Raw genomic sequence first — 144,179 nt, forward strand, 5'->3', positions numbered from 1 at the left:
TGGCGGTGTCGTGTTGTCCTCTCTCCCGTCTGGTGGCGGCGACCTCAGCGGCCCCGGGCTGGACGCCGGCCCCTCCTCGTCCCTCTCCCACAGGCTGGCCAGAAACTCCTACACATGCTGGGGGTGCGCAGGTTTTCGGCTCTGGCACTTGATAGAGTTGAGCGATCTGTCACGAAAGAGTCGAAGGAGCTCCTGATTGACGAAGAAGGACCGGCATGTTTATGGTCCATCACAATGGCTGCGTTGGCTGCCATCTGGTGTTGTCGGCGGCGGTGGTCTCCCAGGCTGTACTTGGCGGTGAAGGCGCTGGAACAGTCAGGGCATTTGTGTGCTGCGTCTCGTACAGGAACCTCAGCAGGGCTGGTTGGCTGAGTGGGCGCTGGGATAGTGGGGTTGGCACCTCCAGCGAGAGGGCCAATTCCCCTGTTTTCTGTCATGCTGCCCCCAACTAAAAAAGGGTATAATGCGAGGGGGGGGGGGTCTGGTAACCCCCCCAAGCCCCCAGAGCAGTCTTCCACTCGGCGAAATCAGAGGGCCCCACGTGAAGGGGGGAAGACTGCAGGAGAGGAGAGGCTAAGAGGGCTAGGCCCATGTATTGCTCATCACTCTCCCTGTAACTACAACTCAAGGAAGGTGCCTCACAGCAGCGGCCCGACTACAGCAGAACCGCGCTTCGGAAAGCCGAGTCCGAATGCAGCCAGAACGCCGCTATTTGGCTACCTTAAGAGAGTCATAGTTACTTCCGCTTCTATTGCCGCATTCGACCTTCTTTGCTATTGTTTGAACAATATCTTCGTATACTGAAAACAGAATATTAATTTTGCGAGGCTCGGAACACCCTCTAAGAGGGAAAAACAGAATGACGCACCACGCTGAAACTATCCGAATGGGACGGAAATCGGCGGATGTCATTTACATGTACAGAGAAACAAATGCTTCCAATTTCAGAAAAATTGGGTGATTTAATCAAGAGAAAGAGCTTGACAAACTGAGAGAGCCAATAACGCATTGGTCCACCTCTGGTTCACATTCAAGCAGTTATTCGGCTTGGCACTAATCGATAGAGGTTTTGGATGTCCTCCTGAGGGCTATCGTACCGATCTCTGTTCAACTGGCACGTTAGAGCGTCAAAATACCAAACTGGCTGGAGGGCCTTGCATAATGCTCCTAATATTCTCAAGTGGGCACCTAGCGGACCAATATAGGGTTTGGCAAGCACTAAGGGAAGCAGTATAAATTCTCGCTCTGTCCCAGGGCGGGCAATAGCTTACTGACATGTAAGTCCAGGATGACTTGCCGTGAAACGGAACAAAACGCCGTCGGAGTGGCCGAGCGGTTCTAGGCGCTTCAGTCTGGAACCGCGTGACCGCTACGGTCGCAGGTTCGAATCCTGCCTCGGGCATGGATGTGTGTGATGTTCTTAGGTTAGTTAGGTTTAAATAGTTCTAAGTTATATGGGACTGATGACCTGAGATGTTAAGTCCCATAGTGTTCGGAGCCATTTGGAACAAAACGGAAAGTAGAATACCGTCTACAAACCGCTGTGCTTTAAGGACGCCGCGATGACACTGACAAGGGACCTTCTATGACATGAAGTGCTTCCCAGACCATCGTCCCTGGTTGTCGAGCCGTACGGCGGGCGAATGTCAAGTTGGTATCCCATCACTGACCGGGGCATCTCTGGACGCATCTTCGCTAGTAACCTCGGCTCAGTTCGAAGTGGGTCTTATCGCTGAAAACAATTCTACTTCGGTCATGAGATTCCATGCCGAATGTGGCCACCACTACTGCAAACTGGCTTGTTGGTGCATAGAGTTCAAAGGTAGTCGGCGCAAGGAGCGCCGTGATCTCAGCCCCTTTGTGTGAGCCAGCTATTAATGGTCCTCGTGCTCACTGAACCACTATTCGGATCGATGATAGTGATGAATCCAGGGCTCTGAATGTCTCTCTGGCGATCGCTCAGTCCTAATGTTCGGTGGTCTTTCTAGGTCGACTGCTTCCTTCTTGATGCTATGTTTGGCTGTGGTTTACTCAATCCTGCCAACATCGTTGAATAGTGTCATCGCCCCTATGCAAATGTCGAGCGATTCGCCTATTACTCCAGCCGGCTTCTATGAGCCTAACTACATGTCCTCCCTCAAATTTTGACACCAGCGTACATTGCACACACCTCAGTCTGCGAGGCATAGTACTGTCCAGGTGAGTACATGGAATGAAATTAGCAAGGTCTTTATGGACTGATATCAAATTGTCTCCTGTTTACTATCTCTACAAGTTGTGTGGTGAAACTGTCCCGCAACGTCACGCATTCATTCATCGGCCGCCAAAGTTCGCCATTTTGCATTTTCCGTCGATATCTGCATGAATACCGGTTTTTGACTTGCGTTCTGCCCACTCGTGTAATATAGGGTGCCTAGGAAACCCGGTTACTCGGATCGCTAGACAACAATTCATGCAAATCGTATTAATAAAGTTTATTACAGTAAGATAAATGACAGTGCTTAACTTCGCATATTCACAGAGGTGTACCGCAATCAAATGGCGACAAGCAATCAATCAATGTCCTTCGGTGTATACAACTCCAAAACAAGCAAAACAATACAGTTCGTAAGTCACTGCTGTAGCGTTCGGGAGACGGCTCGTCTTCAACTCGGTCCGCGGCCAGGCAGAGCAGCGCTTATATTCTCTTCGTGTAGAGAGGGCGCTCCTGTCTCTGTCGTCCGACAGCGGGGTCCGTCAGCGTACTACTGGCTGACGTGTCACAGCCCTCTATGCTGTAACGTTCCTGGTTGACGTGCCAGCGCTTGACGTCCGTTTCTCCGGAACATTCCTCTGGATGTCATGAACTTATATAATGACTTTTGAACACTATTAAGGTAAATACATTGTTTGTTCTCTATCAAAATCTTTCATTTGCTAACTGTGCCTATCAGTAGTTAGTGCCTTCAGTAGTTTGAATCTTTTATTTAGCTGGCAGTATTGGCGTTCGCTGTATTGCAGTAGTTCGAGTAACGAAGATTTTTGTGAGGTAAGTGATTCATGAAAGGTATAGATTATTGTTAGTCAGGGCCATTCTTTTGTAGGGATTACTGAAAGTCAGATTGCGTTCCGCTAAAAATATTGTGTGTCAGTTTAGTGTTGATCAGAATAGGCAAAGAGCGAAATGTCTGAGTACGTTCAGTTCTGCTCAGCTGTTTGAAAATCAAATAATGTAAGAGGTTTATCAGCACAGTAATTCATTAAATTTTTCTAAGGGGACGTTTCAAGTGTCCTTGGTGAAGTAACTGCAACACTTCTTTTTGCAAAACTTTAGGGATCAACATGCGTGACTGTTCACTCTGATTTTGAACAAGAATCACACCTTGCTGTACAGCGAGGCTATACCGACGTGCAAAGTGTCGGCGAACTACATAGTTCTTTATGCTATTCAGGGAGCGAGGCCAAGATGTGCGAATGTATCTTAGCAAAATGTTCAAATCTGAATCAGCTTCCGTGGCCCATGCAATTTTCTTATAGTTCAGAGGAAAGGATTGAAGCAATTCAGAATCGCCGCGCGGAATTAGCCGAGCTGTCTTAGGCGCTGCAGTCATGGACTGTGCGGCTGGTCCCGGAGGAGGTTCGAGTCCTCCCTCCGGCATGGGCGTTTGTGTTTGTCCTTAGGATAATTTACATTAAGTAGTGTGCAAGCTTAGGGACTGATGACCTTAGCAGTTAACTCCCATAAGATTTCACACATATTTTTTTTTTTTTAATTCAGAATCCTGAGCATCGGTGTGACAACAAGATGCAGCAGAAGCGTCAAAGTGTGTATCAGGGCCAACAGGAAGACGTGAAAGTGCCTCCGCATTACCATGTTTAGCCGTCGGACGATACACACTCTTGTTCTGGTATTGAGACACTAACAAAGCCCATCTTCGCAATTTTTTGCGTTTCATACAGGAACTGGCTTTGTCGAATGAAACAAGGGCTGGCATCGCTTGTGATACGTTACTAAATAGAATTTTCTGCCATACAAATAGTAGTGAAATTTGGTGACATCATACACAATAGCCAATGCCTCTTTCTCAGTTTGTGAATAGTTACACTGAGCTTTGGACAACACTTTTGATGTTAAAGTAATAGGTCTGTATCTCCGATTCTATGCGAAAGCACTGCACCGATTCCTCCGCAAGAGGAAGCGTCAACTTGCAATACAATTGGCTTGTCAGGATCAAAGTGAAATAAGCACCGATCACTGAGCAATGCATCTTTAAGTTTTTGAAAAGCTACTTGGCACTCATCTGTCCAAACAAAGGAGTTCTTGCGACGCAAGCGATGCAATGGAGCTGCGTTTTGTGCAGCGTTCCGTATGAACCGAGTATAATAGTCGATTTTCTCTAAAATTGACTGTAATTCTGTGACATTGCAAGGAACTGGGAAATCTCAAATTGCTAATAACGGCTACTGAAGAGGATGTACATCTTGTCTGTTTATGACATGACCAAGACACTGCAACTCAGGTTTAAAAAATCGCACTTGTCCACTATACACTTTATTCCTGCATCAGGTAACACACAAAACAAAGCACGCATATTTGTAATGTGATCTTCAGGTGTACGACCTGCTACGACAATGGTTTGAACAGTCTGGCACTTGTGCAGTCAGCTGTTCCAAATACTGTTGGAAAATGGCGGGTACGGATGCACTGCCAAAAGGCAAACGCAAATACACTCCTGGAAATGGAAAAAAGAACACATTGACACCGGTGTGTCAGACCCACCATACTTGCTCCGGACACTGCGAGAGGGCTGTACAAGCAATGATCACACGCACGGCGCAGCGGACAAACCAGGAACCGCGGTGTTGGCCGTCGAATGGCGCTAGCTGCGCAGCATTTGTGCACCGCCGCCGTCAGTGTCAGCCAGTTTGCCGTGGCATACGGAGCTCCATCGCAGTCTTTAACACTGGTAGCATGCCGCGACAGCGTGGACGTGAACTGTATGTGCAGTTGACGGACTTTGAGCGAGGGCGTATAGTGGGCATGCGGGAGGCCGGGTGGACGTACCGCCGAATTGCTCAACACGTGGGGCGTGAGGTCTCCACAGTACATCGATGTTGTTGCCAGTGGTCGGCGGAAGGTGCTCGTGCCCGTCGACCTGGGACCGGACCGCAGCGACGCACGGATGCACGCCAAGACCGTAGGATCCTACGCAGTGCCGTAGGGGACCGCACCGCCACTTCCCAGCAAATTAGGGACACTGTTGCTCCTGGGGTATCGGCGAGGACCATTCGCAACCGTCTCCATGAAGCTGGGCTACGGTCCCGCACACCGTTAGGCCGTCTTCCGCTCACGCCCCAACATCGTGCAGCCCGCCTCCAGTGGTGTCGCGACAGGCGTGAATGGAGGGACGAATGGAGACGTGTCGTCTTCAGCGATGAGAGTCGCTTCTGCCTTGGTGCCAATGATGGTCGTATGCGTGTTTGGCGCCGTGCAGGTGAGCGCCACAATCAGGACTGCATACTACCGAGGCACACAGGGCCAACACCCGGCATCATGGTGTGGGGAGCGATCTCCTACACTGGCCGTACACCACTGGTGATCGTCGAGGGGACACTGAATAGTGCACGGTACATCCAAACCGTCATCGAACCCATCGTTCTACCATTCCTAGACCGGCAAGGGAACTTGCTGTTCCAACAGGACAATGCACGTCCGCATGTATCCCGTGTCACCCAACGCGCTCTGGAAGGTGTAAGTCAACTACCCTGGCCAGCAAGATCTCCGGATCTGTCCCCCATTGAGCATGTTTGGGACTGGATGAAGCGTCGTCTCACGCGGTCTGCACGTCCAGCACGAACGCTGGTTCAACTGAGGCGCCAGGTGGAAATGGCATGGCAAGCCGTTCCACAGGACTACATCCAGCATCTCTACGATCGTCTCCATGGGAGAATAGCAGCCTGCATTGCTGCGAAAGGTGGATATACACTGTACTAGTGCCGACATTGTGCATGTTCTGTTGCCTGTGTCTATGTGCCTTTGGTTCTGTCAGTGTGATCATGTGATGTATCTGACCCCAGGAATGTGTCAATAAAGTTTCCCCTTCCTGGGACAATGAATTCACGGTGTTCTTATTTCAATTTCCAGGAGTGTATTTAAACAAGCCCAAACGAGAGTAAATACAAATCCAAGCCAGCATTTGGGAATAAATAGAGGGTACAGAGTATTTCTTTGGAATCACAAAACCTGGACTTAACTGGCGTCCCGAAAGCAATTTTCGGGACGCTCATTTTTGTAATCCGAAAGCGTGACTGTCCCGGAAAACCGCGACGTCTGGCAACCCCAATCATAACATACATACTGATATGCCAGCAAGGCTAACAGCTGGTGCCGATTAAATGCTCTTTGCATCAGAAGAGTCTATATTAATACCTTAAGTGAAGTACACGTACAAATCCTTCATATTAGTAGAATTTTATTTCTATCTCTCGCTTAAATGAATTTGCTCACATAACTACTTATTCTGTTACCAACTTTCGTACAAGATGGCATGTGAAATGATTAGATTACACTTAAGAATCATTGTGCTGCCAGTTGTAGACTACTATCTAAAACATTTGTTTAATCACATGACCAACAATGATTCATTTTTGAAAACAAATACTCAACTCCTGCATTTGACCCGAGGATGCACAGTGTAAATTCTGTAATTTTAGATAGGACATTTACACTTTTTCCCAACACCGTAAATATTCCATCCCATCTACTATGTACTCCTTCCTTGGAATTTCCGTAAAATAATTTTTCAGCTGCAATCGTTTCTACAACGCAATATTCATCAGACAGTTCTAAATTGTCAAGTTCTACACTGCTTGTGTTCTGAATCAATGGTATACCTGATTCTATGTCATTTCATTATCGTTTCTTTTTCAAACTGGTCAAAGAAAGTGAATTATAATACGGAAACTGCTTCCCCGTGAGACAAAATATTCAAGTTTTACTGTGAGATTTTTTATCGCAGTTATACAATTCCTTCAACATAGATTTGATCTTAAAACTCAAAAAATTATTTTCTTTCTTTCTTTTTGTTTTATTTTTGTTAGGAGTAATTCATAACCAGATATTGTCACAGCAAGGCAGACATTCTGCTTTTCGATATCTCGAATGCTGATTGTGATAAAACCGAAACCACAATTCAGATTCCTCTTTGCCGAAAACTGATTGTAGAGATAAAGGACATCTTGATTCAGAGAGAAAGAAACAATTTTAGAGCAGGATATAAATTCAAACGCCTTTTAAGAGCAGGAAGCAATGCCAAGCATTTTGCATTGCTGTAACCTAGCAATTGACGGTAACTCACAGTTACAAAATCACAGAACTCTCTGAGTCTTTCCATCCTTACAGTATAAATAGGAAAATACTTGTAAATTTTATAAATTATATACTTTACATAAATTGGCTGCTTCCAATGGCTGTTTCTACACTGTTCTTGATGATATGTGCCATGTCCCTTCTATAAGATAGTTCCTATAAGGCCTTGCTCGTTATTTAGCTAATATGTTTTTTCTGCCACTTTGTTTCCTGCTCCAAACATACTGTTCGCATTGTCAACAGATAAACATGCAAACTTTGATTCTAGGCAGCGATCACGCAGAACCGACATCACATTTTTAGATATTGGATTAGAAGTTTCGTTATCAATAGAAATGAATTCCAACATTTTTTAATGCACCGCACTTTCCGAAATGAAATATTTAACTGATATTGAAAGAGATTTTGTTGTGTGTGATTATTGGTGTGAGCGGATGAACTTAATGAACGATTGAGCGATCGGACGGTTGCGCCGCGGTCTGTAGTAGAACATCTTTGCCTTTGGGAGGTGTGATTAGCGTGGGGATGGTAGGCGCAAGAGCAGTGGCAGTGAGACCGGTGAGGTGAAATGGTTAGGTCAGGGCGAGGCGACCGAGCTGGAACCTGCGGGAGAGGCGAGCAATATGCCGGCAGTTGCAGTCACCGGTTCAGCGTAGTAACGATATCAATGAGAGTCTGACAGGCAGGCGGACGACGGGCCGCAGCTGCGTTGAGTCTGATCCATACTGTCCTTCCTGGATCGTGGCACGGATGTATGTCAGCTTCAGATTTGGTTCATCGGATGCGAGTGATCCGAGAATCGGCAGCAACCATAGCTACAATTACTATTTCCTGCACCAGTTCTGTAACTGTTTAGTCCGGTAGTTTTCTGGTTGTTCGTTCGAGGTTCACGTCCGGCTACATATCAGACTTCTGGTTATTGATCCCGCTTCTGTCTCCAAGTAGAAAAGTTGTGTGTGCACTCCTATAAAAGTACTAAATTTGTTTCTTTATTTAATGATCCAATCTGAGTGTTATTTGCTGTAAGGCGTTAGATTAGTGATGGCATAAATTTGTGTATGAAGTGAGTTCATTTCATGTGCCACGTCCTGCACGTATATTAGTGGAGCGCTCAGTTTCATCTGCTGTGTTATTGTGTATTTATACTACCAAGAGTGACTGTTTTTATTTATCTGTAAGGGTGGGGACTCATAACCTTAATTATTAAGTCTCTCTCAGTGAGGACTTTTTTTTTGCGTCTGTTGCTACTGTCTCACACGTGGCTGCACTATTATTCAAAAAGTTATGTTTTATCCACTGTTTGTCAGGGGTTCGTTAGCCAATCAAACGCATTAGCCTGGAGCTTAGTGCTCCACTCCGCATGGCTATTACTCGTTCACTCCTCGTCTACGAGACGTGAGTTTGGTACAGGTTATGGTTGGCAGTCAAACTTCCTATTTGCTAATTGTATTTAGATTTTGGCCGCCTTAGAAGTTTAGTTGTTTACTTCGATAACTCACTGAAATAAATTTACTTATTTTTCTTGTTGCTGTAATTCTGACCGTCGTGCGGCGACGTTCGGTCCATAGCAATAAGTTGGCTCAATTTCTGTACTACATTCTGTATTTCGCTGTTAATTAAGCTACTATTTGTGTTTCTATTAGTGGGGCTTGGATGAAATCTGCCGTGGTTGTTAGAGAACACGCAGCATCGGAAAGCGGAACAAAGTCCTCGCGCGACCGAAAGGCCAACCGGGTGTACCACTTAATCTTTCCGAGCCCAGTACGTGTTTCCAAGACGGAGTTGTATAGCACGTCGATATATTTGGTCTTAATCATTGCACTCCTACTACAATTCTTCTTTTTATTTTTTATTTTTGGTTTATGTAATTTGTTGAAGTGTTAAAGGGCTAATTTGCCAAGTGGGTATTTACTAGATTTATCTACTTAAGTGTGTTTATGCACCTGTGACTCGGCCAATTGAATGTCTATTAATCTTACTCCTTGTATGCACTGTTGCTTTTTGAACTGGCCAAACTATAGGAGATTTCAGATCTGTTAAGTTCATGGAGATTCTCATCGACCGTATGTATCATTCTGAACACAATTTCTCTCGCGTGTCTTGTGCACCTCCTCTGTCTGGCGGTATAGTAACTTTCTAATGTGGTGCGTATTTGCGGAGCGTACTTCCGTTTAAGATTCTAAACCTTAATGTCTCTTCGAGAAAGATTTTTCTAGCTTTTTTATTGTGCTGCTACAGTTTTGTGTTTTATCTATTTGCTATTAATCAATGTGGTACAGTTTTATGATTGTAAATTAATCTGTTTCTTAGTAGCCAGTAACGCTGGAGTTGTTTTTCCAATAGATGTTTAATAAACCTACTTAATGTGTTAAGTTAAAATAAAGTTCACAATAGAAATGATGTTCAGTCTCCCTTTAGCCCTGTCCTTCCTACCACAGACAGCGTGACACGGCTAAAACATTCATATTTCTTTACGTACTACACGAATATGTAATAAAAATTGGGATTCCCATTTCAAAAAACGCAGTTGATATCTGTTTTCCCTATGGCAGCGCCATCTAGAGGGCCAACATAGCGCCATCTGCATTCCCCCTTCCAGCTAGGCGAGTTTCGTTCTTTGTAGTTTTTTCGTTTGATGCTTATTTCGTGAGATATTTGGCCCGGTCGCTATCAATGGACCACCCTGTATATATAGAAGACTTTCCATGAATGAGTTACGCAAGTTGGTCACTGTTCCGGGGTAACGTGAAGCGCTGGCGCATCGGCCAGGAACGTTACAGCAGGGAGGGCTGTGACACTTCAGCCAGTAGTATGCTGACAGACGTCTCTGTAGGACGACAGAGACAGGAGCGGCCTCTCTACACGAAGAGAATATAAGCGCCGCTCCGCCTGGCCGCGGACCGAGTTGAAGACGAGCCGTCTCCCGAACGCTACAGCAGTGACTTACGAACTGTATTGTTTTGCTTGTTTTGGAGTTGTATACACCGAAGGACATTGATTGATTGCTTGTCGCCATTTGCTTGCGGTACACCTCTGTGAATATGCGAAGTTAAGTACTGTCATTTATCTTACTGTAATAAACTTTATTAATACGATTTGCATGAATTGTTGTCTAGCGATCCGAGTAACCGGGTTTCCTAGGCACCCTATATTACACGAGTGGGCAGAACGCAAGTCAAAAATCGGTATTCATGCAGATATGGACGGAAAATGCAAAATTGTGAACTTTGGCGGCCGATGGATGAATGCGTGGCGTTGCGGGACAGTTTCACCACACAGCTGGCAGAGATAGTAAACAGGTGACAATTTGATATCAGTCCATAAAGAACTTGAGAATTACATTGCATGTACCCAGCTGGACAGTACTATTCCTCGCAGACAGGGGTGTGAACGATGTATGCTGGTGTCAGCATTTGAGGGAGGACGTGTAGTTAGGCTCGTAGAAGCCAGCTGGAGTAATAGGGGAATCGCTCGACATTTGCATAGGAGCGACGACACTATTCAACGATGTTGGAAGAAATAAGTAAACCATAGCCGAACACAGCATCAAGAAGGAAGCAGTCGACCTAGAGAGACCAGTGAACTTGAGGACTGAGCGATCCCCAGAGAGACATTCAGAGCCCTGGATTCATCATTATCATCGATCCGAATGGTGGTTCAGTGAGCACTGTGGTGTCACCGCCAGACACCACACTTGCTAGGTGGTAGCCTTTAAATCGGTCGCGGTCCGTTGGTATATGTCGGACCCGCGTGTCGCCACTGTCAGTGATTGCAGACCGAGCGCCGCCACACTGCAGGTCTAGAGAGACTTCCTAGCACTCGCCCCAGTTGTACAGCCGACTTTGCTAGCGAGGGTTCACTGACAAATTACGCTCTCATTTGCCGAGACGATAGTTAGCACAGCCTTCAGCTACGTCATTTGCTACGAGCTAGCAAGGCGCCATTATCATTTGCTATTTATCTTGTGATGCATGTACCGTCAGACCGATGTTCACCAATTATGGATCAAAGTTAAGTATTTCAGAAGCTACGTACCTTATTTTGCTAGTATAATTACTTTACCTGTTCCAGACCTCACGCCAGCCTGCGTGTACTTAAACGCGTGCCTTTCGGCTTCTTCTCCTAGTGGCTTGGCTGTCTTGCGTATAGGAATGTGAAAATAGTGCTACCAACATGTTGCCTAAGTCATAAAATACCCGAGCACTGACGAACTGTTTAGATAATTGAAAGACTATATTACTGCTGATTAATTTATCTTTAATATTTATCTGTTGTGTTCAAAAAACTAACGATGTTTAGCTGTACTGTCCTAATACCAACGGACTATAGCTTATCATGATAAAGTTATGAAAACAGAGTCAGCAATCTTTGCCTCCGCTGGTCCTTGCCGACATTGCGCACCTTGCTGTCGCTCTGTTGCGGCGAGTCACACACAGGTTACTTTTTTTTGTTTTTTTCTTTACTTTTTCATGATATTTATTGAACAAACTAAAAGTACATATATATTCACTATGCAAGAGTTCTTCAAGGTACCATTTAAACATATACAAATGATTGGTAGTTGAAACAAAACAAAAAATAAATATTTAAAAAACATTAAATACAACAAAATATAACATATTCTGTCTCCTTCCTTTTTTTAAATTTCTTTTTTCGGTCGATGCATGAGAACGTGGATAAGGGTGTTGCATCATGTGACAGGTAGGCATGGCACACCCCAACTTTGAGGGGGTCAAGGAAGACGCTGCGGAGATGACCGGCAAAAGTTTGTCGGTAAGATGGTTTTCGGGTGAGGGTGCTATGTGCGGTCACAACTTTGTACCAGAAGTCAAGGACTGTATGCGGACCACTCTGAAAGAGGTATTCTAAAGCCTGTCCTCGAAACCAGATTAGGGTATGGTGCTTAGCAAGAGGGTAGTGAAATGTCTAGGGCAACAACAGGAAATCCGGGGTTACCGTCGTTGGCGTAGCACGGAGGTAAAAGCCCACAATTCGTTGGATGAGGAGCCATACGTTTCGTTTCACGGGGCACGTAAGACGGTGCTCGTCGGTGTCTTCGAGCTGACAGTCAGGGCAGAGTGGGGAGGTGGCCAGTCCTATGCGATAAAGTCGACTATTAGTCGGGAATTTTCCATAGACTAAAATATACCAGAGTGCAGAGACAGACGACGGTAAAAAGGGTGCATGCACACACCCCCAAACCGTTCGCCAGTTAATGTCAGGACGCTGTAGCACCATAGGGTCGCAAGGGTTGGACAGCATAAACAAACGATAGTAATCTTTTGTACGGGGAGGACGGGTGACTGGAAGATCGGCCCGAACGTAGCTGAGATCTATGAAACAATTGGCGACGTGGTACAATAATGGAGAAATAGGTGCCACATTGATCGGTGGATCGAGAGAAGCTGGTCGGAGGATATCTAAGAGACTGCGTGTTAAGGACGGGACCGGCCCCTGCCAGTGCCGCAACAGAGTGTGGACAAAGAGTGCAGAAGATCGTGCCCGCACGTTGACGAGTCTGAGGCCACCTTTTGCAGGAGGCAGTGTTAGGGTGTTGTGCCGGACTTTGAAAAGTGCTCCTGCTGACACGAAATATCCAAAGGCTGATTGGATGCGGCGGCCAAGGAGTAACGGCATTGGGAGGATCTGGGCGACGTGTACCAGTTTAGGGGCGACATACATGTTGACGTAGGACACACGTTGGAGGTGGTTTAAGTTACGGTGCACTTGACCGCGGACATGGTGCCGAATCGACTGCAAAAGCCGCCGGTAAGCCAGGGCCACTGTGCGGTGTGTGGAGCTCGTAAATTCGATACCCAAGTAACGAAGGGTGGTACTGACTGGGAGTGGGGTCGGCACCATAGCCGGGAGGCCGCGCCCAATGTGCATCATAGTCGATTTACAGACATTAAGAATGCTACCAGAAAGACGTCCATACTGGTGGAGCCATTGGATGGCGTCATTTTCCGTGGAGGAGCAGGTGAGAAAGAGGAGGTCGTAAGCATAAGCCCTGCAGTGAAAGGTGTACTCACGCAAAGTGAGACCCTGCAGTCTAGAGGTAAGACCAGTGATGAGGGGCTCAAGTGCAATGGCATATAGTAAAGTAGACATAGGGCATCCTTGACGCACAGAGCGGCGTATAGGAATCGGTCCTACAAGCCTCCCATTGACTTGCACCATCGAGACCGCGGGAAGTAGTAACCGGCGAATGGCATCGACAAAAAGTAATGGGAACCCCATACGTGTTGCCACCATGAGGAGGAATGGATGTCGAACGCGATCAAAGGCACTCGTAAAATCGACGGATACCAGTGCTGCACGAAGGCGACAAACCGACGCCAGTGCTATGAGGTCACGGCATTCTCCTAGAGCTGTTTGTAAGGTGGCCCCACAACCACGTGCAGTCTGCTCCGGTGAAAGGACCGTAGGTAAGACGGTGCGTATGCGCGCTGCTAAGAGGCGTGCATAGATTTTATAATCTGCATTCAGCAGTGTAATGGGGCGATATGCAGAGACATGAGACCCTCCCTTCGGCTTAGGCACAGGTAGAAGTATGCCAGTGACGAATTCAGGTGGAATTGAGAAGGACGGAGTAAAGAGTTCCTGAATCATTTCCGTCCAGCGAGGAAGCATTAACGTGGTGAACGCCCCGTAAAACTCTTCCGGGAGACCATCTGGTCCTGGTGATTTGTTCTTGGCTCCTTTGTTGATCGCATCTACCACCTCTTCTGCTGTGATTGCAGACATCATGGACGTTGACTCCGCTACGGTGAGGGTCCGATCAGGGGAAAGACGGAGATCATCAGGAATTGGCGTTGCCATCGGTTCATCATCATAAAATTGGCGATAATGTTCAGCAAAGGCAGACACCACGGCTGCCTGTGTTGTGTGGTGAACACCGTCTGAGGTCGTGATGTTGGGGACGAAAAGTCGACGTCGACGACTATGGTCGGATGCGGCATGGATTGTGGATGGGGTTTCGTCGTGGAGGAGGTCTTGTCGTCGGGAACGCACCACGACACCATGCAGTCGTGCACATTGGAGAGAGAGGAGACGAGCTTTAGTACGCTGTCGTTCCCTACGGGTGTCAGGTGATGGAGGGAGCACATCGAGCTCACGGAGGACGGCGTAGTGAAAATTTGTGGTGTCTCGATGCCATGCTGCTGCTTCCTTGCCACATTGCATGAAGACCTTTCTGATCGCAGGTTTGGCAAATTTGAGCCACCAATGGAACGTGGATGTGGTCTGCGGGAGGCGTCTTTCGCAAGACGCCCATGTATTGGCAATACATTGTCGGCAGTGTGGATCATTAAGGAGGGAGGTATTAAGCTTCCAATAACCTCTGCTGCGCCACACTGACTGAGGTGGCAGAGCCAGGGAGCAAATGACGGCGCAGTGGTTCGAAAATGCAAGGGGCCATCGTTCAGCTTAGGCAACTTCATTGCCAAGGTGGACAGAGACATAAAACCGGTCCAGTCTGCTCGCAGAATGTGCTGTATAATGAGTAAAACCGGGGGTATGGCCATGAATTTTCTCCCAAACGTCCACTAGATGAAAATCTTCGATTATGGTGAGCAGCGCCGGGCAAGGCGAATAACCAGGCATTTGGTCCTGCGGATGGAGGACGCAGTTGAAATCGCCTCCCATGATAAGGCGATCATAGTGTCCAGAAAACAGTGGCGCCACGTCATGTCCGAAGAAAGTGGACCGCTGCCGACGATTCGTGGAGCCAGACGGAGCGTAGATATTGATGACGCGCGTGTCGAAGATGGTAACAGCCATGCCCTTTCCACAGGGAAGGATTGTCGTGTCCCTGAGTGAGATTCCTTCGCGTATGTAGAAAGCTACTCCACGCCCTGATTGATCACATGTGGACGTGCATGAGTCGTAGCCGTAGACTGGTGGTAGTGTGGCAACGCGTACTTCCTGAAGAAGGGCGACGTCGACGTCAGAGGCCCGAAGCATGTCACATAGGAGTGGCAGCCTGGGTGCAGTGCCGATCATGTTGATGTTCAGTGTTGCGAACCGGTACGTTTGTTTCAGTGGTGGTGGACGCGCATCCACCATCACCAAGGGAAGTATGAGGAGGGCACCGACACGAAGTCCCGTCCCATCAGCTGCAGTGCCTCGCTTTTGATGTTAACAGCCAGCCTCGTCCGGCGGAGGCAATTCATCCGGAGGAGGGGGCGTATCTTCCTCAATGTCGTCGGCCCATGCTCCTGTGCCGTGGGTCTGTCCAATGTCCATGGGAATTGCGTCGTGGTGAGAGAGATCTGGAGTTGTCGGCGGGGAGACAAGCGTCTCAACCTCCATGGTGGTCCCGTCCTGAGAAACGTCTTGTTCATCGTGAAAGTTGTCTGCCGGGTCCCTGCGTGGAAATGTCGGCTGGTTGGGTGTCATTTTCGTCGTCGCGGGTGGCGACGCTCTGAGAGCCCGTGGGTGAACGGCGACGGCGTTTGCGCCTACGTGGCGAGCGTTGTTTGCGCACGTGTTCCTCAGTGTCGGACGACGGCAAGGAGGAGCGTCGACCTGGTTCGAAGGCGTCGGTGGGTACAATGAAATTGTCAAACAGATGTTGTGAAGAAGTACTGTTCTCCTCAGCGTCCGGTGCGGGAGACTGTTCGGCGGCAAGGTTGTCAGGTGGGACGTCTGCACCGTCCGTAGGTGACTGGGACTGTGGGACGTGCTGATCGGAAGGACCGGGCGACGGACTGGACGAAACTGTAGACGTGGCAAGAGCCACTGCGTAAGTGACCGGTAGGGCGGTCATCGTGGGTGTGACGGACGCTTCCGACAACGGGAGCTGCGCGACACGTCGTTGAATGCATTCAGACCGTAGGTGACCTTCTTTCCCGCAACCGGAACAGGTCCGAGGTTGGCGGTCGTACATTATAATGGCACGGCAGCCTCCGATACGTAGATAGGAAGGCACGCGTTTCTGCAACTCGATGCGGACCTGTCTAACACCGTTTAAAACGGGATAGGTTTGAAATTGTACCCATCGTTCGGCAACATGTTCCATAACGTTGCCATAGGGACGGAGCGCCTCGATGACGACGTCTGCAGGTAGTTCGAACGGCAGTTCGAAGATCCTTATCGTCCGTGTGCCGAGACCTGCGTGATCGACGGTAACGGGTCCGACGTTGCCGTCGGAATGACAGAAGCGCAGTCCACGTTTTGCCTCTTGAAGCACCTTGTCGCACGCCGCATCGTTGATCATTTTGACGTAGACGGTACTGCTAACTATGGACAAGTGGATACCAATTAGATCCGTTGGTGGTATTTTAACTTCATCGGGAATAAATCGTTCTACCTAAAGGGCCTTGGGTCGGGCGAAGTCGGAACAAGAGTTGAAACATATTGTCTTCCTCCGATAGTTGTGCTCCATGGTGGTCTAGAAGGGAAAAACGGCACTTACGGCGGCCGAAGTAAACACAAACACACCGTGCGCGCCTCGCCCGCAGCGCTCTGGAGCGTGACCGCCTCGCACCACTGACGGCGGCAGACTGTTACTAGTGGCGCCACGTTGTGTTCCCGGCGGTTAAGGCCCAAAGTTTGCTACAGGTGCCGTCACCGTCGGTCCGCCGTGTGTGTGTGTGTGTGTGTGTGTGTGTGTGTGTGTGTGTCAAGTAACGTCTACGGATATCAGTTGTTGTAGGGAGGTCACTATTCACTCGTGCGAGTGGTGGTCGAATCCTGCTGGTGCCCTATCAGCACTGCGAGGTGCATTTATGCGGATAAGCCATCGTTCTGTTATACACGTCAGATCTGAATGCTCACCAATCGGATCTACCAAACAGCAGTGAGAAATTGGTCTGTATTGACAAACTAGCTCTTAGCACGCTCTTAAATAGTACTTATGTGAAATCTCCGAAAGGTTCATTAAGTTCTTACGTAACTGCCCAGTGTTCTCACTAGTGCTTAACTTTATAGTGACTTGGTTGTCGGTCACGTTATTTGTTGTTCTATTATAAAAATAACAGTTGTGAATACAGCAGTACGGATAACTAATGATTCTGTTTTAAACACTGGAGACGCCTGCAGATGTCAGTTGTTATAGAAGGGGCAGTCTTCACTCGTGCATATGGTGGTCGAATCCTGGTGTGCTCCGTCAGTGCACCTTGTTATGTTTTTGTGTACAGTTATCTGCTTGTAGTAATTGCTTTAAGTCACAGGAATTTGGTTATATACCTGTTTTTCTGTGTTGAAAATTTTGCATATTCAGGCTGAGCTATAGCAAAAGTGGCAGACTCGCATGATGGTGGCCACTTTGACAGAGGACGCCTCTTGTACTACTAATGGCTGAATACGACACCGTCTGGGTAAGTTGAGTAATTTGTTTATTCTCTTGTTCGTTTATTCTCTTGAGAACTGCCTCAGTTCGAGAGGGGGTGTGAAAGAGGGATGGTGGGGGAGGGGGGTGAAGAGGGGGGAGAGAGGGGGGAGAGGGATAGAACATACATCAGCGCACATATAGTTAAAGAAAGAACAATTGAAAGCAAAACCTTACAAAGTTGGCAACACTTACAAAACCACATGACACTAATCGTACAGAAAATGGTGTGAAAGTCCTGTATGTTCAAAACAGTGCACAAAAGGAAAACTGTAAACTTTCAAACAGTTTGTCACATGAAAGGAAGTTATTTAGCTTAAAGATAATGAATCAGACGTTGTCTTGTAGGTACTTTTCCATTTTATTGTAAAAGTCTCAATGAGCTGTTTCAAATTAATGACCTTTATGTTGAAACGGGGGACCTGTAACGCACAACAAAAAAGTCCGGTAATATTTCAGGACACTGAAATATTACAGTGAAGATGCCTTGTAACAAAGGCGAAACGCATGTGCGTGCACAAGATAGATAAAAACCTTAATATGCAGCATCCAGAAGGCAGTTTTCCTTTTAACTGCTGCAGTTTATGTCTTTCAGAGTTTTAAGCTAAGTGAGTAAATTCAAATTTGGTGTAGCTGAACAGCATATTCTTGAATTATTATTAGTCCAGGATTTTATAAAATCGCAAAGTCTAGAAATTTTACATAACTACAATTAAAATTAAGATTGGTCTCATAGAAACACATTTAAGTTTTAAGAGAATTTTAGGCTTTATTGATGGTCCATTAGTTTTCCATGCTGTCGTCTTAAGATCCACTCTGTGGTTGGTCACATTAAATTGGTTTTAATTTTTTATTTTCTTTCTGAAAACTTAACTTACTTAAGAATAATGTCTAAGTTTAACTTTCTACAGAAAATAACTTGAATGTTGAGGTCAGTGGTTTGAATAGTCTTTGCAAATTCTTAGAGCTATTATCTTATCAGTTCCCGTAATTTCTTAGTTGTACTTTGAAACTGAATGTAATAAAATCTTTGTCAAAACGAATCATTTAATTTCGGCCCACGATCTTACCACTGCCTGACCGTTCTGTACCACTACAAAAACAATGTATTTACTGAAACAAATTATCCCAAATTATCACGAGTTAACAGGATTATACGCACTTTCAGCTATGAAACGGTGTGTATATGTTCAGTTTAAAGCAGTGCTACACGAAGAACTGTCACAAAGGTATGAAAAATGTAGCAGTAGGAGTAGATACATATCTATATAGTTATCAAATTATTCAGTGCCACAATTAAGTCAATACAACTGACAAGAAGCAGAAAAGGCAGGTGTTAACAAGTGCGCTGTCCTGCAAGCTTTCTCACCTGTAGATCTTGCCGTTTCAGGATCAAACTAGCTTCGAAACTTAATGAGAAGTTGTTTTAAGATTTCCTTTACTGATAGTCGATCTGCCTGCTGGTAGTTCTTTCACAGAAGAGGTAAAAATCTTGTCGCCAGCGAGACTAGAACCGAAGTCTAACGCAACGTTTCCCTTGAAGAGCGAACACTTTACCGCTAAGTTATCGTACAACTATAGCTGACATCACTCCCTTGTTATCCCACAATGGCTAATACCGAGAACTCGTATATGATGAAGTAAGCTGCAGTTTCTGTTGCATCGAACTTGTTGGATTCAAAAACATGAAGATGCTACCTCTGCGTCAGCCATTAAGTAAGACTCATTCAGAATACTTAATTCAAATGACAAAACAAAACTGAGTGAATTGGCCAGGATAATTCTAAATCGCTCCTGGAAGTAAAACGGTAGTCATAGCTGCCAAACTTATTCTAGAATGTTCCCAAATCAATGTCAGACTAGCGACAGGCAGAATATAGTTCCTCAGCTCATGTCTTGCTTGAGGTGTCTACCACTGGGAACTCTCGCGCTCAAATACACGTTGACGCAGGATGAAATATAGCGAAGGCTGGAAGTTGTTTCTCTCAGACTTGTTTCTCTCATGCATTGCATTGATATTGGTGAAATATTCAAGGGGAGATGTCCAGGCACTGACGATGTTTACGAGAAATTGAAGTAACCTGCTGGCACAGTAATTATAAGACTAGAGGAATATGCAAAATTTGCAAGAAACACAACACACTTGTTTTATCTGTGCTTCAGAAGATTCAACTACTAAAAGAAATGTTTGTGAAGAAATTGTTACATTATTAAATTTACTTTTGTAATAAACTGATTCAGAACGCAGAAATACACTCCTGGAAATTGAAATAAGAACACCGTGAATTCATTGTCCCAGGAAGGGGAAACTTTATTGACACATTCCTGGGGTCAGATACATCACATGATCACACTGACAGAACCACAGGCACATAGACACAGGCAACAGAGCACGCACAATGTCGGCACTAGTACAGTGTATATCCACCTTTCGCAGCAATGCAGGCTGCTATTCTCCCATGGAGACGATCGTAGAGATGCTGGATGTAGTCCTGTGGAACGGCTTGCCATGCCATTTCCCCCTGGCGCCTCAGTTGGACCAGCGTTCGTGCTGGACGTGCAGTCCGCGTGAGACGACGCTTCATCCAGTCCCAAACATGCTCAATGGGGGACAGATCCGGAGATCTTGCTGGCCAGGGTAGTTGACTTACACCTTCTAGAGCACGTTGGGTGGCACGGGATACATGCGGACGTGCATTGTCCTGTTGGAACAGCAAGTTCCCTTGCCAGTCTAGGAATGGCAGAACGATGGGTTCGATGACGGTTTGGATGTACCGTGCACTATTCAGTGTCCCCTCGACGATCACCAGTGGTGTACGGCCAGTGTTGGAGATCGCTCCCCACACCATGATGCCAGGTGTTCGCCCTGTGTGCCTCGGTCGTATGCAGTCCTGATTGTGGCGCTCACCTGCACGGCGCCAAACACGCATACGACCATCATTGGCACCAAGGCAGAAGCGACTCTCATCGCTGAAGACGACACGTCTCCATTCGTCCCTCCATTCACGCCTGTCGCGACACCACTGGAGGCGGGCTGCACGATGTTGGGGCGTGAGCGGAAGACGGCCTAACGGTATGCGGGACCGTAGCCCAGCTTCATGGAGACGGTTGCGAATGGTCCTCGCCGATACCCCAGGAGCAACAGTGTCCCTAATTTGCTGGGAAGTGGCGGTGCGGTCCCCTACGGCACTGCGTAGAATCCTACGGTCTTGGCGTGCATCCGTGCGTCGCTGCGGTCCGGTCCCAGGTCGACGGGAACGTGCACCTTCCGCCGACCACTGGCGACAACATCGATGTACTGTGGAGACCTCACGCCCCACGTGTTGAGCAATTCGGCGGTACGTCCACCCGGCCTCCCGCATGCCCACTATACGCCCTCGCTCAAAGTCCGTCAACTGCACATACGGTTCACGTCCATGCTGTCGCGGCATGCTACCAGTGTTAAAGACTGCGATGGAGCTCCGTATGCCACGGCAAACTGGCTGACACTGACGGCGGCGGTGCACAAACGCTGCGCAGCTAGCGCCATTCGACGGCCAACACTGCGGTTCCTGGTGTGTCCGCTGTGCCGTGCGTGTGATCATTGCTTGTACAGCCCTCTCGCAGTGTCCGGAGCAAGTATGGTGGGTCTGACACACCGGTGTCAATGTGTTCTTTTTTCCATTTCCAGGAGTGTATTATTACACGTTTGTTGCCATGCTGATACTGTTACCTCGAATCAAAATGCTACACATGTGTAACACATCGTAAAAAAAACTTAAAATTAAAAACAATTGTTCATTTGTCCTTAAATTGATAGATAAATCCTTAAATCGAGAGATAACTGTCTATAATACTCTGCTAAATACAACCTACAATGAATATTAATTTTTGTGGGTCTTGTCACGCTGGTATCCATTCATATCTAAGCCTGCAGTTAGAAAAACTCTATTGCATGAGCAATACAAGCTATAACATCCTAATTCCTCGCCCAGTTTCACATATCTTTCCAATAAAAGGATTTCGAAAGCAAGGAACATCGGTAACCTAATCCATGCATTTGGTGACATATACAACTCTACAGTTTTCTTTCCGAATGCAAGATTGTGGAATATCATGCAACCTTGAGTTTCTATTTATGTTATCTCGAAATATCTCAGTCTCATCCACTTCACAGTGAAGGCCAGTTTCGTTATCACAACTTATGAGTTACTGGAAGTTCCAACAAAACGATTACGCTTGGGACCATCTAGACTAGAGTGATATATACTGGTGCATATATTAAATGTTTTAATTTTTATCTTTTCATTCCTATAAGTTACTAAAATGTTAGGGTATCTTAATGCTAATAAGACTAGTTTGATCTTCGTATTTCTATGCTATTTTTATCATCAGATGGAGTACTGGCACGTCGCCATACCCGTATTTAGGTTCCCAGCAAGCTATGCCATGAAAACGTCCACTCAGAAGTCATTGAGAATATCGACTGTCTGCCGTTAACATGGCCAAAATCGGCATTACTAAGTGCAGTTTTCTGTTTTTCTTCCAATCAGCCATTTTTTGTCACCATGGCACCCTGGCAACAGCACCCCGTCTAGTCCTTAAAGTATCACTAGAACATGCTATGTACCAGTTCCACAGCGTTCTGTAACATGTATATTTCCGTTTTAGTACCTATTTTATCATTATATTTTATGCGCATTATTACGCCAACTCTTCAGCCATACGCCGCCACGTGGTAACGATAATTTTCAGCTTTTCCAGCTACCTATGTTATGAGTTGTCCGCACAATCGTCGTTGAAGACATCGACCTGGATCGTTACCACGACTACAGTCGTCGTCCCCATGTGTACGTCTTTGGTTTCTGAGCTCCCATATTGGTTTCTACGTTACCATGGCTGTTCTCCTATGAACAACGTTGTCTAAATTTTGAGTAGTGGTAATAACGTACGTTCACTCCCAGTATCAAAAGTAAAGAGACCGAGAGCGTGTGTTTGTGAAACTCACTTCACTTGAAATTTCTATCTCTACGAAGCTGATGGCATCGGCAAGGGGTGTTTAATGTTGTTCATTGTTTTACGATTATTTATTTATTTTGGGTCAATACTTCAACCCGTTTTTCTGTAACTGTAACTAATTTTGGACGTGAGAATTACAAATAAGTTTAAACGACACTTAAACATTGACAGTATCTCTTTTTTTGTAGTTTTAAACATCAAGATTAACGTTTTTTAATGTCTTTTTCAGAAGGTAGACATATCATCTCCATTTCTGACAATGCAATATATAGCATACACTTATGGAATAATAACAGATTCAAATACGACTCTTTGAAATAACCAATGCTGGTTAAGTCTAATTTTAATTACAAATTTATGAACTATTTACATATTCATGATCACTTCATCATGTGTCAGGTCGCACATACTAAATTCGCCTACGCTCTCGGGCAGCGGTAATGACATCCATCAAAAAAGTTTTATTTGTATTACTTCGAGATGTGGCAACGGCATGCTTCTCCACCGTCCACACTCTTTAGGCTCATCGTCTATGACTGGGTAAATTAAAATAAATGGTCCAAATGGCTCTGAGCAATGGGACTTCACATCTGAGATCATCAGTCCCCTAGAACTTAGAAATACTTAAACCTAACTAACCTAAGGACATTACACACATACATTCCTAAGGCAGGATTCGAACCTGTGGCCGTAGCGGTCCCGCAATTCCAGACTGAAGCGCCTAGAACCGCTCGGCCACATCGGCCGGCATTAAAATAAACAGCTGAGCAAGTATAAGCATACCTAGCACTATAGAGAACTTTGTTAGAGTAAAGATGGCGAAGGCCGCAACGTGCTCCAAGTAACGGATCGTGAGATATTTAGGTTTCACTTCAGCTGGTCTATCTTTGGCAAGTGACCGACGCAAGCGGGCTCCGGCAGTGCCGCGAAGCGGGCCAGTGTTGGTCGACAATCGCAAGTCGCGTGGGCGCGGTCGCAGCCAGGGCTTCTGCATGGGTCGAAGGCTGGCGGATGGATAGACATGTGTCCCAAACTAAAATACTGCGTAGTTTACAGCAGTGGACTCCCCTTCTTCCTGAACGGTTGGACGAGTACAGAGTAACATAAAAAGTCAGAGACAAAGTAGTGCCTGATGATCTACACATCAGTACTCTGCAAAACACCGTGAGGCGCACGATAGAGGGTACATCCCACTGCACCAGCTATTTGGGTTTATTTCCGTTCCATTCACGTATGGAGCGCGGGTAGAATACCTCTGTGCGTGCTGTAATTATTCTAATCTTATTCTCACAGTCCCTATGTGAGCGATTCGTAGGGGGTTGCAGTACATTAGTAGAGTCATTGTCTAAGGCGTGTTCTTGGAACTTTGCCAGTAGGCTTTCGTGGGATAGTTTACGTCTATCATCAAGAGTCTGCGAGTTCAGTTTCTTCAGTATCTCTGTGACGCTCTCGCATGGATCACACAAACCTATGACCATTCCTTCCGCCATTCTCTGTATACGTTCAATATCACCTGTTAGTCCTATTGGGAACGGTCTGACGCAGTTGAGCAGTTTTCTAGGATGGGTTGCATAAGTGCTTTGTAAGCAATCTCTTTTGAAGACTGATGTCACTTCGGCAGTATTCTATCAATAAACCAAGGTCTACCACCTGTTTTACCCACAAGTGAAACAATCTGGTCATTCCATTTCATATCCCTATAAAGTGTTGCACTCAGATATTTGCTAACCGAATCCAGCTGTGACTCATTAATACTGTAGTGATACGGTACTGTGTTTTTTCGTTTTGCGAAGTGCACAACTCCATTTTATAAACATTTAAAGAACGTTACCAAATTTTACACCATTTGGAAATCTTCTCAAGATCTGAATGAATATTTATGCAGTTTCTTTCAGTCAGTAGTTCATTATAAATAACTGCATCATTTGCCGAGTCTGAGGTTATTGTTATTGCAGTTTCTTTCAGGCGGTAGTTCGTTATATATAAATGCTTCATTTGCCAAGCCTGAGGTTATTGTTAATACAGTCTGCAAGGTCATTAATATAGGCTACAACTTAAACAGTAATCGTCCCACACCCTTCCCTGCGGCACACAACAGTTTACTTCTCCATCTGACGATATACCTCCATCCAAGATAACACGCTGCGTCGTCCATTTCAAAAATCGTCAATTCAGACACAAATTTCTCTTGATACCCCATATGGTCTTATTTTTGACAATAAGATTAGATGTGGTACGGAGTCTCCGGCACTTTCCGGAAATCAATAAACACTGCATCCAAAGCTTTCAGTATGTCATGTGAGAGAAATGCGAGTTGGGTTTCATACGTTTTCGGAATCCATGCTAGTTGACACGGAGGAGGTCATTCTGATCGACATACCTCATTATGTTTGCGCTCAGAATCTGTTCTAAGAGTCTACAAGTTCACGTCAACAATATTGGACGGTAGTTTTCTGGATCGCTTCTACTCACTGTCTTGTAGGCGGCTGCGACCTGCGCTTTTTCCCAACAACTGGACACGGATTTTTGCGATAGATTATAGCTAGAAGAGGGACTAACTTAGCCGCAAGTTCAGTATGGAATCTGATAGCGATTCAATCGGATCCTGTAGCTTTGTTCAATTTTAACGATTTTAGTTGGTTTTCAACACCACTGACATTAATACTTGTTTCACTCACATTTTTAGTGGCACGAGGATTAAATTGAGGCAATTCTCCTTTTCCTCTGTAAAAGGAACATTTGAAAACGTTGTGGATCGTAATACACTACTGGCCATTAAAATTGCTACACCACGATGAAGACGTCCTACAGATGCGAAATTTAACCGACAGGAAGAAGATGCTGTGATATGCAAATGATTAGCTTTTCAGAGCATTCTCACAAGGTTGGCGCCGGTGGCGACACCTACAACATGCTGACATGAGGAAAGTTTCCGAACGATTTCTCACACACAAACAGCAGTTGACCGGCGTTGCCTGGTGAAACGTTGTTGTGATGCATCGTGTAAAGAGGAGAAATGCGTACCATCACGTTTCCGACTATGATAAAGGTCGGATTGTAGCCTATCGCGATTGCGGTTTATCGTATAGCGACTTTGCTGCTCGCTTTGGTCGAGATCCAATGACTGTTAGCAGAATATGGAATCGGTGGGTTCAGGAAGGTAATACGGAACGCCGTGCTGGATCCCAACGGCCTCGTATCACCAGCAGTCGAGATGACAGGCATCAAATCCGCATGGCTGAAACGGATCGTGCAGCCGCTTCTCGATCCCTGAGTCAACAGATGGGGACTTTTGCAAGACAACAACCATCTGCAAGAACAGATCGACGACGTTTGCAGCAGCATAGACTATCAGCTCGGAGAATATGGCTGCAGTTACCCTTGACGCTGCATCACAGAGAGGAGCGCCTGCGATGGTGTACTCAACGACGATCCTGGGTGCACGAACGGCAAATCGTCATTTTTTCGGATGAATCCAGGTTCTGTTTACAGCATCATGATTGTCGCATCCGAGTTTGGCGACATCGCGGTGAACGCACATTGGAAGCGTGTATTCGTTATCGCCATACTGGCGTATTACCCGGCGTGATGGTATGGGGTGCCATTGGTTACACGTCTCGGTCACCTCTTGTTCGCATTGACGGCACTTTGAACAGTGGACGTAACACTTCAGATGTGTTACGACCCGTGGTTCTACCCTTCATTCGATCCCTGCGAAACCCCACATTTCAGCAGGATAATGCACGACCGCATGTTGCAGGTCCTGTACGGGCCTTTCTGGATACAGAAAATGTTCGACTGCTGCCCTGGCCAGCACATTTTCCAGATCTCTCACCAGTTGAAAACGTCTGGTCAATGGTGGCCGAGCAACTGGCTCGTCACAATACGCCAGTCACTACTCTTGATGAATTGTGGTATCGTGTTGAAGCTGCATGGGCAGCTGTACCTGTACACGCCATCCAATCTCTGTTTGACTCAATGCCCAGGCGTATCAAGGCCTTTATTACGGCTGGAGGTGGTTGTTCTGGGTACTGATTTCTCAGGATTTTATGCACCCAAATTGCGTGAAAATGTAATCACATGTCAGTGTTAGTATAATATATTTCTCCAATGAATACCCGTTTATCATCCGCAATTTTAATGACCAGTAGTGTAGTTAGAAGAGAGGTAAAATACTTGCGGATATCATTCTGTAGGAGTCTAACTTGGGGTATCGATGGGATGTATTATAATATCAAACCGGTTAGGCAGCAGAGAGGAGGACGCCCCATTGTTCCAGGAGAACGCGACTGGAGTCTGGAGCTCATGTATATATAGAGCCGGCTCCGCAGATATGGCAAAATAAGCTTTGTTTTTGCACACATTACATAAATAATGTTGTCGAAAGTCAAGTCGCGTAGGGAGTGAATTTGTTCGGTGATTAGAAGTGTTTCTGCTTGGTGACATACGCACAGACCTAGAAAAGTCAGACATGGCGCATAGCTAATGCCAGTCGAGACTGTGAGTTGCTACGATCTAAGTTCGTTGGCCTTACTGTTACAATGCGTGCCATCTTAGTGTGGTGAAATTCTTATCGCTGATGACCATTTGGTTGTCGCAGGAAGATATTTCAGTCACTTTGTGTTCGTTGTGAAAGTGCCTGCATTACCAAAACTGCGCTGGCGGTTTGTATGAGATGGCAAGACCCGCGTTGTTCCAAACATAGTAGAATGATGGGAGGTAGTTACTGTGTGTTCTGGTTTCGGTAACTTCTCTTGTGTATCGGTAATGTCGGCCTGCAGGCAAAAGCTACCTTTTCGACAGTACGGTGAATTCTGATAGAAGCAGCTGAGACTGAGTGCCATCACTTTAGCGAATGTACCAGTACGAAACTGGAGGACACTGAACCCCGACAAAATATCAAGACTTTACCAGATTTGCTCATCGTTTATTTACGATGGTAACGACATCACCAGAATATTATTTTCGTTGTTCATTCGTATTCAAACTTCACAGGCTGGTGTACAACGTGCAGTTAGCCTGTGGCTAATGCAGATACGCTTGACGCCTGTGGATGGTGCGTTTGAACTTAAAATTTGCACAACGACATCGGTAAGTCTGCTAAGTAGTTCATCCAAGCAGCTGTGTTAGACTATAGCGTCCCGATACAGGCAGTCGACGTGAAACGTGTGGCTAGTTAGAGTTTTCATCGTCACTGTTTCCTCGCACCACATGCTGATGTTTCGTTTTGATAGACAAGAAAAAGGAAACAAGCCAAATCACCTAAAATACGAGAGGGAAAATAGAATAGGTTACAACATGTAGTTTGTCAGATGATAGATAATTTTCAGACGCCAACTTTTCAGGTATGACCTATCGTTCCTTTTTTCAAACAGAACATATACATTTTGCAATATCATATATCAGTAATCAATGTAATAAACTCAAGGTGATAATAGAAAAGCAAAGTACATCTAGCTAAAACTCAAGTGATGTTTGTTTTTTGTCTATGAAAGCGATAACATTATTAACTTTGAGCCCATTCTAACTCTGAAGCTGACATGTCGTGCCATGGCACGATCTTATAACCTAAAGTAGCCGATTTAATTCCCACTGTAGAGGGATGATCATCCCATCTAAACCGTACCAGAGGACCTGCAAGCATCTGTAATCGGACGGAAAGTATGTTGGACGACAAAACTATCCATGAGACGATTGTCATCGAAGGGTTGTACCTATTAAAATTAATAAATATCTTGAAGACATTGTAGTCTGCAAAGTAAAGGGCTATTCAAAAAAGAAGTCACAGATTTCAAACATTTATATCTTCCACGTTACCAAAGGTAGCACCATAATTCCAATGTTCTTGGACAGACAACAGTTTAAATTTTGAACAGTCCGGGTAGACACTCCAGTCCCGATCGCATTGACGCTGTCGCTTTCTTCTTCTTGGAAAAAACTGACAGGACTAACCTCTCCTGCCATGCTTCAAAACTGGTTATTTCCTCAGCTTGAAGATGATTCAAGTGACATCATTTGCATGCAAGATAGTGCCGCACCTCATTTCTCTACACACGTCCGACGTTACCTGAATGACACCATGCCCGGACGTTGGATTGGAAGAAGAAGAGCAGAAGGTGAACTTCATCGCCGGTGGACTCCCAGGTCTCCAGACCTCACACTTGTGACTTTTATCTGTGGGGTTACGCAAAAGATAACGAGAGACCAGCTGGTTAGTCTGTGGCAGGAAATGAGCCACCGTTTTGATATTTGTCGTGTAACAGACAGATGGTACTCACACGGAATGCATAAAAATTTGAACTTGTTTGTATCTAGAAACGTTGATATTGTGTTTCTCTCTTTTGTAGTTTGGAAGCAATGAATGTTTGAAATCTGTTCCTTCTTAAACAGCCTTTTTTTGTTTTTTTTCTCTCTTTTATCTCTCTCCAAATGGGTTTTTTGACTGTTGTGAAGCACCGAAACATAAGTTCCCACCAGTTACCGTTAGAAACTAGCTGTATTTTTATGTCTTTAAACAAGTTAGATGCGTTGTATCAAAGAATTAACGTCATTTTTCAAGACTGTTTGGCAAAAGGATTAAAATTCATAAGGCATTGTTAGCTGGTGAGTATCAGAAATTAGGTTCCGACACCTAAATGCAGATATATTCTTTCTTAGTACGTGTTGAAACTTTTCATTCGTGCACTGAGTCACAAGTCTTAACTGCACCTGTCGAGTGCTGGTGGCTGTGGTGATTGCTTGTAGAGTTCAGAAGAGCAGGGAGAGGGGAAAATCTGGACGGCTCATAGCCGTACTTCCCTCAAATAGCATCAAGGTGGTTGCCAAGCTTACCGTCCTGATACCATCTACGATGTCGCAAGTGCTCACCATCAAACACTTTGCAGAGCTTTGGGATTTACCCTAACACATTGATACACTGTCAGGTGTACAGAAATCTTATGCCACCACCTCAGCTCCCATTGCCGGACAAATAGTGATAACCAAAATTTCAGCATCCCAAAGGTTTCGAATCGATAACTTCCAAGCGAGCACTATTACATTAGATTGAGTCAGTCATCTCGGAGACATACGAACATATGACTAAGTTTGTTAAGTAGTAAAAACAGAACTTAAGTGTTGTCTCTCTCTTGTTGCAGGGTAGATCTTGCCTGCGATTAGCGATTTCGTCTGTGTTACGTGCATACTCATTGTACAGATGATAAAGATTTGATGAAATAATTTTTGGTAATTTGTCAATTGAGTGTGCAAAACGCAAAGATCAGAACACAGGTTGTATTGTATGTTAACCGGGGTCCTAGAAACGACAGAGAGGCTCCAATCCCCGCTGCAACCGCAGTGGTCCACAACCCCACGACGACTACCGCAGTCCACTTCACCTCTCCGCCGCCCCACACCGAACCACTCTTTCAGGGTTATTGTGTGCTTCGGCCTCCGGTGAGTAGTGGTGGTGTACATGTACGTGGAGAACTTGTTTGCGCAAGAATCGCCAACATAGTGTAGTGGAGGCGGAATAAGGAGAACCAGCCCGCATTCTCCGAGGAAGATGGAAAACGCCCTAAAAACCATCCACAGACTGGCCAGCTCACCGGACCTCGACAAAAGTCCTCCGGGTGGATTCGTGCCGGGGACAAGGCGCTCCTTCCCAATCCATTAAGCCATGCGTTAGACCACACGGCTAACCATGGCGGCTACGGTACGTTGCTCACTCAACTAATCCATTTCCGTGAGGCTAGGCTGTTCTTTCAGTGTCAAGAAACCACAATCCGATACATTCGGTGTAAAACGCCAAATTATTACTCGTGAAGACAGAACCAACTCAATTCGTACCACGCCAGACGCATTTGAGGGTCGTATCGCTGGTTTTAAATTGTAAGACATTTCCAGGGGCAGATGTGGATTCTGACCACAATCTATTGGTTATGAACTGCAGATTGAAACTGAAGAAACTGCAAAAAGGTGGGAATCTAAGGTGATGGGACCTGGATAAACTGAAAGAACCAGAGGTTGTAGAGAGTTTCAGTGAGAGCATAAGGGAACAATTGACAGGAATGGGGGAAAGAAATACAGTAGAAGAAGAATGGGTAGCTTTGAGGGATGAAGTAGTGAAGGCAGCAGAGGATCAAGTAGGTAAAAAGACGAGGGCTAGTAGAAATCCTTGGGTAACAGAACAAATATTGAATTTAATTGATGAAAAGAGAAAATATAAAAATGCAGTAAATGAAGCAGGCAAAAAGGAATACAAACGTCTCAAAAATGAGATCGACAGGAAGTGCATAATGGCTAAGCAGGGATGGCTAGAGGACAAATGTAAGGATGTAGAGGCTTGTCTCACTAGGGGTAAGATAGATACTGCCTACAGGAAAATTAAAGAGACCTTTGGAGAGAAGAGAACCACTTGTATGAATATCAAGAGATCAGATGGCAACCCAGTTCTAAGCAAAGAAGGGAAGGCAGAAAGGTGGAAGGAGTATATAGAGGGTTTATACAAGGGCGATGTTCTTGAGGACAATATTATGGAAATGGAAGAGGATGTAGATGAAGACGTAATGGGAGATAAGATACTGCGTGAAGAGTTTGACAGAGCACTGAAAGACCTGAGTCGAAACAAGGCGCCGGGAGTAGACAACATCCCATTAGAACTACTGATGCCCTTGGGAGAGCCAGTCATGACAGAACTCTACCATCTGGTGATCAAGATGTATGAGACGGGCGAAATGCCCTCAGACTTCAAGAAGAATATAATAATTCCAATCCCAAAGAAAGCAGGTGTTGACAGATGTGAAAATTACCAAACTATCAGTTTAATAAGTCACAGCTGCAAAATACTAACGCGAATTCTTTACAGACGAATGGAAGAACTGTTAGAAGCTGACCTCGGGGAAGATACGTTTGGATTCCGTAGAAATCTTGGAACACGTGAGGCAATACTAACCTTACGACTTATCTTAGAAGAAAGATTAAGGAAAGGCAAACCTACTTTTCTAGTATTTGTAGACTTAGAGAAGGGTTTTGACAATGTTAACTGGAATACTCTCTTTCAAATTCTGAAGGTGGCAGGGGTAAAACACAGGGAGCGAAAGGCTATTTACAATTTGTACAGAAATCAGATGGCAGTTATAAGAGTCGAGGGGCATGAAAGGGAAGCAGTTGTTGGGAAAGGAGTGAGACAGGATTGTAGCCTCTCCCCGATGTTATTCAATCTGTATATTGAGCAAGCAGTAAAGGAAACAAAAGAAAAATTCGGAGTAGGTATTAAAATTCATGGAGAAGAAGTAAAAACTTTGAGGTTCGCCGATGACATTGTAATTCTGTCAGAGACAGCAAAGGACTTGGAAGAGCAGTTGAACGGAATGGACAGTGTCTTGAAAGGAGGATATAAGATGAACATCAACAAAAGCAAAACGAGGATAATGGAATGTAGTCAAATTAAATCGGGTGATGCTGAGGGAATTAGATTAGGAAATGAGACACTTAAAGTAGTAAAGGAGTTTTGCTATTTAGGGAGTAAAATAACTGATGATGGTCGAAGTAGAGAGGATATAAATAGTAGACTGGCAATGGCAAGGAAATCGTTTCTGAAGAAGAGAAATTTGTTAACATCGAGTATAGATTTAAGTGTCAGGAAGTCGTTTCTGAAAGTATTTGTATGGAGTGTAGCTATGTATGGAAGTGAAACATGGACGATAACTAGTTTGGACAAGAAGAGAAAAGAAGCTTTCGAAATGTGGTGCTACAGAAGAATGCTGAAGATAAGGTGGATAGATCACGTAACTAATGAGGAGGTATTGAATAGGATTGGGGAGAAGAGAAGTTTGTGGCACAACGTGACTAGAAGAAGGGATCGGTTGGTAGGACATGTTCTGAGGCATCAAGGGATCCCCAATTTAGTATTTGAGGGCAGCGTGGAGGGTAAAAATCGTAGAGGGAGACCGAGAGATGAATACACTAAACAGATTCAGAAGGATGTAGGTTGCAGTAGGTACTGGGAGATGAAGCAGCTTGCACAGGATAGAGTAGCATGGAGAGCTGCATCAAACCAGTCTCAGGACTGAAGACCACAACAACAACAACAACATCGCTGGACAACTAACGAGTGACATAGCGCTGTGGTACAAACACAGGACAGAGACACTTGACCAGCAGTCAGGGCAAAAGTGCTTCAAATACGCTTCCGGACGTCCAGACTTAGGTTGCTTGCTATAAGAATAAACTGAGTAAGTCGAACACAGCATGACTGATTTCCTTCCACATCCTTCTTCTGCCGGAGTTTTTCATCTATAATGATCGCGTCATTGATGGGACAATAAACCGCAATATTCCTTCCTTCCTCTCACACTCTTTGCGATATCAACGTACGGTTCTTTCACTCATAGTGTGAATCTAGTTTTTTTGCTAATAGTCCTCAGTCTCTCGCTGTGACCTCCAGGAAAAAACTGTAAATTACGAGGGCTATTTTTTTATAACTTCTGTTCATTCGTGAAATGGAAACGACAGTAAAAATCGAAAAGGTTTCATTTGCAATATTTTGCTACACCTTCCAACGGCTTCTCTTCGCCTTAGACGTTTTTGGTAGAGTGGTACCAGCTTTCCAATGTCGTCGTCATAGAAGGCAGTTGCCGGCGATTTCAGCCAACTCCCTACTCTGCTTTGCAGCTCGTTTTTGAATGCCAAAGTGCTGTCCTCGTAGCCAGCAGTTTGTGTGAGCGAAGAGGTGAAAATCAGCGGAAGCCAAGTTCGGGCTGTATCAAATACTTCCAGTCGAAAACGTTGAAGGGAAATTTGTATGAAGTAACTGATTTGGGCGTCGAAATAATTCAGTAGTAGTATTTGAAACTGTGACTGGATGGGGACTGAACCTGGATGCTCTGCTTCTCTAGAACAGTTGCCTTAATCACCTCGAAATGTTTCCCATCGGACTAAAATTCTCAAGTGCTGCTCACCACTGATGTGGCAACGTTCATTTCCCCATTTGCTCTCAGCCTCACTGTATTCCTGCTAGAGAAAAAATGGTGGTACGTGTCTGCACTGAAATAGTCGTGTTCCCATCGTGGCATATCTATACATTTACATGTGTGGTGTCCGTTCTTTCGGATATGTCCGAAAGACCGGACACCACACATGTAGCTATAGTCGAAAACGCTGCAGCAACGTCTTTCCTGGTTCAGCAGTATGCGCCGATTATTGTCATGACAGTTACGTTATACAGGCTGCATGAAATCAGGCGAAACCCCTAAACACGACTTCACTGTTGGTGACTGACATTATTTTCTCAGTATCTTTACGTGCTCACTGTGCACTCAGAAGCGTGGCGTCAAATGACAGATGGGCATACAGGAGACACTGTGCAACACTTCTGCTCAAAACCTCGCCAGATTTTCACTATGGTTTTAGTTTCGCGATCGATCAGGGATCGAAAAAAAAAAAAATTGACCTCGTACTGATTCTATACCTTTAGTGTGCCACACAAACTCTTCGTTTGCAAATAAGTAGTACTTTTTTGGCTGTCACCTGTGTTACCAAGTAGGGATAAACGAAGGCAATGATCGATTCCTTTACTTGTATAAAGTAATTTCTTTATTTTGGGCACTGAATTATTTGCAGCTACAGCTCTCTACTCATAGTGAAATTGAAGATGTGAGACAGAGGTGCCTTCCGCAGACACAGCAGGTGATGAGAGTGGTGCCCTCACGAGATGCTGACGCCGGCGGTGCTGGAGATCCAGTCGAGGAAGGAGGTGACCCTGGCGTAGCCGGACGGAGCGCCACTCTCGCAGCCAGCGTTCGACACGAAGCTGACGACACCGATTAGGGTGAAGCTGCCCGTCGAGCCGATCACCATGGGGCCGCCGCTGTCACCCTGCAACGTGACCACACCGTATAATCTCTGATGGTGGTAGGCCAGAACACGTGTACCCCAAGGCAACAGAGCCTGGTGCCCCCAAGATGAAGCACTGCCGCTAAACAAGTGGATTCTAAAGAACTGTCTCCGCAAGTCAGAGAAATCAGTGACCAATCTGGCTCATGTGGAGAGACCACAATTTTGGTATGTTCTAAAGCTTCTTTGTGATCGCAGTTACTTTCCCTTCGGTAACTTCATTTTTTTACACATCTACACTCCTGGAAATGGAAAAAAGAACACATTGACACCGGTGTGTCAGACCCACCATACTTGCTCCGGACACTGCGAGAGGGCTGTACAAGCAATGATCACACGCACGGCACAGCGGACACACCAGGTACCGCGGTGTTGGCCGTCGAATGGCGCTAGCTGCGCAGCATTTGTGCACCGCCGCCGTCAGTGTCAGCCAGTTTGCCGTGGCATACGGAGCTCCATCGCAGTCTTTAACACTGGTAGCATGCCGCGACAGCATGGACGTGAACCGTATGTGCAGTTGACGGACTTTGAGCGAGGGCGTATAGTGGGCATGCGGGAGGCCGGGTGGACGTACCGCCGAATTGCTCAACACGTGGGGCGTGAGGTCTCCACAGTACATCGATGTTGTCGCCAGTGGTCGGCGGAAGGTGCACGTGCCCGTCGACCTGGGACCGGACCGCAGCGACGCACGGATGCACGCCAAGACCGTAGGATCCTATGCAGTGCCGTAGGGGACCGCACCGCCACTTCCCAGCAAATTAGGGACACTGTTGCTCCTGGGGTATCGGCGAGGACCATTCGCAACCGTCTCCATGAAGCTGGGCTACGGTCCCGCACACCGTTAGGCCGTCTTCCGCTCACGCCCCAACTTCGTGCAGCCCGCCTCCAGTGGTGTCGCGACTGGCGTGAATGGAGGGACGAATGGAGACGTGTCGTCTTCAGCGATGAGAGTCGCTTCTGCCTTGGTGCCAATGATGGTCGTATGCGTGTTTGGCGCCGTGCAGGTGAGCGCCACAATCAGGACTGCATACGACCGAGGCACACAGGGCCAACACCCGGCATCATGGTGTGGGGAGCGATCTCCTACACTGGCCGTACACCACTGGTGATCGTCGAGGGGACACTGAATAGTGCACGGTACATCCAAACCGTCATCGAACCCATCGTTCTACCATTCCTAGACCGGCAAGGGAACTTGCTGTTCCAACAGGACAATGCACGTCCGCATGTATCCCGTGCCACCCAACGTGCTCTAGAAGGTGTAAGTCAACTACCCTGGCCAGCAAGATCTCCGGATCTGTCCCCCATTGAGCATGTTTGGGACTGGATGAAGCGTCGTCTCACGCGGTCTGCACGTCCAGCACGAACGCTGGTCCAACTGAGGCGCCAGGTGGAAATGGCATGGCAAGCCGTTCCACAGGACTACATCCAGCATCTCTACGATCGTCTCCATGGGAGAATAGCAGCCTGCATTGCTGCGAAAGGTGGATATACACTGTACTAGTGCCGAAATTGTGCATGCTCTGTTGCCTGTGTCTATGTGCCTGTGGTTCTGTCAGTGTGGTCATGTGATGTATCTGACCCCAGGAATGTGTCAATAAAGTTTCCCCTTCCTGGGACAATGAATTCACGGTGTTCTTATTTCAATTTCCAGGAGTGTATTATTTAAGGCAGCAGCCGTGTTCTCGGTCTGCAGCCTTTGAATAATTCAGTTAAGTTCATAAAACATATCTACCAAGAATGAATTACCAGCCGTAACAGAGAGTCAGGAACACCAAAAAATAACAAACACAGGGTAAGGGCGACACTTTAAAAGGAATACTGCATGGCTTATACAAACATACAACAAACAAATGTCGACAGGATACGAAACATAACTGAAGATTCAAGGGCTATAAGTATTGTACTGCATAAAGAACACAGTACAGAAAAATTTCAACACTAAACACATCCACAAATTTTATAATGCTGGTATCTATCTGTTCACTTCCGGTATGTACTGTTCCCATAGCTCGTACATCGATATATCCATACAACCCAAGTGAGCAGTGGCATCGGCCAGTTGCGAGAATAAATAAAACGTCGTCTCTGCCCTATACATTGGGTCCTGTTTTTAGCGCGGCCGGTAGTAGCAGTCGTTACGTAGATTCGTTGTAAATGACTGTACGGGTAGGTCGCGAGAATTTGACCGGGGGAAGTCTCACCTGTCGGTGGTAAGAAACTTGGTCACACGAAAGGATTTAGCTGAATCCTTAATCAGATAGCTCTGTTAAGAACGATGTCATGCAGTATTTTGTGGAATTTTGTTATAGTAAAAGATTGTTATTAACAATTAGAAACTTTGTGTAAGACGGTTGTGGTGCTGTGGGTTCCTAGTAATATTGTCTAATCAGGTAATGGGATGGGGAAGGAACTGATCAGGCAGTAATATGAGGAAGGATGTGGAATGAGTAAGAGGAAGGGTGAAAAGACGAGGTGCAGGATATAGGAGACGAGTAGGATTGCAGTTATGCAGGAAATTTGGTTACAGGTAATGGGACGCACACTGTTGGCTTCATAGCGTGAAAGGAAAAGCCTGCTGAAATTACCTTGGAAAAGGACATGGAATTTGTTTAATATGGCAACAGAGGCATGACAACATGTCAGAATTCTCAAGAATGGGAGATAGAACAACTGGGAATCGATTTTTTCCGAAAACAAAAGAGTGGAAAAGGAATTCGAGATGTTTTAGAAGGTGTGAGAGCTCAGTCAGCAAATACTGGATACGGGTGAGAGAGGATAAATGTGTGTGGAGTGCTATGTGGATGTACAGGAATTTGGTGAAAGTTTTAACATTTGGCAGGGTTGGAGATCCATTTAGCATTTGCACGGATGAGGACAGGATAAGTGCTGGCATTGTAGATAAGTGTGATAGTCTTGGGATTTAGTACCAAAGTCGGCTAGTTAGCAGTTTCAGTCATTTCCCTCTATTGTGCTATTTCATTTGGATCTTCGTTATTTGAGGGTTCCATATTAGCAGCTGACTGATTGCTGGTCAAAGGCATTTCAGAGCTAAAATTAGGTATATTGGAAGGTTGTGAAATGTAAGGTCCAGCTTTCTCAGACGGAAAACTCAGTTGTTCTTTCCTATATCTATCTTTTTTGTGTGTCATAAGGTCGCTGGGATGAGAGGAGAAAACCTCAGTCCTATATGTCTATTTCCAGTGCTGCAGTAGAAAGGAACGTTCAGAGTATGTTCGGTGTGACGTTGTTTAGCACCTTTAGGGCTTATCTTCTTTAGCGCTTCATTGCCTTTGTTTGGAAGGTTGGTAGGGGAAAGGTGATGCACGGCGATACTTACGCTGCAGGTACTCTGCCGGTTGGGTCCCGTGGCGCACAGAGTGGAGGAGACGATGGAGCTTCCGTAGTACTGGGCGCACGCCGAGTTGGAGATGACGTTCAGCGTCGTGTACTGCAGTGTGTTCGGGTTGTTGCCGTCTGAAAACATAACACACGGGCAGACCTGTAGTAACGTCTGGAACTGAGGCGCAGTTTCTTTGCACCCAAGAATACGGCCATTCAGCGACTAGAATTTTATTTGTAATATGACACAGTGCTATTACAAGGGATTTCAAATTGATCCCGTATTTCAAGGTTTCCAGAAGGTTTTTGACACTGTACCTCAGTAGTCAAATTGCGTGCGTATGGAATATCGTCTCATTATGTGACTGAATTCGTGGTTTCCTGACAGACACGTCACAGTTCATCGAGTAAAACAGAAGTGATTCCTGGCGTTGCCTAATGTAGTGTTATAGGCTCTTTGCTGTTCCTTATCTATTTAAATGATTTAGGAGACAAACTGAGCAGCCGTCTTAGGTTGTTTACAGATGATGCTGTCGTTTATCACTTAGTTAAGTCATCAGAAGATCAAAACAAATTGCAAAATGATTTATAAACGGTATCTGTATGGTGCGAAAATTTGCAATTGACTCTAAATAATGAAAATTGTGAGGTCATCCTCATGAGCGCTGAAAGGAATCCGTAATACGTATTTCTGTTACACGATAAAGCAGTCAAATCTAAAGGCCGTGAATTCAACTGAATGCCCAGGAATTTCAATTACGAACAACTTAAATTGAAACTAACACATATAAAATGTTGTGGGGAAGGAGGACCAAAGACTGCAATTTATTGGCAGAACACTTAGAAGATGCAACAGATCTACTAAAGAGACTGCCTACACTACGCTTGTCCGTCCTCTATTGGAGTACTGCTGCTCGGTGTGGGATCCTTACCAGATACGATTAACCAAGTACATCGAGAAAGTTCAAAGAAGAGCAGCATGTTTTGTATTATAGACAACTAGGGGAGAGAGGGCCAGTGACATGATACAGGATTTGGGGTGGACATCGTTAAAACAAAGGAGTTCCTCGCTGTGCCAAGAACTTACGCGAGTGACAGTTTATTTACTCGGTGGCAGTGAGATTTCTCTTAGGCTTTGTTTATTTTTTCGCGTACTGTCATAGTTACATTCCCCCCCCCCCCCCCCCCAGAGTTACCCTGAATAGTCATATATTAATTGGACAAGTCAGGGCTTACTGACAATTAGTAGAATCGTATTAATTACTGGGATTTCTGCTAAAGCCCCGTTTTGTGTGGCTTCTCCGCGAGTCGGTGACTACATTTCGAAAGACTAAGTAAGGTTTCCTTAGGACAATCGGAATCGGTTGATCGGCCACCTGCATCCGAAAAACATACAAGAGAACTGCCGCAGAATGACGGGGATGAAAATAACCTACTACGTAACGTCGAATGTTCCCTGATAATCTTCGTGGGTGATGCAGTTGTGCACAGAGAGGTTGCAACGCTAGAAAACTTTTGCGAAATGCAGGAAGATCTGCATAGGATCCACGTTTGGTGCAGGGATTGGCAGTTGGCCAGCAACACAAACAAATGGGAAGTATTGCGAACGTATAGGCAAAAAAAAAATCGTCATTGCATGGTTACACGATTGCAGAACATCCATAAAATATCTAGTAGTATGCATATGGAGTGATTTAAACTGGAACAGCCACATCAAAGTAATCGCAAATGAGGAGATCCCAGACTGAGATTCATTAGAAGAATCATCTGGAAATATGGTTCACCCAAGAAGGAAGCAGTTTTCAAAATCCTCTTTCGACCACTACATGATTATTGATAGTCAACCTGGCAACCGTACCAGATAGAACTGATAGGGTAAATAGAGAAGTTCAACCAATTGCAGTGGCAGACGCTGCAAGAGAGCCGTTCTACACCACGGTGTGGTTTACTGGTAAAGTTCCGACAGTGTACGTTTCTAGAAGGGTAAAACAATATATTACTTCCTCCTACGCAAATCTCACGAAAATACCATGCTGGAGAAATAAGAGAGGTTTGAGCTTGGGTGAAGGTTAGCCAGCAATCTTCCTTCCCGTGAACCATACGCGATTGGTATAAAAGGTATCCTCTGCCAAACACCGTTAATGGCTAGAGGAATATATGTGTAAATGTAGATCTACTGAGGCCAAAATGATTCATTACGTACTCACAACACTGTATGATTAAAAAGTTCAATATCAAACAAATATTCGAGAGTTGTTCTCTAATCGAGAATTTAACGAGTAGACTACAGACGCTCGTAGAGTTTGTGAGTTGATAGGTAGCGTGAAGGATTTAGAACTAAAATCTGCAGAAGCTCACCACAGGTAAGCACACCGGACGAAAAATTAGGCACCCTAGGAGATGTCACGCTAATACCACGTAACACCATCTGTAGCCCTGGCAAAGGGAGTTGGTGAGAAAGACAGTCAACGAGTTTCTTCAGCTCAAACAAACAGGCAGCAACAAATCCTGTAACGTTTGCAACCGATTTTGATCGATAAGGTGTGACACTCGCCTGTAGGCATTGTTGGTGAGAACCTGTTTAGGACGACTGTTACTATGCTGTGCAACGTTGTTGCCAGTGGTATACTATTCCTTGTGTAGCACACTGACCATATTCGGTCAGAAACACGCAAAGTAGGAAATAGATTACAGCAGAGCCAATCGCAGGCCAGCCTGGTTGTTACGCCTTACGAAACACAACATAGCCGTCAAAAGTTGCTAGGCGCCCTGACCAGGCGAGGTGTGGAAATAGTTGACACAGCATCACCTAAGCGGAAGAAGGCAGAAGCCTGTCCACACCAGCAACTGTATATATGTCTAATATAGGTGTTGCAAGGTGTAGAAAAGCCCAGGCAAGCAGAGCCAATGAGTATTTACACTACTGGACATTAAACTAGCTACACCACGAAGATGACGTGCTACAGACGCGAAATTTAACCGACAGGAAGAAGATGCTGTGATATGCTAATGATTAGCTTTTCAGATCATTCACACAAGGTTGGCGCAGATGGCGACACCTACAACGTGCTGACATGAGGAAAGTTTCCAACCGATTTCTCATACACAAACAGCAGTTGAGCGGCGTTGCCTGGTGAAACGTTGTTGTGATGCCTCGTGTAAGGATGAGAAATGCGTACCATCACGTTTCCGACTTTGATAAAGGTCGGATTGTAGCCTATCGCCATTGTGGTTATCGTATTGCGACATTGCTGCTCGCGTTCTTCGAGATCCAATGCCTGTTAGCAGAATATGGAATCGGTGGGTTCAGAAGGGTAATGCGGAACGCCATGCTGGATCCCAACGGCCTCCTATAACTAGCAGTCGAGATGACAGGCATCTTATCCGCATGGCTGTAACGGATCGTGCAGCCACGTCTCGATCCCTGAGTAAACAGATGGGGACGTTTGCAAGACAACAACCATCTACGAACAGTTCGACGACGTTTGCACCAGCATGGACTATCACCTCGGAGACCATGGCTGCGGTTACCCTTGACTCTGCATCACAGACAGGAGCGCCTGCGATGGTGTACCCAACGACGAACCTGGGTCCACGAATGGCAAAACGTCATTTTTTCGGATGAATCCAGGTTCTGTTTACAGCATTATGATGGTCGCATCCGTGTTTGGCGACATCGCGGTGAACGCACATTGGAAGCGTGTATTCGTCATCGCCGTACTGGCGTATCACCCGGCGTGATGGTATGGGGTGCCATTGGTTACACGTCTCGGTCACCTCTTGTTCGCATTGACGGCACTTTGAACAGTGCACGTTACATTTCAGATATGTTACGACCCGTGGCTCTACCCTTCATTCGATCCCTGTGAAACCCTACATTTCAGCAGTATAATGCACGATCGCGTGTTGCAGGTCCTGTACGGGCCTTTCTGGATACAGAAAATGTTCGATTGCTGCCCAGATCTCTCACCAATTGAAAACGTCTGGTCAATGGTGGCCGAGCAACTGGCTCGTCACAATATGCCAGTCTACTCTTGATGAGCTGTGGTATCGCGTTGAAGCTGCACGGGCAGCTGTACCTGCACACGCCACCCAAGCTCTGTTTGACTCAATGCCCAGGCGGATCAAGGCCGTTATTACGGCCAGAGGTGGTTGTTCTGGGTACTGATTTCTCAGGATCTATGCAGCCAAATTGCGTGAAAATGTAATGTCAGTTCTAGTATAATATATTTGTTCAATGAATTTCCGTTTGTCATCTGCATTTCCACTTGGTGTAGCAATTTTAATGGCCAGTAGTGTAAATGACTGTTTTGTACTGAAAGCATCTTGAGTTAGTATCACAACATTTCCACCATGGGGTAGTGACACTTGGGCCACCATCCAGAAGGCTGTAGGGGTTCCACAGTTCGACCACGCGTCAAGGCAGCCTGCCATGAAAAGTGAGATGCAGAGCCACCATGAGGCCAGCCGAGTCATGAGACATAGCGCACTTGCCACAGATCTAGAGTGGGTCTTGGTCGCTCCGTCACCCATTGCCGCCAGCCGGGCAGGACTGGTGGCATCAGCCGCTCCTCGGCCTCCGCCATCTTAGCTGCCGAGTCCATGGACGTCACTGAGAGAAGCGGTGCCATTACCCTACCTCTCGGCCACTCTGACACCCGTCAGTATTGAGCATTGCTGGACGTCACGCCCGCACGCACGCAGGAGGGGGGGGGGGGGCAACTGGCTGCCTCGACCACACTGCCACTGCTTGTAATGAATCACAGCAGAGAGGCATAATGAAGGAATTTGAAAAGCACAGTACAATCTCTCTGACTCTAACCATCTTAATTTTTAGACACGTCGGACAGCCCGCGCTGGTATACCGACACAACGTCCAACTTCATTCATGGAGTGGTAATGGGAAATTCAAGACATGGTAGCTCCTTTCTGCAACTCTGTCACATCCACTTCGACCCTGCTTACTGCACTGATTCCACACAACCAACGGCACTTCAGCACCACTTCATTGGCATGTCGTAAGTCAGCAGTGGAGGGTCACATGATTGCCTGGTACCAGTTCTACGTCTTGCGCTCTGCTCCAAAAGATGCGTGGGGTAGCCGTGCGCTCTAGTGCGTCTTGTCACGGTCCGCGCGGCTCAGCACGTTGGAGGTTCGAGTACCCCCTCGGGCATGGATACGTGTGTTGTCCTTAGCGCAAGTTAAAGTTAGATTAAGTGGTGCATAGGCTTAGGGACCGATGACCTCAGCAGTTTGGTCCCATAAGACCTTACCACAAATTTCCATATTACTCCAAAGCTAACACTGTGTTCTCGAAACGGGATGACTAGCACTTTGTCGGGTGAGTTTACGATCTGGATAAACAGAGGTTCAATTACACACATGTGTGTCCTCTGAAAAGCAACACACATTATCAAGGATCTGTTATATCTGTAGCACTTACTTACGTTGAGATAGGCGTCGATACTGGCACAGCTCACCTTCGCGAGACCCTAAATTTTGAGATCAGTTTGACTCCAGAAAGTCTTATTTAATTTAAGTAGCCAAATTTCTGAATACATCATGAACCACTATTTTGGAGGCAAAAGACAGTATAGCTTCTTCTGAGATAAGATTGACTATTGCATGTTCTACAGCTACCCATCCACTCAAAACTGGCAACTTCCTCTGCGTATTTTTGTTTAACCTTTTGATGTCTCCACTCTATTTTCCGTGAGCGTATTGTAAACTCGAGTGCTTCTTCTAGTTAAGATCAAAACTCGCAACATATCATATGATTTGCATAAGAATAAAACGCTTGTAAAGGTACTAAACGTATGGAGCAAGCAAAATGTTATACTATGCATTTAACTGTTTTTGTTCTTGATTCTCTTGTACAAAATACTAGTATCTGCAATTACTCGAAAGTTTCCCAATATTAAAAGAAATTGGCTGTCCCTTTCGATAGAAATTTTTGAATTGCCAAGCGACAGAAACATCATGTGGTAACGTCTAACTAAAATCTTCGACTAGTGTTGCTAGTCAAGTTGAAAATTCACCTCAAGTCCGTTTCGAAAACCAGAAATGAAAAAAACACCACACCAAAACAATATCTACCACATGTAGACACCTCGCCATTTGGGCATAAACGCTGGAAGGCTACGCTCGTACTTAGAAGACTAGGAGGAAAGAGCATTTTGTTACTCCAGTCTTATACCATACAAGGCACTCCGTAAGACAAGCAGTCGTAATGAGGTGTTTTTGTGGTAGTCTGTCCACCACAGCTAGGGAAATAATACGGAAAGGGTGTACTTACTGTCTGCAGTGAGGCCCCAGCCGCTCACCGTCACAGACTGGCCCTCGAAGCTGTTGCCTGCCTGTGAGCGAGATGGCAGGTTCACAAGCGCGATGTTGCCTGCAAGAGGGTACGAGAAATATGTGAGAAGTAGAACAGACATTCAAGAAAAACACTTTCAGTGGATTATGACGTCTCTGGAAGGGATGAGTCAGCACTCTACAAATATTTACTTCAAACCACAATTTTAGAAAGAAACGTACATAAATTGGTAGCAACATACAAATCCATTTTGTGTGAAAGAGAAATAAATTTAAACCTGACTGTGAAGCTGATTACAATCATTTCGGAAACACCAACTATCAAATTATCGTCTCTGACAACGTAACGTTACTTAATAGTCTAAATAATTGAGTGTAAGTCTTTGTGACAGCCGTAAATAAGCTAAGTGATGGCAAAATTCGGAAAAATTTTTTTGGTCTTCTCTAGCGGCGTGCTTCGGTACATTGCCTCGTGGATTTCAGTGTGTTCCAGAACTACAGACTTGTGCCTGCTAACATTCAAATTAAATTTTATTTGCTGAGGTGATAATTAAAACTTTGTCACTACTTTTCGTAATAACCAAGCCTATAAGTTAATTTTCCTCCGTAGATACATCGAAAATATACGTGAAAGAAAAAAATAATTTCACTGGCAATCATTCATCTCTATCCGTCAAACTGTTCGACAAAATGGGACTTTGTTGTACTGATTTCTACCAAATAGAGCAAAGTTCTTATTACTATAATGTTGGAACTGTTGCAACAAGATGCAAAGGATGTCGATAACAACGAAAAAAGTGACGGTGTGGTCTAACCGAGTACAGTAGCTCCACTGTCCCACAATCGATACATTAACGTTCGATAAATATTCTGATGTCCATACTGACCCTAAAATACATTTTAAAAAATCTGATAGACTCTTCACTAGCATTTAAGAAAATACTTTCAAACGCTGGCAAAATCATCATCGAAAAAAATATAGATTCTGTGACATATCGTGAAATATCGAGAGCAAAATATTAATTTTTACCACATAATTCATTTTCTACACATCAAAATTTTCATCAAGAGGGTTTGATTTTCAAATTGTTATACAACAACATAAAGCAAGTAAGTGTGTCTTCTCACTGTTTTTAAATCTTCTTGTGTGAAAAACTTAGGTGAGGAACATGTTATTATTTAAACCTGTTAAAGTTCTGTGGTTTTTTTTACACAGCCGTTTTTCGGGAGGATTTTAATTTTTAGAAGCAAAAATTGTAACATTTTCATTGTTTTTAAAATAAATAAAAAAATTAAGGATTAATAAATTACAGTAAATGTAGTTGATTAAGATTCTGAGCGAAAACAGTCCTAAATTGCAAATAGTATTGAGAAATCATCAACATTAACGTATATTGGTCTTTTACACATACAAGGAAACTGTGATTATCTCCAATACGTTTGAGGCAGTGAATTCAGAAAGACATTTTGCCACACGATGTATTTTTTTCTTTTCAACGATGATGTTGCCAACCTTTGAAAATAACACCTTGCATGGTAATGAATTGTCAACGACATTCTTTATTTATTTTAGAGCTCTTGGTGATAAACTGGATCGAATAAGATTTGCTTTCGTAACTGTGGATAAAAATCATCTAGCAAGTAAATGTACCTGCACACTGTCCTTAAACTTGTCAAATTGCTTCGGAAGAACAATATTATGGCTTAATTTGAATAGTATGGAAATATTGACTGGAAGAAAAAATCAGTTGTGGCATTTGCTGTACCTGATAGAGCGAGATGCCGTCATATTATTTTTTATACTGAATGTGTGAGCACTGAAAGACCTGAGTCGAAATAAGGCCCCGGGAGTAGACAACATTCCATTAAACTACTGACAGCCTTGGGAGAGCCAGTCCTGACAAAACTCTACCATCTGGTGAGCAAGATGTATGAGACAGGCGAAATTCCCTCAGACTTCAAGAAGAATATAGTAATTCCAATCCCAAAGAAAGCAGGTGTTGACAAATGTGAAAATTACCGAACTATCAGTTTAATAAGTCACAGCTGCAAAATACTAACGCGAATTCTTTACAGACGAATGGAAAAACTGGTAGAAGCCGACCTCGGGGAAGATCAGTTTGGAATCCGTAGAAATGTTGGAACACGTGAGGCAATACTGACCCTACGACTTATCTTAGAAGAAAGATTAAGAAAAGGCAAACCTACGTTTCTAGCATTTGTAGACTTAGAGAAAGCTTTTGACAATGTTGACTGGAATACTCTCTTTCAAATTCTGAAGGTGGTAGGGGTAAAATACAGGGAGCGAAAGGCTATTTATAATTTGTATAGAAATCAGATGGCAGTTATAAGAGGGACATGAAAGGGAAGCAGTGGTTGCGAATGGAGTGAGACAGGGTTGTAGCCTCTCCCCAATGCTATTCAATCTGTATGTTGAGCAAGCAGTAAAGGAAACAAAAGAAAAGTTCAGAGTAGGTATTGAAATCCATGGAGAAGAAATAAAAACTTTGAGGTTTACCGATGACATTGTAATTCTGTCAGAGACAGCAAAGGACTTGGAAGAGCAGCTGAACGGAATGGACAGTGTCTTGAAAGGAGGATATAAGATGAACATCAACAAAAGCAAAACGAGGATAATGGAATGCAGTCGAATTAAGTCGGGTGATGCTGAGGGAATTAGATTAGGAAATGAGACACTCAAAGTAGTAAAGGAGTTTTGCTATTTGGGGAGCAAAATAACTGATGATGGTCGAAGTAGAGAGGATATAAAATGTAGAGTGGCAATGGCAAGGAAAGTGTTTCTGAAGAAGAGAAATTTGTTAACATCGAGTATTGATTTAAGTGTCAGGAAGTCGTTTCTGAAAGTATTTGTATGGAGTGTAGCCATGTATGGAAGTGAAACATGGACGATAAATAGTTTAGACAAGAAGAGAATAGAAGCTTTCAAAATGTGGTACTACAGAAGAATGCTGAAGATTAGATGGGTAGATCACATAACTAATGATGAGGTATTGAATAGAATTGGGGAGGAGTTTGTGGCACAACTTGACTAGAAGAAGGGATCGGTTAGTAGGACATGTTATGAGGCATCAAGGGATCACCAATTTAGTACTGGAGGGCGGCGTGGAGGGTAAAAATCGTAGAGGGAGACCAAGAGAGGATACACTAAGCAGATTCAGAAGGATGTAGGCTGTAGTAGGTACTGGGAGATGAAGAAGCTTGCACAGGATAGAATAGCATGGAGAGCTGCATCAAACCAGTCTCAGGACGGAAGACCACAACAACAACAACTGAATGTGTGTGCCTCGTGTTCGTCGATCTTAGTTGCAGTTTGAAAATCACTTAAGTTTTTGCTGTAAGGTATAAGGGCTGATTTTGTATGTAACGGTTATTACGCTTTGAGTTATTTACTTTCTTGCTACGAATAAATGCCGCAAACCTTATTCCCTTTCCCCCTCCTCACCCTACTCACATTCACTCGGTCTGTTTCCTCCTAGACATTGCTTTTTGCATGCGCGTTTGTGTGAGACTTACCGCTGAGCTGGACGTTGGTGCCCAGGAAGACGACGGCGACGTCGTTGTTGAGCGTCTGGGAGTTGTAGCCGCTGTGCGCCGTCGCCGACCTGGTCACCAGGATCACTTTGCCGGACTCGCTGCCCTGGTAGCGCAGGCCTCCCAGGCCCACCTCCCACGTGCTGAACCTGTCGTGGCAGGACGATCGCTCGTAACACAAGAATCAGCGATTGAAAGCAGGTGGGACAACCACTTTCTGGAGGCCATAAACTGTAATTTAGTCCTAAATTTTTAACCATCACCTTTAAAAAATAAAGTTATGCAGTTAATTACATCTCCTCCTTATCATTCGGCTGCACCATTTTCTTTGGGCGCACCCAGCGGCGTTCTGCGGTACTGTGCGGCATGATTCCATTGTGTTCCAGAACTACAGACTTGTACCCGTTAACAATCATATTAATTTTTATATATACTAAGATGGTATCTGTTCTTTCGGACGTGTGCGAAAGAACAGATACCATCTTAATATATATAAAGCTCACCGGCCACTTGACCATCTTCTTCTTCTGTGTGAATGCACAAACAATGCCCGAACTCTGACGGGAATCGGCAACGCGCCGCGAGTAATGAGTATAATGGGCGGGGGCACTACGAATGTAGTGCGGGTCAATGCGTTGAGAATGTGGGTTTCGCGGGAGGCGTGCCAGAGATAAATCCCTGCAGTCGAACTATCCTCTGTGTCCTCGGTGGCTTAGCTGGACAGCCGGCACGGTAGCTCAGCGCGTTCGGTCAGAGAGCCGGTTGGCCTCTATAATAAAAAAACTGAGTGGAAGGATCAACCACCGAACTTGAACAAGATGTCTTGCTACGTCCGCAACGACCAAACATAACGATCAATAACAAAAACAAACAAACAAAAAATTGGATAAAGCGTCTGCCATGTAAGCAGGAGATCCTGGGTTCGAGTCCCAGTCGGGGCACACATTTTCATCAGTCCCCGTTGACGTATGTCAACACCTGTAAGCAGCTAAGAATGATCATTTCATTGTAATATTAATTTTTGTTATTCGAAGTGATAATTAAAACTTTGGCACTACCTCTCGTAATAACCAAACCTATTAGTTAATTTCTGTTCGCATCTACGTTTAATATACGTCAAAGGAACCATTAATTCAACTATCATTCATTTCGATCTGTCAAAAATCTCCTACAAAATGGGACATACTTGTGCTGATTTCTACCAAAGTTCTCATTACTATAATGCTAAAACTGCTGGAACAAGACTCACAGGATGTCATTAACAACGAGAAAAGTGATGGATTGATCTAACTGAGGAGAGTTACTCCGCCGTCCCACTATTTGATTTTTAGCGACCGTGACAACCATTCTAGTTCGCATGCGATCTATTGTCAAGAAATTAACGTTGCCTTACCGCAGGTACGAGTATTATGGCAATGAAATACAGCATCGCATCACAATGATACTATTTGAAGCCTATTTTGCACCATAGTGTCCTCGGACACCTTTACGAAGCATGCACTGATGAGCCCAAACGTAACGACCACGGCCAGCAACGAGATTCAGTGCCGCCTGCTAGGGTTGCGGGCACGTGCCGCGCTTAGGAGAGCGTACAGGGTGGTCAGAAACAATCGGAAAAGTTTGCGAGAGATTTGCAGGGTAGGTTCTGCTGAGAAACAACTGTTAACAGAACAATCGATACGTTGCGCCAAGTTAATTAGGATTGAAGTTAGCTAATCAGATAGTTGCGCGCAGAGTTTCAAGAGGCCCGCCAGAGACGGTGTCGCCAAATGCATTCTTAGTTTATTTTCGTAAAAACGAACAAGAGAATGACACAAAAATTGTACATGGTACGATAGTGAGGAGACAAGCCGAGCCAAAGGTTGAGCAGTCTGGTGCCCTATAGTCTACACTATGACAACAACGGACACTAACCGTGTCTGTCGGGCCATTTGAACTCATGCACGCAACGGCCTGAATGGCCAACTTCAGTGTTAACTAACTCGGAAACGGCGCAACGTATCCATTTTTTTCTGAACAATTATTTCCCTGCACAATCGATCCTGCACTATCCTTACAACCATTTCAAGCTGTTTCTAACCACAGAGAACAAGCGGAGCAGTAACGAAACGGAAATTATTCCAGCGATGATAGGGACGAAAATGGGAAATCAACTGACATCAGCCTCTTTGCCCGTCCTCCGTAGCCCCCTTCTCTCCCTCCGTCCATGAACCATGGACCTCGTCGTGTTGGCGAGGGGAAGAATTGAGTGCCTCAACGATATAAGTGTACCTTAGGCGTAAAAACAACGGAGGGGCATCCTTTGAGAGGCCAGACAAACGTGTGGTTCCTTGTGACCAGCAGCCTTTTCAGTAATTGCAGGAGCAACGATCTGGGTGAGTTACTGATCTGGCATTGTAACGTCAACCAAGATGCCGTTCCCCTGCTGTGGTGCGAAGAGCAAATTACAGACTTTATTTTTCCCGATGCTATGCAGCTCTCCTGAACGGTTAAATCATAATGGCACCCTCTTGGGTAAAATATGCCGAAAGTAAAGCAGTCCACCATTCAAACCTCTAGGTGGGACGACTCAAGACGAGTCGTCATCAGCAAAAGCAAAACTGGTAATTTACAGGTCGTACCGTGGAATGTTAGAACCCTTAATCGGGCAGCAGGTAGGTTAGAAAATTTAAAAAGGGAAATGGATAGACTGAAGCTAGGTATAGTGGGAATTAACGAAGTTCGCTGGCAGGATGAACAGATTCTGGGCAGCCGAATACAGGGTAATAAACACAAAATCAAATAGGGGTAATGCAGGATTAGGTCTAATAATCAATAACAAAACAAGAATGCATGTAAGTTACTACGAATAGCATAGTAAAGGCATTATTGTAGCCAAGACAGACTTGAAGCCAACACTCACCATACCAGTATATGGTTATACGCCAACTCGCTACAGTCTAGAACCGGGCGACCGCTACGGTCGCAGGTTCGAAGCCTGCCTCGGGCATGGATGTGTATGATGTCCTTAGGTTAGTTAGGTTTATTTAGTTCTAGGTTCTAGACGACTGATGACCTCAGAAGTTAAGTCGCATAGTGCTCAGAGCCATTTGAACCATTTATACGCCAACCACCTGTGCAGATGATGAAGCGAATGGAAAATGTAGTGATGAAGTAAAAGAAATTACTCATATAGTTAAGGGAGACGAAAATTTAAGTATGATAAGGGACTGTAGTTAGATAGTAGTAGAAGAACGAGAAGGGAAAACAGTAGGTGAATATGGACAAGGGAAAATGAATGAAAGAGGAAGCAGCCTGCTAGAATTTTGCGAGGAAAATAATTTAATCATTGCTGACAAATGGCTTAAGAATTATATAATGTGGTTGTGGAGGTGGAAGAGACATGTAGACACCGGAAGTTTACAGATTGCCACGCGGAGTGGCCGCGAGGTTTGAGGTGCCATATAACGGATTGCACGGCCCCTCCCGCCGGAGGTTTGAGTCCTGCCTCGGGCATGGGTGTGTGTGTTGTTCTTAGCATAAGTTAGTTTAAGTAGTGCGTAAATCTACGGACCGATGACCTCAGCAGTTTGGTCCCTTGGGAATTCACACACATTTGAACATTTGCAAATTGATTGCATAATGGTAAGACAGAGTTTTTGCAAATAATTTTGAACTGTTAGACATTTCCAGGGACAGGTGCGAACTCTGACTACAATGAATTCGTTATGAACTAGAGAATGAATTTGAAAAAAAAATGCAGAAAGGTAGGAAATTAAGAAGACAGGACCTGGATAAGTTGAAAGAACCAGAGGTTATTTAGAGTTTCAGAGAGAGCATTAGGCAGCATTTGACGACAACAGGGGAAAGAAATATGGTAGAAGACGAATGGGTAACTTTGAGATGTGAAATAGAGAAGGCAACAGAGGATCAAATAAGTAAAAATACAAGGCCTAGTTGAAACCTTGGGTATCACAGAACATACTGAATTTAATTGACGAAAGAAGAAAATATAAAAATGAAGCAAATGAAACAGGCTAAAGGCAATATAAAGGTGTAAAAATGAGATTAACAGAAAATGCAAAGTCTCTATGCTGGAATGCCTAGAAGCATATATAACTACGGCAAACTATAGGAAAATTAAAGAGACGTTTGGAGAAAAAAAAGCAGCTGTATGAAAATTAAAAGCTCAGACGAAAAACCAATACCAAGCACAGAAAGGAAAGCTGAAAGGTGAAAGGAATGTACAGAAGTGCTATACAAGAAAACTGCACTTGAAGGCAATTTTACAGATAGGAGATATGATAGCACGAAAAGAATTCTACAGAGCGCTGAAAGATCTAAGTTGAAACAAGGCACCAGACGACGCTCCCTTAGAAATACTGGTATTCTTGGGAGGTCCAGCCAAATAAAACTGTCCCACCTGACACTCAACATGTATCAGACGTACTAAATACCCTCAGACTTAAAGAAGAATGCAGTTAGTCCAGTTCCAAACAAAGCAGGCGCTAACAGGAGTGACTATTAATTATCAGTTTAATAAGTCATGAATGCAAAATACTAACAGGAATTACTTACAGAAGAAGAAAAAAGTGGTAGAAGTCGTCCTTGGGAGAGATCAGTTTCAATTCCGGAAGAATGTAGGAAAACTCGAAGCGATACTGATTCTGCGGCTTATGTTAAGAGATATGGTAAGGAAAAGTAAATCTACGCGTTTAAAATTTGTATATCCACATTTGGAGCTTTTGTAGATTTGAGTAAAGCATTTGACAGTGAAATTCTGAATGTACCAGGGCAAAAACACAGAGAGCGAAAGGTCATATACAACTTGTACAGACACCAGATGGCAGTTACAAGAATCAGGGGGCATGAAAGCGAAGCTCTGGTTGAGAAGGTATTGAGAAAGGGTTGTAGTCTATCAAAGATGTTATTCAGTCTGTACATCGAGCAAGCAATAAAAGAAACAAAATTTGGAGAAGGAATTAAAGTTTCCGGAGAAAAATAAAAACTTTGAGGTTTGCCGATGACACCGTAACTCTTTCAGAGACAGCAAAAGACTTTTAAGAGCAGCTGAATGAAATGAGCAGTGTCTTGAAAGGAGGCTACAATACGATTTTCCACAAAAGCATAACAAACGTAATGAAATGTAGTTGAGTTAAATCAGACGATGCTTAGGGAATCTGATAAGGAAATGAGTCACAAAAGGTAGTATGAGTTTTGCTATTTGGGCAGTAAAATAACACACGATGGCGAAGTAGACAGGATATAAAATGTAGACTGACAATGGCAAGGAAAGCGTTTCTGAAGAAGATAAATTTGTTAGCATCGAATATTGGAATCTTTTCTGAAAGTATTTGTATGGAGTTTAGCCAAGTCTGGAAGGGAAGCATGTGCGAAAAACAGTTTAAAGAAGAGAGCAGAGTCTTTTGAAATGTGGCACTGCAGAAGAATGCTGATGTTTATGTGGGTTGATCGTGTAACTAATGAGGAGCTCCTGAACAGAACTGGGGAGAAAAGAAATTTTTAACGTAACTGAGACATCAAAGGATCACCAATTTAGTTCTGGAGGGAAGTGTAGCGGGAGGGGAAAAACTATAGAGGGTGACAAACAGATGAATAAGGAAAGCGGGTTCAAAAGGAAGTAGGTTGAAATAGTTATTCGTAGATGAAGAGGCTTGCACAGGAGATTAGCATGGGGAGCTGCGTCAGACCAGTCTTCGGACTCAAGGCCACAACAGCAATAACAAGAAGCGACTTTGGCAAAGGACAGGTTGCTGTGGCCCGGGACCTGGGAACGAGCATCACGAAACCGGCGAAACTAGTCTGCTATTTGCGTGCTACTGTTAGAAGGCATCTATGGAAAATGGTTAAAGGATGGTCAAACCGCGAGTATGCGACAAGGTGTTGGAATTCCACTCCTCATGTCAGATCATGGAAGTGGAAGGCTTGCCTGCTTTATAAAGGAGGAAAGGTGGCGATTTGTGGCAGATGTGACAGCCGAGTACAAGCGCTTCGGAACACACCGTTCAGCTTACATCGTTGAACACAGGACTCTGCAGTAGGCGACCCTTACATGTTCCCATACTGACCCAACGACATCGGTACGTCGTCGCAAATAGAGCACGGATCGATGAAAACGCGTCATCTGGTCGCGTAAGTCACGTTTCTTGTCCTACATCTGCGTCTACATAGATACGCCATAAGCCACCGTACGGTGCATGGCTGAGGGTGCCCTGTAACACTACTAATCATTTCCTTTCCAGTTTCACTCGAAAATAGAGCCAGGAAGAAACGACTGACTGTATATCTCCGTTCCTTTTCTTTGTCATCAGTCTTCCGACTGATCTAATGTGGCCCGCCACGAATTCTTCTCTTGCCCCGACGACCTCGTCTCAGAATAACACTTGCAACCTACGTCCTCAGTTATTTGCTGGATGTATTCCAGTCACTGTCTTCCTCTACAGTTTTTCGTTCTACAGCTCTCTCTAGTACCATGGAAGCCATTCCCCGATGTCTTAAAAGATGTCCTGCCATCTTGTCCCTTACCCTTGCAATGTTTTTCGCATATTGCTTTCCTCTCCTATTCTGCGCAGAGCCTACTAAATCCTTACCTAATCAGACCACCTAATTTTCATCATTCGTCTGTAGCACCACATCTTAAATACTTAGGTTCTCTTCTGTTCCGATTTTCCCACAACCCATGTTTCGCTACCGTACAATGCTGTGCTACAAAGGTACATTCTCAGAAATTTCTCCCTCAAATTTAGGCCTATGTATGATACTAGTAGACTTGTCTTGGACAGGAATGCCTTTTTGCCAGTGCTAGTTTGCTTTTGATGTCCTCCTTGCTCCGTCATTCAGTGTTTAGTCTGCTGCGTAGGTACTAGAATTCCTTAACTTCGTGACCATCAAACCTGATGTTAAGTGTCTCGTTGTTCTCATGTCTGTTACGTCTCATCACAGTACTTTCGTCATCCTTCGATTTACTCTCAAGACGTATTCTGTACTCTGTAGACGGTACAGTACATTCAGCAGATCATGTAATTCTTCTTCACTTTCACTCATGAAAGCAATGTCATCAGCGAATCATATCATTGATAACCGTTCACCTTGAATTTTAATCTCACTCCTGAACCCTTCTTTTATTTCCATTATTTCTTATTCAATGTACTGATTGAACAGTGGGGAGGAAAGACTACATCCCTGTCTTACACCCTTTTTAATCCGAGCACTTCGCTCTTGGTCGTCCATTCTTATTATAATGTGTATTAACTGCCTCTCCCTGTAGCTTACCTTTATTTTTCTCAGAATTTCGAACGTACCATTTGACATTGTCAAACGCTTCTTCTAGGTTGACAAATCCTATGAACGTGTATTGATTTTTCTTTAGTCTTGCTTCCATCATCAACCGCGACGTCAGAATTGCCTCTCTGGTGGCATTATCTTTCCTAAAGCCAAACTGGTCATCTAACACATGTTCTATTTTCTTTTCCATTTTTTGTATATTATTCTTGTCAGAAACTTGCATGCCCGACTTGCTAAGCTGATTGTGCGGTAATTCTCGCGCTTGTCAGCTGTCGCAGTCCTCGGAATTGCATGAATGATGTTTTTTCCGAAAGTCAGGTGGTATGTCGTCAGACTCGTATATTCTACACAGCAACATGAGTAGTCGTTTTGTTGCCACTTCCTCCAATGATATGATAAATTCTAACGGAATGTTACCTATTCCTTCTGCCTTATTTGATCTTAAGTCCTCCAAAGCTCTTTTAGATTCTGATTCTGATACTGGATCCCCTATCTGTTCTAAATCGACTCCTGTTTTTTCTTCTACCCCATCAGACAAATCTTCCCCCTCATAGAGATCTTCAGTGTACTCTTTCCACGTACCTGCTCTCTCTTCTGTATTTAAGAGTAGTATTCCCGTTGCACTCTTAATGTTACCACCCTTGCTTTTAATTTTACCGAAGATTGTTTTCACTTTCCTGACCGCCGAGTCAGTCCTACGGACAATTATATCTTTTTCGACTTCTTTACATTTTTCATGCAGCAACTTCTCCTTAGGTTCCTTGCAATTCCTATTTATTTCATTCCTAAATGCCTTGTATTTCTGTACTCCAGAATTTTCCTGAACATTTTTATGCTTCCTTCTTTCATGGATCAGTTGAAGCATTTCTTCTGTCACCCATGGTTTCTTCACAGTTATCTTCTATGTACATAAGTTTTTCTGTCCAAATTCTGTGATTGCCCTTTTTAGAGATGTCCATGCCTATTGAGCTATTCCTTATTGCTGTATCTATAGTATTAGAGAACTTCGACCGTATCTTGTCGTTCCTTAGTACTTTCGTATCCCACTTCTTTGCGTATTGATTCTCCCTGACTAATCTCCTAAACTTCAGGATACTCTTCATCACCACTATATTATGATCCGAGTCTATGCCTGCTCCTCGGTATGCCTTACAATCCACTATCTGAGTTCAGAATCTCTGTCTGACCATAATATGATCTAACTGAAATCTTCCCCTATCACCCAGCCTTTTCTAAGTATACCTCCTCCTCTTGTGATTCATGAACAGAGTATTCGTTATTATTAACTGAAATTTGTTACACAACTCAATTAGTTTTTCTCTTCTGTCATTCCTTTTCACAAGGCCATATTCTCCGGTAACCGTTTCTTCTACTCCTTCCCCTACATCTTTATTCCAGTCCTCTCAAGACTATCTGATTTTCATTTCCCTTCACGTACTGTATTACCCTTTCAGTATTCTCGTATACATTCTCGATCTCTTCATTTTCGACTTGCGAAGTCGGTATGTGTACGTGAACGATCGTTGTCGGTGATGGTTCGCTGTCGATTCTGATAAGAACAAACCTGTTACTAAACTGGTCACAGTAACACACTATCTCCCTTACCTTTCTATTCATAACGAATCCTACATACTGGGCATTTACATTTCGCTTTTCAGATTTTCTAGCTTCCCTACTACGTTCAAGCTTCTGACATTCCACTCCCCGACTCGTAGAACGTCATCCTTTAGTTGGTCATTCAGTCTTTTTCTCATGATCGCCTCCTCTTGGCAGTACCCTCCCTGAAATCTGAATGGGGGACTATTCCGAAATCATTTGCAATGGAGAGATAACCATAACGCTTTTTCTATTAGAGGCCACCAGTGCTGTGGGTACACGTTGTGTGTTCAAATGTGTGTGAAATCTTATGGGACTTAACTGCTAAGGTCATAAGTCCCTAAGCTTACACACTACTTAACCTAAATTATCCTAAGGACAAACACACACACCCATGCCCGAGAGAGGACTCGAACCTCCTCCAGGACCAGCCGCACAGTCCATGACTGCAGCGCCTTAGACCGCTCGGCTCACGTTCTGTGTCTTTAATGCAATGGTTCCCACTGCCTTCTGCATCCCCTTGCCGTTGATCATTGCTGATTCTTCTGCCTTTAGGAGCAGTTTTCCACCCCAAGGGCAAGAGAGTGCCCTGAACCTCTGTCCGCTCCTCCACCCTCTTTGACAAGGCCGTTGGAGAATGAGGTTGACTTCTTATGCCAGAAGTCTTCGGCCGGCAGCGCTGGTTATTAATCAAAATTCAAGCTGTGGCGGATTTCGAGCCCGGGACCGAGGACGATTAGATTATTAATCAAGCACGTTACCCCTATAGCACAGTTGCAGTATAAGACCTGGTTTCTCGAATCTTATCTTCGTTGTTCTTACCCGCAATGTACGTCGGCGGCAGTAGAAACATTCCGCAGTGAGCTTAAGATACCTGTTCTCTAAATTTCCTCGACAGTGTTTCTCGAAAAGAACATCGCCTTCCCTCCAGGGATTCCCTTTTGAGTTCCCGAAGCATTACCATAACGCTTACGTGTTGTTCGAATCTACCGGTTACAAATCTAGCAGCCCGTTTCTGCTTCGATGTCTTTCTTCAATCCTACCTGTGTACGGACCGCAAACACTCGAGCAATAAAGAATAGGCATCCTACATGCGGTCTCCTTCACAGGTGAACCACTCTCTCCTAAAATTCTCTCAATAAACCGAAGTCGACCATTCTCTTTCCCTACCACCATTCTCACATGCTCCTTCCACTTCATATCGCTATATCGCTTTGCAACGTTACGCCCAGATATTTAAAGACATTACTGTGTCAAGGAGGACACTAGTGATACTGTAACTGAACATTGCAGGTTTGTTTTTTTCTACTCATCAGCATTAACTTACATTTTTCCCCATTTAGAGCTGGCTGTCTTTCATTACACCAACTACGAATTTCGTATACGTCGTCTTGTATCTTCGTACAGTCACTCAACTTCGACACCTTACCGTACACCACAGCATCATCAGCAAAGAACCACAGATTGCTGCCCACCCTGTCCGCCAAATCATTTATATGTTTAGAGAACAACATTGGCCCTGTCACATTTCCTTGATGCTCTCGTGACGAAGACAACATATTGGGTTCTACTACTTAATAAGTCTTCGAGCCACTCACATATCTGTGAACTTATTCCGTATGCTCGTATCTTCGTTAACAGGCTGCAGTGAGGCGCCGTGTCAGATGCTTTCCGGAAATCTAGAAATACTGAAACTTTCTGTTGCCCTTCATCGATCGATGGCAGTACGTCATGTGAGAAAAAGAGAATCTGAGTTTCGTACGAGCGATTCTTTCTAAAACCATGCTGATTCGTCGTCATAAGGTTCTCGGTCTCAAGAAAATTTATTGTATTCGGACTGAGAATGTGTTGAAGGATTCTGCAGAAAACCGAAGTTAGGGATATTGATCTGTAATTTTGCGGGTCCGTTCTTTTACCCTTCTTACTTAGTGAAGTCAGCCGCGCTTTTCTTCAGTCACTTGGGACCTTGTGCTGGACGAGAGATTCACAATAAATGCAAGCTAGATAACGGGCCGATGCCGTAGAGTACTCTTAGTAAAACCGAATTGGCGTTCCGTCCTGACTTGGTGATTTATTTGCTTTCAAATCGTTCACTTACAGTATTTCTCTGCGCCAGGGATGCTTATTACTATGACGTCCATACGGAAGTCTGCCCGGTAGTCAAAAGAAGGTATGTTTGTATGATTCTCCGTGTGAGCGATTTCTTGAAAAGGAAATTTAAAATTTGTTACACGAGATCGATGGTTGTGTCGACTTACGCCGCCATCTAGGCGAACCGCTGCTCGAAACATGTACTGCACCACAAACGCCGGTCGGTGGGGCTAGTGCTAAGCTACAGCGGACACTCAACTAGGCTTCCATGAAATCTTTGGCTGTGATCGAAGGCGCGATGAACATTATTCCAGAGCACCTGCATCCTTTCATTCTGGACCCGCAACGGCGATGGCATCTTCCAGCAGGATAAGTGTCAGTGTCACAAGGCCAGAATGGTACTACAGTAGTTTGAAGAGCATGATAGTGAACTCGCATTAATATATTTGCATCCAGATTCATCCGATCAGCACCGCAGACGCTATCGAGCGACAGCACCGCTCCCACAAAAAACCGGCCCGTAATTTGCGGGTATTGTGTGACCATCGCGTAGACACTCGGTGCCACATCCTCGGGAAAGCTACCGTGCACTTGACTACTCAGTACCGCGCAGAACTGGTGCTGTATTGCAATCCGAAAGTGGACCAACATACTATTAAGTAGGTAATGTTTCGTCTCATCGGTGTAAACAGAGTAACACAGGCTTTCGCAGCCGTTGTCAGTCGCATTAGAATCTTTCTGGGTGTACTGCTGCGTCATTTTGTAAAACATCTAAAATAAAATGTTGAAATATGCCACGTTTGATATCGTTATAGTGGTCTTACTCAGGAATACAATCAGTGTTGTGAAGAAGACCGCTTAGCATTTTAAGTACTTCACAAGACGACACTGCGTTACACACGGGATGGTTATAAAGAGACCTTGAAGAATATCAGGTGTGGTGGTATCACAACGTGTCGCTTCGTGGCTTTGTCGACGTTTATGGCGGGTGGGAGGAGTATATTGCAGACCACAATAAGGTCGACGAACCCTCCGATATCTAGGTCGAAATGCACGAGAGTTAACGGTGTTTGTAAAAGATTTGCCTGTAGACGTAACAGCGAGTTGCGGTTTCTCGACAACATTTAGCGGAGACTGAGGGCTACAAATATAGGAGTATGTATCCAACTCACACCATAGCACAGACGAGAAGGATTGCTGTGAAATTAGGAACATTGACACTGCCTATAAATGACTTCTTTCTTCATTTTAAGCCATGTATGGAGAACAACTAGCCTCTATAATCGTACCGAGCGAGGTGGCGCAGTGGTTACACACTGGACTCGCATTCGGAAGGACGACGGTTCAATCCCGCGTCCGGCCATCCTGATTTAGGTTTTCCGTGATTTCCCTAAATCACTCCAGGCAAATGCCGGGATGGTTCCTCTGAAAGGGCACGGCCGACTTCCTTCCCCATCCTTCCCTCATCCGATGAGACCGATGACCACGCTGTCTGGTCTCCTTCCCCAAAAAACCAACCAACCTCTATAATCGTATAAGTAAGGTGGGGAGGTATAACCATATAAGTAATGTAGGGATGGACAGCTATGACGTTACTACGAACCGTGTGTAGGGAGGCATTAAGCTGGATAAGCTCACCTCGGGGAAGATCAGTTTGGATTCCATAGAAATGTTGGAACACGTGAGGCAATACTGACCCTACGACTTAGCTTAGAAGAAAGATTAAGGAAAGGCAAACCTACGTTTCTAGCATTTGTAGACTTAGAGAAAGCTTTTGACAACATTGACTGTAATACTCTGTTTCAAATTCTGAAGGTGGCAGGGGTAAAACACAGGGAGCGAAAGGCTATTTACAATTTGTACAGAAACCAGATGGCAGTTATAAGAGTCGAGGGACATGAAAGGGAAGTAGTAGTTAGGAAGGGAGTGAGACGGGGTTCTAGCCTGTCCCCGATGTTATTCAATCTGTATAATGAGCAAGCAGTAAAGGAAACAAAAGAAAAGTTTGGAGTAGGAATTAAAATCCATGGAGGAGAAATTAAAACTTTGAGGTTCGTCGATGACATTGTAATTCTGTCAGAGACAGCAAAGGACTTGGAAGAGCAGTTGAACAGAATGGACAGTGTCTTGAAAGGAGGATATAATATGAACATCAACAAAAGCAAAACGAGGATAATTGGATGTAGTCGAATCAAATCGGGTGATGCTGCGGCAATTAGATTAGGAAATGAGAGGCTTAATGTAGTAAATGAGTTTTGCTATTTGGGGAGCAAAATAACTGATGATGGTAGAAGAAAAGATGATATAAAATGTAGACTGGCAATGGCAAGGGAAAGCGTTTCTGAAGAAGAGAAATTTGTTAACATCGACAATAGAATTAAGTGTCAGGAAGTCGTTTCTGAAAGTATTTGTATGGAGTGTAGCCATGTATGCAAGTGAAACGTGGACGATAAATAGTTTGGACAAGAAGAGAATAGAAGCTTTCGAAATGTGGTGCTACAGAAGAATGCTGAAGACTAGATGGATAGATCACACAACTAATGAAGAGGTATTGAATAGAATTGGAGAGAAGGGAAATTTGTGGCACAACTTGACTAGAAGGAGGGATCGGTTGGTAGGGAATATTCTGAGGCATCAAGGGATCACCAATTTAGTATTGGAGGGCACCATGGAGGGTAAAAATCGTAGAGGGAGACCAAGAAATGAATACACTGAACAGATTCAGAAGGATGTAGGTTGCAGTAGATACTGGGAGATGAAGAAGCTTGCACAGGATAGAGTGGCATGGAGAGCTGCATCAGTTGTGCAATGCTCAAGGTCAGAGAGAGGGAAAAGAGGAGATGGACGGAGGTGAGGGAGAAATTTCAGTTAGAAAGCGGAAAAGAGGAGGTGAACAGAGGGAGAGCGCAGGAGGAGATCGAGAGAGAGTGGGGGGGGGGGGGGGGGAGGGCGGAGAAAATGGACAGAGGAGGGAAGTGATGGACAAAGAGAGGGGGAAGCAAGAGGAGGTGTACAAAGAGAGAGGGAGGACAAGATGGACCGACACTGGGAAGAGAAGGAGAGTAGGACTTACGTCCAATTCTCATACGTATTTGAATCGTGTACTACCTCTTTCCCTCTTTTCCATTTAACCAGACTGAGTCACAACAACCCACGGCCCGGAACAGCTATTAAATACATAAATAAATAAATACGTGTGTGCAACTCACCCGGAGACGCAGTGCCCCGCGGTGAGGACGGCAGAGGTGGAAATGAGCGAGCCGCCGCACAGGTACGAGTCGTCCATGATGATGGACGCCTGGTGCGGGAACTGGCCGAGCGAGGCGCTGCTGCCGCCTATGATGCGGCCCCCTGCGTCGTCAGCCTCTGGGTGTCCGGCTGCAACAAGCGCGAAACTGGTCGTGGGGCGGAAACTCAAGAGCGGTTTGCGGTGGAGGCCGAGGTTTTTCTCTCATTCTCAATGAAACATCTATCACATTCTGGGTCAATTCTGAATTCTGGTGTTGTTAAGCGATCCTACGGTAACAAGATTTATTATGAATTCGAAGGTAAGTCAGAAAGTGAGTTACTGTAGACAATTTAGTGATAGGATTGTTCTCATCAGGTTCGAAGGCACCGAGAATAATAGTTCAAATATACATGCCGAGGTCGCAAGTAGAAGACGAAGAGACAGAGAAAGGTAAGAGGATATTGAACGGGTAATTCATTAAGTAAATGGAGATGAATATTTAACAGTCCGGGGAGCTTGGATCGCGGTTGCAGGGAACGGAGTAGACGAAGCCTTTACGGGAGAATATGGGCTTAGTATTAGGAATGAGAGAGGGGGAACACTGACAGAGATCGGCAATAAATGCCAGCTAGTTCACGAATCACAAGAGGACCTCGTATATAGATTCAGAGCACAATTTTGTAATGATAAGAGTACGCTGAAATGTAAAAGACACGTTCGGAAGAATTAACGAGGAAAGAAGTGAGATACTGAAGCACTGATGAATGATGAGACGCGTTTTCTGCGGTTATAGATGCTGGAATAATGAATATCACACGACGTAGTTCAGTTGAAAAGAAATGGACATCCCTAAAAAGGGAAATCACCAAAATTGCAAAAATATAGGTACAAGGAAGACAGAAAAAATACTTAAGTCGATCGACGAATGGAGGAAGTACAAAAATGTTCAGTGAAAGTCGGGAATACAGCAATATAAATCCCTCAGGAGAGAAATAAATACGAAGGGTAGGGCAACCAACACGAAGTAGTTGCAGAAAATATGTGAAGAAATCGAAAAACAAATGATCGTCGGAAGGTGTGAATCAGCTTGTAGAAACGTCAAAACAAACTTCGGTCTAATTAAAAGCAAGGGCGGAAACATTAAGAGTGCAATGGGAATTCTGATATTAAACGCATAGGAGAGAGTGGATAGGTCAAAAGAGAACATTGAAGGTCTGTGTGAAGGGGAGGAATTGTCCGACGACGTGATACAAGAAGAAATTGGAGTCGATGTGGAAGAGACAGGAGATTTAGTATTGGTCAGAATGTAAAATACCTTTGGAAGACCGCCAGCCGGCGCTTCAGTCTGGAACCGCGCGACCGCTACGGTCGCACGTTCGAATCCTGCCCTCGGGCATAGATGCGTGTGATGTCATTAGGTTAGTTAGGTTTAAGTAGTTCTAAGTTCTAGGGGACTGATGACCTCAGATGTTAAAGTCCCATAGTTCTCAGAGGCATTCGAACCATTTGGAAGACCTGACATTAAATAAGGGACAAGGAATAGATAACATTCCACCGAAATTCCTAATATCATTGAGGGAGGTGGCAACCAATCGACTATTCAGTTTGGAGTGTAGAATCCATGAGACTGGCGATACACTATCAGACTCGCAGAAAAATATCATCTATTCAATTCCGAAGATAGCAAAAGCAGCTAAGTGTGGGAAATACCGTACAATCAGCTTAAATGCTATCTTATCGAAATTGGCAATAAGAATAATATACAGAAAAAGAAGAAATTTGAGGAACTGTTAGTACGCTGTAGGGAAAGACGAGTAGTATACAATATGTACAAGAACGAAGAGGGCGCTGTAAGACTGGAAGACCAAGAACGAAGTGCTCGGGTAGAAAGGGGGTAGGACTGTTCAACCTGTACATCGAAGAAGCAGTGATGGAAATGAAAGAAAGGATCAAGGGTCGGATTGTATTTCAAGGTCAAAGGACATCAGCGCTAAGATTTACTGATGCACATGGCTATCTGCTGTGAAGATGGAGAAGAATTACAAAATTTGTTGAATGGAATGAACAATTTAATGGGTAAAGAATATGGATTGAGAGTAAACCGAAAAAAAACAAAAGTCATGAGAAGTAGCAGAAATGAGAATAACGAGAAACATAACGTCAAAATTGGTGACCACAAAGCGGACGAAGTTAATGAATTCTGCTATCTTCGAAGCAAAACAACTCATGATGGACGAAGCAAGGACGACACAAAAAGTAGACTAGCACAGGCAAATAGGGCCTTCTTGGTCACGAGAACTCTACTGGTACCAAACGTAAGTCTTAATTTAAGGAATAAACCTCTGAGAGAACAGCATCGTATGGTAATGAAACATGGACTGTTCGAAAACGGAGCAGAAGAGATTCGAATGTGAGGAATGATGGCGATTGACAGGGATTGAGGAGATGCCCTTCAGCATCAGTGAACATATTGAAAACACTGAAAAAAAGAAGGAACGGGATGATAGTACACGTTTTAAGACATCAGGGAATAACTTACATGATAATAGAGGGAGCTGTAGAGGGTAAAAACTGTAGGGGATGACAGAGATAAAGAGATTTGAATACATCGAACAAATAATTGAGGACATAGAGTGTAATTGCTACTCTGAGATAAAGAGGCTGTCAAAGGGAAAAAAGTGAGAAGAGATTCGCAGCTGATGACTAATGTTTTAAAGAGAGATGCGAGATATTAACAGTAAAAGTCCAGACCTTTCGCTTCATGGCTAATGACGTTCAATTGAGTATTTGGTTAAGTAGGTCTTGTATTGCAAATTCGTTGTCTCTGGATCATTGATCAAAAGTGTCAATGAATTGCGAAATCGTCATCTCCAACGCATATTTTGGATAGACTCAGGAAATTGGTGTAAGGACACACGAGGCAGTAGCGGCCGTACAACCTGTTTTAGAAGATAACCTGAAGAAAGGCAAACGTACATTCATAACATTTGCTTTTGACAATCTCGACAGAAATGCGCTCATTGAAAGACTGAAGATACTACTGGCAAAAGATTATTTACAAGTTGTACAGAATCCAGACTACAGTTTTCAGAGTCGAAAGACGTAAAAAGAATCAACAGTTAAGAAGGGCGTTCGCTATTGCGATTTCGGCCATGTTCAAGTGCAAGGTGAAAAAAATCAATAAATATGAGACTTTTTTTATGAGTTTACGTTTGCCGATGACATTTTAATCCTGTCGGAGATTGTAAAGGATGTAGAAAATCAGGTGAATGGAATGGACAATATCTTGAGAAGCTTTTATAAGAAGTTAATGAACACATGGAAAGCAGACATAATTCAGTGTAGGCAATCAAAGCAGGAGATGTCATGAGAACAAGTCTATTGAACGAGATACTGTCAGTAGCAGATGTGATGGCTGAAGTAGAGAGGGTATAAAATGCAGACTAGCAATAGCAAGGAGACGTTTCTAAATTGGAGAAATACATTAACTTCGAAAATGAATTCCTTTGTTAGGAAGTTATTCTGAGAGTATTTGTTTGGAGTGGTAAAAGTGACGATAAGGAGTACAGACGAGAACAGAAGATTTTGAAATTTAGTGCTGCAGATGATTGCTAAATATTCAATGACTGGGTCGGATGATTAATGAAAATCGAATTGGAGAGAAAAGAAATTTTTGGAAGAACATGTCGAAAAGAAAGGATCACTTGATATGACACAGCCTGAGGCATGGAGGAATTCTCAAGCTGGGACTAGGGGGAAGTGTAGGGTTAAACAAAGCAGAGGTTTAATTACAGTAGGCAGGTTGAAGTAGATGTAGGTGGATAGAAGAGACGAAGAGGAGTCACAGAATATACTTGTGAGGAGAACCACACTGCAGTCATGGACTGTGCGGCTGGTCCCGGCGGAGGTTCGAGTCCTCCCTCGGGCATGGGTGTGTGTGTTTGTCCTTAGGATAATTTAGTTTAAGTAGTGTGTAAGCTTAGGAACTGATGACCTTAGTCGTTAAGTCCCATAAGATTTCACACACATTTGAAATTTTTTTTGAGAACCACACGCTAACTATCTTCTAACCATAGTAAAAACGACAATAGGGTGTCTGTGAAATAAGTACAGAATTTTCGTGTCGCGTAAGGGGCAGTCAGATGAAAATGAGACAGACTATACAGGGTGTAAAGTTGTAAGTGCAGATATATTTATAAGCGTATCTTAATTGTGCTCACGTCAATGTGCTGTGTTTTATTTTTCTCTCTGTGTCAGTCTCCCCACAAACACGCCACAAACTGATGTTTCCTGCGTGGTTGTAACTGCACCACGAAGTGGACTTCGCCTGTCAGTAAAAACTAACAGTTTTGTGTCTACACTTCAACACCTGATCTGCTGCCCAGAGGAAAATAATCATTGGTTCGTACTCAGTATAGTCCCAATTTCTTCACATGTGACTTCAGTATTTTTGGAGCCATATTTGTGTCCGTCAATTTGCTTGGAATGAAGAGGTGCACTCCTGGATACAATCATTGTTTCGCAGGCAACCGCAAACATTTTTCCACGAAGGCACCGTCCATCTTGTCTCACAGAGGGACGAATGTATTAACAATTATGACGATAGCATTTGAAGTAATAATCAGTTTACGTACTTTTTCCATCCGTCTCTTCTTCATTTGACTGCCCCTTATATTTAATTACGTTCAGATGACTATTTTGTTTCAATAGGTCTGCCACAGGAAGTTCAATGCGCCGGGGTCATGGATCAAAATCCTGAATTATTTACCTATCGTTAGCCAAATCATAGTCTTCCAAGGCCGACTGTGAGTTCACGTATCTCTGACAGACAGCACCAAGTACTTTGTGATTGATCACCATCTCGTAACTGACTTATTTACCCGTAAAGTCATACGTATTGTACCAGTGTTCAGGAAATGTTCTTCTTGTAATCCTGCCTGTATAACTTAGCTGATGACTCTTTACTGTTGAGAGATAAGCGCACTGGTTTCTGCTAACATGAAAGTGGCTGATACTATTGTTCGTTCGCAGTAGTTGGAACGTCAGCATAATCGTTAACACCTATGCATTATTTTCGAATAGTTCTTGTATTTGAAGGTTAGGCATTCTGCAGTAAACAGTAAATGTGTAGTAAGTAATAATTCGGCTGTGCCCCGCACTGCATACAGGCTACTTCCATGACACAAATGAGACTGCTCGCATTAATAGGGAACTGTGGCGTATTAGTGTTTGATTCGTGGCCGATTTTCAAGTTGTAACTGTATTGTCTGTTAGGATAAGATGCATCAAAATAGATGAACTCAGTGGCAGTGGAAGAACAGTTTCTACAGACACGATGTTCGAGATTTTCCTGGATATTTCCACGTTGTACTTTCTACGTATTTTTTTTAAGGTCTTGCGATTCGTTCCGAGATTCTCTCAATATACGTAAGACAGACTTTAATTTTCTTCTCCACTGTAAAATATACTTTTCTCCATTTTCTTTTTTCTGACTTATATTTGGTCCTTCTTTTTTTTTAACTTCGCTTCTTTCATCTCTCCTACGCGCCTCTTGATATTTCTTGACCTATCTTCCAACTCCACTAACCTGTCTTCGGAACCCAATGTCCTGAAATTTACTGCCTCTAAAAATCAGTAGCACTTGTTAGGTTTCTAACCTCGAGCTACTTTCCATTTAGCCAAATATAGTGTAGAAAAATGCTGACGCAGAAGTGTCTAGGCGCACGCCATAGTCTGAAACCATTGCCGGAGTTCGCTTACTACGCTACTGCCAAAATTATTACGCCCGGGACGCAAAACCCACGTCCCAGAAATTCATACTTGGCAGTAGGGCCGTCTACCTGACCCGTAGTATGCTCGCCTGTCAGGGCTGGAAGTGCTGGTCGAGACATGTGAACAGTGTAAAGCCTCTATCGAGACCCGAGTGCTGCGTCTCAGCCTGGAATCGGCGCAATCAATTCGATGTTAATCACTTGTCAGCGTGGACCTGTGACGATCTCATTTCAAACATTATTTACACAGAATCTGGAAAACAGGCGTCAAAATATATTTGTACAGTCATAAGCAGGCATATCACTTGTATCTTGCAGGGAGCGAACAGTTGAATATTAATTATGTAAACATAGATTCAAAAATAGCTATACCACTTACTAAAAACTAAACTGCTCCCATATCCTGCAAACAGACAGAAAGATTGTAGGCAGTAGATACACTGCCGGAAAAAAGCTAGTACCCCTGGAAAGACGACGTCGATTTTGATGCGATGACGGTATATGTCACCATGGGGATAGTACATGTACTGATTATAGTTCCAGCGTCGTCCGTCAACGGACAGCGTGTTGGTGTAGCTACAAGAGCGGCATCTGTGTTTACCCTTTAATAGACAATGTTCACAGCCAGAAGGCTCAGTGTGCAGCAAACGTGCGAAGCAAGAGAGCAAACATGCCTGAAAGAAGCACTCGTGCTTCCTACGGCCAACCGAGCGATCTGAAGGGGGTTAAACTGTGGCCTTCCGAGTGGCGTGGTGATCCTTTTGGAAACTGCCACACAAGTTTCTACATCTACATCTGCATCTACATCTACATCTACATCTACATGATTACTCTGCAATTTACAGTTAAGTGCTTGGTAGAGGGTTCATCGAACCACAATCATACTATCTCTCTACCATTCCACTCCCGAACAGCGCGCGGGAAAAACGAACACCTAAACCTTTCTGTTCTAGCTCTGATTTCTCTTATTTTATTTTGATGATCTTTCCTACCTATGTAGGTTGGGCTCAACAAAATATTTTCGCATTCGGAAGAGAAAGTTGGTGACTGAAATTTCGTAAATAGATCTCGCTGCGGCGAAAAACGTCTTTGCTTTAATGACTTCCATCGTGACAGGAAATCACGAATCCAGTCGCACAACTGAGACGATACCTCATAGGCCCGCAGCTTGATTAGAAGTCGCTTGTGAGGAACGGTGTCAAAAGCTTTCCGGAAATCTAGAAATACGGAATCAACTTGAGATCCCCTGTCGATAGCGGCCATTACTTCGTGCGAATAAGAGCTAGGTGCGTTGTACAAGAACGATGTTTTCTGAAACCATGATGATTACGTATCAATAGATCGTTCCCGTCGAGGTGATTCATAATGTTTGAATACAGTATATGCTCCAAAACTCTACTGCAAACTGACGTCAGTGATATAGGTCTGTAGTTCGATGGATTACTCCCACTACCCTTCTTAAACACTGGTGCTGCGCCAGTTGTACAATGATGCTGGTATCATATGTCAGCTGAACATTCACACACCTGTAGATGAGGTTCTGGACGTCCATGTAGCACTGCCGCTCGCCAGGATCGTCGTATTGTTAGGTGATGATGATGATGTTTAGTTTGTGGGGCGCTCAACTGCGTGGTCATCAGAGCCTGTACAAAGTCCCAATTTTGACGCCGTCCAATTTCTACGCAATCTAATCTAGCTATTTTCACGAATGATGATAAGGATGATGAAATGATGAGGACAACGCAAACACCCAGTCCTCGGGCACAGAAAATCCCCAACCTGGGACCTCGTGGTCCAGAGGCAGCAACGTTAGCCACTGGACCAAGAGCTGCGGGCCAGGTGATGCAGCTACCGCAGCACACGTAAGAGGGCTTGTGTGCCCAGACTCTTCAGCACGAGCTGTTGCGGTTATTAGCAGTGGGACTGTGGCCACGTACACCTCTAGCCCGTCTTCCACTCGTCCACTCACGCCACGGCATCGACGTGCACGGCTCGACTGGTGCCGTCACAGGATCGCTTGGAAGAAGTAATGGTGCGCTGTGGTCTTCAGCAATGAAGCAGATGCTGCCTGCACGCAAGTGATGGTCGTTTGCGCTGTCTTGTGGAGTGCATTCGTCCAAGAAACACCGGCCCCACCCAAGTCCAATGATACGGGGCGCGGTAGCCTACAACTCTTGTTCACCTTTGGTGCTTCTAGAGTGAACGCTAACCACTACTTGGTATGTGCAGAAAGTTGTTAGACCTATTGTTTTGCCGTTCAACAATAGGAAGGTGATATGTTGTTCCAACAGGATAATGCTCGTCCACACACTGCCCGTGAAACTCACCATGCTCTGCAAGACGTGCAGCAACTTCCCTGGTCAGCATAATCTCACCGACGTGCCTCTAACTGAGCACGCATGGGGTATGGTGGGCTGAGAAGTGACTCGTGCGACTTTCCAAGCAACACTCATGCAGAACAACTAAACAGGTTGAGCAGGCGTGGCATAACATATCCCAGGACAGTATTACCCATCTGCACGGTCAACTGGATGCCACAGTCTGCACTTGCGTCGCCACCGATGGAGGCTACATCACGTACAGATATGGGTGTTTCGGCATGTGTCGATACCTGATACCGCAGAAACGCTTGTGCTATTGATCTGTAAATGTAATCATTCCATGTACTGTCCATTATAATTATCCGGGCTGTTATGCCGTGGTCGGTTGATGAATTCTGAGGTGATTCCCAACGTTTCGTCTCCGACTGCTGGAGACATCTTCAAGGGGGGTCCGTAGCTTGATGGAAGGTCCACCACACACACTGGCTCGCTACTGACTGCCGCTAAATTCCGTGTCCGCGCGCCCCCGCGCCGCGGCGTGACGTCACGTGTTTTGAAAACGTCAGTGCAATTGGCCGCTATCCGTCGCCGTCGATCGCCGTTGCCATCACCCAGTAGTGGACGAGTGGTACACATCTTCTTTAACACCGGCATCCATATACCGTTTAATTTGACGCCCTCCTCCTTTCGGTTGAAATTGTGGTTTCGAGGAGATGCAAGTACTAGCGGCCACGAGCGGATACTACGAAAGGCTCTACAGGGAGGCAATCGAAATCGCTAAACACCCAAATAATTTCAACCGAAAGGAGGAGGGCGTCAAATTAAACGGTATATGGATGCCGGTGTTAAAGAAGATGTGTACCACTCGTCCACTACTGGGTGATGGCAACGGCGATCGACGGTGACGGACAGCGGCCAATTGCACTGACGTTTTCAAAACATGTGACGTCACGCCGCGGCGCGGGGGCGCGCGGACACGGAATTTAGCGGCAGTCAGTAGCGAGCCAGTGTGTGTGTTGGACCTTCCATCAAGCTACGGACCCCCCTTGAAGATGTCTCCCGCAGTCGGAGACGAAACGTTGGGAATCACCTCAGAATTCATCAACCGACCACGGCATAACAGCCCGGATAATTATAATGGACATGATATTTCCGGCCGTGAAAGTTTACATTTTAGTATTCCATGTACTCCATATGCACTGTTGCAACAATATAACTTGAGTTAACTAGAACCCTCTAAAAGATTTTTTTCGGTAGTGCATTGCATGCAATAAAATTTTGTAGATATGGTACTTACACACTAGCGGCATTGTCTTTTCCATGGGTACGATTTTGCGCAGTGGTGTTGCATTTTGCGGCAGCGCCTGTAGACAAACAAAAACAACATTCGAACATGATGCAAATAGAATGAGATTTTCACTCTGTAGCGGAGTGTGCGCTGATATGAAACTTCCTGGCAGACTAAAACTGTGTGCTGGACCGAGACTCGATTCGAACCTTTCACTCAGTTTTTTATTACAGAGTCATACGAGCTCTCTGACCGAACACGCTGAGCTATCGTGCCGGCGACCATCTGAGCTACCCAAGCACGACTCACGCCCCGTCCTCACTGGCGGAAGTAAAGCCGTGAGGAGGCGGCGTCAGTCGTGCTTGGGTAGCTCAGATGGTAGAATACTTGCCCGCGAAAGGCAAAGGTCCCGAGTTCGAATCTCGGTCCAGCACACAGTTTTAATCTCCCAGGAAGTTTTATGATGTAAATAGAACGAGAATTTTACAGTGCAGCAGATTGTACGCTTTTGTCACATTCTGAAAAATTCTATGTCAGAAGTAGACATACCCAGAAGATTCTGTCTACCGGCTTGATAGAAAACCCAGAGAAGTTGTTGTCTGACGTTAAATCGGTAAAAAAGCCATCTGTCCAGACACACAGTGACCATAGTGGCACTGAAACGGATTGTGAACAAAAAAGGCCGAGATACTAAACGTCTTTTTCAAAGCTGTAGTACCTTCTTTAAATGGTCGTACGAACGACAGAATGGCTGGTATCGAAATAAGTGACAATGGAATATAAAAGCAAAGGAAATCACTCATCTAAGTAAGGCTACTGGACCCGACGAGATACCAATACGATTCTACGTCAAGTATGTGCAAGAATTGCCCCTCTTCTAGCAGCAGTTCCCGTAGGTCTCTGCAGGAGCGAAGCGTTCCTAGTGATTGGTAGAAAGCGTAGGTCATTCTCTCAAGAAGGGTCGCCGAAAAGGGGTACAAAACTATAGACCTGTACCTCCGGCGTCACTTTGTTGTAGAATTTTAGAACCTGTTTTATGGTCGCGTAATATGACATTTCTGGAGACTGAAAATCTCCTCTGTAGGAATGAACATGGGTTTCGAAAACAACGATCGTGTGAAATTCACGTTCTTCTGTTCACCCACGAGACCCAGAAGGAAGCAGAACCAGGAACCTAGGTAGAGGCCATGATTCTTGACTTTCGTAAGGCGTTCCAGTGTGTTCCAAACTGCCGCGTAATGAGCAAAGTATGACCGTACGGAATACCAGACCAACTGTGTAAAAGGATTGGAGAGTTTCTCTTAAGTAGAACACAGCATATCATTTTGAACGGAGAGAATTCTTCAGACGTAAAAGTAACTTCGGGCATAGGTCCATTACTTTTCACTATATACATACTCTAAATAACATTGTAGACTACGTCGGAAGTTTCTTAAAGCCTTTCGCGGATGAAGCTGTTGTGTACAGAGAAGTAGTTAACGCTAGAAAATTGTAGCGAAATGCAGGAAGAGCTACAGAGGGTAGACGCTTGGTGCAGGAAGTGGGAATGGACACTCAACATAAACGAATGTTACGTATTGTATACACATAAATACAGAGACCACTGTTGTATGGTTACCTAGAACAATCACTCTTTCTACCAATACTTGAATATTGTTCATCATTATAGCATCCATACTAGATACCATTGAAAGAGTAAATACAGAAGATCTAGGTTAATTTAGCAAGCACGAAAGCTTCGCGGATATGATCATGTAACTCCAGTGGTAGACACTGAAAGAGAAGCACTGTACATCATTCTGCAGTTTACTGTTAAAGTCACGAGAGCGTTCGCTCGTAGAGGACTCAAAAAATATTTCGCACCTCACGAAGAGACCATGAAGATAAAATTAGAAGATTCGAGCCCACATGGAGGCTTACCGGTAATCGTCCTTCCCACGAACTATTCGTGTCTGGAACGGGAAAGGAAGGGGGGATGGGGGAGAGGGCGTAGGTGGAAGCGACAGTGGTGCACGAAGTACCTTCCACTGATCAGTAATATAAAAAAAGTACTGCAGTTTACGTTAATAGAGTAAAATATTCCTTCTCGTTTAACTATGAAGTTGGTGTTGGTAGTTACCACCATCAAGTCTCTAAAAATATCTGTTGGGCTCAAGTCTATCTATGAGAAGTTAGATGTCATACACAGATTTACCCAAAAAACCTTTAAAATGTAATTTCTGCACTAGGAGTTCGGTTATAAGTCTCTCTATCGGTCATTTTAATATTATGCGTCGATCAAAATGAATTAACGGAGGAGATCTAAGACACGCGTCAAGCAATATGCTGCCGATTCGAAATTCCCACTCAATGTTACAGCTTTGTCAGGCGAATCCAGAGTATTTCTTCAGCAGCCCAGTCATCAAAGGCAAGTGCTGGGCGTATCACTATGACTCTGAAACGAAGTATCAAAGCTAGCAGTGGAAGCATAGGATTTACCATCGCTGAAAAAGCCGAGCATCCAGCCATCATTGACAAGATGCTACGCATATTTTGGGACTGCCATGATGTGATACTAACAATTGATGACCGTAATTTGGGAATATATTGAACTATAAGCTGTGTAATGCAAGAACGACGATGATAATTTGTGCCTAAACGGGAATTCAACACGGATTTCCCGTTTATCACGAGCGGTCACCATATTACCATATACGAATACATTTCATGTACTACATATCGGCTGTAGTCATGAAATTACCTGTTCGTTCGGACATGCACGCATGTCCGGAGAGCCTTTCTATCGTACTTATGAACAACAACCGCACTGCAATATCGTATTCATCCGCCACGCCGGGCAAGCGACGTCAGCTAAAATGACTCCTCTGTGCGAAAGTATACATAGTAGATGCACGAGTACACGTCGTAGACGCGCGGTTGACGACATATGGAAGGTTGGGTCTGACCGTGAGTCGGACTCAGATAACCTAATGGTAAGGCGACCGCTTGCGATAAGTGGGAAATCCGTTCGAGTTCGGGTCCGACATAAATTTTCATATTCGTTATTCCATTTCGCAGCCGATGGTTCTACATACTCGCAAATGCGTATACATTTCACATATTTCATAACAGCTATAGTCGCCACACACGCTCACTGCAATATCGTATCGTTTATACATACCAGACAATGTTTAATATAAAGCTTAGTTGCTCATGGTTACATGTTCCAAGTGCATAATAATCTCATTTCTTACACATGTTTGATGATGCCACAGTGGTGCACCTTACCTGAACGCCGACCGCTACGGCAAACAGAAATACAGCCAACACTTTCATCTTGTCTCCTAACATCAGCTGCCAAAAGGGTGGTTCGGCGCTGCTTTTTATACCCTTGAATATTAGGCAACCGATGAGCTTTGAGCTATGAAGTGGAATTGTTTAATGTCTGATAAAGTTAACGTAGTGGCCTTGAAGCAGTCGATTAACTTTTCAAGGGTTTCCGGCATGTGTATCAACGAAGAGATAAAAATTTTTGAAATCTCGTACAGAAGACATTGATATCGGACACAACTTTTTCACAGTTGTGACCATCAACAGCAGTTAAGTTATCTTGCGCTATCGTCTTTGTGTCCGCATGACTCCTAATCTCACCGCTCTCAATAATTCAATAATTTTCAGAATGTTATCAACATGCTGGACCTGTAACCGGGCGCTTCGGCTTGCGCTGTTTTTTTTTTTTTTTTTGTTTTTTTTTCACAGGACTGGATTATTTACTTTAGTACTGTCGATAAGATAGAAATGTACTAATTAAGCGTACATGTGAAGATGGAATTATAGCAGATATCTTTAAATCAGCAGGCTCAAACACCATAAAAGAAATCACCAAAATTATGCAGGAAATTTGCGAACAGAACAAATTCCAGATGATAGGGAAAATATATTAATTCACTCATCACACACGAAAGGAGGCAGAACAGATGCAAATAAGTACAAGGGAACCTCAATAATATCAGTTGTATACAAAATTCTATCCCATGGTATTCTCGACAGAGCACAGAAACAACTTGAACAAAAAACTGGAGAATATGATGCAGGATGCAGACCATTCCGTTCACATCCAGAGAATATCTTACACTAAAGCTTATCCTAAGGCATCAGAGAGTTTATAGCAAAAATGTAAGCTGCACATTTATTGATATCAAGAAAGCCTGTGACTCAGTTGAACACGAATCATTTTTGCAAATACTGAAAGAACAAGGTATGTATCTGTAATATTTGCAATCATAAAGTAGACACTGTCAGACACAAATTCCAAGGTCAAATTTAAGGGAGAACTGTCATATCCGTTCGAAAGCAAGACAGTCTGTTTGTCTTCGTGCTTGCCAAACCCTACTTTGGCCAGGAAGGTCAACGGATCTCTCCCCAACTGAGAACGTGTGGAGCATTATGGGCAGGACCCCCCCAACCGGTGTTGGGATTTTGACGACCTAACGCGCCAATTGGACAGAGTGTGGCACTGTTTACCTCAGGAGGATATCTAACAACTCCGTCAAAATACGACAAGCCTAATAACTGCTTACATAAGGAGCAAGGATAGACCAATGCATTATTGACTTGCCCAGTTACTGAAGCTCCTTTTCTTACCATCCTATTTTTCTGAAATTTCCATCCCATTCGCATAATTCCTTCATGTTGGGTCGTCTTCTTTATGTCTTATAGTGTATAATACGATTTATTAATAAAACATTGTTGGTCAATTTACCGACATGTTATGCTGACTTTTTAGATGACGTCAAGACCTACCATACAGTGCATCATATATATATATATATATATATATATATAGCTTTTGTTATAAACAATTTTTCACATACAAGTAAATACGTTTGGTAATATTGGTGGTATAAGTGTGGTGACATTTTTATTGGAATCGTCTCCTCGTTACCAAAAAAATGTTCAAATGTGTGTGAAATCTTATGGGACTTAACTGATAAGGTCATCAGTCCCTAAGCTTACACACTACTTAACCTAAATTATCCTAAGGACAAACACACACACACCCATGCCCGAGGGAGGACTCGAACCTCCGCCGGGACCAGCCGCACAGTCCATGACTGCAGCGCCTTAGACTGCTCGGCTAATCTCGCGCTCCTCGTTACCAATTCAAAGCTTTGTTCAGATACGTTACACCTCTGGAATCAATTTTAAATACTTTTGGGCGAATATTTGAGACTTCAAATACTGGCATGTTAGCTGGTCGCTCACAATCGGGGGTCAGTATGGTGTACATAAGACTTGGGATTTCCAGCTTGCTATCGGGTACAGCTTGACATCAGGTGGCCCCCACCCACTCCCAGCCGCAACGCTTCTTGTCAATCTGATTTTACTTCCTTGCTGCAATTCGCCAGCAAAATGACGTTCAACTCATTCTTGTGCAGAAGCCGAGCATGGAGGCCTCTGTAGTGGGTGGTGGAACTGAGTTATCACACTGCTGTAGCTATATAAGCTATAGGTGGACTGCAAAGAGTTGCGGTGAACAGCAGGTGGCCAGCAGCTTGCAGGTTTACACGGTCAGTGAAACAATGATGGCAGCGACTCGGCAAGGTTGCTGACTCCGGCGGCTGGTGACAGCCACACAGAATAAAGACAGCCTGGTTCCTCAGGATGGTGTGCGCGGAGGCACGATTTTCAGACCATGAAACCAGTGTGGATGAGATAACTCAAAGTCGCAGTGTCCGCCCACATGAGCAGGAGCACGCAACAAGGAGCCTGAGACTTGGCGGTGGTATGTCATCTCACTGTACACACTAATCTCAGGGTTAACAAGTTGGTAGATAAAGTAATAACGGAGAGTAAGAAACAGGTGGAAACATATGTAGATGCATGTGAAGTTTTATTAATGTGAGATTGATGAAAACAACATGGTGATCCAATCTATGGATCAGGAAATATTTTATTTTGATTTTGGATGATAATCCGAATGCGCAGACGCCGGCGATGCCCATCAGAAGCCGTGTAGGGCAGGAGGGCATACGCACACACAAAAAACGCAAGTCAGAAAGTCTGAAATTCAGATTATGGTGTCTGGAATTCTGGAAAGCGACGGGGGAATATTAGCAGTGACGAAAAGAAAAATACAGCGTGGATTGCAGGGACAGACATCCCACAGCTATTATCTGGTGTAACTGTACAAGACAATGCAGAAGGGACTGGAAAAGTAGTTCAATTACAGTTTCTCAGAGTTGGGAGTTACGAGAAATTGTGCCATGTGTCATTCTCACAGCATCTCCAATGGAGCTAATACGTTAAGCCATTGTATTATGGAAAGCATTAATATTCCTGTTGTGGACTGTCCGATGCCATTGCAGCCCAAGAAGATTAGCAGTGGGTATGGCAGGCCATCGTTTGAGGGAATGCGGGTGGTGTTGCAAGAGGCTGGATGTGCATCGAAGGTCAGTGCCACCTCTGTGGCACAATAAGTCTTGTTTTTGATCGTGTTGAGTTCACTATGTCCAATCAAGTGCAGTCGCATAAGTGCTCGATTGGTATTAATAAAATATATTTTGATTTATGGCAGCCTACACAGACTTAGACAATGATAGATAATGACCAAAGCTCATGTCATGTGATACACCACTCATGTAGGTAAGTGGTATGATATGTCCACTCCAGTTGTTTACTTCTTTAGTGTTGCGATTATATTGCCACTGATAACTTCTCAGTCATTATGGCACGTTTACAGACTCGCATTTTTGTTTCCAAGAGAATATCAGGTTGTTAGCTGCAAACAGAGCCTAAAGTATCCCTGGTGTTGTCACACACCGTAACAGTTTTGTGGCAGCTTACACTTGCAAATTCACACATGAGTAACTATGCCATTAGGGCTAGTAGTGCTGTGTTGGACAGAAGTATCAACAGTTATCCTCTTGTGAGCTCTGTGAATTTTGATAAATGCATTACTAACTTAGCACAACTGATGTGATAAATTACACCCACCAAACTGGAGAACACTAGGGCACAAAACTACATTGGAAATGAGATGAGTTTTTTGCGTCATTGGCCTGGAGGCCCCTTGCGGGGCAGGTCCGGCCGCCTTGGTGCAGGTCTTAGTACATTCGATGTCACATTGGGCGACCTGCGCACCGGATGAGTATGAAATGATGATGATGACAGCACAACACCCAGTCCCTGAGGGGAGAAAATCTCCGACTCAGCTAGGAATCGAACCCGGGCCCGTAGGACGGCAATCCGTCACGCTGACCACTCAGCTATCGGGGCGCACACAAAGCTATATTAATATTTATCACTCTGGTTACCTTTTCTTTTATGGGTGTATCAACTTCTTCCACAGTGTTGTTGAATTTGAATCGTATTCATAATTCAGAGTTCATGTGGTGGAGTGCTGCACACAACACTACAGTCCAGGGCACATAAGATTAATGTGTCGATGATGTGCGGACGGGCGTTGAGGATGCAGTACCAAGAGGATGGGCTACATTGTAACTTGAGTCACACACCCCAGACACGCTTCTCCTTCCTGGTACAGGCAGTCTGTGATATAGTAGGTTGTTTGTTAGGATTTAGGCAGATACTTTTTTTCTACGTAAATCATGTGTTTTCTTTTATCACCAAAATAGCTAAGTTTCAAATTGGTGCACTGTAATGGCGGGAAACGACGTGGAAAACTGTGGTGTAATTAATAATTGCATAATAAGTTTGTTGAAAACCCTCGAAGAGTAAGTTATGGATTTTTAAATGCAACGTGAGCAGTATCAGCTGTAGTTCATCCAATTTGTGGCAGAAAGAGAGAATCATGGTGGGGACAGAGCGAGCACTTTAGCAGAAGCTATTAGTATCATTGGGTCAGCCGTAAACACACAGCAACAGGTGGACCTTTGATAGCCAGCAGCAAGCGGAGTGGGGCTGCGGGTGTGCGGAGCTGAGTTGCAGGGTGGCCGTTCAGCTCAGCAGCAATGGCAGCTGGGGCAGTGATGGATGACACAACACCAAATTCTAGGAAAACTAAGCCACGATATTCTTTATCAAGTACTGGGAGCACTTATAACCCTACCAATAGCTATAAAGACCCAGTAGATCAGACTTCACTAGGTGAAGTAGAGGGTACAGTTGATACGGATAGGATTAAGTGTAAACTGAGCAGTACTGAAGTTTTCAGTCCTCTTGAGCACTCGACAGGAGTGTTGTGCAATAAAGAAACAGGATACTGTGTTAACAGAACAAGCTGAAGTTGATCCAATGGTAATCAGTCTGAGCGATTCAGTAACTGTGGTTGCTGATGACACTCAGACAAGGTCAGGTTCCATACATCTGCACCTACATCGATATTCCGCAGTCTACGTTGCAGTGCGTGGCAGAGGCTACCTGGTATCACTGTCAGTCATTCCCTTTCCTCTTCCACTTGCAAACAGGACGAGGGAAAAACGAATGTCTATATGCCTTCGTATGAGCCCTAATTTTCTGTATCTTGTCTCCGTGGTCCTTACACATAATATATGTCGCAGGCAACAGAATTGTTCTGTAGTCAGCTTCAAATGTCAGTTCTCTAAATATTATCAGTAGGGTTCCCCAAGAAGAATGTCGCCTTCCCTCCAGGGGATCCCATTTGAGTTCCCGAAGCATCACCGTAACGCTTACGTGTTGTTCGAACCTGCTGGTAACAAATCTACCAGCGTGCCTCTGAATTGCTTCTACTTCGATGTCTTTCTTAATCTGACCTGGTACGGATCCCAAACACTCGAGCAATACTCAAGAATATGTCTCACTAGCGTCCCATATGCTGTCTCTTTTCGAGATGAACCACACTTCCCTAGAATTCTCCCAGTAAACCGAAGTCGTCGCTGTGTCTTTCCTACTACAATCCTCATATGCTCGTTGCATTTCATATCGCATTGCAACGTTACACCAAGATATTTAAATGACGTGACCATGTCGAGCACAACATTACTAATTCTGTATCCGAACGTTACGGGTGTGTTTTTCTTAATTATCTACTTTAACTTACATTTTTCTACTTTTAGAACTACCTGCCATTCATCACACCAACTAGAAATTTTGTCTATCGTCTTGTATCTTCCAGCAGTCGCTCAACGACGACACTTTACCGTACACTACAGCATCATCGGCAAACAGTCGCAGATTGCTGCTCACTCTTTCCGCCAAATCATTTATGTATATGGAAACTAATAGCGCTCCTATCACACTTCCCTGGGGCATTTCACACGATACCCTTGTCGCTGACGAACATTCGCCGTCAAGGACAACATGCTGGGTTTTATAACTTAAGAAATCTTCGAGACACTCAATTATCTGTGAACCTATTCCATATGCTCGTACCTTATTTAATAGCCTGCTATGGGGCACCGTGTCAAACGCTTTCCGGAAATCTAAAAGTACGGAATCTTCCTGTTGTCCTTCATCCATAGTTCCCAGTATATCATGTAAGAAAAAGGCAAGCTGAGTTTTGCACGAGCGATGTTTCCTAAAACCATGCCGTTTCGTGGGCATAAGCTTTTCGGTCTCTAAGAAATGTATTATATTCGAAATGATGTTCAATGATTCTGCACCAAAGCGATGTAAAGGATAATGGTCTGTAACTTTCCGGGTCCGTTCTTTTGCGCTCCTTCTACACAGGAGTCGCCTGCGTTTTTTTCCAGTCACTTGGGACTTTGCGCTGGGCGAGAGATTCGCGAAAAAGGCAAGCTAATTAAGAGGCCAGTGCCATATGGTACTCTTTGAAAGGCCGAACTAGGAATGCCATCTGGCCCTGGTGACTTATTTAGTTTCAACTCCCTTAGTTGTTTCTCTGTGCAAGATACGCTTATTACTATGTCGTCCATACGGGAGTCTTTCGATGGTCAAACGGTCGTATGCTTATACGATTCTCCTGCCTGAACGATTTCTTGAACGTGAGATTTAAAACTTCGGCTTTCCTTTTGCTATCTTCAACTGCCACACTGCCACACAAGACTGATCAACAAGTGACTGAATGGAAGCCTAAGACCCGTTTTGTGATTTTATGTAGGACCAGAGTTTTCTCGGGTTCTCTGCCAGATCTTTTGCTAAGGAATGACAGTGATAGTAGCTGTATGGTTCGCGCATAGATCTTTTCATAGACGCACAAATCTCTACTAACCTTTGGTTGTCGCCATTTGCACGTTCTCTTTTGAACTGAGAGTGTAGCACTCTCTGATTCCTGAGAAGTTTCCAAATCTCGTCATTAAACCATGGTGAGTCTTTTGTGTCCTTAATCCGCTTACTAGGCTCATAATTCTCCAGACCAAAATTTACAATTTGCTTAAACTTTGCCCATAATTCCTCTATGTCCATCTTACTGGAACGAAGTGATGTCAGTTCCCTGTCTTAGTGAGATACCAACAACTCCTTATCTGCTCTTTCTTACAGAAATACTCTCTTAACCTTCTTAACTGATTTATTAACCTTCATAACCATAGTTGCTATAATCACATCATTATCGGTAATTCAGTTTCTATACCGATGATGTCGATAAAGTCTGACCTATTGTACCTGTGAGGTCTAAGGTATTTCCATCGTGTGTGGCCAGCCAAACTAGCTGCTAAAGACAGTTTCCAGAAAACGTGTTCAAAAGTACTTTGCATGACTATCTGCCTGTACTCAATCCAATGAATCCATAGACATCCCACTCTATACTCGGTCGGTTAATGTCGCCTCCAACTAGCGATTCATGAAATGGGTATTTACGCACTACGGACAACAGATATTCTTCGAATGACTCTGGAACTGTCACAGCAGAATCAAGTGGCCGTAAAAACATCCAACAATTAATTTGGTTTCTCCTGGACCTATTATAAGAGACTAGGTAACTTTACTGTCACACTCAACTTTGACCTCAATAGAGAGAATATTTTTGCCAATTGATTGAACACTCCCCCTCCTATGGCCTCTAATCTGTCTGTTCCATTACTCCCTAAATATCTCAGAGCTCTTCTGTTTGGTTTGCAACCAGCTGTCGGTCCTGAGAATAATTTGAGCATGAGAACTACCCTACATGGCCGTAAATCCGGGAACAATTGTCTCCGTAGGCAAAGCCAGATGAGCAAAATGTCGTCACTAATTTCAGTGTTACTTAATCTCAAGTCGAGATTGTAAAAAGATAATGAAAGGCTAAGAACATAAAAGAACAAAGTAACTTACAGTGTACAAACCGAAATAAATAAGGCTAATTCACGTGTGTCAACAAGTTTAAGCTAAATACGGATATAAAACATGTCAGTAACGAACAGTTTGCAAGTGAGAGAACTAGAAATAGTAAGTAAAATAGAAAGAGCAAGAGACCTCGAAGGAAGCAACATTAATTTTAAATTCATGTTCGAGGGAGTGTCTGAGTATGAACTGACAGAATGAATAGAGAGTTTAAATGTTTGCCTGCCAGAAGAGTAAAACAGACATCTCGCTAGCTCTATCCAAGTTCATTGAGAAGTTAATAGTTAAAGATTTGTTACATGAAGAGGAGCCAATGGCCACCCCAGGTGATGGTAATCATCCAGAATGAGATTTTCACTTTGCAGCGGAGTGTGCCCTGATATGAAACTTCCTGGCAGATTAAAACTGTGTGTCGGGCCGAGACTCGAACTCGGGACCTTTGCCTGTCGCGGGCAAGTGCTCTACCAACTCAGCTACCCAAACACGACTCATGCCCCGTCCTCACAGCTTTACTTCTGCCAGCACCTCGTCTCCTACCTTTCAAACTTTATAGAAGCTCTCCTGCAAACCATGCAGGACTAGCACTCCTGAAAGAAAGGATACTGCGGAGACATGGCTTAGCCACAGCCTAGGGGATGTTTCCAGAATGAGATTTTCACTCTGCAGCGGAGTGTGCGCTGATATGAAACTTCCTGGCAGATTAAACTTGCAGGAGAGCTTCTGTAAAGTTTGGAAGGTAGGAGACGAGGTGCTGGCGCAAGTAAAGCTGTGAGGACGTGGAGTGAGTCGTGTTTGGGTAGCTCAGTTGGTAGAGCATTTGCCCGCGAAAGGCAAAGTTCCCGCGTTCGAGTCTCGGTCCGGTACACAGTTTTAATCTGCCAGGAAGTTTCTTGATGGTAATCATGTAGCAACAGGATTAGCAGGTGGTTTGGGGAGTGATGTATTAGTCGACCACAGTTCAGAATTGTTGGCAATTTCGCGAGAATACTTTACAGCCTTGCCAAGCAAAAGCGACGTAACAGTACTGCTGGTTTCTAATGTTAAAATCTTTGGTGCTACAAGAAACTTGTCCAAAGCAGTCCAGCATGAAGTCGCACTATCTGTACAATTTAAGGATGTTATCATAGAGCACACATTCTTCCTCATTCCGAAGCTAAATATTATCATGATTATAGGCGTAGATTTTATAAATTTGTATTGCTGCGAGGTTAACTCAGAAATGTGTTACACAAATATACAAGGGTTGGAACTTTAATAGTGACAAATATTTACTTACAGCTCGTACAAAACAGATACGTGTTACAAAGTTTTACTGATCTTCAAAATAGAGTCACCAGTATTGTGTATAACACGCTGCCAGCGATGTGGAAGTCGTCGGATATTTTTAGTAGTGCTAGTTGTGTTGACAGTTCGAGCGGTCTATTGCCCGACGAATTTGTAGCAGTTCTGAAGAGAATGCTGTGAAGTGTTTCCTTCAGTTTAGAAATCGAGTTGAACTCACGAGGGCTTCAGTCAGGGGAGTGCAGTAGGTGGTATAGCACTTAGCAGCTCCATCAGTCAAACAAATCAGTAACAGCTTGCACTCTACGTGCTTGAGCATTGTCCTGCAAAATGATGCTCAGGTCCTGCAGAAAGTGTCATCACTTTTGTCTGTATGCTTTTCATTTTTGGAACACAACCTACGACCTGTTCATAATGCACGGCCTGTGGCGGAGTGATTACACGACAATAACATCCCTGCAATGGATTGGCCTGTACAGAGTCCTGAGATGAATTATATAGAACACCTCTGGGATGTTTTGGAACGCCGACTTCGTACAGGGCCTCACCGACTGACATCGATACCTCTCCTTAGTGCAGCACTCCGCGAAGAATGGGCTGCCATTCCCCAAGAAACCTTCCATCGCCTGATTGAACGTATGCCTACGAGAGTGAAAGCTGTCATCAAGGCTAAAGGTGGGCCATCACCATATTGAATTCCAGCATTACCGATGGAGGGCGCCACGAACTTGTAAGTCAGTTTCAGTCAGGTGTCCGGATGTTTTTGATCACATAGTATACCTGCGCTAATAAAGGCTGTGATGGAGATACTTTTTCATACGAAGAACGGAAGTTCTCAAAACCAACACAATTTGTAATGCGCCTATCGAAGCCTATACAAGGAACAAATAGGAACGCCATAGGAAACAACTTGTTTTCTGCCGTAGAGCTTGTGGATATCATGAAGCCCAAGGGATTGCCTCATGTTGCGACAATGAGGCAAAATAAGAGGGAGATACTAAATGAATTTCTCCCCCACAAATCCAGAGAAGCAGATTCCCATCTGTTTGAATTTACAAAAGACAAGACTTTAATCTCGTATGTGCTGTAAAAGAACAAGGCGGTGACTATTTTTATCATCAGCACATCGTGAGATATCTGTTGACACCATCACTCAGAAAACGGACATGATAGAATTTTATAACTTCACCAAGAGAGGAATAGATTCGCTAGATGGGAAATGCGCCAACTACTACAATGGTCGATGTACTAGACGATCACCAATGGTATTTTTTTTACCGGATTCTGGACGTTAGTGCTGTCACTTCATGTATAGCTCCTTCATAAATAACACGAGCCAAAAATGTTTGATTACATGAAGAATTTGGCCAAAATTGTGGTCAAACCTCACCTATAAAGAAGATTGAATGACACGAAAATAAATCATGAACTCCAGGCCTGTATTTGACGAGTGCTGAGATATCAGAGGAAATGGTTGCTTACACACTAGAAGAAAAGCTCGAAAAGAGAAAAACTTGCTCCTCGTGTGAACCTCATAAGAAGAGGAAGACGTATTTGTTTCTTAAGTAAAAACCCAGTGTGTCTTTAGTGCACAAAAAAGCTTTGCAAACAGTATGCAGAACAGTTGTGAAATGCAAACGAGTTTCCTTGTTGCAAAAATATTTATTCTTTTGGTTACAAAGTTTGTTGTTTTCCACACGTATTGAGAAATGAACATTCAGGTTTGGTACCAGATAAAGTCACGATGGAGGAGGCTGTAAGGGGTCCGCAGGCCCTTACTATAACTTTGCACTCGGCACAGGTAGATAGGGCGAAAAATCGATTGTGACATGTTGCGAGAGCGCGTGTCGAGATGCGCCAGAGCAGTTGGCGGGAATGGTGTGTGTGTGTGTGTGTGTGTGTGTGTGTGTGTGTGGAGGCCATTATTGGAATACAGGGCTTTTAACCGAGAAGGGTGTCACCATCGCCGTGGTTAGACCCCTAAATACGGCCTAACCTTGGATTGCAGTGATGGATGCAGTGATGAATTAGCGTGTGACGATAATGGCAAATGAATAAAGCCTGTGCTGAGATTAGCCGTAAATAGATATGTATGACGAAGGCAGTGGCTGTCTCCTTTTTGTGTTTTGAGAAGAATATAAGTTCGTAATTAGTAAAACTGTGTTGGTGTTCCTTATTACCATACATTCAGTATTATAGTATTGAACAGGACGAACTGGAAAGTAAAAACTTCCGTAGCAGTCAATTCCGATTACCAGCCACATTAGGTTCACGGTCATGTTAATAATAAATATTGGGCGGCTATTCGATCAGATCAGGTCGCGATAAAAAACGGAGGTGTTACAAGGCGCTACCCTAATAAAAAGCATGGTTTGGGAAGCTTCACAAGGAGGCTACTGTACTCACCTGAGCTGTACAGAACAACTCTTAGTTTACTGGTTGTATTTAATTTAATAGTCATGGGTGACTGGAATTCGACAGTAGGAAAAGGAAGAGAATGAAACGTAGTAGGTGAATATGGATTGGGGTAAGAAATGCAAGAAATGCTAGAATTTTGCACAGAGCATAACTTAATCATAGCTAACACTTGGTTCAAGAATCATGAAAGAAGGTTGTATACATGGAAGAACCCTGGAGATACTGGAAGGTTTCAGATAGATTATATAATGGTAAGACAGAGATTTAGGAACCAGATTTTAAATTGTAAGACACTTCCAGAGGCAGATGTGGACTCTGACCACAATCTATTGGTTATGAACTGTAGATTAAAACTGAAGAAACTGCAAAAAGGTGGGAATGTAAGGAGATGGGACCTGGATAAACTGAAAGAACCAGAGGTTGTACAGAGTTTCAGGGAGAGCATAAGGGAACAATTGACAGGAATGGGAAAGAGAAATACAGTAGAAGAAGAATGGGTAGCTTTGAGTAATGAAATAGCGAAGGCGGCAGAGGATCAAGTAGGTAAAAAGACGAGGGCTAATAGAAATCCTTGGGTAACAGAAGAGATACTGAATGTACTTGATGAAAGGAGAAAATACAAAAATGCAGCAAGTGAAGCAGGCAAAAAGGAATACAAACGTCTCAAAAATGAGATCGACAGGAAGTGTAAAATGGCTAAGCAGGGATGGCTAGAGGACAAATGTAAGGATGTAGAGGGTTATCTCACGAGAGGTAAGTTAGATACTGCCTACAGGAAAATTAAAGAGAACTTTGGAGAAAAGAAAACCACTTGCATGAATATCAAGAGCTCAGTTGGAAACCCAGTTCTAAACAAAGAAGGAAAAGCAGAAAGGTGGAACGAGTATATAAAGGGTCTATACAGGGGCGATGTTCTTGAGGACAATATTATGGAAATGGAAGAGGAGGTAGATGAAGATGAAATAGGAGATATTATACTGCGTGAAGAGTTTGACAGAGCACTGAAAGACCTAAGTCGAAACAAGGCCCTAAGGGTAGACAACATTCCATTAGAACTACTGACAGCCTTGGGAGAGCCAGTCCTCACAAAACTCTACCATCTGGTGAGCAAGATTATGAGACAGGTGAAATTCCCTCATACTTCAAGAAGAATATAATAATTCCAATCCCATAGAAAGCAGGTGTTGACAGATGTGAAAATTACCGAACTATCAGTTTAATAAGTCACAGCTGCAAAATACTAACACGAATTCTTTATAGACGAATGGAGAAACTGGTAGATGCCGACCTCGGGGAAGGTCAGTTTGGATTCCGTAGAAATGTTGGAACACGTGAGGCGATACTGACCCTACGGCTTATCTTAGGAGAAAGATTAAGGAAAGGCAAACCTATGTTTCTAGCATTTGTAGACTTAGAGAAAGCTTTTGACAATGTTGATTGGAATACTCTCTTTCAAATTCTGAAGGTGGCAGGGGTAAAATACAGGGAGAGAAAGGCTATTTACAATTTGTACAGAAAGCAGATGGGAGTTACAAGAGTCGAGGGACATGAAAGGGAAGCAGTGGTTGGGAAGGGAGTGAGACAGGGTTGTAGCCTCTCCCCAACGCTATTCAGTCTGTATATTGAGCAAGCAGTAATGGAAACAAAAGAAAAGTTCAGAGTAGGTATTAAAATCCATGGAGAAGAAATAAAAACTTTGAGGTTCGCCGATGACATTGTAATTCTGTCAGAGACAGCAAAGGACTTGGAAGAGCAGCTGAACGGAATGGATAGTGTCTTGAAAGGAGGGTATAAGATGAACATCAACAAAAGCAAAACGAGGATAATGGAATGTAGTCGAATTAAATCGGGTGATGCTGAGGGAATTAGATTAGGAAATGAGACACTTAAAGTAGTAAAGGAGTTTTGCTATTTGGGGAGCAAAATAACTGATGATGGTCGAAGTAGAGAGCATATTAAATGTAGACTGGCAGTGGCAAGGAAAGCGTTTCTGAAGAAGAGAAATTTGTTAACATCGAGTATAGATTTAAGTGTTAGGAAGTCGTTTCTGAAGGTATTTGTATGGAGTGTAGCCATGTATGGAAGTGAAACATGGACGATAAATAGTTTAGACAAGAAGAGAATAGAAGCTTTCGAAATGTGGTGCTACAGAAGAATGCTGAAGATTAGATGGGTAGATCACATAACTAATGAGGAAGTATTGAATAGAATTGCGGAGAAGAGGAGTTTGTTGCACAACTTGACCAGATGAAGGGATCGGTTGGTAGGACATGTTATGAGGCATCAAGGGATCACCAATTTAGTACTGGAGGGCAGCGTGGAGGGTAAAAATCGTAGAGGGAGACCAAGAGATGAATACACTAAGCAGATTCAGAAGGATGTAGGCTGCAGTAGGTACTGGGAGATGAAGTAGCTTGCACAGGATAGAGTAGCATGGAGAGCTGGATCAAACCAGTCTCAGGACTGAAGACCACAACAACAACATTGTCTTTTACTTTTTATTTGTTTCTAGAGTGTGTATAGACATTGGAGAAATTTCCATGTAGTAATTGGTAGGCAAGAGAACATGGGAAGTAAATAAAAGGTAGACGTAGAATGGTGAGAAGGCTGCATGAGAAAAGTAAAATACTACTGTTAGATCAGTGTAAATAAACGTTTGAAATATAGATAAACTAATGTAGTTGAGATGAAGTGGAAACTTGGCATAATTCTGACTAAACCAAGATATTGGAACCAACTCTCCTAGATATTTGCATCTAAGTAATGTTGTAGCGGTTGAAGTCAAAAGGTTGAAAATTGCTTAAGTAGAAAGGAAATATGGGGTGTATCTGAGGTAACAGTAAATGTAGAATATGTACCTGAAATTGGTTTTTGTTTTAAAGAGACGAGTGTTTTGTGTCACAGACACTTGAATGATCTGCGTATATTATGCAGAAGGCTAAAGTTACGTGCACCTCCCTACTCCATGGTGAAGCCAGCAGCAGCAGCACCATCACCTAGCTGTAGTTATAGTAATCGTAGTAATCCTGTGGCTAGTGGCAGTTACCTCCCCCATCCTTTTAGTGAAGGACATTAGATTAGTAATGCCAGACCGCAACTGCGGATGCCTTTGAGGAGTGAATATCATTCACTAGGGTGGAAAATCCAGCAGGAGGGTGCTGAGATCCTCTAGGGCCTCTGAAAGCATGCCTTCTTGTTCTGGAGACGGAGCTCCTCAAGGTTGTTGGTGTCCACGGTATTCAGCCATTAAATGCAGTGCTTTGCTGTGCATCAACCTGTATGGGCAGAGCATGCAACAACCGTTGCCGATTGATGAGTTTTGACGGGTGCCTGAAGAAGAATACAAGGGACTAGGTGGAAATATCGGGGGTATGGCGGCTGATTCTGATGTGGGGGATGTGGTAGAGGCAGAACTCTCATACTTTCTTTGCATGATGTGCTTGATGATTTGCCATTGTGTCTAGAGCAACTACTGTAGTTACGCAAGGAGGCTCCATCTGTGACTTACCTGGTCATATATTAGCTTGCAGTTCCTTGGTGGCACCGTTCAAGGCGAAAAATTGGCTGTAAATATGAAGGTACAGCACTATCTATCAATTATTTGGTCGACATTCACACATTTGGTTTCACAGGTTTTATTTCCATTAACATCAAACCCCCTCACATAACTAGTTATGGCCAGTCCATGTCTTAATTAAGTAGTTAAGTCTCATTTACAGGTATGCATATACTGCACCTTCTAATTATAATATTCACTAGGCAGTATAACATAACCAGCCAACAAACAGTCTCACTTATATGAACATTACGTGTGGCACTTTTATATTGAAGTTAATCAGTAATCATTGATAATTAGCCTACTTCATTGTCTGTCTTCTTATTCACAACCACACGTCATTGCACCATTACATTATTGCTGTTTAGACTGACGAGTTCCACGTCTGATATCTTGGAAGAGACCGACTTCCATATTCAAGTTGATCCACGTATGCTATTAACACCTCTTATTCACAGTCCGGTTTCATATTAAGTTAAACATATTATTACAATTTTGACTGATATGGATTCCATGCTCGAAATCTCAGAATAGACTGGCCTAAAAATGTCTTCAGGCCCAGTGCTTATATAGCTTTGGAAAAATGTCTACTTAAGTTCCACATTGTTGAATAAGTAATTTTGATAATTTACAATTAGAATTTTACATTTCATATTAATTGAATAGTCCATAAAAATTGGTTTTGGCCTGAAATTCATGTTACAATAAGAGTTTCGACTGAAATAAGCCTTCTTGATGGTGAAAAATGCAAACACAGCTAAATAAACAATACCATACATAAAAGCGATAATTATCCAGAAACTAATTACGTGCTGATGTACCTGCCTTGTTTTGGGAATTAGCTTCATGAATACTTTAAGAATTTCTATGGGTTATTTTCCCAGCTTTATGACTAATATAGTAATTATATCTGTTTAAATGTCAACACTGTGACTGGAACAGGAAATAATTACTGTTAGTTAATTGAACTGAGCTTTTGTAAAGCTAGTTACATGAAATAGTTCAGATTCATCAGAAAACCATTCTAAATAATGTAATTTAGCAAAGTTGGGCCTGGTCTTACACTCGGAATTACAGCTTTATATTATGGCACATCTCTCACTAACACTAGTGATAATTAAAAATACAAAAAAATATCATTTAAGGAGGTAAACAACAAAACGAAAATAGGCACCAGCTTGCTTTGCTGCACACGCAAAAACTGATGACAACGCTGGGGAATAAGCGGAGATACATTGTTCTCTATTTTAATCTTCAGCAGTGTCACAGACTGGGGACGAGACTGGTTAGAATCACCTGGGCTATCTCCTTCAAACAAGCCCCGTGAATGGAGGAGTATATTGATCTGAATAGGACGCTGGCGGCTTCCGTGATGCATTATTTTGAGAGGGATTTTTTTAAATTAGTAAATACGAGGGCCGTTCAGAAAGTAACCTCCGGTTGATTTAAAAAAATACACCAAGTTAAATAAAAATATTTTAATATATACATCTTACAACTACATCGTTGCACTATTTTTCTACATAGTCTCCATAGCGATTGAGGCACTTATCGTATCTCTTCACAAGCTTTGAAATTCCTTCTGCATAAAAATCACCCGCTTGTGCCTGGAGCCAGCCTGTGACCGCATCTTTGAGCTCTTCGTCGTCATCAAACCGCTGTGACCCGAGCCATTTCTTCAAATGAATGAAGAGGTGATAATCACTTGGCGCCAGGTCTGGGCTGTAAGGTGGATGGTTGATAGCGTCCCACTTGAAGGACTCAAGAAGGGCCGTTGTTCTGCGAGCAGAGTGAGGTCGGGCGTTATCGTGCAAAAAAACGATACCGGAAGTCAGCATACCACGGCGTTTGTTCTGTATAGCCCGTCGTAACTTTTTTATTGTTTCACAGTACACGTCTTGATTAATGGTCGTACCACGTTCCATGAATTCAACCAACAACACCCCTTTGGCATCCCAAAACACCAGGTTTCGTCACCGGTCACGATTCTGTTTAACAATGGTTCTCCTTTGTCCTCATAAAATGACAGAGAGTCTAATGCAGAGGCCATTCTTTGAGTTTTGTGGTGGTCGGTAAGAATTTTGGGCACCCATCGTCCACAGAACTTACGGTAACCCAATCTTGCTGTCACTATCTCGTACAAGAGAGTCTTAGAAATCTGTGGAAAACCAGTAGACAACTCCGACATTGAGAAACGTCGATTTTCACGAACTTTTGCATCAACTGTCTGAACGAGTTCGTCAGTCACCAATGATGGTCTACCACTCCTCTCTTCATCATGAACGTTTTCTCGTCCACTTTTAAATAAACGTACCCATTCACGGACAACTCGTTCACTCATAACTCTTGGTCCGTACACGGCACAAAGCTCACGATGAATAGCTGCTGCAGAATATCCTTTGGCTGTAAAAAACCTTATGACAGCACGCACTTCACATTTGGCGGGGTTTTCTATTGCAGCACACATTTCAAACTGCCACAAAAACTAAACTAGCGCAGGTACGACGTTCACTCGACCACGGCTTGATGCCGACTGACCTGTTGAGTGCGTGAACGCACAGATGGCGTCGCTACTCCCCCCACAACCCGCACTGTGACCAATCGGAGGTTACTTTCTGAACCGCCCTCGTAATTCAATTTTCGACAAAACAATGAAGAATTGGAGGAAATATAGTGAAAGATTGATTAGAACCGAATAGGATGGGCGCTAGGTGTAAGGAAATGCATCGCCGGACCAAATTTTAAGTGGGTCACAATATTCAATGAGTACTTTGTTGCTGTGGAGGTGGCGAGTATTGCAGTAGAGTACACGAAGCCTATCTTTGTGGGAATGTGCATAATAGACCTATCAAAACTGCACATGTATCGATTCCTTTATGAGTTTGCGGAAATTCATTTCGCTGATCCTAAATTATTTTATAAGAGCACAGCTGGCTTCATCTATTGAGTGAAGAATTGTGATCCGTGTGAAGAATTCGACACGTCTTCGTACACAGTCTTACCGTATCGTTCCACAGAACAAGAAGATTATCAGCCTAATGAAAGACGAGGTTAAAGGTCACCGATAGTGGAGCTTGTAGGTCTGCGAGCAAAAATGTGTGCATATCGCACATTCGAAGGTGTACTTGAAGAATCTCGCAGACATACTATATGAATAAAGCTGTATATTATCAGGGTGGGAGTGGGGCGAAAAGAGGTTATACACAGATTGTGAAGTAAAAATTCATTTTTCATCCAACTTAAAGGCACTTTTACATTTTCATAAGCGGACACAATTGCATTTTCATATATCTTCTTCTTGAGTCGATGGAGAGCAGGACGCTTGTAGAATTCCAGGTCTTGAATAGCAGTAAACTTGAAAATTCGATGCATTCATGTGATCTTCTCCTCACCTTTTACGTAGATGATAGTACCTGTGTGGTCGAATAATCGAAGCGATGTCACCATAACTTTATAGGGTATACCAGGATCATCCCAATGAATTTCATTGTAGAAAAATGTCGACCACTTCACACTCTTCTGCGTTTTAGCGCACTTCAGATCCTTGAATGATCTCAGCCTTGCGATGTTTCCTGAGAACGTCTTTATTATACAGGTATCTTCTGTGTATGCTATCAATGCAACGTCTTTAAATATTAACTGTCTACGCTTATCACTATAGAAACCCTGAGCGTCTCCAATGACGTTTATACCTTGAGATGCCACTGTGAAATGTTCTGGGTATAGCTCAGCACCTGTTCATTTATACAGCTCGTTGCGCAACAACGGTGAGTGGGCAACAGTTAATCACACAATAGTTTAGAAGTAGAGCATATGTTTCAGTGTGTTTCGGAAATTTTCCGAAGATTCAGTTCAGTTCATACACCTATAGGTCCAGATCTAATTATCTCGTTCTGTTTTCAGCAGTTTTTAATTGAGTTTCATATTAGCTGTGGAAGTTAATTTCTGATGTCTGCTTTAAATATTCCTCATTTAAATTAATTTAACTCCTCAAAAGATATTTACTGTTTGTTAAACAGTTAGAAAATAATATTATAAAAATTTTAATCACGTCTACGGTTGGTAAAGCTTCTGAAATGGTAAAACGGTGCGCAGAAAATTTTCACTTGCTTATTAATTGATTTACATTCCACCGCCAACATCAGATTCCCATCAGACCGACGAGAACGTTGACCGAAGGCATTGTTCAGAGGCCAAACACTGATCTCAAAATTATCCATTTTCCGTAAATACATTCCCCGGATACTGACAGAAATGATCCGTAAAACTAATCTCATGGACACAGAAGTAAAAGTCTGATAAAGTAAATGCCGACTGAATGCTAGTAGCGTTCGGCTGTGACCACCAAACGATTCCTCGGCAACTCTCCTTCGCTGCAGCCTGAAAAAGTTCTAAAATGCAGCATAATAAATTGAGATTTGGCATTAATGGAAAAGGTAAGTAGAGTTCTTCATTCAAACACGGCTGTTACCATTAAATTAACGTAATTATTTAACCAAAAGTAACAGATAGGAGAGCGACAATCTCATTTTATGCGACAGCAATCAATAACAAACAAGAGAGAGCGGGAACAGGAGCGCAGCTCCTGCTTTTATACAGTCAAAACAAATTACTGCCGCTGCCTTCAACTTGCTTCACAGAGTCTATTTTAGATTTGAATGTATCGACGTATGCATCAGGTTCTATTTCCACCATTAATTTCCTGATGTTTAGTGATACCCTCTGTGATATTCGGAATGCTGTTGTATGAAGTTTTGATACATAAAACGTTTTTGGAACACCATTATATGAACAGTAAAAAATACATTTTTATGCTAAATGATGACCCTTACTCCTTAATTTACAGATTTATTTACGCAGAGAAAATTTATTCTTAATATCTTTTAGCAGTAATTAAACGTTTCGGGCACATTTTATTTATTATTCAAAAAGCAACATTTCAGTGTCATATGCTAGACTGTATACATTTTCATTCCGCTGCAGGTGTAAATTATCATACAGATAAAATTGAATTCGGAGTTCAGATAGACCCTGTCATCATTTAACCAGTAATTGTCAAATTTGATGCAATAATTTGTTATATCCCTCTTCTATTGATCTGAAACACAAGTATGATGAACCTGGGCGTTTCCAACTGAGCAGAGATTTTAACAGCCCACATTTGCCTGCTTGCTGTCGGTAGTACTCTAAAATCTCCCACGAACAGAAAGATAACGGTAGAAATACACCGGCATTCAGAACTTTTAAAAGGTTCAAGTGGTTCAAATGGCTCTGAGCACTATGGGACTTAACATCAGAGGTCATCAGTCCCCTAGAACTTAGAACTATTTAAACCTAACAAACCTAGGGACATCACACACATCCATACCCGTGGCAGGATTCGAACCTGCGACCGTAGCGGTCGCGCGGTTCCAGACTGTAGCGCCTAGAACCCCTCGGCCACCCCGGCCGGCTAGAAAGGTTCAAACGCTGCTAATCCGATACAGTGATGTGTGGCATTTTCCATATTATTTTATTGATGGTGATCCTCTTGAGCTCCTTGAATGCATAAGAAGTTACCTGTCGCACTCCATACAAGAATAAGTTCCTGTTTAGCATTCTGAACAGTTCACTACTTCTCTTCAAAGTAAGCCATAAGCTGTTTTAGAGCTGTACATGCAGTAAATCTCCTGTAGTCTTCCAATGTTCTACCCACTGGCTCCTCTATGAACCATCCAGCAATTTCTAAATTGTTCAAATCTGGAGGAGAAAACGAAACATGCGTATTAAGAGTTGACACTACATCTATGTTGCATACACTGGCAATTTCGACCGTGTTAAGTTATATTGTATCTCTTGAAACAGGAATGCTGAAGCATTACACGTAAGGTTCGATGCCACTGTAGCAATACCATCCCTTTTCGTAAATGATCCATCACGGTAGCATCGGATGGTTGAAGTGTCTTGGTGTTGGGTGGCAGTCCTAATTTCATTGTTATTTCAGTATTTTAAACATAGCTGCACAACAACAACGGTTCCACGTAATAAAATTATAAACAGCCGACCAGTTGCAATGAATAAAAAATTCTTTACCTAGGTTTCAACAAATTTAAATTTGTCTTCTTCAGAAGGTGGCAATTTTACATTAGTAAGGACTAATGTACAATCACCGTTTTTTGTTTGTTATTGTTAAATGTGGTTGATGCATAATGTTTATGCAAGAAGTATTTCTGGTGTATAATCCGCTCATCTTATTCCACTGGGCTAGTTATTTCGAACGACGTCTCTGCGAAGTTTCAGGCTTACTGATTTAAGAAACTCGTAGTTCACAATTCTTATCACCTTGCTGTTCTGTTGTGAAGTGCCATGTTGTGCATTGTGCACGTTGGTTTTATACCTATACAGTACAAGGACGCTTGGGGCTACTGCGCGCCCTGACTGGTTGGAGGGGGCTGCCGCCGCTTCCGATCCAGCAAGTTCAAGATCACCACTGCCGCTTCTCGTTTCCCGTCCTGACAGGCTTCTGCACATTCATGGTCACTAGTGATTCTGCTTTATATGTAGGCGTGCAATGATTTCCTCGCCACAAAAATCGACTAGTTGGTTATCCTGGTCCACAGTACGCAGCTCCAGAGAGTCCAATGTCTGAACTGTTACTGGGAGGTAAATAGCATTGGCAGAGGACTCAGTGGTCTTATATACCCTGTTCAAACTAATCGGTAAATTGTATGAATCGGTCTGTTGTTGAGACAAGAGTTCGTTACACTGGACACAGATTGTGCTGACAGGATGTATATTCACTGACTGGCTGGAAATGTAAAATTTATTAGGGTTCTTCTTCAAAACCCATCCGTTAATGAGCCCCAGTAGCCGTCCTATTAAACCTTTCTGGTTAAAATCAGTCGCTGCATTTGCTGTCTATTTTAGATTTGAGTGTATCGACGTATGCATCAGGTTCTATTTCCACCATTAATTTCCAGATGTTTAGTGATACCCTCTGTGATATTCGGAATGCTGTTGTATGTCACCAGTCCAGTCAGCATAATACTCCCCTCCCCGTCTCTTAAATCACTCGATGGAAAGTAATTCGAGAGTAATAATGACGCTCGTTCTTTTAGAGTTAGAGTATACGACATTTCATCTGAACCTCAACTGAAGAGTGGATGTTTAATGCACCTCCTTACATATTCGTGTGAACCCGTATTGTAGATCACACGCCTTCTGTCAGTGAAGTATCGTCGTAGTTTTTCTGGAGGCTGCAGATTTCTAAATGAGTCGAAATGGTAGATATTATTTTTATATTTCTTAACATAAGCCACCTAGTGGCTTCCTGGTCCCCCAGAAACATGTGAATTCACAATTCAACTTTTTGTGCATTGAAGGACCTCAAGAGGAGAACGAGTCTTTGGTAATGTACCCGGTATAAACACACCACTGAATCTTGGAATGCTGAATTTTTTTACTGACTAACTTGAGCAGATCTGTATTTGTAAGCAGTCTATCCAGTAGGATAGCTAACAGGCCTATGGTTTCAGGTATAGTCTTTTTCCGATGGCTGCTGCTTCTGTCATGCGATAATGTCCTCTTGCTTCCTCTAGCTGCTCCTGTGAGTTCTATGCCTTCTGATTCTTCTGGCAAGAGGCGCAGATCACCAGCTGATGAACCCATCGCTTAGAGACGTGCAGAGGCGGGAATGAGGAAGGGAATAATTCCGCCTGTCGCCTTGGGTAACGGCAGAACAGATGGTGCTTTAACCAGTCCTTTATGCTGCAGGGCCCTTTTATCTGCACATATCGCTGTCAGGATATAGTTTTTTAAACACTCCTGTCTGGCTCCTTCTCTTTCTTCTTCTTCTTTGTCTTCTTCTTCTTTAGGGCACGACGTACAGCATCATAAGTTGCTTGAAATTCACAGCCAAGCCCAACTCAATTTTACTATGCATAGTTTCATCAACTAAAAACGCTGCAATGCGCTAATCTATACAGGTGTCCTTTCTCAGACTTTTTACCTTGGCTTTATCAGCTACAATTCGATCTGCCATGTGACGACCTCGGAGACCTTTATGTTTTGCGTAAGCAATGTCGTGTTTCCAAACACGCCTCGTCGAGCAGGATAATCGACTTATCACCACAACCCAAACGTTGTAAGTTTGTCGAGAATACCACCAACTTCTGTAATTTGTCTCTTATCGTGCGTGTTACGCTACTGTGCTGGCTGTGCTCAGTGCATCCCCTCATACTGTAAATAGTCAGCGTCAATCCAGCTGTTCTGTGTTGCAGGAAAACCAAGAAATGTAACTAGAACTGTATTCCCTCAACGTCTTATGACACGCTCTACGAGTCATAAATATTAAAATGCGTCCAGACTTGATCTTTTATTGTTCTGTTCAGAAGTTCCCTAACACTCGCCTTCAGATGGAATACATACTGTAAAACTCTCCAGTGTGATCAGTTTGGAGGTTGTCTGGGCCTCGATTCGTCACTATCTGCAATAAACGATCAAACGCCTCTCTCTCCTTTTGTTTTAACAGTTAATGCCCAGACAAATTTGTAATATGTATCAACAAGCGTTCAAATACGAGTGTGTTTGAATATATTATTTGCATGTGAATGTTACTGCATACCTACAAGATCAGCCTGCCATAAGTCATTCAAATCTTTAATCACAACATTCCTACGAGGGTATGTTTTCATTGATAGTCTGCGTAGTTCTCTAACTACTGTATCCACACTAATTCGACTATACCTCTCTCTCTAAGCTCAGAGGTTACTGAAGCAAGCTTATTCGAATGAACAATATTATTAGCAGTAGCCTATGCCATTAGCAGTTGAAGTCGATCTATTAGCTCATTGGGATTTACTTTTGATTCTTTAATGCTGGATATCTATACCATCACCAATGCTATATCGAGCATCTAATATAGGTTTTATAATGGATCTGTATTTCGCAGTGCGCCTGTTTCCCACTTACTTTCCTATTTACACTAGTCAATTGCAGTATTTCACCATACATCTCTAAATCTTTGGATGAATAATTTACAGTTTTTGTGGGATTTAGGAAAATGAGGTCATGAGACCAGTTGTTGTTTGAAATTCCTTGTGATTTATGTATAGTTTTTTAACCTACAGTCCGCATGCACATGATGATTTTTCACCACTGAGATCAAATTTTCTGTTTATCCTGGGATTTCTGTGATGGTTGATGAAATCAGCAACGCCGTCATTGTTGTGAAATTTTGATAAGAGTTCATTGGAGAGATTCAGTAACTTGTTCGAAGGTTTCTCTTAATGTTCGCTCTAATCTAAATGTCCTAAGCTTAGCAGGTGTAACTTCCCTCAAACAGCCTGCTGCACCATGATGACCTTTTGTTTAGTTGACATATTGTTATATAGTAAGCAAACTCCTTCGCAGGATGCGCCTCATATACGTCCCATACAATTCTATCAACTTTTAAAGTTAAGTCACGTACATTCATTCCAGTTCCATCAATATTTATAACTAGGATATCTACCTTCTTTCTCAGAATGATCCAGGTGTACGTCTCTAATTCCTCAAGCCTAGCATCTAAGTCGTTGATCAACCTCAGAAGAGTCTAGGCATATGTATCTACCTCCTTAATTTTATGTTCAAGAGGTTGAAATTTTCCATCAATCATCAATGTAAAGACGCATTCCCTATCTATGCACGCCTGTCCTGATGGGCTCAGTGCCTGACATAAGTGCGACCTTGTCCATGGTTTGATGTAAACTAATGTACTCATCAGTTTATTCACAGCTACATACACTGAAGCGCCAAAGAAACTGGTATAGACATGCGTATTCAAATACAGAAATATGTAAACAGGCAGAATACCGCGCTGCGGTCAGCAACGCTTGTATAAGACAACAAGTGTCCGGCGCAATTATTAGATCGGTTACTGCTTCTACAACGGCAGGTTATCAAGGTGTAAATGAGTATGAACGTGGTGTCATAGTCGGCGCTCGGACGATGGGACACGCATCTCCGAGGTAGCAATGGTTGGTTGGTTTGGGGGATTCAAGGGACCAGACTGCTATGGTCATCGGTCCGAGGTAGCAATGAAGTGGTGATTTTCCCTCACGACCATTTCACGAATGTACCGTGAATATTATGAATCCGGCAAAACTGCAAATCTCTGACATCGATGCGGCCAGAAAAAGATCCTGCAAGAAGGAGACCAATGACGACTGAAGAGAATCGTTCCACGTGACAAAAGTGCAACCCTTCCACAAATTGCTGCAGATTTCAATGCTGGGCCATCAACAAGTGTCAGCATGCGAATCATTCAACGAAACATCATCGATACGGGCTTTCGGAGCCGAAGGCCCAATCGTGTACCCTTGATGACTGCACGACACAAAGCCTGGGCCCGTCAACACCGAAGCTGGACTGTTGATGAATGGATACTTGTTGCCTGGCCGGACGAGTCTCGTTTCGAATTGAATCGTGCCGATGGCCGTGAACGGATATGGAGACAACCTCATGAATCCATGGACCGTGCATGTCAGCAGAGGACTGTTCGAGCTGGTGGAGACTCTGTAATGGTGTGAGGCGTGTGCTGTTGGAGTCTAGATACGTCTAGATACGACTGTGACAGGTGACACGTACGTGTAAGCATCCTGTCTGATCACCTGCATCCATTCACGTCCATTGTGCATTTCCACGAACTTGGGAAATTCCAGCAGGACAATGCGACACCCCACACGTCCATAATTGCTACAGAGTAGGTCCAGGAACACTCTTCTGAGTTAAATACTTCCGGTGGCCACCAAACTCTCCAGACATGAATATTATTGAGCGTATCTCCACTCTCTCGTACTGATACGACCGCTAAACCCGCTGGGCAGAACAGGTAATTAGGATTGTGAAACGGGCCAAATAAGGTTGGGGTCAGTTCCACCTTCTAATTGTAATTTATTGTAATTTAATAACATTTTTACAACCAAAGCGGGACATAGCCGGACCTTTACCGAATGCAACTCTTTAATGGCTGAAGGCCTCCAAACAAGACATCTTAACAAATCAAAAAGATAAAATTCCAATTAAGATAGCAATAAAATAATCAAAAAACATCACAGCATGGTGGAGAGAACAAACATACGCAAAGTGCAATACCAAAGGCTGAAGGCCACAATTAAGTTCCAGAATTTTAGAACATATTACCAGAGACTTTTAAAGGCAGAAGGCCAGAATGTTTAAAAACAAGAAATCTTAGAAATCAACAAGATAAAAATGCAATTGCAAGGCAAATAAAAACATACCACAGCTAAGTGGAAAGCCTCAAGGTAAAGCAAACATATGCAAGGTGCAATACCAATGCCTAAAAGCCACAAGTAAGTTTCAAAATTATAAAATATATTACCTTAATCTTTTAAAAGCATAAGGCCGCAATGTTTAAGCTTCAAAGATAAATTTAAGAATTAATTTTCCAAAATTTTAAGAAAAAAGAAAAATAACCGTAAGCCTTAAATTTTAAGTAGCTGAAAACAAATAATTAAACACCAGTGGCACTCAGAAGCCTCCAGGGAGGTCGGTCTGCCCTCGTTCAATTAGGCGAGACAGGTGGTGAGCCCAACTACACTTGACCCGTCGGAACTCAACCAGGGGACAGCCACGGACCGACCGACACAACGACTTGCTTCCCATCAATCAATACATGAGAACTCAAACACGTGATAGTCCACTATGGAGTATGTATTAGCTGTCAGAATTACACACCATGTTGGTCAGCGACAACAGGTGAGGAAAGGACGCTGCCTGAAATTACGTTAGTGGCCAGCGCAGGTAACCGGAACACTAACGGCCACTAGGCAGAAAATTCCGCAGGTACACTTGAATTTGAAACACAGTAATATAGTTAAATTCACCCAAAAGAATACTGCCTGAATTTGCGTCAGTGCCCATGGCAGGTAACCAGAACACTAACAGCCACAAGGCAGAAAATTCCACTGGTGCACTCGAAATGTAGTCAACGAAAATAGTTAATTGCACCACATGGCGGGTAAATTTCAGCAGTAGAAACACTCAGTGTTGCTCACAGGAAAACCTCCCCAACAGGAAACCACCGAAACGAACCACCACAACATGAATGGACGTGGCTTGGGTAGTTGAAACCACTACTCAACTTTGACGTCCTGGGTCGGTGAACCACGAAGGTCGTAGCGATCGGACAGCTCCACACACGCTCCGACACTGCGCAGGGGCTGCCAGCGGACCCAGTCGACTGCACCGCGCGGAGATAACTTCCCTCGTCCGCAACAACCGACCGACGCCTGCAGACCCTCTAGCCGGAAACTACATGTATCAAACCAAAGATGGCATACGGCGCAAATATCGAAACACATCACTGCTGCCACATGTAGAAGGAAGAAGAACCACGACGTAACCGCAACAAGGGCGGGAAAACAAACATAGATAGACAGCAAAGTTCACGAAAACGCATAGTTAGTAGTGAACACGGCTCAACCTCCCCCCCCCCCCCCCCAAAACCTAACTCAGGAAGGGGTTAATTCAAACCCCGAGCTACTTGAACTTAACCTGACTAAGATGAACCCGATATTGCTTGCCCGAGCTGTTCTCCTTGACCAAGAGATTTACCGGGCATAATATACGCATAATAGAGCAAGGCCCCAGAAAACGCGGGGTGAATTTACTAAGGTTACCGCCCCACACCTGTCTCCCTTGGAAATTGCGGATGTAAACTTGTTATCAGCTCTGAGTATATTACACCTGGCTCGATTCCAGTTTTCATTGGTGACCCGTGGATTAACGTCAGGTAGAATAAGATCCTGAATCCCCCACAAGTTGGAAAGAGGGGAATCAACTGGGTAGGAAAATATCAAGGATGCAGGCGTGCTTCGCGAGGCTTCATGAATGGCGGTATTAAAGGCAATACTGAGCCAGGGAAGACTGGAGTCCCGTTTACTGGGTGTTTTCTGATGATAAATAATGAAAGCGGACTTAATATTCCGATTAACCCTTTCCGCAAAGGACTCCTGGGGATAATACGGGGTGGTGGTGACATGCTTAACTCCATTCTGAAAGCAGAAAGCCTTAAAGGGACCCGAAAGAATAGCTGGAGAGTTATCACTAACCAACTGCTTAGGTGGCCCGAAAACATTAAAGACACTAGTCGAGTGATTAATCATAGAGGTAACGGTGATGTTGCGGCTCGGAAGGAGCCAAGTGAACCTAGAAAATGCATCAGTCATAAAGAGTACATATCGATGACCTCTTTTAGTCCGAGTCAAAGGCCCCAAATAATCAATATAGAGCTTGTACATGGGAGAGGGCTTTCGTTCAGAAACCCACCAGCCTTGTTGAAGGGCATTGTTGGGTTGGTTATACGAGGGCGGTTCAGAAAGTAACCTCCGATTGGTCACAGTGCGGGTTGTGGGGGGAGTAGCGACGCCAACTGTACGTTCACGCACTCAAAAGGTCAGTCGGCATCAAGCCGTGGTCGAGTGAACGTCGTACCTGCGCTAGTTTAGTTTTTGTGGCAGTTTGAAATGTGTGCTGCAATAGAAAACCCCGCCAAATGTGAAGTGCGTGCTGTCATAAGGTTTTTTACAGCCAAAGGATATTCTGCAGCAGCTATTCATCGTGAGCTTTGTGCCGTGTACGGACCAAGAGTTATGAGTGAAGGAGTTGTCCGTGAATGGGTACGTTTATTTAAAAGTGGACGAGAAAACGTTCATGATGAAGAGAGGAGTGGTAGACCATCATTGGTGACTGACGAACTCGTTCAGACAGTTGATGCAAAAGTTCGTGAAAATCGACGTTTCTCAATGTCGAAGTTGTCTACTGGTTTTCCACAGATTTCTAAGACTCTCTTGTACGAGATAGTGACAGCAAGATTGGGTTACCGTAAGTTCTGTGCACGATGGGTGCCCAAAATTCTTACCGACCACCACAAAACTCAAAGAATGGCCTCTGCATTAGACTTTCTGTCACGTTATGAGGACGAAGGAGAACCATTGTTAAACAGAATCGTGACCGATGACGAAACCTGGATTAAGTACGTGAACCCTGAGAGAAAAGAACAATCAAAGATGTGGGCACATTCAAATTCGCCTACCAAACCAAGAAATGCCTCGCAAGATTTTTCTGCCAGAAAACTGATGGCAACGGTGTTTTGGGATGCCAAAGGGGTGTTGTTGGTTGAATTCATGGAACGTGGTACGACCATTAATCAAGACGTGTACTGTGAAACAATAAAAAAGTTACGACGGGCTATACAGAACAAACGCCGTGGTATGCTGACTTCCGGTATCGTTTTTTTGCACGATAGCGCCCGTCCTCACTCTGCTCACAGAACAACGGCCCTTCTTGAGTCCTTCAAGTGGGACGTTATCAACCATCCACCTTACAGCCCAGACCTGGCGCCAAATGATGATCACCTCTTCATGCATTTGAAGAAATGGCTCGGGTCACAGCGGTTTGATGACGACGAAGAGCTCAAAGATGCGGTCACAGGCTGGCTCCAGGCACAAGCGGGTGATTTTTATGCAGAAGGAATTTCAAAGCTTGTGAAGAGATACGATAAGTGCCTCAATCGCTATGGAGACTATGTAGAAAAATAGTGCAAGGATGTAGTTGTAAGATGTATATATTAAAATATTTTTATTTAACTTGGTGTATTTTTTTAAATCAACCGGAGGTTACTTTCTGAACGGCCCTCGTATTACACAAGCGACATTGGGCTACCATTCGTCTAACCTGCTGGTCCATAGAGGGCCAAGTTAAATGCTCCTTGATCTTTTGGGGCGTCTTATAAGTCCCTATATGGCCGCCCACCAATGAATCATGAAAATAACGAAAGACCGGACGCACCAAGGTGCAGGCAAACAGATCTTAAACTACTTAGCAGTGCCCACCTTCCTGCAAAGAATCCCCCTCTTAATCTCATATTCTTCCGAGAGCTCTCCGGCCAACAGACGTTGCTTAATACCAGCCCACACAGGGTCCTGATCCTGATGGTGCGTAATGTCTTCAAACAAATGGGGAATTTCTCCTAACACCATACAATTAAGATTATCGCCGTCTACCTGCTTGCTTCCCTGACTAAACACGTCTTCGGTAAAGATCCAGCTGAGAACATCCGCCAAGGCATTTTTCAAAACCTTTCACATGTTTAACTTCGAACTGAAATGCCGAGATACGTACTGCCCACCTGACAATACGACCAGTCTTACACGGCCTCGCCAGTACCCAGCTCAAAGCTTGATTGTCGGTTTCCAATTGGAAAACCCGATGCTCAAGGTAGAACCGATACTTCTCTAATGCAAACAAAACGGCCAAGATCTCGCACTCAGAGTACTTAAGCTCGGCATCTGTTAACCGCCGAGACGCGTAAGCTAATGGTTGTCTCTGCCCCTCAAATTCTTGGAGGAGAACAGCTGGAATACCGGCATTAGAATCATCAGTCAGCACAATAAACCTCTTGCTAAAATCGGGTACCCCAAGAACCGGGGGGTTGGCTATCGCAGTCTCAATATGCTCAAAGGCGTCCTCCTGGGCAGGTCCCCATTCAAAACGCACGTCCTTACTGCGTAACTGATTTAAGGGTGCCGCCAACTGAGCAAAATTGGGCTCAAAACGTCTAAAGTAATTCGGCACGCCTATAAATTTAGCGATTCCCCGCTTATCAACAGGAGGAGATAATGCCCGCAGGGCTTTCGTCCACTCTTGGTCCATGCAAATACTCTGACACGAGACAATATGGCCTGAGAAGGATACCTCCCGCCTATCCAGCGTGATTTTACTAGGTTTAACAGTTAGACCAGCTCGCTGTAACCTCAAAAGAACTTGCCGAATATGCTCCAAATTATCCTCAAACGAACGGCTACAGGTAACCAAGTCGTCCAAATGATTATAGACACAAACTAACTTCATATCCCCAGGAATATTATCCAACAAACGAGTAAGCACTGCCACTCCGGTAGCTAACCCAAAGGGGACTCTGTTAAACTCGAACAAGTTCCAATCAGTACAAAAGACAGTGACATGTTTACATTCCTCAGCCAGCGTAATTTGATAATAGGCCTGATTCAAATCAAGAACAGTAAACCAATTAGCGCCGGCAAACTAGGTAAAAGAATTATGCAAATCCGGCAAGGGTACTGATTCGAGTACAACCTTGGCGTTCAAACGCCCATAGTCAACAACAGGTCTAAAATCCCGCCCCTGATCCTTAGGTACAAGAAAAATTGGAGAAGCATTCGCAGAAGTAGAGAGTTTGATGACTCCTTGTTCCAACATCTGAGATATCTTAGTCTTGAGTGTCTTAACCTTCGGGGGTGAGAGGCGGTATGGAGATTGCCTAACGGGAGTGTCATCGGACAAATGGATACGTTATTCAAGAACATTGGTGACACCCAGGTTATCGCTAAGGAGTTGAGAAAAACTGTGCAACAAATAGCGTAGCTGAGACGCCTGATTAGGCAAGAGAAGGCCCATATCGAATTCATTAGCTGCCACCTCTACGCCGAAGGTCCCGGCGCCATGCAGCAGGTTTAGCGCACTCACAAAGGCCAAACTTCTCGCCAGGAGAGAACCTAAAGGAAAATGAGCTTCTGGAATAATCCAAAATGAGCCCGGTTTTATAAACGAAGTCTTACCCCAACATTAGAGTAACAGGCAGTCCCTTAACCAACACTAAAGATACAGGTCAGGAAAAATCGGCAACCCATACACTCCCCCGGACCCAACCCTGCAAAGGTAACACCTGGCCATTGGCCACCCGACATCTCTGCACCGGGGACGGGACCGAACGAAGTCTAGTAAGATGCCCAAATTCCAAAAACCACCCAAAACTCAATGATGACACGGAACTACCAGAATCCAAGAGAGCGCAGAGGGGCTCGACACCTACCCGAGAACATACATAAGGCAAAGGGAACAATGCGGGGGTGACTACCCGAGTACACCAAGGCCTAAAGGTTGGAACCCGGGTTCGCATGCCAACCCGGCGTCGTCTACTAGCTCTAAGAGCACGAGGCTGGTCACAAGACTGTACCAAATGAACTGAACTACCGCATCTGAAACAACGCCTCTGTTCCCTTCTGCTAACCCCCACGGATGTGGATAATCCGGAACCGGCCCCTATGTCGCGCCCTACAGCCTCCCGACGCCCGTGGCTCTCAAGGGGTAATGCGGATGCTGCTACAACCACATCACAGAGTTCTCCTCAGGTCTCAGGCTGCTTACAGAAAGTAAAACGCGACTTATGCGCCGCACGCATTGCCTTAAGAACGATAGAAACTAATTCGCGTACAGACAATTCAACAAGCAAGGCCAAGGAGGCTGTGTGGACTATCGACATACTGATGTAACTACTCGTCACCCCGCTGCATATCCCATATGTGGCGGCACTCAAGTTGTTTCCGAACCCCGGTGGTTAATCTTTGACTAATTACAAGTCCCCTTAATTGTTGCAAGGTAAACTCTTCGGCCATGGCCCGTGAGAGGGTGTGGTGCGGAACGCGAAAGGCGGCCGCGTGCTGTTCGAGACAAACCAACAACCACAATAGCTTTTCTACTTGATCAGTCCGCTCTACAATCAATTCGGTCAGACCCAGAAAGAAATAATCCAGAAGGTTAGGCAACTTAGCAAAGATGGTATCTAACTTAACAGCCGCTGGAACAATGTCACCCCCGGCCTGGCCCCCATGTTCCCCTCGATAGCGCGAGTCACTATCTTCGAACTTCCTCTCATCAAACTACAAGCATGTAAGCTTAAACTGCAACGAGCTCACCAGAGTTCCCAACTCAGCGGCCGATTTTTTGTGATGCTCTCCCAACTCTAAAGTACTCAGATCAGCCACCCCATTAGTTAAATGCGCCAACTGTGCCCGTACCCGACCCAACTGACTGTCACTAGGTTGGGTTCCTTCTAGACGACCAATAGTATCCTCAAGACCTTTACGGGCCTTACCAAGAAATCGTATGGCCGCACCTGTCTCACCGATCGTTGCTGAGGTGACGTCAACCGGCTGCAGCACGGCAGCGGGCAAACGGGCTACCAATTCTGGAACGCTGACCTCCGTCGCTTGACCCCTTACTGCCAAGTCGTAAACGAGATGGTCTCTTCTCAGCAGACCGATTCCCGGACACTGTCTGACTGCCATTATCGTAACACCTGAAACAATACGAACCAAACAATACCATGCCACAGACACAAAAGAAACAAGAGTGAAACTGACCACAACTGGGTTGGTAAGCATGAGCGTAACCATACTCTGCTGCCAGTGATACGCCCGTTAAACCCTCTGGGCAGAACAGGTAATTAGGATTGTGAAAAGGGCCAAATAAGGTTGGGGTCAGTTTCACCTCCTAATTGTATTTTATTGTAATTTAATAACCCTTTTACAACCAAAGCGGCACATAGCCGGACCTTTACCGAATGCAACTCTTTAACGGCTGAAGGCCCCAAAACAAGAAATCTTAACATATCGACAAGATAAAATTCCAATTAACATAGCAATAAAATAATCAAAAAACAACACTGCAAGGTAGAGAGAAGAAACATATGCAAAGTGCAATACCAAAGGCTGAAGGGCACAATAAGTTTCAAAATCTTAGAATATATTACCATAGACTTTTAAAGGCAGAAGGCCAGAATGTTTAAAAACAACAAATCTTAAAAATCAACAAGATAAAGATGCAATTAAAAGGCAAATAAAATAAATAAATAAAAACATACCATGGTTAAGTGGAAAGCCTCAAGGCAAAGCAGATAGAACAAACACATACAAGGTGCAGTACCAATGGCTGAAGGCCACAATTAAGTTTCAAAAATTTAAAATATATTACCATAATCTTTTAAAGGCAGAAGGCCGCAATGTTCTAGCTTCAAAGATAAATTTAAGAATTAATTTTCCAAAATTTTTAAGAAAAAAGAAAAATAACCATAAGCCTTAAATTTTAAGTAGCTGAAAACATAAACACCAGTGGCACTCAGAAGCCTCCAGGGAGGTCGGTCTGCCCTCCTTCACTTAGGCGAGACAGGTGGTGAGCCCAACTACACTTGATCCGTCGGGAGCCAACCAGAGGACAGCCACGGACCGACAGACACAACGACTTGTTTCCCATCAATTAGTACATGAGAACTCAAACAGAAAAGTTTACGACGTGATGATCCACAATGAAGTATGTATTAGCTGTCAAAATTACACACCATATTGGACAGCGACAAAAGGTGAGGATAGGACGTTGCCTGACATTCAACCAAAAACCTGTACATTGTTGTTTAAAAAAATTTGTACACGTGTCCGCTCGAATATCTATTAGAAATCCTGAAATCCTGTAAGCGTTTAAAGTAAATCGGTTAAGAATTTTTGGAGAATGTTGTAAACAGCGTTATCTCTTTATGTGTTATGTGTATACTCACATATTTAAAAATTCTTAGCCTATGTCCGTCTGAATGTCCAATAGAGTATAGTGTAAAAATTTGAAGTAAATCGGCCAGAAACTTTCCGAGATTTTTGGTAACATTTCTTCTTTATAAATTACATATATAGTTTTATATGTAGCTGATGCCTGTCTGAATGTTCAGTAGAGGATTCTGTATTATTTGAAGCAAATTAGTCAAGAACGTTTTGATGTTGTCGGCAACACACACACACACACACACACACACACATATATATATATATATATATATATATATATATATATATATATATAATTCGAAAATATATAGTCTATGTCCGTCCTATTGTTTATTAGAGCATCGTGTAAAAGTGTAAAATGTGAAGTAAATTGGCCACGAACTTTTTGAGATTGTTGGTAACAATGTTTCGCCTTTATACATATATGTTTACGTATTATACAAATTAAAACACAGCTTTTGTTCACGCAGGTTATCAGAGTATCGTAGAAAAATTTGAAGAAAATTGGTCTGGTACTTTTCGAGATTTTTAGAAACAACTTTCAATAATGACTTGTCTTTAAATGATATTGTAGATTATAAGCATATTTATAAGCCACATATTTTAAAAATACGTAGCCTGAGTACGTCCTAACGTTTATTAGATATCGTGTACAAATTTGAAGTAAACTGGTCAAGAACATTACGAGATTTGCCAGCAACGTTTCCTCTATATGTACTCGTAGTATATATCTATGTTTGTTTACCTTACGTATTTAAAAATATATTGCATATGTACATCCAAAGGTTTATTAGAGTATCATGTAAAAATATGAAGTAAATCAGTGAAGAACATTTCGAGATTTTGATAACACTTTTTCCCACTTACATAGCGTATATATACTAATATACCATATATTTTAAGAAACATAGTCCGTGTCAGTTCGCAAGTTTACTGAAGCATCTAATAAAAAATTGAGTTCAATATATCAAAGCTTTTCGAGAGTTTTTGCAACAACGTTAACCTACGGCTTCTCTTTATATAGTAGAATTTATATACTCGAGAGCGGAGGAGCGGACAGAGGTTCAGGCGCTGTCTTTCCCTTGGGGTGGGAAACTGTCCCTAAAAAGCAGCAGTGATCAACGGTACAAGGATCCAGAAGGCAATGGAAACCAATGCCTTACAGACACATAATGTATATCCACAGAACATGTGGTCTATAACTGAGAAAGTGTCATTATGATCTCTCCATTCGCAAAAGATTGCGTACTATTCCCCCACATGGATCTCCGTGAGTGGACTGCCAAGGAGGAGGGGACCAAGAGAACAACACTGAATAACCAATGAAAGGATGGTGTTCCTCGAGTCGGGGCGTATAATGTCAAAAGTTTGAACGCGGCAGGGAAGCCAGAAAATCTGAAAAGGAAAATGCTAAGGCCTAATCTACATATAGTGGGGGTCAATTAAGTGAAATGGAAAGAATACAAGGATTTATGGTCAGGTGAGTATAGTGTAATACCAACAGCAGCACATATTGATATAACGGGAGTAGGATTCTTTATGAATAAAAAGACAGAGAGGGAGTTACAGTGAACTGTACAGCGATAGGGTTGTTCTCATCAGAATCGACAGCAAACCAACACCGACAACGATAGTTCATGTGTTATGTACGCCGACGTCGCAGGCCGAAGGTGAAGAAACAGAGAAAGTATATGTGGGTACTGAATGGGTAACTAAGTATGTAAAGGCAGATGAAGGTTTGAAAAGCGGTTTTAGGGGAGGGAGCAGAAGAAAGGATTACGGGAGAATATGGGCCTAGTAGTAGGAATGAGAAAGGGGAAAGACTAATCGAATTCTGCATTAAATTTCAGCTAGTAGTAGGGAACATTCTGTTTCAAGAGGCACAAGAAGAAGAAGTAAACTTGGAAAACACCGGGAGATACGGGAAGATTTCAGTTAGATTACAGAAAGGTCACGCAGAGATTGCGAAATCAGATATTGGTTTATAAGGCACACACAAGGTCAGGCAGAGATTCCGAAGTCAGATATCGGATTGTAAGGTGTATGCAAGAGCAGATTAAACTCAGAGCACAATTTAATAATGATGGAGAGTAGGCTGAAGTTTAAGAGACTAGTCAGGAAGAGACAATGTGCAAAAAAAGTAGGATACGAAAGTACTTAGGAATGAAGAAATGTGCTTCAAGTTCTCTGAGACGACCACAACTGCGGTAATTATTAGCTCTGTAGGCAGTTCAGTAGAAGAGGAATGGTCTAGAAAGGTCAGTATTATAACTGGGAAGAAAAACATAGATACAAGAAAGCTACCTGAGAAGAAACCTTAGGTAACAGGGGAAATACTTCAAGTGATCAACGAAAGAGAGAAGTACAAAAATGTTCAGGGAAATTCAGGAACACAGAAGTCATGTCACTCAGGGGTTATATAAATGGGAAGTTTAGGGAAGCTAAGGCGAAATGGCTGGATGAAAAATGTGATGAAATCGAAAAATCAGATAAAAATTTGCTTGGCGTCTTCCTGAGAGACAATCTACACTTCTTCCAAATTAGCAATGTAAGTTTAGACCAGATGTGGTTCAGAAGTTCAAAAAAAGGCAGCTCGTTTTGTATTATCGACAAACAGGGAAGGGAGTGTCACTGACAAGATGCAGGAAATAGGGTGGAAATCAGTTTTAACAAAGGAGTTTCTTGTTGGGGCGAGATCTTCTCCTTCGATTGAGAAAATATTTTGTTGACGTCTTTCTAAACAGGAAGAAACGATCATCATAATAAAATGAGGGGAATCAGAACTCGCAGGGATATATATAGGTGTCCTTTTTCCGCACGCTGTTTGAGAGTGGAATAATAGAGAATTAGTGCGAAGGTGGGTGGATGAACATCTGCCAGGCACATAAATGTGACCTGCAAAATAACCATGTAGATGTAGATGAAGAGACTGACTCAGCATACAGAAAAGACAAAACAACATTCGGTGAAAGAAAAAGCAACGGCGATAAAGAGAAGAGAGCAGATAGGTGGAAAGAGTAATTGAAGGCCTCTATGAGGGGAAGAATTTGTCTGATGAAGTGACAGAAGAAGAAACAGGAGTCGATAGGGAAGAAATACGGAATCCAGTATTAAAATCAGAATTTAGAAAAGCTTTGGAAGATTTAAAATCTAATAAGGCAAAACAATTTCTAAACTCATTCAAGGAAGTGGCAACAAAACAATTGCTCACATTGGTGTGTGGAAGGTAGGCAATAATCCATCAGATTTTCGACTAAACATCATTGACACAATTCCAAAGATTGCAAGAGCCGACAAATGCAAGAATTATCGGGAAATTAGCTTAACAGCTTATGTATCCAAGTTACTGACAAGATTCATACACAGAAGAATGGAAAAGAAAATTGAGGATCTGGTAAATGACGATTAATTTGGCTTTAGGAAATGTAAATACACCAGAGACACAGTTCTGACGTCGCGGTTGATAATGGAAGCAAGACTGAAGAAAAAAAATTACGTGCGTAGAATTTGAAGACGTGGGAAAAGCGTTCGACAGTGCACAATGGAGCAAGATGTTTGAAAGTCTGAGAAAGATACGGGAAAACTATAGGAAAATACGGGTAATATACAACATGTAGAATAACGAAGAGGTAAAAATAAGATTGGAAGACCTTCAACGAAATGCTCGGATTAAGAAGGGTGTAAGACAGGGTTGTAGCCCTCCGCTGCTACTGTTGAATCTATACGTCGAAGAAACAATGACGGAAATAAAACAAAAATGCAACACTGGAATTAAAATTCATGGTGAAAAGACATTAATGAGCAGATCTGCTAATTGCATTGCTATCCTCAGTGAATGTGAAGAAGAATTACAGGATGTTTTGCATGGAATGAACAGTCTAATGAGTACAGGCTATAATTGAGAGTAAATCGAAGGAAGACGAAAGTATTGAGAAGTAGCAGAAATAAGAACAGCGAGAAACTAAACACCAGGATTGGTGATCATGAAGTAGATGAAGTTAAGGAATTCCATTAGCTCGGCAGCAATGTTGCGAGTGCTATTCTGAGATGAAAATTTTAACACAGGAGAGGAATTTGTGCCGGTTGCATCAAACCAGTCAGAAGGCTGATGGCTCATATATATATATATATATATATATATATATATATATATATATATATATATATAAATGCTCCTACGGTTGCATGTTAGAGACCATGTTTAGCGGATTTTTTTCTTATCAGCTCTATATTTCTACTTCCCAAAATATGTAAAGCAAAGAGTTTGCAGCAGGAAATATTTGTTTCACAATATCGAAGATGAAGAAGTGCTCATAGCTCTTGAGGTTGCGTTTTAGAACCCCTGTTTACTAGACATGTTTGCTTCGAATGATTATTCCTTCTTGAACTGTCCTAAATATATATACAGGGTGATTTTTCCACCGTGAACAAATTCTAGGAATTGATTCATGAGACGATACGGAACAAGAAAAGTCTAATGAACTTATATCCGGAAATGCGTGGTTTCGATGCTAGAGACCATTTATTCAATGGCATTTCCGGACAAAAGATAATTACACCTTTTTTGTGCCGTATCCTCTCATCCCCCCCATGAACCATCGACCTTGCCGTTGGTGGGGAGGCTTGCGTGCCTCAGCGATACTGATGGCCGTACCGTAGGTGCAACCACAACGGAGGGGTATCTGTTGAGAGGCCAGACAAACATGTGGTTCCTGAAGAGGGGCAGCAGCCTTTTCAGTAGTTGCAGGGGCAACAGTCTGGATGATTGACTGATCTGGCCTTGTAACATTAACCAAAACGGCCTTGCTGTGCTGGTACTGCGAACGGCTGAAAGCAAGGGGAAACTACAGCCGTAATTTCTCTCGAGGACATGCAGCTTTACTGTATGATTAAATGATGATGGCGTCCTCTTGGGTAAAATATTCCGGAGGTAAAATAGTCCCCCATTCGGATCTCCGGGCGGGGACTACTCAAGAGGACGTCGTTATCAGGAGAAAGAAAACTGGCATTCTACGGATCGAAGCGTGGAATGTCAGATCCCTTAATCGGGCAGGTAGGTTAGAAAATTTAAAAAGGGAAATGGATAGGTTAAAGTTAGATATAGTGGGAATTAGTGAAGTTCGGTGGCAGGAGGAACAAGACTTTTGGTCAGGTGATTACAGGGTTATAAATACAAAATCAAATAGGGGTAATGCAGGAGTAGGTTTAATAATGAATAAAAAAATAGGAGTGCGGGTTAGCTACTGCAAACAGCATAGTGAACGCATTATTGTGGCCAAGATAGACACAAAGCCCATGCTTACTACAGTCGTACAAGTTTATATGCCAACTAGCTCTGCAGATGATGAAGAAATTGATGAAATGTATGACGAGATAAAAGAAATTATTCAGGTAGTGAAGGGAGACGAAAATGTATTAGTCATGGGTGACTGGAATTCGTCAGTAGGAAAAGGGAGAGAAGGAAACATAGTAGGTGAATATGGATTGGGGGGAAGAATTTTGCACAGAGCATAACTTAATCATAGCTAACACTTGGTTCAAGAATCATGAAAGAAGGTTGTATACATGGAAGAATCCTGGAGATACTAAAAGGTATCAGATAGATTACATAATGGTAAGACAGAGATTTAGGAACCAGGTTTTAAATTGTAAGACATTTCCAGGGGCAGATGTGGATTCTGACCACAATCTATTGGTTATGAGCTGCAGATTGAAACTGAAGAAACTGCAAAAAGGTGGGAATTTAAGGAGATGGGACCTGGATAACTGAAAGAACCAGAGGTTGTACAGAGATTCAGGGAGAGCACAAGGGACCAATTGACAGGAATGGGGGAAAGAAATACAGTAGAAGAAGAATGGGTAGCTCTGAGAGAGGAAGTAGTGAAGGCAGCAGACGATCAAGTAGGTAAAAAGACGAGGGCTAATAGAAATCCTTGGGTAACAGAAGAAATATTGAATTTAATTGATGAAAGGAGAAGATATAAAAATGCAGTAAATGAAGCAGGCAAAAAGGAATACAAACGTCTCAAAAATGAGATCGACAGGAAGTGCAAAATGGCTAAGCAGGTATGGCTAGAGGACAAATGTAAGGATGTAGAGGCTTGTCTCACTAGGGGTAAGATAGATATTGCCTACAGGAAAATTAAAGAGACCTTTGGAGAGAAGAGAACCACTTGTATGAATATCAAGAGCTCAGATGGCAACTCAGTTCTAAGCAAAGAAGGGAAGGCAGAAATGTGGAAGGAGTATATAGAGGGTTTATACAAGGGCGATGTACTTGAGGACAATATTATGGAAATGGAAGAGGATGTAGATGAAGATGAAATGGGAGATAAGATACTGCGTGAAGAGTTTGACAGAGCACTGAAAGACCTGAGTCGAAACAAGGCCCCGGGAGAAGACAACATTCCATTAGAACTACTGATGGCCTTGGGAGAGCCAGTCATGACAAAACTCTACCATCTGGTGAGCAAGATGTATGAGACAGGCGAAATACCCCCAGACTTCAAGAATAATATAATAATTCCAACCCAAAGAAAGCAGGTGTTGACAGATGTGAAAATTACCGAACTATCAGTTTAATAAGTCACAGCTGCTAAATACTAACGCGAATTCTTTACAGACGAATGGAAAAACTGGTAGAAGCGGACCTCGGGGAAGATCAGTTTGGATTCCGTAGAAATGTTGGAACACGTGAGGCAATACTAACCTTACGACTTATCTTAGAAGAAAGATTAAGAAAAGGCAAACCTACGTTTCTAGCATTTGTAGACTTAGAGAAAGCTTTTGACAATGTTAACTGGAATACTCTCTTTCAAATTCTGAAGGTGGCAGGGGTAAAATACAGGGAGCCAAAGGCTATTTACAATTTGTACAGAAACCAGATGGCAGTTATAAGAGTCGAGGGGCATGAAAGGGAAGCAGTGGTTGGGAAAGGAGTAAGACAGGGTTGTAGCCTCTCCCCGATGTTATTCAATCTGTATATTGAGCAAGCAGTAAAGGAAACAAAAGAAAAATTCGGAGTAGGTATTAAAATTCATGGAGAAGAAGTAAAAACTTTGAGGTTCGCCGATGACATTGTAATTCTGTCAGAGACAGCAAAGGACTTGGAAGAGCAGTTGAATGGAATGGACAGTGTCTTGAAAGGAGGATATAAGATGAACATCAACAAAAGCAAAACAAGGATAATGGAATGTAGTCTAATTAAGTCGGGTGATGCTGAGGGGATTAGATTAGGAAATGAGACACTTAAAGTAGTAAAGGAGTTTTGCTATTTAGGGAGTAAAATAACTGATGATGGTCGAAGTAGAGAGGATATAAAATGTAGACTGGCAATGGCAAGGAAATCGTTTCTGAAGAAGAGAAATTTGTTAACATCGAGTATAGATTTATGAGTCAGGAAGTCGTTTCTGAAAGTATTTGTATAGATTGTAGCCATGTATGGAAGTGAAACATGGACGATAACCAGTTTGGAAAAGAAGAGAATAGAAGCTTTCGAAATGTGGTGCTACAGAAGAATGCTGAAGATAAGGTGGGTAGATCACGTAACTAATGAGGAGGTATTGAATAGGATTGGGGAGAAGAGAAGTTTGTGGCACAACTTGACTAGAAGAAGGGATCGGTTGGTAGGACATGTTTTGAGGCATCAAGGGATCACAAATTTAGCATTGGAGGGCAGCGTGGAGGGTAAAAATCGTAGAGGGAGACCAAGAGATCAATACACTAAGCAGATTCAGAAGGATGTAGGTTGCAGTAGGTACTGGGAGATGAAGAAGCTTGCACAGGATAGAGTAGCATGGAGAGCTGCATCAAACTAGTCTCAGGACTGAAGACCACTGCAACAACAACATCCTCTCATCGATCAATCCCTAGAGTTCGTACACGGTGGAAAATATCTCTGTATATATATATATATATATATATATATATATATATATATATATATATATAGGCCTAGGAGGAATGGTCATTCGAAGTTAATAAACATGGGCTCTACAGTGCACCCTTAAGGGCTATGAGCACTTCTCCATCTTCGATACTGTGAAACAAATCTTTCCCGCTGCAAGCTCTTCGCTTTCCATATTTTGACAGGTACTAGTACGGACCGAATAAGAAAAAAGTGTCTATTAAACATGGTCTGTAAAATGCGTACTGTAGAAGCTAGAAGCAATATTGTTCATCTTCGTTACTGTGAATGACATCTCGTCTACTGAACAAGTGGAACAAGTGCTCATGACTTCTAAGGCACGCATTTTAGAGCCCACATTTACCCGAGCCCAGATTTACTAGACTTTTTTTATTATTTTAGTCCATACTACTTCCTCACAAAATGTGGAAAGCAAAGAACTTGCAGGAGAAGAAATTTGTTTAACAATATTGAAGATGAAGATGTGCTCACCGCTCCTAAGATATGGACTTTAGACTCCACTTTTATTAGGCTTTTTTGCTTCGAATAATTGTTCTTGCCATATATGTGAATATTTACCATTCCTCCTGAGACGTCCAGTATTCACCACCTTTTGACCAGCCTATTATTTCCATCTCTGCATACTTATAACACCCATAGTACGACACAATCAGTTATGTAGTTTCTCATTTTGTCTGTCCCTACTGAACTGGTCTTTTTCTTACGGAAACGTATGCATGGACTCCTTCCTGACTTGCTTAACGACTCACCCAAACTTCATAACTTAATTCTCCGCTCAAATCATCCTCTAGCACAATATGCAATGCCCGATACCTACCTCGCTTCGTCTACCTTATGTAGTTTTACTGCATAGACAGCAGAAGTATTTTAGTAAGTTTGCTGTCTCTTGTCAATTTATGATGTTAAGTATGTCGTTATATTCCTTTGGGCCACGCTTTGTCACTGTCTAAATTCAGCTTTTAAGCTAAGAATCGATGCAAAAGCTACAAAAACATGCTGTCATATCTTCTCAGAAATATTCTGTAAAGAAACTAATGAAAGGCTATCTAAGTACACCAGCATCCCTGGTTTATGGCGTAGTTGAGGAAAAGGCAATACAGTACAAATTAGGGATGCAGAAGACCACATAAAATCTCAGTTACTGGACTACAAGGTCATTAGCCATAACTTACCAGCATTTTACTTAATTTAGAACAGAATTAAGTCTCCCACGCGCCGATCACTAGCTCATAGATACGCGTGTTTAAATGGAGGTCAGCGGAAATGACTACACAGATAAGATGCTTTATCAGCAATACAAATCTACTGATAAATTTTGAAGGCATTTTCTTGTGTCGTGGCCTTCAATAAAGGAAGATATTTGCGTTTACTGCCAAACACTGTTTCCATGATGTCCATTGCAGTGTGTTTTGTGTAGGGTTTTGTGGATACCTACATCCGTGCCCGCGATCAAATTGTCACCATTCCCAAATCTGAAACCTCAATACCACTTTAACCAAAGGCCTTTTACCTAGTGATTATTAACCGTTATTTGTTCAAAAGATCCAATCCCCTCAAAGTATTTCAAGTCAGTAACGACGGCTAACATGGAAAATGACGAGTCCATTGACTAGAAAGGCGCAGTCCTGAATATTTTGCTACGTCTGCCCTCAATTTGGCCAACATAATTCATTGTTATTTCTGAATAATATTATGCTTTGCTTAGTATGACGAAGGAGCAGTGGTTAGTGCTTAAAGCCTTGTCCATGTCGACAGCTATAACTCATGTGAACAAAGATGACAAAATTTGAGGGAAACAATGGACAATCAAGTTAGGAAGGCCAGACTAGGATTTAGACACCAGTCCTACATGCTTACGTTGGTGACAATCACACATAAGCGTGTCGGCCTTCAGTAAGTTTGACCAGCAGCAAAAGCTTTTCCTTTCGCTTATTGGTCGCCCCCAAAGCCTGTTAAAAACAATTTTTCAGTGTATTTCAATTCATCAATGTTATTAGTTTTCATAACTAACGTTATTTTGTTCTTCAATCATTCCAAGATTCAAAGCTTTCCTGGATAACATTTATGAGGGGCATTGTCTGTTGCTTGACATAGTCCGACCGAAACATATTTGATTTGGTACAGTGATAACACTTCGTGATTTTAACACAGGTCGGTTCCCTTTTTGGCAATTGTTCCACGTTGCATGGGGACTGTCCTCATCTTTCTTTCATATTAGTTACTGTTCACTGTTTTTTTTAATCAGCGATCAGTTTCTAACTCCTAATTCTATTTTTTGGTTTTTTAGGCGTGACATTCATTACTGATGATTGTTTTTATCAATTGAGAAGGGCTGAGAACTGTACCAAGCCACTTCAACTGTTACTCTACGGCATCTGCAACTAGTTCCTATACCACGTGACATAGCATTTGTAAAAAACCTTCTTTGGTATGAAATTATAAATCTTTTTTATTAAATACGAATATGGTCCGTTCTTTGTGGGTGGTATGTGATCCACGCCTAGTTTCCTAACTTGATGCAAAATACATTCTTCCATGTTCTAATTTATTCGTTGAGTACTATAAGATATCTCACATTAATTCAATTCACCAGTAGCAAAGCATGAATTTAAAAAATATTCTATACACATATACTCCAGAGGATGCTTCTTAAAAGTTGCGAAACCGGTTGCGTAGGTCTCTAATCGACTCATACAAATGCAGCTACAGTGGACCGTTGGACTTTACATTTTACATTTTAATAGTTTTAACACCTGTTTTTAAACATCTGCTGTACTGCATGAATTGCCAATCAATCATATATACCTTCATAGCATGTATCCAGTGTACAAACCAACACAAGCTCTCAGCCGCGCTCATGAGCTAGTCCACATAGCTATGCTCCGATGTAAAATAATAACCATAATAGCAATAATAATAAATACAGACGTCTGTAAACACATTTAAAACGCCTTCCTCTACTTCTCTTGAATTGCTTCTGCTTACTGCACCGCGTGACCTACTTGTGTGCACCCTTTACGCATAAATTTGTCAGCAAGTGACAGATACTACAGCGCTATTGTCGTCGTGGACACACTCTCCAGCAATTAATGATATCTAATCCAGAGAGACAGATAGGTCATGGTTGTGAGTAAGTGCGGTAATGAACTGACAGCGCCGGCCGAAGTGGCCGAGCGGTTCTAGGCGCTACAGTCTGGAACCGCGCAACCGCTACGGTCGCAGGTTCGAATCCTGCCTCGGGCATGGATGTGTGTGATGTCCTTAGGTTAGTTAGGTTTCAGTAGTTCTAAGTTCAAGGGGACTGATGACCTCAGCAGTTAAGTCCCGCCCGCATCTCGTGGTCGTGCGGTAGCGTTCTCGCTTCCCACACCCGGGTTCCCGGGTTCGATTCCCGGCGGGGTCAGGGATTTTCTCTGCCTCGTGATGGCTGGGTGTTGTGTGCTGTCCTTAGGTTAGTTAGGTTTAATTAGTTCTAAGTTCTAGGCGACTGATGACCTCAGCAGTTGAGTCGCATAGTGCTCAGAGCCATTTGAACCATTTTGAGTTAAGTCCCATAGTATTGAACTGACAATACTGTGAGCTGGTAGAACGTCCTGTGCTAGTCATGGAAGGATATCGTCAACAACAACAGAGGCGCAGCACGCGTTCCGACTGGGAAACGATAATAAAGGGTGAGCACAAAGTATTGCCCTGATTATAAAAATTTATAACAGAATAACCGTTTGACACAATAAGTTACATTTGATCCCGTTACATAGATTACTGTTACTAGATTTTTTTAAAGATCACTTAAGTTAGTAAATCTCAACGTGTGCTCCCTTGGTATCTCAGAGAATGTCGAGGCGGTATTCCAGTTCCCGCCAGGTGTTTCGTAACATGTGTTCTGTCACAGCACCCACAGCAGCTTGTATCCTAGCCTTCAGTTCGTCGATGTCAGCAACTGGTGTGACGAAAACTCTGTCCATGATATAGCCCCAGAAAAATAGTCAATGAGTGTAATGTCTGGTGAGCAGGGTGGCCAGGGTGTTGGACCGTGCCTTCAAATCCACTGATCCGGACATTACTGCCCTTTCCAGACATTGCGCCCCTTGAGATTTTTTTCAGGGTCTGTATCGAGGACAGAGTTTTCATCACACCAGTTTCTGACGTCGAGGAACTGAAGGCTAGGATACAGGCTGCTGTGGGTATTGTGACAGAACACATGTTACGAAACACCTGGCGGAAACTGGAATACCGCCTCGACATTCTCCGAGCTACCAAGGGAGCACCCCTTGAGGTTTACTAACTTAAGTGATCTTAACAAAAATCTAGTAACACTAACCTATGTAACGGCATTAAATGTAAATTATTATGTCAAGCGGTTATTCTGTAATAAATTGTTATAATCATGGCAAGACTCTGTATATCGTACACAGAGGATGGGCAAAAATATGAAAACACCAAACAATAAGTCGTTACCATGCCTAATACATTGTAGGAAACCCGCTGGCATTCGAAACAGCTTCGAGACGTCTCGGAATGGATAAATACAGGTCCCGTATAGTTTTCAAGAGACTCTGGTACAATTCATCCTGCAAAATAGTGGCGAATTCAGGTAGCAACGATGGATTTGGATAGCGATCGCGCACACTTTCTCCAAAGTAGACCACAAAGGCTCAATGATTTGAGATCTGGTGACTGTGGCGGTCAAGGGAGATCCTACAATTGATCCACGCGCTCACAAATCCAGTCTGTGACGATGCGAGCTGTATGAACAGGGATTCTGTGGTCTTGGAAAACACCAGCACCGCGGGGAGGGGAGAGGGGGACATTGTAGCATGAGATGTGTCCAACCAGTCAAAATGCTCCCAGAATCCTTGGCAGTAATGCACCCTTGCGGAGTAACCATGGGACCCGTGGAACACCAAGATATGGCTGTCCAACTCACCGTGGCATACCCGCCATGTTTCACTGTTGGAACTTAAACTCGGCCAGAAGTTGTAAACAGTCTGGAATAATACTCATGCGACCACATGAATTTCCTCCATTGCTCCAAAGTCCAGAGTTTATGGCTTAGAGACCACGTTTACTGGTACGAAGATGTGCATCACTGATGACTGGTTTTGGAATTTCATCTCACCCTGAAATTCCCCGACAATGGAGCTCCCTCCGTGTCGTTTTGGTACTGAAAGAAATTGTGAGTGCAACGTTCATTTCTGCAGTGACTTTTTCAGCTGTCTTCCCCTAATTTTTCGTCGTAATAGTCTTCGACGACCGTCTGGCACAGTCACTCATCACACACTCGTGAAAGTGTGTGACTTAGCGGATGATGTTTTCCTGCTTTCTCTGTATGTGGCATAAAGGTACCGCTTGAAACTCTGAACACTTCGGCTAGCTTGGTTACGGAAACACCCACCACACGAGCAACAACAATTTTCCAGCGTTCGAATTCACTTAGCTGCGATATAATGCACTTACAACTACACATAACACTGTTCTAACCACAACTGATATTTGCAACGTATTGAGGACTTTGCACAGGTGCCGTTTGTGGTCAAAGCCAGCAGCGCAACCTGTTGGCTTAGCTAGCACCTGCATTTATGTGCAAACATGTATTTCTCGCGATGATTCCATGTTGTTTTCGAAGCAACCATTACGGAATTTATCTTAAATAATGTAAGGAAACCAAGTCGATCGATCTGCAACGAACAGTGCGCCGAGCAAGGCACAGGGGCAGCTAGTAGATACACTATGTGATCATAGTATCCGGACACCTGGCTGAAAATGACGTACAAGTTGGTGGCGCCCTCCACAGGTAATGCTGGAATTCAGTATGGTCTTGCTTCCACTCTCGCATGCATACCCTCAGTCAGGTGCTGGAAGGTTTCTTCGGAAATGACAGCCCATTCAGCACGGAGTGCTGCACTGAGGATCCTATGCAGTTTGGAATTCCTGTGTGATGGTGTGGATAGACGCCTGCCTATTACACGTTCGACCCTCTTCAAATGTCGGCGGTCTCTGTCAGTCAACAGACGAAGTCGGCCTGTTCGCTTTTGTGCTGTACATATCCCTTCACGTTTCCACTTCACTACTACATCGGAAACAGTGGACCTAGCGATGTTTAGGAGTGTGGAAATCTCGCGTACAGACGTATGACACAAGTGACATCCAATCACCTGAGCACGTTCGAAGTCCGTGAGTTCGGCGGAGCGCCCCATTCTGCTCACTCACGATGTCTAATGACTACCGAGGTCGCTGGTATGGAGTACCTGGCAGTAGGTGGCAGCACATGAGCCTAATATGAAAAAAGTATGTTTTGGGGGGTGTCCGGACACTTTTGATCACGTAGTGTATGTATTGCAAAACTACCCGAAGAGCTGGATCAGAAATAGTTCCTCCAGCAATAGGCCGAAAGTCAAGACGATAATTTCGAAGAATTTGAAAATTCTGAGTATCAGTTTGATAACAATTGTTCTTCAGATGAAATCAGATGCTGTGTCGGTACCGAGCGGTAACTGAGACAGCAAGTCAGCATTCGAATGTTGTGCAGTGTGCCTGTACGACAACTCGTTTTGATAGTTAGACGACACAGGCCAACGCTGCAATTTTTGCGCTGTCCGTGGTGGGATAGGGTTGAAATGATTGAACAAAGCCGTTAAAGGTTGATGTAATCAAAAAGTACTTTGACTTTACAAATATTGGTGAATCTTTGTAACACCGTAAATAATGGCGTGAACCTCTTTTTCAAGTTGACTAGAATTGCACTGCGCTTTATTGGGAGTCTTTTTTTTGTATTTTTAGAAAAGCAGTGTGCGTATCATATGGACCAATACTAAGTGCAAGCACAGCTCCAGTCCCATAACAAGATGCATCCACAGCTAATATGACACGGCTTAACTGGTTCAAAATGATTCAGATGACGACGACTTACAATGCGTCCCTTAACAGCTGAAATGTGTCCTGACACTCTTGGGACCACACATAGACAACTCCTTTCTGGCGCAGCCGGTTCAACGGAGCTTCAGTTTGCACAGGATTTGCAATAAAACTGAATGTAATATAAGAGTTTCCCGCGACAGCCTGGAGTTCCTTGATGATATAGGGAGCCAGCAAATCTTTAATCACATACAAGTGCGAATTAGCAGAATGAATACCCTGTGCATTTATAATATGTCCTAAATATTCAAGCTCTTCATGGCAGAAGGAGCGCTTCTCCTTGTTACATTTTAAGCCAGCCACAGCAAGAATTTTTAACAGTCTAAATTTGCCAAATGTTCAGCAGGCGTATGACCCTTGACAACAACATCGTCCAGATAGTTTGTACGTGAGCTGTTAATTGTTCCACGAAACGTTGAAAAATAGCAGGAGCTGAAGCACTTCGAGACGTTAGTAGTTGAAACTCGAACAAACTCAGGTGAGAGTAGATCACAAGATATTGCTTGGAATACTCAACCAGCTGTAACTGTAAATATGCCCACATTTAACCAGTCTCGGAAAGAAATGTGTTCCGTCCCACTCTGTCCATTAATTTCTCCGGTAGTGGGGCAGGAAATGAATCCACGACAGTTTGTGGGTTTACTGTCGCTTTGACATGAGCATACTGACGTACCCCCTGACGGCTTTTTGACAATGACTAAGGAGTTTTTTCACCGATTTGCAGAAACTGGTTCTGATACCCCACTGTCTTTCCATCACTGCAGTTCCTGAGCAGTCTGCTCACGTATAGCATTGGCGGCAGGTTGCGCACGAAAAAATCGTGGTTGAGCATTGTCTGCAATAGTAATGTGCGCCTCATAATCTTTAGCCCTTCCTAATCCTGGTTCATACAGTTCACTAAACTTTTTACGCAAAAGAGAAACATTGGCCTGAGGCACTGAAACACTGATTTGTAACGTATTGCCTTGTATGAACAGGCTGAACAAATCAAACAAGTTGAAACCAAAAATGTTTTCACTGTATCTAGCACTCGATACGTGAAAGAAAACACTCCTTGTAACGCCACGAAAAGTTGCTAGAAAACGAGACCACAAAGTACCGGTATTTTGTGTTCGTTACATGCAGGCAAAACAGAATTAGACTTCTGTAGCCATGCCCTACTGATCATTTCATATATGTCTTTATTAATGTGGGAAACAGATGCACCTGTGTCTAACTGAAACTGTAATGTCTTTTGCGCCACTCGTATCTGGACAAAAGGTTTGTTCTTATGTCTGTGGACTACAGCAGAAGTGTTCTGCGATGCAGAAAAGTCTGCATGAGTAGTCGCTGGCCGTGTTTGCCTGAACTTGCTGCTCGCTAAGCTGTAGCCTCATGTTAGACTGGTGCTGTGAATTGCAGGGCTGTAAACATGCTACCTGGATATAGCCTTCCTTATCAAACTGGAAACACTTTGAATTACGCCTAGAAAGGGCAAGATATCGTCGTATTATTCTGAGAGATACCACTGGCAATATGAAATTGAACAGTTTTTCCTTTTGTATTTACAGTTAACCTGAACCCTGTTTTTATTCACTTCTAAGATCGCGCTTTGATAAACATAAATAGATAGAGACTCAAATTCAGCTTCAGTTGTGCCCACAATACTTTGAGACTCTACAACAGACAAAACTGTTTTCAGATCTGGATCCAATAATTTAAGAATAGCATCTAACACACTTTACGTAACTGCATCAAGTAATATAACACCCCTATAGCTTAGTCCACAAGTATACTTGAACCTGGAAATGTCTTGTAGTAGGGGGACAAGCTATGTTTTGGCACATTATGTTAGTGCAGGTTGCCTACATCAGAGGCAGGTATGCACTCAGGGGCTAACCTATTGTTTGATTGACAGATACTTAACCTATTGTTCTGTTAAGAGCTTTTCCATGTCACCCCCATTTCCTTTTGGTTTTAGATATAACGCAAGACTTTGCCAGAATTTTTAATAAAATCTAGATGTGTGACTACCTGATATCAATCTACGACTTCTGCATGGAAGGAGAGCCTCAGGGAAGCAGCAGTGTGATTGTGGACAACGATAAAACAGCTGGAATAGACTGTTTAACGTGGATGAGCTCCAACTGTAGGGTAAAGGTGTATAATAAATTTATATGTCATATCACAAGTCCAGGAGTTAACAAAGTTATAGGTAACCATCTTATAGATTTTATTAAGTGTCCAGACATGCGACTACAGGAAACTTTTACATCTTCTTTGGCCAAGGAGCATGGCATTACCAAGCTGGAGGCTACAATATACAACTACAGAATAGATTGTGTGTTCGACCCAGTGCACAGCTGTTTAAGTGTATTAGACACCAACAAGCAATATTTAGAATGTGCTCCACTTTACTCTGTGCCTATTGCATCCATGTGGTGTCAGCTAACTAGTAATTTACAGAACAGTTGCTGTGTGGTGTTTAACAACGTTCTACAATTTGTCTACTGGGGTAATAAGAACACCTGAAAATTGACTGGTATGCAGGTAAGTCTGTTGGACTCTCAGGACCGAGAAAAGCTGATAAGTTATGCTCGGTCTGTATACAGTTTTAATTATCTACCTGTAAACTATGTGGAGGTTCTTAACTCTGGCTCCAACAAAGACAATATAGATATTACGCATAAGTGTTCTGTTAAAGCATGAGAAACTTATTTTTCTCTGTCTAGAACCCTCTTCTCCATAACACCATCTGATATAGATATCGCTGAACTGGGACTGGTTCCTACAAATAATGCTAAGTCTTAAGAAAAAGTACCAATGTATCAAACAGACTTAAGCCATTCCCCATTAAAGGACTTACTCCTTTAAGTGCAGTTAATGTATTAAGTGTATGGAAACGAAAACTGAAAATGGGGGACCTCGAAGTAAAGACAATGAATCTGGAGTATATGGAGAAGACAACTGCGATAAAGGAAGAATGTCAGCTGCAATTGGGAAAGGAAGAAGCTATTGCCAATGTGCAGGCCAGGTTTACGTATGGATTTAAACATTCTGTATGGAAAAATCTGGCTATGAAAGGGGAATACAAGACATTGGCATTTACAATAAACAGCCAAAGAAACTGGTCATGTGTTGGTGTACTGGCCGAAATCAGTGGAATTGATAACATTTACTATATTGAGGGATACATGGAAAATGTGTTTATTAAGCTCTATTCCCATTTGGATCGGCCTCAAAAGGATGGTGATATTCTAAGTGTGGCGAGTTGGATGTTGTCCACCTAGCAACAGAACAGTCATTTACCGAGTTTAAAACTGATGGAATAACTACATTTAATGGCAACTCGTTTGCAAAGGTTGTAAACTTAAAGTTCTATACAGAAATCCCACAACAATGTGGATCAGAAGAGTTGTGCAGGAGAGCTTCTGTAAAGTATGGAAGGTAGGAGACGAGATACTGGCAGAAGCAAAGCTGTGGGGATGGGGTGTGAGTCGTGCTTTGGTAGCTCAGACGGTAGAGCACTTGCCAGCGAAAGGCAAAGGTCCCGAGTTCGAGTCTCGGTCCGGCACACAATTTTAATCTGCCAGGAAGTTTCATATCAGCGCACATTCCACTGCACAGTGAAAATCTCATTCTGGAAAAAGAAACAGATGGAAAAAAGGTAACCTACCCACATGTTGACAAGGCTGCTTCAATTACGCTGCACAAGATGCACTGGAAAGCCCTTACACACCCTTCCAATCTCTCCACCTGCGACCGAAAGAGGTAGCGCAATGGTTAGCTCACTGGACTCGCATTCCCGGGGACGACGGTTCAAACCCATGTCCGGCCATCCACGTTTAGGTTTTGCATGGTTTCCCCAAATCGCTCCAGGTAAATGCCGGAATTGTTCCCTTGAAAGGGAACAGCCGATTTCTATCCCCATCCTTAAAACAATCCGAGCTTATGATCCGTCTCTAATGACATTGATGACGATGGGACGTTAAACCCAATCTTCTTTCCTTTCCTTTTCCTGATGAGATTTCCATATTTCTGAGCCCTGAAGAAAGAGATGCGTGGCCGATGATTTGCTATGGACGAAGAGGTGCATGGCTGGGTAAAATCATAAATCTTACAATACAATAAATATAAAGTAGTATAATAAATAAAGGGTATATAAAAAAGAATCGCCTGATTTGGCTCGTCCATATTTCTGAATCTAACAAACATATACAATGATTTTTTATGAACGGGAAACTCAAAATGTGTTTTTTCATACCTTTTCATAGGTGTTCATTATGACCCCCTTGAGATGCAAATGTCAATGCGGTACTCAAATTGTTCCCACACTGCAGGGAGCATGTCTTGAGTTACAGTTTCCACAGCTGCTGTTAAGCGATGCCTCAGTTCATTCATCGTTGTTGGTAACGGAGGCACATAAACAAGAGTCTTTTATAAAGCACTCCCCCCCCCCTCCCCAAGAAATAATCACATACAGTCAGGTCCAGTGACCTTGGAGACAAGTAATGTCAGGCTGAATCATTTCGTCCAGTGCGACCGATCCATCGTTCAGTAATCCTTTGATTTAAAAATTCCCGCACTTCCATATGCTGCTACCTAGCAGAAACCATGTAAAACTCGAAAGTTTGCTCTTCCTAACAGTACATTGTTCACGCACATATCTCAGATAACATAACAGTTATGATTTTTTTAAATCGGATGATTCATTTTGATATACCCTGTATAATTATAAATATTTTTCCATTGGCTGTCTTTTCTCACAGTAGAAATAGAAGTATTAACAGTTGCGACGATTACTTTTGAAATGATAAACCTTTTTTTTCATCTGCCTCTTTTTCATTTGACTGCCTCCTATAGTTGGCTAAACCTTTGAAAGAGAGAGCATCTTTGAAGGTAAGAAATCTCTAAGGTATTCACTATAGAGAAGAAAAGTATTTAAAATGCTCCGTTTGAATTAAACATTTTCACGGATGCATGATTTTGTCGTTCTGAACTCTGTATTTCCGTCACAGGCTTATTCCTTGTACTTCAAGTGTTATCAAAGGCAATAAACCATCAACGGAAACTTGACTGTCACTGTCAGCATGACAGAAATACTGCCACACGTTTCAATAGATTACTGCGAGTCTCATTGATCCCTGGCTTAAGCTTAAACATTCAACTGTTGGAAGATAAGGTTCTCATTGCAGTAAACGCCTTGAGTCTTACTGTTACAACTGATGCCATTTCTTGTTTCGAACTGGCTCACTAAGCAGCTTACGTTCATATTGGGAGTTGTCGAAGGAGTGTTCCTGGATTGTTCTTACTCTGCAACAGGCCGCTTTTCGGTAGAAGTACCCTTGTGAAACTAGCTTTTATTGTTCATCATAAGTTCAGTATATTACCAACCTTTATTTCTCAGTCTTCCTCCCCAGAATCTTGTATTAAGAATTGTCTTTCAAGAAGAATGGAATGTCATATGGAGGTCATAAATACCATAACAAATCGCTACCATGTTCTATTATGCTGTTGGAGGTAATCATAGTTTATACTGACGTAACTTCTGCTGCAACAAATTAGCACGTTCATTTGTTGATTTGATGCATGTTAACTTCGAATTCTGATTATTTCTTTGGAATTTTATTTTCACGATTATATGATGCAGTATACAACATATTCCGCAAACAAAGTTTGAGCTTTTGTGTTTTATGGTTATTTTTTATTTCTAAAAAGCATGCCCCTAGTCTGAAATCAGACCCTGCAGCTGCTTAGTGAGCTTTTTATACTTTCATAAGATTTTATGGGCCCAGTTCTTGTGAGATGAAAACATTGGTTCCAGAATAAGTACCGTAGCGTATTGTTCCTTCAATCCACCGGCTAACTCTGAAGATCGCCAGAAAGCGTGCGGCCGACACATTAGAAGAAGAAGAAGAAGAAGAAATAAAGTTTATGTGGCTGCACTCCCGAAATTTAATGGCTCAGTCATTACTCCGTAAAAACATCGAGATGCACATTACTTACACTTTCTTCACTTCTTTAATTTCATATACATTTAAATAACGTTTCGCTGTATGATCACTCGTCGTATTCATTATATCGCACAAACAACTGACTCATCGTCAACAAGCTGGAGGAAGTAATCATAATGACATGAACCTCATCAGAAGAGCGCTGCAGATAGCTGCAAGGCCGCTAAGCAAGAAACGAGAAAAAAGGTGTTGGAAAATTCCTGCTTAACACAACATTTACAATGAATGCAGTGAATAACTATATCCCAGGCTACAAATAGGTGTTGAAAGCAATACTTTCATGGAAACTCTTTTGAGGGATTACTTTGTTTTATCCTGTATTGGGCAATAAATTAACAGAGCTACAGATATCAGGTTTACGATGCCGATACCGTGGGAGGCGTCGAACCCGATAGAGAACTACATGGTTAGCGTCGTATGTATATATATATATAATGGTTCCCGACAATGCACACTCCATTTTTTCTGTGAGCCTTGCGATGTCGCTCCAGCAGCTGCTGCTGTTGCTTGGATGGGTGGCCGTCTGGGTAAGGAGTAAAAACATTCTTCGAACAACACCGTTTGTCTTCTTTAAGCTATTCGTCAACTAAAATTATTAGCACTTTTACTGTTTTTGTGGATAAATCTGGTACTTCGGATTGTATCTGAAACACACTAGTGTAAAATACGAAATATGTACCATGAAATAAAAGTCCCTTTTACTGACTTTTTTTCGAGACACCGTGCAGGCTGCGGCCAGTATATGATGAGACTCACGGGCTCGTACAGTTACAGAAAGGTTGTCTTCGATAACAGTTTCATTATCTTGTCCAGGCTCGTCTAGCTACATTGTTGACGTAAAATTTTGTACAGAAGTTGTCGTGTCTTATGTTATCTTGGGAGACAGTGTTCCACACAAGTTTTACGTGATGTCTCCGTTGGTCGATAGATGTAATTCACACCGCACGGGACGCTTTCCCATCAAGGCTCAGTGTGTGTGTGTGTGTGTGTGTGTGTGTGTGTGTGTTGGCCTGAGGAGCTGACGAAGGGGAACGCGGAAAGTGCACACGCGTTGTTCTGCAGGTAGAGCAAGATCCCCCTAACAAAATAGGAGTGGCCTGGATGACATCAGACGGTATAGTATGTTGTTCAGCATTCTCTCAGCTCCGGGTAGTAATATGCAGAGCACAGTGGGCAACCGGCGACCCGCGGACGGCATCCGGCCCGCGATTAGTTTCAATCCGGCCTGCGGATGAAATTTTGGGTGAGCATGAAATGTATATACTCTCAGAAAAGCGAGTTTTCAGACGCAATTTGCTGACTTGACTTGTCGGGAAAGCCGTGCGATTCATATCGATGCGCTACCACATAATCATTAAGGCCGCGGACGCTATAGTTTTGACTTTATGCGCTACGAGCGCTGCTATGGCGTCACGTGACGAGCCGGCCCCTAGCTCAGTAAGTATGACAATCATGCCAGCGGTCACCAAAGGCTGCCCATGTTTGATTGTAGAGGAACTGTGGCTGCAGTTTACGTGAAGACTTGACCAACCACTGAATTGATCTGTATCTAATAGAAAAGGTCATGATGGGAGGGAGGCTTTATAGTATACAGTCCCTAGAGAGAAACCTAAATTAACAGCGATTACTGCACAATAGGTGTAAAAAAAGTCAGCGTTCTACAGACACATAGATGCTAAACGAAACTCGTTTGGCTGTGACAGGACAGTGGACGAACTCTTCCACAACTGTGGTAACAGTATCTTGTCACAGTAACTCTAACAAAGCCCAAAGAAATTCTCGTCGTGTATAGCGTGTCTCAGTGGTATCAACGTTAATGTCCAGATACCCTTCGATTGGTAGAAACTGAAACTGACAAGGGTAGTAGCAAAGCAAAAGCAAATATGCTGAAATGTATTTGCAACTGTTCCTCTAAGAAGGAAGATACTAAAGTAGTGCCCCAATATAATTCTCGTACCACTTCACCACTCGCACACGAATGTTTGATATACGCTATCTGGTCAAAAGTACCCGGTCACCAGTTAGTGCTCATTAATAAGAGGTTTGTCTACCATTCGCGTTTTTGAAGACTTGAACTATATCGGGAACGCTTTCAGTGAGGTGTCTGAAAGTAGGTGGAAGATTGGCAGTGCGTTGTTCTTCAAAAGCCGAAACTCGAGAAGGTAGTGATGGCGAAAGCGGGGGTCTGGAGCGAAGTCGACATTCTAACTGATTCCAAAAGTTTTCGATTGAGTTCAGGTCGGTACCATGGGCAGGCGACTCCACTTCAAGCAAGTTGCTGTCCACCAGCCGTTGCCCGTAGGGGCTGCCTTATGACAGGACGCATCGTCTCTGAACCATTCCTCTGGTGTACGCAATACGCAGTTCTGTGAAGTATTATACATTCCTGACTTGGTCAGTCTGGGGCGGTCTGGGATGTCTGGTAACTGAAGAAAACTTCACAAGATTGCTAAAAAAAAGCATTTATTGGATAACCTGTTGTAAGTAGGCTGTTTAGGTTTTTATGTTGGTAACGCCATGTAGCGCTCTATATGAAAATCACTGACTGTGCTGTGTGAAGGCTGTGGTTGGTTTGCACTGTTGGAGTAATATTCGCCACTGTAGTGTTGGGCAGTTGGCTGTTAACAGCGCGTAGCGTTGCGCAGTTGGAGGTGAGCCGCCAGCAGTGGTGGATGTGGGGAAATGAGATGGCGGATTTTTGAGAGCGGATGATCTGGACGTGTGTCCATCAGAAACAGTACATTTGTAAGAATGGATGTCATGAACTGCTGTATATGACTTTTGAATACTATTAAGGTAAATACATTGTTTGTTCTCTATCAAAATCTTTCATTTGCTAACTATGCCTATCAGTAGTTAGTGCCTTCAGTAGTTTGAATCTTTTATTTAGCTGGCAGTAGTGGCGCTCGCTGTATTGCAGTAGTTCGAGTAACGAAGATTTTTGTGAGGTAAGTGATTTGTGAAACGTATAGGTTAATGTTAGTCAGGGCCATTCTTTTGTAGGGATTTTTGAAAGTCAGATTGCGTTGCGCTAAAAATACTGTATGTCAGTTTAGTGTTGATCAGAATAGGTAAAGAGCGAAGTGTCTGAGTACGTTCAGTTTTGCTCAGCTGTTTGAAAATCAAATAATGTAAGAGATTTATCAGCACTGTAAATCACTAATTTTTCTGAGGGGACGTTTCACTGTTTCGACAGAGCTAAGAGCATATGATCTGCTGATGACAGCACAGCTCTGTCGAAAGCGGCCATCCAATAAAATGCTTTTTTAGCGATCTTGGCTCGTAAAGTTTTCTTCAGTTATCAGCTGTAAAATGTGTTCACATCGTTCAGTAATTAACGTTTTCGTAAGCACAATAAGGGACCACAGCCTGATCACGAAAAACACCACCGAAGCGTAACCCCATCTCTTCTGCGCTTTACTGTTGACACCACACATGATGTCAGGTAACGTTCTCCAGGCTTTCGCCAAACCCGAGCCATTCCATCGGATTGTCACTCAAAATCACGGTTGCCAGTCACCTACAGTCCTGTGGCGTCGCACTTTACACCACCTCAAACGTCGCTTGGCATTAACTACAGAAATGTTTAGCTGATCGACCATAGTACCCCATTCTTTTTACTTTCGTGAGCACAGTCGCTGTGTTGCGTGAACTTGTTGGAAGAACTTTGTAACACACCCTCCGCAATGCTCGACGGTCCGCGTCTGTTAGTACACGAGATGATATTGGTTTAACGGTCGTTGTTCCTTCGTGTTTCCACTGTGCAATCACATCGCTAACTGTCGACATTGGCAGCTTTAGAAGGGTTGAAATGTCCGTCAGTGATCTGTTTCTCAGGTGATATCCAATGACTAGTCCACTTCGAAGTTACTGAGGTCCCCTGATTGACCTGCTCTGCTGTTACTTCTTGGCTACTGGAGACACAATACTCGCCGCCTCCTTTTATACCTGGTTGTTGTTAATTTCGCGTTAAATAGAGGTGTCTACATACTTTAAATCAGATAGGGTGGATACTAGTGTCAGTTGCGTTGAGAAACATTGAAATCATTATAACTGAAAGAGTCTCCGCGGCCCGTTGGAGTTTTTATCAGATTCTATACAGCATTTGGGACTGAGTGAGTCCTTCTTTTATCTATAACATACCAAAGATTTCTCGAAAAAAACGTTGTGCCTAGTAGTGGAAAGAAAACACCCACCAATAAGAAGGAAAGCAGAAGTGATCCACAAAAGTGCCGTCCTATATCTTTGACATCCACCTGTCGTAGAACCATAGAACGTGTCCTGAGCATAAACTTAAAGCGTTATCCCGGATACAAGCACCTCTCCATGCCAGCCAGCATGATTTCCGAAAACATCGATCATATCGTCACGTGCTTTTCTCATGTGAAGTCGACAAAGCCATGGATGGAAGCAGTCAGGTACTCGTATATGCAGTATTCCTCATATATGCAGCATTCCTTGACTCAGTTGCACATCAACTCCTTCATAAGAAAAGTACGTCCATACGTTGTATCAAACGAAATCTGTGACTGCACTGAGGATTTCTTAGGAGGGAGGACGCAGCACATCATGTTGCATGCCGACGTACGTAGAAATAAGTTCAATCGCGCCGGAAGTGTATTGGGGACTTCGTTGTTCTTGTTGTGTATTAATGACCTCGCACACAATATTTACAGTAAGCTGAAATGTGATGTTTATTTAATCGCGTTACAGCCTACTACGGAACATGATTACGTTTATGAAGCACCTTCAGGCTGTGGATTCCCACAAATACAAAAAACAAAAAATACAGTAACTCAGACTCTTTGCAGATGATGGAACTATCTACTGTATAATGAAGCACTTCCTGAAAAAAATTGCCTTAAAAGTTCAGAAATGAATTGCGCATTCACAAAACATAAAAATATATGTTATGAGTACAATATCAATGAGACACAACTGGAGTCAATCCTTGCAAATAACTGGGTGTAACCGTTTGTGGAATATGAAATGAACTGATCACATAGGCTCAGTCGTAGGTAAAGCAGCTGGTAAATTCTGGGTTCATTGGGAGGTCATTGGAAAAATGTAACCATTCAACAAAGGAGATTGCTTAAAAAACACTTGTATGCCCGTCCTAGAACATTGCTCTTGTATGTGAAACCCGTCGGAGTATTAGGGGATATTGAACATATACAAAAAAGAGCAGCACGAAAAGTCATAGGCTTGTTGACCCATGGGAGAGCGTCACGCCGATACCGCAAAACCGGAACTGTCAGACGATTGTAAACACTTGTGAAAGCCTAATTACATAGTTTCAAGAACCAGTATTAAGTGAGGGGTCTAGTAACATACTATAAACGCCTACGTATCGCTCCAGAAGGTACTGTGAAGAAAAGATTAGACTTATTACGGCGTGCCGATATTTGACACTCTGTTTACCATAAAATCTGTGTATCTTTGCCTACCAGTCGGGCCTCTCAGGTCCGTGTTGTTTAAATTGACATACATTGACACTATTTTGACTATTTATTATGTGAACGACTTTTGAGGTATAAATACTTTTAAAATAATTTCTTTATTTAAATTTTACATTAAAAAAAAACAATTTTTATACTTTTACTGGTGGCTTTTATTCTTATTAGAAATTTCCGAGCATACAGATTATAATCTTACAAAGATACCAATAGTGTTATAACTTCTAGTGTCAAATAAAGCTTTCAGATTTCCAAAGGGCATCAAAATTTTTGCTTATCAGACCAAACGGTAAAATAGTCAGTTCTAATCTATATGAGAAAAATCGCCGCTTACACCTCAGATTGAATCTGTGGTGCTTCCATAGAATTTTTCTAGTAATATTCTTCGGTCGAAAGAATATTCCAGGATCGAACTCAGAGCGTTGGACAAATGAAATGGCGCAGTACTTAAGATAGTGGACTAACGTTCTACAAGAACCCTAATGCCGAGTATCGCGATTTCACATGATACCAATGCTGTGTTAATGACTGGAAGGTTAGTTGTTTTTGGATGCCATTCCCGGTAGATGCTGATTCTTCATGAAGCTGCCAACGCTTCTGACAAGTGCTGCATTTTCCTGAGTGCTCGGGTACCTCTAAAGCACAACGATTTTCATCCCGCCAAGGAACTAAACTGCATTTTTCTCTCAAAAGTCGGTAGAAGACCACAGAAATAGAAAAGACGCAGTTGTCATCATCCTCATCATCATCATACGTCTGTGGGAACAAAATTATGTCCCAGGCACTGTTGCCAATGCTGCTGCTGTTTCATCTGCTGACGCTCATACTGTAACTTGGGTTACTAATATTTTATTCTTCTGTCGTTCATTTGCCAATGGCCTTGCCAGTTTGGTAGCACCATTTAACGCCCAATCCCTGCAGTGAAGCAACGTTGCGCCCGGCAAGTACTGGGCGACCGGCTGGGGAAATGGGGAAAGCCGGGTGCCGTTAGTTCTAAGGACATGCAAGTCGCCGAAATGGCGTCCAATTGAACGATGTACGTCAGGCTGTGGTGGCCCACGAAATTTTTTTATTGTTCCTTTAAAGATCAAAGGACAAAATAATTCCGAAGTACTGTGAAGGACATGTGACAGTCTACTGATACATGCAAACACTAGCCTCTTAACTTTTGCGAGCTGTCTTCCCAGCGAACTTCTGTCTTCTGTATTGTTTCCCTTCTTGTTGTCTCACGTCTGTTACTGCGCTTCTCCTTCAGTAGTCTTAAACTGTTCGAGAACAATCTTGTACTGATAAACACAACAACTTGTAGAAGGTAAACTCTGTAGACTCAAAGTTAATTGAGTCGACTGAAACGATATTCTCTTTGGTATCAACGCAAATATTAAAACACTCATGAGTAACTGAATCAGAGTTACAACAGTAGCCCCACTTCACCCGCCTCTTTAAAAAAATCGAACTGCAAAGTATAAAACAGCTTCAAGCGACTGATTATTCTGAAACTGAGTTACTGTGTTAAATATTTAACGTTAAGCACGTAAAACGGTTATGGTTGAAGACGCAGAATCCAAATTATGTTTGTTTTACCACTTTCGTATTATTGCCCCACGAACTAATGAAAATGCTTTGTTTTCTTTATCGTCCTTGTCCAGGCGTTCTATTATTTATGTGTCTTCTAAAAAGAAAACGCAATTCATGGTATTCACAGTTGATTTCATGCTGTTACAGATATCACAGCTAGGATGATGTACCTTCTCTTGAGTGAAACGTGAAACTAAGAAAGACAGTGTTGATGAAATATTTCATTCCGTAACAAATTGTTACTTTTTTTAGTAGTAGGCTATCGCCATACAGCCACCAAATTGCTCACCTTAGACTAAAGTCTCGACAGATAAATTCGTGTTTTTGTTGATAAAACAGCTTCATACGAGTACGTAGATGTAGGATAGTAAAATTCGAAGAAACGGAAGCAAGATTAAAGTTTAAAGCCGTCGACAGCGAGGCCGCTAGAGACAGAACACAAGCTCGGCTTACGAAACGGTAAGGAACGAAATCGTCCACCCCATTTACAAAGAAACCATCCCTGGATTTTCCCGGAACGATTTAGGGAGATCACGGAAAACCTAAATCTTGATGCCCGGATGAGGAGTTGAACCGTCGTTCTCTCCAGTGCGAGTACAGTGTGCTAAACGACAGCGCTAGCTCGCTCGCTAGTAAAGTTCGAAGCTCACACTAGTTGCAGTTTTTGAGCAGTAGGCATATATTTTTATCTTACGAGAGGCTAGATCCTCATGATAAATTGGTTATGTTCCCACACACAAACGCGTGTTTAGATACATAAAATACTGTATATGCAGCAGAAGAACAGCTATCTCGAGCGACATTCAAAAAGTCAGCACTAAACTATATTTCAGTGTTAACGATAGAATACACTTTATATGTGTGTATTATCAGGCTAAAAATGTCGTTTGTCTGCCCCTTGTTCATTATGTTAGCCACTCCAGAAGTACAGCCTTGACTGTGACTAGATGATGTGTCGTTAGACCTTGGTTCATTGTTGTATCAAATATTTATCGGTCACCTGTTCTCTTCCAACATAGAGAGGCAGTTCCTTGGTTTCAATCAGATGATCACTTGTAATATGAATTATGACTTATAGACAGAATGTGATCACTAGAAACAAAATAATGTTGAGGTTCTTTTTTAGCGTGTACTGTGGCTTATTTTCAAAGAGTGTAGTACGACAAGTTAAATTTGAGCGAATAAGCTCTCGTATATAACATTGTCAAAACTGATGGATTTGAATCACACCACACACACTTGCAACCAAGAGAGTAATTTTGGAAACTTCGTTTTCATTCGAATTTTCTGTGACGTGCTCATTTGAATCCACTGTGTGGGTGAAAACCTAGTATAGAGATTTACCCACGCAGATTTTCTGTTCATGAGAAAGTGCTACTGCCTTCTTCTGGTGAACTGCTGCCGTTTATTTTCGGCTGGGTAATCTCATTACTAAGATTTTGCGTAGATTTTGTTTTAGTTTGTGTCCACACTTATGACACATGGTCTCAGCATACTACAGGATTACAACTCAGATACGCCCCGGTCTAGCTACGAAAATTACCTATAATGAACGATTCAGCGATGCACATTGAAATTCTTCGGTCGCAAATGTTATGCAAGCACTAAAGGTGATTGAAAGAATACAGATGTCATTAATGAAATGTTTAGGTAAAAAAATTATTACGCCCTTTTAGAGGTTTCCAATTCACTCAAGATTTATTACTGGAACAGTGCGAACGGAGTACATGAAATGACTACATTTACAGATCAATAGCTCAAGCAGTTCTGAGGTATCAGGTAACGACCCACACTGAAACAGCCATACTATTTGAAATCTGGTTTCGCAGGATGGAGCGGATCAGGTCGTCCCCACTCAAGTCATGAGTGTCGGCAAAGGTCGGGCGAGTCATGGCTGTTCGGACCTCACTGCTGCTCCGTCCCGACCCAGCTCCAGACACGCGACGACCCAGAAATACTAGCGGTCGCTCCAAAGATAGTACAATAGTGCTCTTATCGATAAGCGCTGTTGCTACCACTCACGGGCAGGCAATACAGCAACTTAGTAACGCCAGTAAATAGAATAAGAAACGGGACGGCAGTACCGCAAAGACGAGATGTCAAGCAATAAACGGCGCGAACACGAGCCGCACGCCGGCATGAGTGGCCGAGCTGTTCTAGGCGCTACAGTCTGGAACCGCTACGGTCGCAGGTTCGAATCCTGTCTCGGGCATGAGTGTTTGTGATGTCCTTAGGTTAGTTAGGTTTAAGTAGTTCTAAGTTCTAGGGGATTTATGACCACAGCAGTTAAGTCCCATAGTGCTCAGAACCATTTGAATCATTTGGAACAACGAGCCGCACTCAACCTCCCCCCCCCCCCCTCACACATCAACCCAGGGGTCACACACCAAAATGAAATTGACCAGCAGCTCCTTAACGATAGCAAAGGACAATGGCCTTCAAAAAGCCGCAAGCTCGGACCCATCCATGCAGAGGGAACACCTGCACACTGGGCACCCGACATCCCTGCACCAGGAAGGAACCGACCTAAGTCCCACAAGATGACCAATTCAAGTACCATTGCTAGCTCAACGAAAAGAAGCGAGATACCCACACGAAACTCGAAACTTACCAGGCAGAGGGAACACGTGCCGATAGGCAACCCGACATCCCTGCACTGAAGAAGGTACCGAGCTAAGTCTCACAAGATGACCAACTTCAAGAACTATTCGAAGTTGACAATGAGAGGAGTTACCAGAATTTAAGGCAATAAGATGATGTCTTAGAAGAAATGCATTAACTGTGCCCGCACCCTGTCTAATGACTGCCTCTAGGTTGAGTGCCTTCTAAAATACAAATGGTGTCCTCAAGGCCCCTAATAGCCTTAAACTATGGCTGCTCCTGTCTCACCCACCCCACCCGCTGTGACGTCAACTGGGTGAAGAACGGTAGCATGCAAATGGGCCACTAAGTATGCAACACTGCCCTCAATCGCCTGGCGCCTTATCGCCAACTTGTAATCAAGGTGGTCCTTCCTCAAGAGGTCGATCCCCGGGCACTGCCTGACTGCCATTAAAACAGGTCACCTGAAACAATCAACAACGAAGGCAACGTGGTGCAAAAATAACAGAAATACAATTCAAACCAACAGCAACTGTTATGGCAATATCACAATCATAATCACGCTCTGCTACCAGTCGAAATCTGGTTTCGCAGGATAGAGTGGATCAGGTTATGGTAGTGGAAGGGGCCATAATCAGTTACTGTTAGTTGCACAAAACAAGCAAACTTTATTTTCCTAAGGACCACTTAATTACACATTGCCTTAAAAGGGTCAAATTAAAACCATATGGCTGAAGGCCTAGTTAAGAAAACTTGCAATACCTCCTGGGCTGAAGGCCTGAACACAAGTTATAAAAATTAATTTAAAGAATACATACGGCTGAAGGCCTTACTATATATATATATATATATATATATATATATATATATATATATATATATATATATATAATCACGCTATATATTTCACGTAAGTACTCAGCTGAAGGCCACACAGAAGACATTCAACAACTCAGGACTTAGCCGGCCGCGGTGGTCTTGTGGTTCTAGGCGCTCAGTCCGGAACCGCGCGACTGCTACGGTCGCAGGTTCGAATCCTGCCTTGGGCATGGATGTGTGTGATGTCCTTAGGATAGTTAGGTTTAAGTAGTTCTAAGTTCTAGGGGACTGATGACCACAGATGTTAAGTCCCATAGTGCTCAGAGCCATTTGAAGCATTTGAACTCAGGACTTAGGGCCTGGATAACAAGAATTTCAGATAGAACAAACTTTCAAATTTTAATTATTCAACAAATCAGTCTTCAACTTTAATTTAAGTCGGCTGAAGGCCTTATTTTAAAATTAAAACATACTAAATTAATAGACGGCTGAAGGCCTCGCACCATACTGCAGACTAAAATGAAAATCACAATCTAAAACGAACAGAACAGAGGTGCTCAGAAGTGTTCCAAGGGTTGACCTGAGGAGGTATCTCTAAGATAAGGTGAGGCGAGACAGGCAGCCAAGAGTAAGGCTAAATAAATCGAATAGCAACCCGACCCAGGGACATCTGAAGGACCGACCAACAACCTAATCAATTCCCTTCTGCCCGACCAACGGCAAGACAACGGAAAGTTTCAGCCGAGGATGAAGATATCAGCAGCACTACGTCTTCAAAATTGGCATCTAAAGAAGCCAAGGCACAATAACTACTCTTAAGAAAAAGATATGACCAAACAACTAAAAGGCTGTCGAACTACATGCCATGCCAGACAGCATTAACATAGCGAGGAAAACACACTGCCAGAAAACTACGCTAACGACCAGGGCAGGTAACCGAGGCGTTATCCGCTACAAGGCAGAAAATACCGCTGGCGCACTTTACTGATAAGTAACAACCAATTTAATAGTTAAGGTCCATACAGGAAGACGGCTGCAAAATTTCGCCGACTCCAACACACCATACATTGCTGCTAGACGGAATGGCCCAGGAAGAAACTACCGGAAATGAACGAAGAGATGTCACAGTAGTTGAGGTTTCATAACAGGTTAATTGATCACTCAACTTTAGTGGCTAGGTTCAGTGGGCAACGAACTTTGTAGCTCTCGCAGTTAGCACCTCACAATCCAACCGCACGTGCACGCCACCAGCGGTTCCGGCCTGACCTCGCGCCGCAGAGACTTCCTCGCTGCTCTGTCCCAACCGGCCGACTACATGCAGCACACAGTCAGCATTAAAATAGCTGCTCAGTCAAAACCACACAAGCTATGCACGGTTCCACGAAAACACTTCCACAAACAACTCGAACGATACTAAAACCAGCGACTGTGGAACAACAAGGACGAATCACAAGTCGACACTCAGGGTGAACCCAGAAGTGGTCGGCGACCAAATACACGTCGTCCGATGGGACGACCGACGGAACGACCAATCAAGGTCGTCCCCACTCAAGTCATGGGTTTCGGCAAAGGTCGGGCGAGTCATGGTTGTCCGGACCTCACTGCAGCTCCGTCCCGACCCAGCTCCCGGCACACGACAACCTGGAAATACTAGCGGTCGCTCAAAAGATAGTACGACAGTGTTCTTATCGATAAGCGCTGCTGGTGCCACTCACGGGCAGGCAATACAGCAACTTAGTAGCGCCAGTAAATCGAATAAGAAACGAGACGGCAGTACCACAAAGACGAGATGTCAAGCAATAAACGGTACGAGCACGAGCCGTGCACGGCTCACTACTATTACATGTTGTAGTATCCATGGGCAGCAATGCAAGCGCTGACTCAGGCGATGCAGTCGATCGTAGAGATGGCGAATACTGTCCTTGGATACGTTATGCCATGCCTGGTCGACCTGTTCACGTAGTTCTGTAGGAGTTGTTGGCTGACCAGTCATACGAGTCACTTCTTGTTCCATCAAATCCCACACGTGCTCGAATGGAGGCAAGTCTGGAATCGTGTTGCCAGAAAAGTTACTAAACGTTTCACAGAGGACGTTGAGTCTCACGGGCAGGGTGTGGGCGAGCACTATCCTGTTGGAAAAACTAATCGCCTTCCTGTTGTAAGAACTCCAAAAGAAGTGGTCTAACAACATTGTGCAAGTACCGCCCGCTGGTTAGCGTCCTCTCCACAAACACCAAAGGTGAATGGGAGGTGCAGATCATCGCACCACAGACCGTAAAGCCTGTAGTGCGGCCAGTGTGTCTTGGACGAATGCACTCTACGAGATAGCGATCGTCAGGTCTATGTCGTACGCGCAAACGACTGTCGCTTGCATGAAGGCCATTCCGTCTCCCAAGTGATCCTCTGAGTGTTCCAGGGGTGCCGAGCACGTTGATGCTGTGGCGTAAGCGGAAGACTGGATGTGAGTGTGTTTGTAGACCCACTGCTAATATCTCGTTCGCAACAGTTCGTGTTAACATGTTTGTTGAGCTGACAAGCCTTCTTATCTGTGCTGTAGCAGCTGTACGACCCCCCACTGCTCTCCTTACAATAAGGCGATCCTGGCGGGCGTTTAGCTGCTTGGACGTCCATAACCTCGTCTACGGGTTGAGAATGGTCACGTGACCACTGATACCAGCGTCGTTGACAACTGACGCAGCACGTCCAGCTTGTATGGCAATTTCCCGGAAGGACCATCCCGTCACTCGGAAAGCCATAATTTGACCTCTTTCAGACTCGTTTAATCGGCTGCAGGAAGCACGTTTGCACATTTACACCACGCTGAGGCTTCTGGCTGTGAGCATTCCCTATCAAAGGATAGACAGGGATGGCACTCTGATAGCTATGCCACTACGCTATCTGTTGGTGGATGACACTAAAACCATTATCAGTACATCTACTACAATCGGATCAAAATCGACGTCGTCTTTCCAGGTGTACTAAATTTTTTCCAGCACTGTATGGATACTGGCGTTATCTCTCGAAATACTTACTCTGCTAATAAAGGGATGAGATGCTAGTAGTACTAAGTTAGTATTGATAATGCCATATTAGAGCGACACTGCTGGTCGGCCTTGAGCTGTGTTCTTTCACTACCAAATGTCCCATCAGACTCGATCAGTTAGTTTGCATTGGTCGAGTAGTTTAATGTTGTCATATTCTTTCTCTCCAACAGAAAACGAAACTCAAACCGGTAGATTTCGTGCGTGACTTCACGGAAAACGACATGCAGAAATCAGAAATAACTGATTTTAACAGCTGCTGCGGAAGATGACAATGCAAACAAACGTAACATGAAGACGTATTTTGAACTATGGGAAAGGAAAGAACGCAGTCGTGTGTGAACTCTAATAAGAACTATAGTTTGTCTCTTACATAGAAGGAAACAGCAACCAGCGACTTTTTACAATGCTGTTTGTTTAAATAGCGCTGTTACCGATTTCGAACCAACAGGTTCATCTTCAGACGGCTTTTTCTCCCAACTTATTAAATTTCTTTGGGATGGTGGTGCCCTACAACCAAAACAAGATGTGAGACAATGTTTTTGCTTCACAACGATTTTGAGTGATGTAGACAAATTATTAAAGGGAAGATGTTTCGGTTACTTCATCGTAAGTCTTTTTTTTTTTTTTTTTTTGAGACTTCGCGAAGAAAAACATAGTATAACGTATGACTTCTTTATAAA

The 144,179-nt window shown here is 43.4% G+C and overlaps 1 protein-coding gene across 1 annotated transcript; it reads right to left on the minus strand.

Annotated features, from left to right (window-relative positions):
- Positions 1-34,230: 34,230 nt before the first annotated feature.
- On the minus strand, positions 34,231-74,690 carry LOC124596102 (brachyurin-like). The gene is made up of 7 exons (XM_047135109.1): positions 74,610-74,690; positions 71,352-71,418; positions 61,943-62,111; positions 47,745-47,911; positions 44,191-44,289; positions 37,894-38,030; positions 34,231-34,535 (listed from the first exon to the last, which is right to left on the minus strand). Exons 1-7 carry the CDS (start codon positions 74,670-74,672, stop codon positions 34,365-34,367), a joined length of 873 nt encoding a protein of 290 aa, XP_046991065.1. The 5' UTR covers positions 74,673-74,690; the 3' UTR covers positions 34,231-34,364.
- Between the last annotated feature and the right edge of the window lie 69,489 nt (positions 74,691-144,179).

Source organism: Schistocerca americana, chromosome 2 (genome assembly GCF_021461395.2).
Source record: "Schistocerca americana isolate TAMUIC-IGC-003095 chromosome 2, iqSchAmer2.1, whole genome shotgun sequence".
Taxonomy (NCBI): Eukaryota; Metazoa; Arthropoda; class Insecta; order Orthoptera; family Acrididae; genus Schistocerca; species Schistocerca americana.

Bases quoted from the DNA above. Each gene is read 5' to 3' on its own strand.
- LOC124596102 (XM_047135109.1), bottom strand. From the start codon at position 74,672: ATGTTAGGAGACAAGATGAAAGTGTTGGCTGTATTTCTGTTTGCCGTA. The intron at 44,290-47,744 runs GTAAGTCTCACA...ACCCTCTTGCAG, and splicing joins CACCAACGTCCAGCTCAGCG to GCAACATCGCGCTTGTGAAC. The intron at 38,031-44,190 runs GTAAGTACACCC...TTATGTTTTCAG, and splicing joins CTGGGGCCTCACTGCAGACA to ACGGCAACAACCCGAACACA.